The sequence below is a fragment of the Gopherus evgoodei genome, chromosome 6 (genome assembly GCF_007399415.2).
Source record: "Gopherus evgoodei ecotype Sinaloan lineage chromosome 6, rGopEvg1_v1.p, whole genome shotgun sequence".
NCBI lineage: Eukaryota > Metazoa > Chordata > Testudines > Testudinidae > Gopherus > Gopherus evgoodei.
The window spans coordinates 23,409,327-23,531,222 of NC_044327.1; the positions used below are offsets into that span (position 1 = coordinate 23,409,327).

General features: G+C 42.3%; 2 protein-coding genes and 1 long non-coding RNA gene across 3 annotated transcripts; 2 read left to right on the forward strand and 1 right to left on the reverse strand.

The window, feature by feature from the left end:
- Positions 1–76,449: 76,449 nt before the first annotated feature.
- LOC115653524 lies at positions 76,450–101,593 on the reverse strand. The gene is made up of 4 exons (XR_004000944.1): positions 101,503–101,593; positions 100,341–100,368; positions 78,995–79,083; positions 76,450–76,716 (listed from the first exon to the last, which is right to left on the reverse strand). It is a non-coding gene; the product is annotated as an uncharacterized LOC115653524 (long non-coding RNA).
- LOC115653523 (cyclin-dependent kinase 4 inhibitor B-like) lies at positions 91,441–95,993 on the forward strand. Its single transcript, XM_030566891.1, has 2 exons — positions 91,441–92,002; positions 94,721–95,993. Exons 1-2 carry the CDS (start codon positions 91,874–91,876, stop codon positions 95,000–95,002), a joined length of 411 nt encoding a protein of 136 aa, XP_030422751.1. The 5' UTR covers positions 91,441–91,873; the 3' UTR covers positions 95,003–95,993.
- Positions 101,594–112,638: 11,045 nt separating the features above from the next.
- Positions 112,639–117,742, forward strand: LOC115653522 (cyclin-dependent kinase 4 inhibitor B-like). Its single transcript, XM_030566889.1, has 2 exons — positions 112,639–112,795; positions 115,013–117,742. The coding sequence occupies exons 1-2, from the start codon at positions 112,649–112,651 to the stop codon at positions 115,292–115,294; spliced, it is 429 nt and encodes a 142-aa protein (XP_030422749.1). The 5' UTR covers positions 112,639–112,648; the 3' UTR covers positions 115,295–117,742.
- The last annotated feature ends 4,154 nt before the right edge of the window (positions 117,743–121,896 follow it).

A 121,896-nucleotide genomic window follows, 5' to 3' on the forward strand; every position in this document is an offset into this window, starting at 1 on the left:
CCTCCCCAGAGAGGTAACTATCCTATAATGCAGCAGTTCTCAACCAGGGATCGCCTGTGAGCAGGTTTCAGGGGCTACACCAAAATAAACCAGAGAGGAGGGCCAGTGTTAGACTCACTGAGGCCCAGGGCAGAAAGCCGAATCCCAAACCCAGCTGCTCGGGGCTGAAGCTGAAGCCCAAGCCCCTTCTCCTGAAGCTGAAGCTCAAGCTGTTTACCTTTAGCTGGGCAGTTGCTCGGCTTGCTACCCCCTAACACTGGCCCTGGCTTTTAATCTACTGAAAAACAGTCGTTGTAGCGTGGGTGGGCTGTGGAATTTTTAGAGCATGTTGGGGGGGCCTCAGAAGGGCAAAGGTTGAGAACGCCTGCCATAAGGTATCCTTATTGAGTTAAACTACACCAGTGTTGTAGGGACGAGTGTGCCTGGAAAAACCCTGAGTCTGGAAAAACCCTCCTGGTGAAGATTATGATGTATCTTTATTTGGAAACAGCTCTCAGTGCATGATCTCAATATATTCTTAAAATATGGCTGGGGAGGAGAGACAGGACCATTGGATCCAGGCCCAGTAATCTAAGTATGCTGGAAGGAGGCAGTGGAAGAAGGAGAAAAACAAAGGCTGATTCTCAACTGCCTTTCACATCTGTGTGGCCATGTGCACCTGGGCAAAGTGGGTATAAAAGCATTTGGGAGGATTTTACACCCTCTTTGCACAAGGGTGTGTAGGCAGTGAAAAATCAGATTCAAAAGCAGAGGGGGGAGATTGAGGTGTACAGGAAGGGAAGGGAAGGGAAGGGAAGGGAAGGGAAGGGAAGCAGCAGGTGCATGTCTGTCCTCAGGAGGAGTCTAGGAAGACAAGTCTGCTTAGAAAACTTTACTTAGCCATTTTGATGTGTGTCTTTGTCCTTCTATTGGCTATTTTCCTGAGGTTTTCCAAATGGCACAGAGAATAAAAGAGCTCATATATTGCAAAGGAATGCAACATGAGCCAACAACATGCTTCTCTTCTGGCACAGTGGAGTGGAATTTGTTGTTTTTTTCCCCCTTGATTCCGGAACTATACAAATAATGAGAAACTCATAAAACAATACTTTCCATAACATCTTCCATGCAAGAAGCTCAAAGTGCTTTGCAAACATTAAACAAACCTCACTACACCAAAAGAGGTAAATAAGAATTACTATCTCATTTCACAGATGGAAAACTGAGGTACCAGGAGAATTTCAAGGTCACACTGGAAATCTGTGACACAGCTGGGAATAAAAACGCAGGTCTCCTGAGTCCAAGCCATGTGACCTGACCACAAGAGCACCTTTCCTTCTGTTAATAAAAGGTGCATCAGATGCACAGCTGTGCTTCACAAAACAGGAAAATTATACTGTCTACATTCATGGGAACAAGTGTTTTTCACTCTGCTCTGTTCTGTCAGGCAGGGTGTTTGGAAAGTGTTTTTAAAAACAGCCTGGCATACACTTTCTTCATATTCTAATCTGTTTAAAGCAAAAGGGTATCTAATCATTTCGCAGTGATACTGGGCCATCCGGGACATCACACTGTAAGAAGGGCCAGTTAGAACAACACTAGCTTTGAGGGAGGACCAGAACATTAAAAGTGTAATTTAATGGATGGCCAACAGGGGGAGAGGGAGCCCAATTAGTGAACTTCCAAAGAAAGAGCAGAAAGCTAAAATAATTTAAATGCAGCAGTTAGATCCTTGGGAGTTGGTGATGAACTTGCAGTGCAGGACTGGGCTCATTAACCCATTAGCTGATTATGCTTTGAATTGCAGTTCTTACAGGATAACTGCAACACTTTTAAAGCCTAGTACATTTCAAAGCCTCTCTCACTTAAAGGAATGTGCCCAGCACCTTCACCTACTCCCAGTATCCCTGTATGATTTTTCACAGTACCATACTGAAAAAACAAAACGAAACACAAAATGCGCAGATGTTCACATTCCACTGTTCACAGATTAGCTGGGGCATTGGGAGACCATAGCGTATTTTAATGCCCTCCCTATGCATTCCCAGTTCCCTTCTTGCTCTCAGCCTAATTGTGTTGGAATAAAGGGACTCATATGAGAGATGAAGGAAATTGAGTATAATTTTCAAAAGCACCTAAGTGATTTAGGAGCCAAATCCCATTGACTTTCAATTAAATTTAGGCTCCTAAATTCGTAAGTGATTTTTGAAAAATAGGATTTAGAGGCAGATTTTCAAAAGGTATTTAGATAGGCATCTATGGGGCTTTAAGCAGCAACTAGACATCTAACTCCCATTGATTTCAGTGGAAGTTAGATGACTAAATTGCTTTTGAAAGTCTCACTAGACACCTGTCTAAATACTTTTGAAAATCTGGGCCTAGGTTTCTAAGTCTTTTGAAAAATGTATTCATTCATATTATTAACCTTCGGAGAAGACCCTTACAGGCAACCTGCTTATTTAAATTGAGGATTATCATAAAATTAATCTTAAAATGTATTTGAGGTTATTGGACAGAACAGAAAAATCGGGCATAGGTTTAAATTAAGAGGAATAATAATAATCCAGGAGGTATTATTTCCTGGCAAGTGTGGTAAATGGGGAAAATGATCTTTCAGCCAAGGAGGTGGGTTATGTGTTTATGCAAAAACTGAGTTTCTGGATGCAATTTTTCAAATTAAAGAATTATTAGATTTTTTTTGTAGTAGGAAATAGCTGACTCCTATAATGAAGTGCCAGGAGAGGTATAAGATTTTGCATTTCATCAGAGAATCTCAAATAACTTTCTAAACATTAATTAATTCTGCTTCCCAAGACTCCTATAAGTCAGGGAACAAATAGGTTTAGTGACTTGCCCAAAGTCAGAGAGGAAACCTGTGATTAAGCAAAGAACAGAACCCAACTATTACCCCGGGACCCAGACTCTACAGAAGTGGTTCTCAACCAGGGGTACACATACCCCTGGGCATACACAGTAGTGTTCCAGTGGGTACATCAAATCATCTAGATATTTGCCTAGTTTCACAACAGGCTACATAAAAAGCACTAGCAACGTCAGTACAAACTAAAATATCACACAGACAATGACTGTTTACACTGCTCTCTATACTGTACATTGAAATGTAAGTGCCAGATTTATATTCCAATTGATTTATTTTATAATTATATGGTAAAAATGAGAAAGTTGGTAATTTTTCAGTAATAGTGTGGCTGTGACACTTTTGTATTTTTATTTCTGTTTCTGTAAGCAAGTAGTTTTGAAGTGAAGTGAAACTTGGGGTACACAAGACAAATTAAACTCCCAAAAGGGGTACAGTAGTCTGGGGAGGTTGAAAGCCACTGCTCTACAGAATATGTTAGGGACTATTTATATAAAGAGTATATGTCTGGGCACAAATTTGTGGACACAACCTGCTTATTCTACCTAGCCTTGGTCATGGCTTTTCTGAGTCATTGAACACTAACACTACAGGAGATTGGGCATTCCTGAAATGGCATCCTAAACCCAATCCCTGAACTGCTGATGAATAGAGGTTAGTGTTATAAATATAAGAACATTCAGGGACAGTGGACAAGCCTAAGAGATTTTGGCATTCCAGTTCAGTTTGGACTAGTTTGACCCCCAAGTCTGCATGATTCTCCAAAGGCTGTCTTGAACTATATGAAACCCTTAAATTCACAAATTCACAGATTATAAAGCTTGAAGGAACAACTGTGATAATCTAGTCTGATCTCTTGTACACCATAGGCCATAGGACTTCCCCGAGCATATATTTTAGAAAAACATCCAACCTGTCACAGATTGGATCACACAGACCCTCTTGTGAACTGCCACCTGATGTGCTGAGACTACCTCTAAGCCCATTTTCCCTGGCTAGCTTGGGACTTCAGTGCCTTGCCTGGTTTGAGCCAGACACGCTTGCCAGCTAAAAACACAGACCAAGGTCTGAACCATGTCCCCCAAAAGCTGCAGACTTAACTGAAAACAGCTTGAGGAGTTTCAGAGTGGTAGCCGTGTTAGTCTATAGCAGCCAAAAGAATGAGGAGTACTTGTGGCACCTTAGAGACTAACAAATTTATTTGGGCATAAGCTTTCATGAGCTAAAACCCACTTCTTTGGATGCATGCAGTAGAAAATACATGTTCTCTGTGTATATATATCTTCCAACTGTATTTTCCAGTGCATGCGTCTGATGAAGTGGGTTTTAGCCCACAAAAGCTTATGCCCAAATAAATGTGTTAGTCTCTAAGGTGCCACAAGTACTCCTCATTCTTTTAGCTTAAGAAGTGTTCCTGTCTCCAACACTCAGGTACCCAACTCCCAATGGGGTCCAAACCCCAAATAAATCCGTTTTACCGTATAAAGCTTATACAGGATAAACTCAAATTGTTTGCCCTCTATAACACTGATAGAGAGAGATGCACAGCTGTTTGTCCCTCTTCCCCAGGTATTAATACAAACTCTAGGTTAATTAATAAGTAAAAAGTGATTTTATTAAATACAAAGAGTAGAATTTAAGTGCTTCCAAGTAATAACAAACAGAACAAAGTGAATTACCAAGCAAAATAAAATAAAACACACAAGTCTAAGCCTAATAAGTAAGAAAGTGATTACAGATGAAATCTCACCCTCAGAGATGTTCCAGTAAGCTTCTTTTACAGACTAGCCTCCTTCTAGTCTGGGTCCTGCAATCACTCACCCCCCTGTAGTTACTGCCTTTTGTTTGTTTCTTTCAGGTATCCTTTAGGGGTGGAGTGGCTATCTCCTGAACCAGCTGAAGACAAAATGGAGGGGTCTCCCAGGGCTTTATATAGTTTCTCTCTTGTAGGTGGAAACTCCTCACTCCCCCTGTGTAGAATCCACTCTACAAGATGGAGTTTTGGAGTCACCTGGGCAAGTCACATGTCCATGCATAGAATATCAGGGTTGGAAGGGACCTCAGGAGGTCATCTAGTCCAACTCTCGGCTCAAAGCAGGACTACTCCCCCAGACAGATTTTTGCCCCAGATCCCTAAATGGCCCCCTCAAGGATTGAACTCACAGGCTAATGCTCAAACTACTGAGCTATCCCTCACCCCAGTTCTCTACAGGAAAGCTTAAATGTGGATTGGCATCTATCAAAGTCTACTGTCAGATTATGTGTTTCTTGATTGGGCACTTATGGAGAATAGTCTTTTCTCAAGAAGCTGATCAAATGCTTCACTGAGGCTACTTAAAATCAAACAAGTACACAGCCAATATTTATAACTTTGAATAAAGAAAAAATACATGCATACAAATATATTCAGTAGATCATAACCTTTGCAGAGGTATGTTACATGGCATATGTAGCATAAAACATATTCCAGTTATGTCATAATTTACATTCATAAGCATATTTCTATAAAGCACTATGGGGTACAACATCACACAATCTTTGTTTTAAAAATAGCCTGTAATGGAGAATCCATCACAATGGTAAATTGTTTCAATTGTTAATTACCCTCACTGTTTAAAAAAGATAAAATGAGCCTGTTTCCAGTTTGAATTTGTCTAGCTTCTATTTAGAGCCATTGGATTTTGTTATACTTTTGTCTATTAGACAGAAGAGCCCATTATGAATTTCTGTTCCCCATGTATGTACTTATAGATTATAATTAAGGCTATGTTTTAGTCACTTGTATTTTTAGGAAAAGTTATGGACTAGTCACGGTCAGTAAACAAAAATTCAGGGCCCATGACCTGTCTATGACTTTTACTATATACCTCTAACTAAAACTTTGGTGAGGGGCAGCACATGCTCTCGGGACACCACAGGTGCTGAGGGATGTGGCTCAGGACTCCTGCTGGTGCTGGAAGGAGAGGGTTGGCGGGGCTGACAAGGGCTACCTACCTGGCTCAGCATGTTCCTACAGCTCCTAGGTGGTAGAGAAGCCAGGGGGCTCCGCGCACTGCTTCCGCCACAAGCACCAGCTGTGCAGCTCCCATTGGCTGGGAACTGCAGCCAATGGGAGCTGTGGGGGCGGGGCCTGTGGACACAGGTAGCACACGGAGTCCCCAGTCCCTCCACCTAGGAGGAGCTGCAGGGCCATGCCAGTGGGAGCCTGGGAGCTCCCCACCCTGAAGTAAGCAGCCCTCTATGCCCCCCCAACCCCAGCCCTCAACCCCTCCCACACACCCAAACTGCTGCTGCAGGCCAGGCAGCCCCTGAGCCAGCACCACTACTGCAGAAGTCACTGAGGTCATGGACAGTCACGGAATCTGTGACTTCTGTGACCTCCATGACAAATTTATTATAATTATTAATTATAATAAAGTCACTCCATCTTCTCTTTGTTAAATTCAATATATAGACTCCAGGAACTCAATCACTATAAACCATGTTTTCTAATCCTTTAATCATTCTTATGGCTTTTCTCTGAATCCTCTCAAATTTTTAACACCTTTCTTGAAGTGTGGACACTAGAATTGGACACAGTATTCCAATAGCAGCCACACCAATACTAAATACTGAGGTAATAAAACCTTTCTACTCAAGAGCCCCTGTTTATGCATCCAGGGATGGCATTAGTCCTTTAGGCCACAGCATCGCACTGGAACTCATGTTCAGCTGATTATTCACCAAGGCCCCCCAAAGTATATTTTTTTCCAGAATCACCGCTTCCCAACATAGAGTTCCCCATCCTGTACATCTGGCCCACGGTCTTTGTTTCTAGATGTATACATTTACATTTGGCCATATTAAAATGCCTGTTATTTCTTGCACTTAACTTGCCAAGTGGTCCATTTGGCTCTGTATCAGCGACCTGTCCTCTTCATTATTTGCCACTGCCCCAATCTTTGTGTAAGCTACAGACTTTATCAGTAATGTTTGGGGGGAGGGATAGCTCAGTGGTTTGAGCATTAGCTTGCTAAACCCAAGGTTGTGAGTTCAATCCTTCAGGGGGCCATTTAGGGAACCAGGGTAAAAATCTGTCTGGGGATTCAGCCTGCTTTGAGCAGGAGGGTAGACTAGATGACCTCTTGAGGTCTCTTCCAATCCTAACCTTCTATGATACACTTTCTTCCAGGTCACTGATAAAAATGTCAAATAGCATAAGGCAAAGAACCAATCCCTGAAGCACCCCAGTAGAAACATACCTATTCAATGGTGATTTCCCACTTAACATTTTGAGAGTCAGGTAGCCAGTTTTTAATGTGTCATTGTTTTGGTGTCATAGTTTCTTAGTCAAAACGTCATGCTGCACCAAGTCATATGCCTTACATGAATCTACGTACAGAACATGAGTGCCATGACCTTCATCTACCAAAATTGTCATCTCATTAAACAAAAATATCACATTTGTCTGACAAGATCTATTTTCCACAAACCCATGTTGGTTGGTATTAATTACATTTCCTCCTGTAAATCCTTATTAATCAAGTCCCACATCAGCTATTCTCTTGTTTTGCCCAGGATCGATGTCAGGCTGACATGCTTATAACTACCCAGGTCATCCCTTTTATCCTTTTTAAATATTGACACAACATGAGCTTTCCTCCAATCTTCTAGAACTTCCCCAGTGTTCCAAGAGTCATTGAAAATCAATTTCAACCATCCAGCAAGTTACTCAGCCAGGGTCTGCACATCTCCCAACAAGCTCTCCCATGAGATTTACAGAACCTCTGCTCCTGATCAGAGCTAGAAATGCCACAACAACAGCAGGTGTGGCCCTGTCACGAACCTGCAAGTACAAACCACAAGAGACTTTTCAATGTTGAAACATTTAAGACCTCCAAAAAGATTCTGTTCTGAAAATGGGGCATAGATTCTCAGAATGTGGAAGAAGTGTGGAACTGATGTTCGTATTACTCACCAACACATACAGGCATAGACTGCAATACTTCATATAAATGTGCTCACAAAGATCGTAAGTCTGTGTGGAGCCACTTTGGCTTCAAAAGGAACAAACTCTGCATGGGATATGGGTCTGTATTGGTGCATCTATTTACAGAAATAGGGCCTTTTTTGTACATCTGGCAGCTGCCTCTCTTTTATTTTAAATAGCTGGGTTTCCATTTCAGACCTGGTAGTTTTCTTTGCTACGTGTGTTATTTCTGATTCCTTCACCTGGAGACAGTTTTCTGTTGGGCACAAGTAGGTAATTAATAAATATTTTTTTAAAAGGAAAAAAAGTTGTAGCTTTGCTGGGAAATCAGTCTGAACAACTCAACAAGAGATGCAGGAAACTTATTGAAAGTGACCTCAGAGATCAATTCAAGACAGTGTATTGAAATATATTTCTGAGAAACAGTTTCTATCTGTTTATTCCTTATCTCACCTACTGGTTTTTAATAAGAACTCATTCCCAGATGCTAATGGATTATGAAGGTATATTGGTGGAGTAGTATGGTGAACATTAGCACAGGCAGAAGTGGTGTGTGGTAGAAGAATTCATTCCACAGTGATGTCAATCATGCCCTGTTCACAAAAAACTAACATTCAATACAGAAAAATATTTAAATGAAAACCAATTGGAGAGCGTGGTGCCTTCGGTTCACAGCCTGGGCTCATTGCAGAGAAAGATTGCTCTAGTATTCTGGTCTTTAAGTCAGATCAAATGAAAGGAAGTGAAGAGGAACACAGCTCCCCCTCCCCTATGCCACCACCACAAGCTTGGTTCATTGAGCACAGGAGAGCTCCCCATCCTCTTTGAAATTTGAGGTAGGGAGCTCTCAGTGTAAAACCCAAGCTACTTTAAGCAATGGTGCCCCCTGGATTCACATGTGGACCTTCCTTCTCTAACAGAAGGTGGACTCAGCCACCTTCTCAGCACTATTTCACAGCCACCTCCACACAGTCAGCTGAGGCATCTTCATTCAGCCGCCCCAGGCCCTGGGCATGGTGATGAGTATCATCCCTCACCCAGCTCCAAGGACCTAACCCAGAAAAAGTCATAAAGAGACAAGTAATATTTCATTTTCCACATAGACCTCACCCTTCCCCTCATCTCCAGGGTCCCTGAGGTGTTCTGTTAGCTTGGAATAAAGCACTCATTTTAAGTAGCAAAGGTGACCAAACTCAGTCTTACAGATTGTTAAGTATCTGAGGCAGCTGATGGTGGTTACTTCGCTGCATATCAGAGCCATTCACTTGAAATACTTTCAGTATCTGAGAAGCATTGATGGAATTTAGCATGACTGTGGTTTTTTTTTAAGTCTACTCTTTTATTTAATTATAAAAGAGTAAGAGAGGCAGTTGAACCTGTTTTTCATTAATCACATTGTACACGTTACATGAAGTTATCCTACACAGTGAAAAGAGGATAAAATATGTTGCAGAACAGTAATGACAATGAGATGTTTTCAACCTATTAATATTCACATGTCCTTTGGAAATTGAACTCTTAATACTATTAAAACTTTCATGAAATACGTATCCATTCTTCTTTCACCACAGTTTATTACCATTGTCACCCCACAATGAAATCTCCTCCTGGATATTCTCAGGAAGTCAAAAGGTACATCCCTGACATAAAGGCAAACTCCCAGCCAAATTTCAAGCCCTTGCTTCAAATATGGAGGCCCTAGAGCTTCTTAAATAAATGATTCTAAGAACTGTTTTTAACATGGGCAAAAAAAATCCACCTTATTTTTCCCTACTCTTGTTTTCTGAAAAGACTGAACTATTTTAGCTGAAACTTCCCCCAAAAAGTTAACCCTTAGGGTACATCTATACTACCCATTGGATCGGCGGGTAATGTTTGATGAATCAGGGATCGATTTATCGCGTCTCATCTAGATGTAAAAAAAAAAATCAATCCCTGAATTGATGCCTGTCCTCCACCTCGGCAGGAGGAGTAAGCGGAGTCGATGGGGGAGCCGCAGCAGACGACTCACCTCCGTGAGGATGGCCAGGTGAGTCGAACTAAGATACTTTGACTTCAGCTACGCGAATAGTGTAGTTGAAGTTGCATATCTTAGTTCTAATCCCCCCGATAGTGTAGCCCAGGCCTTAGACAAACACTTGGCTTGGAAACTTCAGCCCAAGTAGTTAAAATTTGGCAGTTATAAGCAATTGAAAATAGGATCTTATAATAGGAAATGTCAGAAAATATTAACTATAGTCAGTACTACTAGCTCTATATCATTTCTGGCTATAGAATAGATGTTGTTGTTGAAATTTGGCTAGAGATGAAGAGTTGCTGTACATCACTTTCTCTACTGGCTATAGATCCCCTGCTTAGCCCATTGAATGTGGCCGACGCTAGACATCTTGGAATTGTTCTGCATTAATATAATGTTGGATATCTGACCAACTGAGGTCAATTTTATCATTCTTATTCATTCAACAGATTCCTGTGGGAGAAGTTATAGATCTGTCTTGTGAAGTCATTTTTTGAAGACTTTGGAAAGGTCTCATATTTAGTCTAGAAATGATAAAGATCTTTGCTTATTGTATTTATCTGATGATAGGATGCTCTAAAATACATGACAAGACATCAATTGAAAATGTTAGGCAACAGCCTATGACTTGGCACATGTTCTATTAAATATATGATGAAAACCAAAACATTCCCAGGAGTACAAATGCATATATACCTTTAATAGTAGGATACATTTGTTAAAACCAGCACACACATCACCCTAAAACAATCAGCTGTGCTTTAAACCACCTACAGGTTGTCTGGAAGTTAGCACAGTTGAACATTCCTGTGGTTTTCTTATTTCTTTTGTGTTATCTCACTTAGAAATTTTAGATGCTTTATTTTCTTTTTTGGAATACAATGTTCTTTACACATGATCGATGGTTTGCTGTTCCATTCAACAGAACAGGAAACAAAAGGTTGGTGGGGTGGGTTTTGTTTGGTGGCTGTGTTTTTTGGGGGCGGAGGGGTTAGAAGGCCTTATAACATTCGTAGAATTTTTTGCCTAGTAACCACAATGTTTTACTTGGCAATACTGAAGTATGAAAAAGATGCTTAGGACGTGACTATTTATCAGTCGGGAAGTTAATGAATCTGATTAAAGATATTTAGAAGACGACTTAGATTTTAAATGCAAGTGACTCCCATTAAAATGATTTCCAAGAGGTTCATAAGGTGAGCAAAACCGATTAAGTACTACCATGAATATAGTGCAAAGTTTTAATTAACTGACACTAGCTTAATTTTGGTTGTTCACTTGTATCTTTATTTGGAAAGCAGTTTGTCTTTTGTAATAAAAACTTTTCTGAGATGTGGCTATCCAGCAGAGTTCTCTCTGTCTATGTAGGTACTGCTGCAGCCCATATCACTTTAGCATCAGAATGCCTCACAAACATCATTAATGTATCTTTATAACACCCTTTTAAGATGGAGATAACACCACTTCCCTATTTTACAGATGGTGAAACTGAGGAACAAGAAGATTAAGTGACTTGTCCAAGGTTACAAAGGAAGTGTGTTGCAGAGCCAAGAACTTGAACCAGATCACCTATACCCCAGTCCAGAGCTTTCATCAGAAGATAATTGTTCCTTTCCCATACAAGTTGGAAAGAAAAACCACTCCAGCAAGCTAGTGGACTTTTCAAATAAATTGTATATTGCGTGCCTAAGGAAAAATATTCATGTACCTGGTCCTTTAAGTCCATTGGTAAGTGGGTAAGCCTGTACGTTTATAAACTCTTTTCCTACTTCTCAGAGGCATTATGACATGGTGGACAGAACTCAGACCTGGTAGCTTAGAAGTCCTTAGTTCTAATTCAGCTCTGTCACTGACTCACTGCATAGCCTTCGACAAGTCGCTAAAAGTGCAGTTATAGTTAGAAAAGTAGCTGTGCAAAAATGGTATCTTTTTACACAAATGATCACAGGGTCTGATCCAAAACCCACTGAAGTAACTTTCCATTGACTTCAATGTGCTTTGGAACATGCCTTTATGCCCCAGTCCTGTAAACATTTATTCACGTGCTTAACTTTATTCACAGTTGGCCTGATCCTGTTTCCATTGACATTAATGACAAAACTTTGATTGACATCAGTGGGGTAAAATCAGATTCTTAGTAGTACCATAAAATTCATGGTGCGTAGTTAAGCACACAAATAAGTCCTTGCAGGATTGGAGGATTAGTGCTTACTCAGAGTTACATCACGTTACTTCAGTAACATATATAATCTTTATTCTACAGAGTAAAGGGAGCTAAAAGAGAGCTGGATTCCCTTCCTCCTTGTGCATCAGTTGTTAACTAAGTTCCAATCATTTACACCTGTGCTAACCCAGTGAGTACTGCAGGCACAAACACTACAGAGCATATCATTTGTAGATAATCAGACTACAAAGCTGTGAGTGAGGACAGAATTTGGCTTGTAGTACATTTATGACAGATAAAGATACACAAGGAAGAAAAAATCCAGCTTTCAGACTCCTCAGCAGGGTTTGCAGGGCTGGCAGTTAGAGAAAAATAAAAGTCTTGTAAACTGATCCCATTCAATAAGGAAATGATTCAAACAATAAATATAAGGCCCCATCTAAAAAGTCAGAATAAAAAATGTAAAAGCAGCAGAGAGTCCTTTGGCACCTTATAGACTAACAGACGTTTTGGAGCATGAGCTTTGGTGGGTGAATACCCACTTCGTCGGATGCATGTAGTGGAAATTTCCAGGGGCAGGTATATATATATGCAAGCAAGAAGCAGGCTAGAGATAAAGCAGTTAGTTCAATCAGGGAGTATGAGGCCCTCTTCTAGCTATTGTGGTGTGAAAACCAACGGAGGAGAAATTGGTTCTGTAGTAGGCAAGCCATTCACAGCCTTTGTTTAATCCTGAGCTGATGGTGTCAAATTTGCAGATGAACTGAAGCTCAGCAGTTTCTCTTTGAAGTCTGGTCCTGAAGTTTTTTTGCTGCAGCATGGCCACCTTAAGATCTGCTATTGTGTGGCCAGGGAGGTTGAAGTGTATTTCAACCGCACCATAGTAACTCTAACTCAGGAACCAATCCATGCAACAAACCTCGATGCCAACTCTGCCCACATATCTGCACCAGCGACACCATCACAGGACCTAACCAGATCAGCCACACCATCACTGGTTCATTCACCTGCATGTCCACCAATGTAATATACGTCATCATATGCCAGCAATTCCCCTCTGCTATGTACATCAGCCAAAATGGACAGTCTCTACGGAAAAGGATAAATGGCACAAATCAGATATTAGGAATGGCAATATACAAAAACCTGTAGGAGAACCCTTCAACCTCCCTGGCCACACAATAGCAGATCTTAAGGTGGCCATCCTGCAGCAAAAAAACTTCAGGACCAGACTTCAAAGAGAAACTGCTGCACTAACACAGCTATCCCTCTGATGCTTTAGAATAAAAAATGGTAATTTCACCTTTCAGTAAAATGGTGATGATAATGTGTTCTTACCTGCCTCACAGGGATATTGTGAGAATTAACTGATGTCTGTACAGCACTTTGAAAATGTTAAGTATTATTGGTATTTCTTTCAGTGGCTTACTCATCTTTTCAGAGTGAGACTCATGGCGGTGATTTTTCCATCTTAACAATGAAAAAGGAGGCACACAACTAAAGCTGTGCCAAACTTCAGGAAACCTGAGACTTAACCTAGGTCATTTCTGGTTTTGCAAAACTTGATGACTTCATCTTGAAGCCGGGCACAACTGAACAATTTCAACCAAGTTTCATTTTAAGTTTTTTTTTGGTTTTGAACAAACCAAAACTCATGCATATGAAACACAAATTAGAAAACCCCATCAAACTGAAACTACGAAGTTCAGCACAGTTCTACCGACAGCCATAAACAAACCTGTGAACATGCTACTTCATTTTATGCTTTTAATTCCCTTGGAAAATGAAAAATATTGCTATCCTAAATCCTGATTTGATTCTACAATAGACTGATAAAATGATACAGTCCAAATGTCCATGCTAACTTAGACCTGTCCAAACTTCGATTTGCAAGATTGGATTCACTGTTATTGCAGGAAAACTGATTTGCAGTTTAATCAGAAAACTGCACAAGTTGTTGGTTATCTGATACAGGAAACAAAACAAAAAAAAGAGGAAATTTATGTACAGTATTTACCATTGCCAAAGTTGATAAACTTGTGAGATAGTTCTGCAATTTTCAGCTCAGTGACCATGTTTATTACTTTATTAGGTCCTCATGAAAACTCTAGCCTGAACTGCATGAGGAATGATTGACAATACACCAGAACAGTGCTAATTCACATTAACTAATCTGCACACCAAATTCATAGCCAAAAAAAAAAAGTTGTCTCTTCACAAAAGTTTTACTAGCAGGAGACCTTGCTACAGCTGATATGTCATTATTTTTAACAGTATACTATATATTTGTATATATCATAGACTAGAACATTATGAACATTATCAGAAATAATGTAATTGATTACTTAAGAGCAATTCCTTTTTATAACGTAATATCGTAGAATAGTTAAACTCCAAGACTAAAAGCCAATGAAGTTTAATCCCAGATACAATTATTAGAGTTTAAAAAGAGAACTATGGTTCAATGAGTATTTGTCTTTACTGCTATATTCAGACTATCTATTATAAACTCCTTTACTCTGAATAGCTAATGTCCTCAGAACTTCCATCCATACGTCCACCATAAACATGACCTGTTCAGTTTCTGATCCTCTCTGTACTGTCATTCCACTTAATTCTAGTCCATCCAACAGCAACCTCACAAATGTTTGTTCCCTTGGAGGAAGGTTATTAAGAGAGTTTTCTTATTTATTTCAGCTGTATTTGATATCAGGAATTAAGTGGTGGAGTGACAGGGTGGGAAGCTGATCAGAAATTGAGGTGACTGTTTCTTACAAGCATATGGTCTTCTGGATGCAGTAGTCAGAGGGCAAGATCTGAATAATCAACATGCAGTTATTGAGACAAACCAAACAGTGATTATGCAACTCCCTGTATTCTGATTGTCTAGTGACCCTGGGCCAGTCAGAGTACAGAGATTTGTATTCTGTACAGTTTATTAAGAATTATGTGCAGTCCTGTAAATCCCCTCAGGCAGAGTTTAGGGAAGTGCACTAACTGAGAAACAAATGCACAGCTATCGATCAGCAACTGTTCAGTATCTTCGCACTTCCACTGGCCGCGACAATTCACCATCAATGAAATTAAAACTAAGATGCAATTGCCAAAATAAGGCTAGATTGTGACATTATGATCTAACCTCAAGCACAGGGCAGCGAAGCAGCCTGCCAACAATATTGTGACTCGCTCCTCCAATATTCAATACTCTGATATCCAATGCTCCAATATTGAGGCCACACTCCTCCTCCCCTGGCTGCAGTGTGTGTATGCTGAAATGGGTCCTGCAACCTGCCGCAGCCCATGCTCCCTGGTATGCTGTCATGGCAGCACTGCCAGGCACTTTGCCATGGCTCTGCCCCTTCCTGCCTACTGGTGCATGAGATGGGTGTAGTGGCTCTGTGCAGCCTGCTACCCCCTCTGGGAGCAGTGGTACACAAAGAGAAGAGAGCGGGCAGGGCCAAGCTGATGCTCTAGTTTGTACCAGTGTCTGCCCTGCTCCAGCAGTCTGAAAGCTAAACACTACCAGACCTCTGCACGGGGCTGAATTTCCTCCACGGTGACAGTACTCTGAAAAGTACTGGATTGTGGATTCTGAGGGTTTCAAATTTATTGTGGCTCACTGTTTCCACATAGTTTACATAGTTTACAAGTAAAAAGGCCCTGCTTCTCTGCCAACCCTACAATCTCAGCCCAGGATCTGAAAATCAAAGCATGTTCTTTCCAGCTTGTACATCAGCACCGGTAAATGAAGACTCTGCAAACCAAATGCTGCCTCTAGTTGCGCACTGTCCAAACACTTTGTCCTTAGATTGTGCCCTCAGTTACAACTGTGCAACTCTGTTCACTTCCGTGGGAGAGGGAGAGGCATGGGCAGAACTGAGGACATCCTTTGAAGACAATAGGGTTGTAGGAACATGGAAGGGAGAGGAACACAAAGAGTAAAACAGGGAGGGGCCATTTTGGCATTTGCAGTCTTAATAACATCCCTTTAAAAGATGCCATACAAGGGCTTTTTGCTAAGTTTTGTTATAATTAAATATTTCTATGGTAGTGGATACGTAGCACTTTACAGGACATTCTAAAATGTTTTACCAAACAGATCCAGGTCACTCTCATTTCGCTTACCTTCTCAGATCTTATAGCAATGACCTGGACATTGCCTTGCCCCCAAGATTAAGTAACTTACAGTTGTATCACAGAGCTGTCTGAAGGATAAAACAACTAACAGTTCTGCATTCTGAGTGCAGCATATGGGCTCAAGAGGTGAGGGGGCCACCGACCACAGAAGGCCTATTTCAGGCCAAAGAGTGAATAGCTTACCAACTAAAGCTCACAATCTCTGCAGCTTTCTAGACCATCTTCACACATACTGACTCGTGCACAGCTCTGCCCTGGACTGAGAAGGCCAAATTTACAGAAACAGAAACTCAAGATCCACACACAGAAATTCATATGTGATTTTCCATCTTTTTTTATATATGCAGTTACCACTACTGCACACATATTACCCAATTTGTGCATAGAAGTGTAAGCCTGTAATTGGACAGGCATTTTTGCATGTAGCCCTCAGGCCCCTTTCTTGGAAAATTTGGCCCAGAGTGCTCTAGGAAATGGGTCTGGTTATTCCCAGGAAGACGAGTTAGCAGTAATACCTATGCTACTACAGACGTAGAACTTTAAACATAGGTAGAATTTTAAAACAACTGGTCCCACACTAGTGTCAACCGTGACATTCATGGAACTCTGGACCAGAGTAAGACAAGAAAAAATTGGCTCCGAAATTTTAGCTGTGTTAACTGATGGTGGGATTTTGAAATGCATGCAGCTCTGGTCTAAGTTTTCTCCCAATGAAGTCCATAGGAATTTTTTCCATTGACTTCAATGGGAGCAGAATTAGGCCATTGCAGAATGCTTTAAAACACACACACACACACACACACACACACACACACACACACACACACACCTTAATCCTTTGTCATGTCAACTATAACAGCGTTTAAAAGAGAACTGGATAAATTCATGGAGGTTAAGTCCATTAATGGCTATTAGCCAGGATGGGGTAAGGAATAGTGTCCCAGCCTCTGTTTGTCAGAGGGCGGAGATGGATGGCAGGACAGAGATCACTTGATCATTACCTGTTAGGTTCAATCCCTCTGGGACGCCTGGCATTGACCACTGTCGGTAGACAGGATACTGGGCTGGATGGATCTGACCCAGTACGGCTGTTCTTATGTTCTATGAGCTTATGGCACTTGGTGAAAGCATTTACAACACTTAGTCAGGATATTTCAAGTATCGGATTGTATCTTCCTTCCAGCACAATCACTATCAAAGTTATGGGATATCCAGTCTCTCTTAGCACGAAAGAAGACAAATTATCTAATATCACTTCATGAAGGGATGGAAAATGCCTGTGATTAGACACTACATATTGGAACAAATTTGGTTTGCCGCAGTTTGGTTTAATCTTTTTTTCAGTTTGGTTCACGTGGAGTCCCACCTCTTGATTCTACCCAGTGTCTCCAGTTCACACAAATTTTTTGCACAGGGCTTTTCTCTCACATGGTACAAAGCAGAAAGGAGGACGCTCCCTTTGGAATGGAGCAAAATGTCAAACATTCTCCCTACTTCAACAAACACACAAATTTAAGAAAAATTCAGTCACTTGCACAGTGCACTTCTGGGTATAAAAATAATTGTACGTTCTAAAGGCCTGATCTAACACCGATGAATGTCCATAGGCTTTTGACCAGGCTTTAACTATGGCCAGGATAGATTCTCTTACAACATATTAAGACTCAACAAGTCATGCTATTTACGAGCTACACAACATTCTTTAGCTAAAGTCAAAGGCTATTCAGACTTCTCAACCTATTTGATAAATTGTAACATACAACTTATACTCTTAAAACTCTTGGTAAATTTAAATACATTCAGCTTCACAGAAGTCGTGACTGGTGTCTCATTATACTGATATGGGACCCAGTTCTGCTCTCATTGAGCCAATGGGAGTTTTGACAGTGACCTAAATGAAAGCAGGATCAGTCCCTTAGTCCTTTAAAAGATTACTTTGAATGCTGCAACTTACATAAGGAATTCTGACTTCACAGAGTAAATGCAAGTAGATGCCTGAGGAAGAGTTGCAGGACCAGACCTTAGATGTTGTTGGAATCAATGATACAACTCACAATTATAGGACATGATCCCCATGTAATTATCAAAGCTAAAATTGTAACAAAAGCTGCCACTGTGGGGGGATTGCAGGGCAGGATCCAATCCCCCCAGGGGGCAGGATACAACCAAAACCACCTCAGGGCCTTCATCCCCCCAACTATTTACTAGCCATAAACATTTGCGACAGGCCATAAAGATTTACATATGGTCCTGAGCCCAAAAAGGATGAGAACTATTGTTTAAAACCACTCTCCATCTTCCATATTTAGATTCATGACTCATTTGTGTGGGTAGAGAGGGGCTCTCAGGTTAGTGTCCCTTGTGGAGAAAGTCCTATAGAATTTAACCAAGATGAAACCAAAAGCATTCTCTAGAAATTACTGTTAAAGCCCACAGACCTGAGTAAACAATGATATCCTAGCAACAGATGTTTTTAAGCATTCTATATAATTTTATAGCAGAGATATAGTCACTACATTCTGTGGGCCAAGTAAAAGGCCTCTAGAAAAGCTAGTGAACAACTGCAAAAAAGAAAGGAAGTATTGTAGACAGGAACAGCAGGTCTTTTGGCATATCCTTCTCCTTTTCATGCCCCATTGCAGAATGTGTAAAAAGTAAATATGCACTATGTTCAGACCCATTATTTATTACAGATTAAAGACAAAATAATTTGATCTTCCAGATACCACTCAGTACCAAATAAGCCTAATAGTGATGCTTCCAAGTATCCCTGGGCCAAATGTACAGGCTGCACTTTTACCATATAAGGGTCACTCATTCAGGAAAAGATTTGATATTCTTAGGGAGAAAAGGACACAGAGTGTTGCACAATTTTTAGTATTTGTTTTTTTTAATGGAATGTTTTTCATCCTGGCAATTCAGCCCTAAAGGTAATTGTCTGACTCACACTGTCTAATCACCCAAAATTACAATAGTATCCGGTATGAGTGGGAATCAACAAGTATTAATTTCTGCTTCATGTTTCCTGTAGCTGAAAACAGGTTGTTTTGCCTAATTATAGAGAAAATGTTCTTTTGGTAACATATTTAAGTACTGATCAGCCTGGATCAAACCTGGATCCATCCAAACACCCTCAAACACGGAGTTGGGGGGGGTTGTTTAATGGCCTGAACAAATACCACCCGCCCTCACCCCAGTTATGATCACCCTCCAAGCTAGAAGGGTCCCATGTTCTCCAACTGATGTAAGTGATAGGAGGCTCTCGGCTGCACTGTGTGAGATGCACACCTGAATTTTATGGCTGGAGCCCACCTCTATTTTTAACAGGGACAGAGAGTTCATGTCAGGTTAAAATGGACAACAGCCCCTCCAGCTTGGAAAATGAGGCAGTAATTAATTAGTCCAGATGACTGAAAAATCTGCCATCATTCATGATAATAGGAAACCTGCCAAAATTCATCTTTGTCAACAAATAATTAATGGCCAAATTACACCCTTGAATGCATGCACACTTCTCCCATTGACTTCATCAGGAGTCACATGCATGCACTCGGGGGGGGGAGGGGAGGGTGGAAATTTACTGGCACTATCAAAATATTTTTCCTCTACATTATCTCCTGCAAGCAGAACCACAGATCCTTCTCCCGTTGAATCACATGGAAGAACTCCCTTTGGCTTCAGCTGGAGAAAGCTCAGGCTCTCAGTTAACAGGCTTATTTGATATAGATGAAGATGAACTTCTTTAGTTCTGAAACTTGTGAACAAATAAATGAGAAAAAATTAGAGATTTCAGATATTAAAAGTTAAGATTAAAATAGGGGGGAAAACTTATAGGAAATACAACAAGCATGCAAAAAGAAGATTAAGGGCCAGATCAGTGAAACGTGTGCCTGCAAGAATGCACGCACATCTACTGCACCAGCAAAAATGCACAAACATTCACTGCATCTAGAACCCATGCAAGGAGATACCAAGCTCCATTTCTGGAGACTTATACTATGTGACAGACCCAGACCAGTGGAGTACAGGAGTCTCATAGAAGGCAAATATACTGGCCACTGGATGAACAATTTTCTGTTCCCTGAGTGACCACAGCAGGGGCTGCCCTAGAGCAATCAGGAACCTGCTAGAACCAATTAAGATAGGCAAGCTAATCAAGACACCTGGAGCCAATTAAGAACTTTCTAGAATCAATTATGGCAGGCAGGCTAATCAGGACACCTCGTTTAAAAAGGACCTCCCATCAGTTAGTAGGGGTGTGTGTGCAAGGAGTGAGAAGGTGTGCTGCTGGAGGAGTGAAGCGGTTAAGCATGATCAGGCTTCAAGAGGAAAATCCTGCAGTGAGGATAAAGAAGGTGCTGGAGGGAGGCCATAGGGAAGTAGCCCAGGGAGTTGTAGCTGTCATGCAGCTGATACAGGGAACATTGTAGACACCTGCTATCCTCAGGGCCCTAGGTTGGAACCTGGTGTAAAGGGTGGGCCCAGGTTACCCCCATCCCCACAACTCCTGATAGGATACAGGAGGAGTTGACCTGGTCTATGAGAAACACCAGAAGGGAAGGTCTAATTTGGAAAGGGATCTGGCCTGTCCCTGACACACTAGGTGGGACACAGACTGGGAGGATTGTTCTCGATTTCCCCCATGCTGGCCAGTGATGAGGTTAGCTGAGTGGACAGCAGGTTTGAGCCACTAGCAAAAGTGGCCAAACTGAGGGCTGCCGTGAATCTCTGAGGTGAGCAAATCCGCCTCTAAGCTCAGGACCCACCAAGGCAGAGGAGGAACTTTGTCACAACTATCATACATGAGCTGCAGAGTGAATTCCATTGAAAGAACATTGTTCTTCACTGTACTAATTGGCATGCATGGGTGTGCAGATTTGGGACCCAGTAGTTGCACAGACTTTTTCATTGTCCTTAGAAAAACATTGCCTTACATATGCCCACAGCCCCACCAAAGATAAATGAAGAAGGCAATATATTTTTCTTCATGTGCATTTCCTTATTGCTAGATCCAGTTACATTAACCTTTGATGGCTTTGTCCTTCTATACTAACTATGGGAAACAGTTTTTAAAATTCTGGGAATTACTTGCCATGGCAACACATATACCCACAAAAACAAACATAAAGAACAGCTGCAAACTTGGGGCTCTTTCATTGAAAAGGAAACACCCAGGCTGCTTTTTCTCTCTCATCCTCGAATCGGAACATAAGTGCTGAGCTAGACATGAGTACATTTTAAGAGGTTTTGTGAGAACAGTGTGTACTGACATTTGGAAATGTCTCCTAGTCCATGTATATGTTAAACTTGTTTACCTCCCTCACAAAAAAGAAAATTTTTTGCTAGAAAGTTTTGAGCACCCACCCTTAGGAAGTGAGAGGAAGGAAATCCACCTTCCTTAATTTAGGTGCTTGAGCACCATAATTAGCTTCTAGTTTTAAGAAATCACTACTTTTGAAAATGGGAATACTTTAGGCCAGGGATGGTGTCCCTAGCCTCTGTTTGCCAGAAGCTGGGAATGGCCAACAGGAGATGGATCACTTGATGTTTACCTGTTCTGTTCATTCCCTCTGGGACACTACCATTGGCCACTGTCAGAAGACAGGATACTGGGCTAGATGGACAACCCAGTATGGCCATTCTTATGTTCTTAAACATTTTAAAATATATTAATACTTTGTTATGAAGCCACCAAATCTGAAACAAACCCATATAGGTCTCAAATGGCACAATCCTCTAGCCAAGCGTTGCAGATTTGTGAATAATAATAGTCTGCACCTCGACATGTCTCCGTGCAGAATCTAGTCAATGGCCCCACCAGGAAACACTGAGAGCTACCATAAGGTAACTGTTAAATAATAAAAGCGTAATCTACAGCTGAATCAAAGCAGAGCCCTCATTTTGTGATCCCTGAATATGAAATTTCAATATCTGGCCCACTTTAAAAAACCATAACAAAATGATACTGTATATATTCAGCCACTTACAGTCTGAATCAGTTCTCAGTCTGACATTGCTCCACTACAAACAGTAGAGCTTGTGACCAGACAAGCTGTCACTAGGAAATCAGGGAAGGATCCCAGGTTAGGATACGTTTAACAAAAAGCTAGACTCCCCCCACCCATCTGTTTTTTGTTAGAGCCCTGAGACTGCAGTCAGAGTTCCTCACTATTACAGTGCTGGGTGAATCTGGGGAGGAGGGGGTGACAAGGGAAAGGCATGGCTGCCATTCTTTTCCTAGCAAACCCTGAATCATGACTGGGGTCTGGGACCTTTAAAATACCAACCCCCTTTTTCAGAATGTTATAGGAAGCACCGCAATGAAGAAGGAGGTCTTGCTGAGGATAAACCTGGAAGGCAGAATTTGTGGGGAGTGAGAAGCATTGGGGTCACCTAGTGGGGTAATATCTAATCTTTAATTACTGATGTATTGTGAATATTCTTAGAATTTCTATCACATTGCACTTCGGAGAACTGGTCTGTTTGTTAGTCACTGTGTCTTATGACATAATACCCCCCATGATTTAATAAGATGATAAAAATAAAATAATAATAATAAAGCCTTCATCTTTGTTCTCCCTTATCCAGGGAGTGTCTTGACACTTTGCTGTGATTTGTGTACAGAGTTATGCTAGATTTCTTGGGGCAACTGAGTGTGGAATATGGACCTTACTCGTTTTATTTTCTATGAAGTACCATGTATTACGTTACTATTCCATTATGTGGGGATTTATTCACCTAAATACCTTATTTTGCCTTGGCTATAGATTCATCTCTGAACAGTAATTATTTATAACATTTCACAAAGTTGCTCAGAAATACCTTTGCACTAGCAATGAATTTTCTCACACTTCTTGCTTTACAATGCCTTTTCTATGAGGATATTTGTGCAATATTTCTCTTTCATTTGACCTATCTGTTAACATTCTGGTCACAAAGAAACATTGTTTGCGATTACCTCTTGTAAAATATTATAAAACTGCCTCTAATTTCATATGGAAATTTGTTGTACTCAATAAGTGGGTTAAATGCTAGCTAGTACACTGTAATGAACAATGGTATAGTCAGAGTAGACCAAAACCTGCAGTCATTACTTGAGGACATGCCCTTCCAAGTCCCTTTGAGCACCTGCATAATTTAGGAGCTCTGTAAAAGTGCAATTTTAGATTTTAAAAAAATGCATGTAGAAAACAAATCGAAATATTCTAACGGGTATACTCAAATCTGTACAAGTGGAAACCTCACTAAAAATAACCCGGCTTATTTTCTTCAGACTCCACTTGTTTGGTGTTTGACAAATATAATAGAGCAAAGTTTGATATTTTAGCTGTTTTAGGAGTCATGGGCATAAAATTTGTTACTAGAACACATACACATATCTTTCACCCTCATGCAACGCCATATATGATCCAACAGATTTTGCTTTTTAAAAACCCTGCAGATAGCCTTTGGGAACTTAGAGAAATTTTTGACCTGGAAAAGGGAGTTTAAAAAGTGAACTGGAATTCAACCTTAGGCGCAGCCTTCAGCAAAGTATGATGCGTAAGTAGTTCCACCCCAGGAGTAATAGCAGAAGGCATTTTTGACACCCCTGTGAGGCACAATGCCAACCCTAACAATTCTCTGCTCTACAGGAGAGTAGTGACTTATGGTTGCCATATACCAGTAGTAAATTAATATCCATCACAAACTAGCTCCCCTGCATTGGCTGGCAAGTGGGGGCAGGGTGGAGCAAAGGGCTGTGCCTAACATCAGATAGGACATCCTCACAAGGGAACAAGTAAACAAGTGCATAGCCCCACTTCTTCCTGCAAGCCTGGATCCAAGGACCAGATATTCCACATACAAGTACAAGGGGCATTCTTACTTCTGCGTGCAATCACTTGTCCCAATCTAGCCCTTAATGGGAGTTTCAAAAAATGCACCCGTTTATTCAATGCAATAAAATTAAAGTTCATAGATGTGAACTCCTCCCTGGATTCATTCCATTATAAGCCTGAAACCAGCTGATAAATAAAGAGAAAATAAATCTCATGATCATTTTATTGACCCATGAAAAGTATTGGGAAAGGACTTTTATCAGCTGACATAACGTATAGAGGTATTTTAATTCCAGTGCTTATCTTTATGACAGACAGCTGATTGCCTACTATAAATTTTGAATGGTTTATCTGAGAAAAGGTCTTGCAGTTGTTTATTGCAAGGAAGGTTTTGTTTTACATTGTACTCTTACAGACTATGAACTTTTGAATCATCCACGTTGATGGGGGTGTTTTTTAAATCAGCAGATTACTTACACTTGAAACTAAATGTTGCCTTTGAGCTTTTACTAACTGTGTGACTTAATTTTCTCCTTTTTTTGTGTAGGTGTGTTATCATTATTTGGGATGCAGTATTTTATTTGCATTATGGTAACACACAGAATCCCCAACTTCCGCTTGGTGCTGTACAAGCACACATTAAAAGACAGTGCTTGCCCTGAAGAATTTACAGACAAGACAAACAAAGGAGAGGGAGAAGAGAACATAAGAACGGCCATACTGGGTCAGACCAAAGGTCCATCTAGCCAATATCCTGTCTTCCAACAGTGACCAATGCCAAGTTCTCCAGAGTGAATGAACAGAACAGGTAATCATCAAGTGATCCATCCCCTATCGCCCATTCCCAGCTTCTGGCAAACATTGGCTAGGGACACCATCCCTACCCATCTTAGCTCATAGCCACTGAAGGAGTATCACCCTTATTTAGCAAATGAGAACTGAGGCACAGAGCAATTAAGTGACATGCCCAAGATCAGACAGGAAGTTTGTAGCAAAGCCTGATCTCTTGAAGGTTTATCCACCGCCTTAACCACAACACCATACTTCCTCTCTCAACTTGTTTTTGGAGGACTCAGTTACAATGTGGTTAAAAAAAATCTATAGGATGAATACCTACAGATACCGACTGATTTTATTTAAAGACACTGGCTCAATGAAACTTGATTGATTATGCAGTGTAGTGTCATTAAACATGGGCTTCACACATTGATAGCTTAGTGAAGAACTCTGACAACTAGATTTGGATGACTCGAGGAGTTGGAAGTGGGATGATGCAGAGCCTTTCACTTCCAGAGGTCTTCTGATTCCAATCCAAGAGTCATTATCATTGAGTGGCTGCTTGCAAAAAATTATGTAATGCTTCATCTCCTATTCCCAGTGGACAGACTAGCCACATAATAGGACAATCATCATCATAACTGGTACTTTTGTTCACAGAACCTGAACTGCAAGGGATTTATTTCCACGGCTAGATTCAGGAGAGAAAACACTATGAAAAAATATTGCAGTATTTTCTGCTTGCCCACACCCTGACTCCAGGATCTCTCTCCCTCATCTCCAGCCACCCGGATCCACAGCTTTTTCAATAGCCATTTTCCTCCCACACACTCCCTCCTGAGGGCCCAGTAATTTCTACCCAAGTTACAGTAACTATCTTGAATGTGTAGGGATAATATTTATATACTTATCTGTACTGCGGTCCCTTTTTGCCCAAGCAGTTAACCTATATTCAGGGCCTTTCTGTTAGGAGGATAAATTGATGATGTCAGTCAATTATATTCTTTAGCATAATCCTGTTGATTTATAAAGAAAGTACAGAATCCTGTTTCCCTGAACACAGTAGAAATACAAACAGGAGTCAGTTTCCTTTCTCACTATTTCTAAGTCTGCCCTCCCCACTCAGTTTTGTGCCCAAAGAGCTCGGTCTCTCTACTCCCTCTCAGGACCACACTCATGACTGCTTCTCCCCTTGTCTGCTGATTTTCTCTTACTAATAACACACAGCCCTTGCATTTGCATCCACTCCCAAGGTAACCCCTCAGACCACACAGTTTAACTCTGCTCAGGTTTTGCCATGCAGCCAATTCATCTCTCTCAATATAAATAAAAGGGCTTAATTTCTCCTTTCATTTAGCCTGAAAGAGTGGTTAGCACACACATAAGCTTTACCAAGGTCTGTGGTGTCCATAGAGCAAAACCCACTTGATGGCAGCCATTAACACCTTTCAGCATAATAGCATTTAGGAGAGAGCTGGATGGATGCCAGGGAGTGATTGGGAAAGCTCTCAACTTTAGGTGGTGAAAGAGGATCCTCTGTTTTATGGACATTGGTCTTTTGTCCTTCTATAGTTTAATGGACTGGAGACACACCTAGAACACTGAAGGAGTACATTGGTATAAAGTGGAAATAGGAGTAGGAACATTTGTACCTTCTTCAAGGTAGGGACTGGGCTGTCTTCTGTATTTGGAAGAGTCCTATCAGAGAGTGGGCAGCATGGCTGTGGAAGTCAAAGACTAAGCAAGGATAATTAAATTATTTATTTTGTTGTGGGCTACCTTGCAAAAGGAAAAAAAAAACTAAGTTATCATTTAGATGTTGGAGGAAGGCTTTTTAGAAAGCTTGCAAGTGTTGCAAAAGGTTAGACTTTATTTCCCACTCTCTCTCGCTCTGCTCTTAGTCACTTTTGTTTTCAAACAGACTTGCGGTAGTAGCAGACTAATTCAAGTTTCACGGAGCAATACAATAAAAAATTTTAAAAATCTCCCTTGACCTACCACTGCATTTTTCAACTCTGAATTTATTCTCTTAGTAACAGACAGAATGACTCATCTTGTCAAGTAAAATTTGATGCATGCCACATAAAGCAGACCGCTCGCAGACAACTGACTACTATATTTTGAAAAATAAAAATTAAGGCTTAATTTCCTTTCAGAGCCACAGCCCCAAACACATTTTTAACATATTTTTATTGCTACCTCTATCCATCCCTACAAAAAGCAACATTTAAGTCGTGTCTCTAGGAGTCTGACTACAATGAACAAGAGAGTATGAACAAAACAGGGAAAGAGAAGAGAGAGAGTCTCTTGTAGAGTTACATATCCCTATTAACAGCACTACATTTAAGTCCTCAGATTCAATAGGCTTTGGACAAGGGCCTTAATGAGAGCACTAGCTTCTCAAAAAGCAGTGACAGATGGATTTTTAAATAGATAATAAAAGTTCTCTGCCCATTTCAAGCCAAATAATGTTAAGTCCTTTATGCAAAGACCGTCCAGTAACAGAGCTTCTGAGTTTTCAAGATTAACCCAAACCCCTGTTCCCAATTCGCAACACCTGGGGAAGAAAGGGATCAAAGATTAGACTTTTAAAACAAGTGGTTGGCATGCATATTTTATTTGTGCTCTGTATCCTACCAAAACCTAAATCTTATTTGAGCAGCCAATACAGCAGTTCTAGTACTAAAATAATAAAGTGAAACAGGAGTCCTTAAATCAAGTTGGAGGCAGTGGAAGAATGGTATAATATTTTAATTCCAATTAAAACTGTCCGTTATCTCAAGAGATCATTACATAGATGTAGTCCTGCTCTATCATATAAAATGACTTTTGCTATCTGAATTATGTTGAGGATTTGTTCACTACTGTCCTCTAGCAAATGCTTTTTTTGTTCAGCTCAGATTAATTAAGGTTTTCAAAGATGGGAGGAGCTACTGAAATCTGTTGGCCAAAATCTTGGCCCAGAGTTTACCATTATTCTGGAATGTCAGGAAAAAGCTGGCACATTTACTGGGTCCTGTCCCAGGTTTGTGCCTTATTCAATGTGGGTACAAATTTGGTTAGAAGTTACCCCTGTGTTTCCATTAGCATAGTCACAGACTTCAAGCCATACTTCCTACTTCTCCTGACGATGTACCATTTTGTAATTCTCTAATTCATGACCTACTTCTTCAGCTGTGATTAAAACATCTGTTCCTTCAAGTGTAAGCAGCAAAATATGATAGATCTGTCATCCTCCCTCTGTCAGGTAACTTTGGACTCCAAGGTGGATAGTTTCAAGGGGTCACATTCATCCCTTTGAAAAGAGCCTACATAGTTCCAAACCACAGAGCCAAACCTCTACAGCAACACAGGGAAAAGGTCTTTCCAGCTCCTGCACACCATTGAGATGAGTTCACTGCCAGCTCTGAATAAGTCATCATCAAGGCAAGATGGACTGGATTTACATTCAAAGAGATCCAACAGCTGGAAATCCTCAGCGCCTATGCTAGCCCCTCAACTAGAATGGCAATCCTGGAAGGGGTGTGCTGGATCCCTGAAGCCTGGCTACAGATTTGGGTGATGCACGTGACATTCCCAAACCCTGTTTAGTTCCATTCCCACATAAAGAATACATCTTCGGCCTTTGTATGGGTAAAGGTAATTTTCATCCCTACAGCAGTCTAAATTTCATATTCATTTCCATGGTGACTTAAGTTAGTGTACTCTTCCCCGTTTCATAGAGTGACTGAATCATTTTCAATATGGCTGTTTCACCTACTGTGCCAGTTGCTATGCCACCTTTTCTCCATTTTAGAGAGATGGGCTTCGTCTAATTACATGAATGCAGGCCCAGGAGCTGTGAACTCTTGGATACAGATTCTGGTACCAGTTCCCGCTGTAACTTTAGACATGTCATTAACTTCTCTGTCTTGGCCTTCCCATACTCACAGGCATTGTAGTAATAAACTAAATATGCATGCACAGCATTTCTGACACATTAGTCTTCATCACTTCCCTCTGAGGTATCTCTATCTATCTAGTCTCTATCTAACTTAAGTGGTTATATGGGCCTGATTACAGTACTATCTATTAAATGTATTTATCCTCACAACACCCTTGGGAGGTAGGGAAGTGCTATTATCCCCACTTATGCATGAGGAATGAGACAGATAAATCAAATGACTTGCCCAAAGTCAGACAGTAAGTTTGTGGCAGAGCCAGGGCTGCCCAGAGGATTCAGGGGGCGTGGGGAAGGGCTGGGTCTTCGGCAGCAATTCAGCGGTGGTCCCTCTCGGAGGGAAGGACCAGCCACCAAATTGCAACCACAGAATGAAGCAGCGGCTGTAGAGCAGCCTAACTGCCACCGATCGCAGTTTGTTTTTTTTTCCTTCGCCCACGTTTGCAGCGCTTGTACTCACCGGGTAGCTCTTGGAGGCTACGGCAGCACTTCAGCAGTGGGTCCTTCACTCGCTCTGAGTCTTCCACTGTACTGAAGGACCCACCACTGAAGATCCAGAGCTAGTGAAGGGCCCTCCACCAAAGTGCTGCTGAAAACCCGGAGTGGCTCAGGGGGGCCCGGCAGGGCCCATGGCCTGAGGCAAATTGCCCCACTTTCCCTCCATCCCCCCTTTGGGCAAAGCAGGGAACCCAGCTTGGGGTAAGTCCCAGCCTAGTGCCGTAACCATTAGACAATTTTCCCACATCATATTAGTATCATTCAAATTCAAACATGGTGAGAAGATAAGTGACATGTTCAAGGCCACACATGAACCAGCATTAATACTCAGGAGTTCGTGGCTCCCAGTCCCAGGCTTTAACCACTAGACGATGTTGTTTCTGTTGTAAAGATTAATTAATGTTTGTTAACTGCAATGTAAGTGGTATATAATATTAACATAGCATTTCCCTGAGCTTTCAGACCATGGTCAGCTGGATGCCCATGTTATCTCTTGCTGTAAATAGGATTTAACTAGAGTGATTCTTGCTCATATGCACATTGATGATGAATGGTCATATTTGAACTCAGTAAGGATTTTTCCCTCCCAGGCATTATGAGAAATGGGTTACAAGGTTTCTTCCCTGGAACAATGAACAGGAGTGACCTATCATGGGTGGTTGCCACATGTAATTACAGGGGTTGGCCAAGGGTGGACCTTGCTCATTCCTACTTTCTACTTTTTGTTTCCTTCAGACTTCCATTCTAGTCTCCAGTGACTCCTGCAAAGTACCTGCCGTGTGATTTTAATGTCATAGCCCCAAAATTTCCAGATCTACTAAATTATTAAAATTGTTTCTTAACAAAGTACTCTCATCCCCAACATTCTCAGGACTGTCTTTAATGCATCCCAGCTCCCACAGATCTCTATTGATCCTTCAGTATCTCCATATATTTTAATATCTCATCCCTCATTACCTTTATGGGGCATGATTCCTGTAATTCTAGGGAATCAAACCACTGTATAATTTTCCCAGCATCTTTGCCAAAAGCCCAGAAGAATTTGGCAAGGCAAATGTATGTTGGAGATCTAATTACCACAGCTTGTCTAGTTTCAGACACTGCAAAGAACTCTCCTCTGGAACATTTTTGATGCACTAGAATATGGAACATAAATCCTTGTGATGACATAATAGTCATTCTTCAAATTATTACTGTTACTAGGATTATACTTAAGGAAAAAAATCAGATCTTTTATTGCATATAAAATATATAAACACTCTTGGGTTTCTGCCTGATTCCCATAGTTCCTCTTTCTAGGCTAGGCAAAAATGCTGGGCAATCTTCTCCAGGAGTATACATACACACATCCTAAAGTTCCACAATAGTGCTGTTTAAGTTTACTTGCCAATAAGACCTACCATTTGTCTCCAAAAATCAATTTTTCAGCAGGAGAAGGGGAAATTACTGGGGCAGGGGAAGGGGGAGAGGAAGCACTTTTTGTTAATGCAGTTATCAGCACCTATCCCCTTAACTTCCTGTTGTGGGCATAAGCAACCAATCAACCCACCCACTGGTACTCTAGCCTTGCCACCTCAAGCAAAACCAGAAGAGTTTCTTAGAGGTTTGTGGTGTTGCAGGACTCCCTGGATGGGGCCTGAATGATTTGGCAACCCTCAATATGCTTGCTGCTTCCTCCTGCTAACACTGTACCTCACCACTGAGCATCTGGGGCAGCAAGCAATCCTACCAGAGACTATTTCAATTTATCCTGCCATCATTAGTGACAAAGAAATAGTGACATTCATGTCTTCTGCAATAGCTATACTTCCCCAGTCTACTTAGCTCACCAGCTGTATCCTCCATGTGAAACAATGAATTACTTAGAAAAAATAGTAGCCCACTGTTTGTCAACTGACATCCCATAACCCTTCCACATTCTGTTCCCAAACTTACCAATTAGCAACCGGTGCCTGCTATAGACTCTCTCTGAAGTGTTCCTTCCCCTATTAGATTAAAAGATTAACCAAGAAGAAATTCCCTGAAATTTCCCCACAACAGACTGTCTTTCAATAGACTTACAGAAAGCTCTGGGGTGAGCCCCACCTCCCAGGCTCGGATACGGAACTGCCCAGTAGTGTTGTTTGTGTTTCAGATGGAATCTTATTTTCAGCTGAGCTGTGAATGCTCTGGGCCACTTATTATAACTGAAGCTGGGAGTTAAGGTTCTATAGGTAAAATTTTCAAAGGTGCCTAAGTGGTTTAGGATTCAAAGAGCCAGATTTTTTTAAGTATTTGGGTGCTCAAACATGCACATAAGCACTAGACTACAAACCTAAGTTATGTTGATGTACAACACCAGAGTGATTAAATCACTTTTGCAAGTCAACTCTATGTTCCTTGTGTTGGCGCTGTGCAGCTCACCAGGAGCGCTTGCACAGATTTAACTATCAGTGTGGGGCACCACGGGATGGCTTCTGAAAGGCAGCAACAGTCGATGTAAGCAATAACGTATCGACCTAACTACGCCTCTCACAGAGGTGGAGTTATTAAGTCGGTGTAGTGGGCAAGTTACATTAGTGGGAGCTACACTTTAGCATAGATGCTTAACTACCTCACGTTGACTTAACCCTGCAGTGTAGACCAGCCTTCAGGCACCACTGGGATCCTCAAAAATCCCTATTCAGCTGCCAATGCACAAAGCCACCCAAGTCCTGACTCACCAACCTGCTTGGCAGCCTAATTCTCACCTAAGCCCCAGTGTGATTCACAACCTAGACATTTCTCTGCCTATTTTATCTGACCTTGAAATCTGAGAATCTATCTGCCTTGTCTGTCTTGATTCATATGTGTACTCATCTTCCATAGTTTCTATAGCTTCTTATTGCCAGAAACCCACACTGACTGGGATTATATTATTGTAAACAATAGAAAACCAAGGAAATTTTCACCATGGTGGAAAGAAAAAGCGATGGTGTTTTCTCTCAGCTCCAGAATCCGGAAAAGTGACTGGATACTGGGAAGCAATATGTGGGTTCTGTATGTCCTGTTTCTGCTCCCTAGGATTTGTGATACCATTTGCATTGTGATATAAACATAACACAAATAGCATTGCAGGTTTTGGTTTGGCAGGTGGAGTTCGCCTGGGCAGACTCTCACGTGGCCAGGTCAGGAAGGTTCTTTTACCACCCAACTTGTTACCCAGCCCAAATTCCCCCTTTGCCTGATTGACTGGGATGCACAAAACATATTTAATGCACTGACAGAGGTTAACGAATGAGAAGCAAGTGAGCCAAATCCTCAGGGCCCGCAAATTAGCTAAGTGCCATTGAAATCAATAGAGGTACATGGGTTTACTCTGATATACCCTACATTATCTGACTTCAGGGCCTGGGGGGAAGTCCTATGGCAATTTCGGCCAAGAAAGTAAAAGCTCAAGGGGTGAAAACCTAACCTCACTGAAGTCATAGGGAGTTTTGCCATTGAATTCAGTGAAGCCACAATTTTACCCAAAGGATTTAAGACTTTTTCCCCCCCACTGACCAGAGTCTTGCCATACTGATGAAGGAAAGGAAAAATTTAACTCATGTAAATGGATCATTGATGCAGAGGCAACCGGCAACTTCAATATAGTTTACCACCAACCTGAGAGATACCAGGGGCCAAATTTCAAAACAAAGACATCCAAGGTCTTTTGTTAATATTTCGTTCAAAGAAGACATAGCATTTTATTCCCAGGTTGTAACTAGTAAGGACACAGTTATTATTTCCCAGCCACCTTTCTGAATTTTCCACAGCTGAAGTCATATGTCTCCTTTTTAAAGTAAGATATTTGGCTTTATTAATGGACCCCGTGGGTAATGTTAAAATCAGACAAGAGTTATGTGTATGTCCATTTTTATTTGGCTTTATGCTTTTTCTCTCCTTTTGGAGGGAACACGCGAGCATGTGAGGGGAGATGCTTCTGAAATGAACATCCCTGCCTCCAATCCTGCCCCTGACTACTGGTGGGCAGAATTACAAAGACTTGTTAGCTATTTGGAGCTTACCAATTATTAAACACTTGCCTGCGGCAGAATGTCCCAGGGTACCATTAAGAAGTGAATGGCTGCCAGCAGTTAACATTGTGTGAGATCTGAGATATTTTAGTTATTGTCCACAATCCTAAGGAACACCAGAAGTAGCCATGGAAAAAGCAACAGCACCTCACAAGAGTAACAACAACAATCAGCAGGAAAGTGAGTAAGCATTATTCTGTGACAAGGAGCAGGGGATCTGTGAATTCATTTATTCAGCAAGAAGTGCAGATGATGTAAAAACTGTCTGTTGCAGAGTATAATATTCCTATGCTGTTCTCGTCCTCTGTAAAGTTCTGCATTGTACCTACCTGCAAAACATTCATGAATCTTGTTGAGACTGCAGAGAAAAAGCGAGTGCATATGTATCATTTTTTTATCGTTTGTATTGCAGTGGCGCCTTGGAGTCTCAGTAATTGGCCAGGACCCCGTTGTGCTAGGTGCTGTATGAAGAGTGAACAAAAACAGCCCCTCCCACAAAGCGCTCCAGCCTAAGTATACATATTAAAATCACATCATACGCTATATTCACACACACAGCATAGTGAGTGTGTAAGTGTGTGTGTGAACACTCCTCTCGAGCCTTCATTTGGCTGGCAGACTCAAACTGGGGAAAGCAATCATACTGGGGAAAGCAATCAAGAAAATATTTGGAGTAGGGGGAGAAGTCCTTTGTTTCACATTTGTGGTTTTCTAGCCTTTGTGATCTTCATGTATATGAAGAAAATAAACTACAAAGGGGCTGGATTTGTTTTTGTTAACAGAGGCAACGTGTGTTCCTGTGATCAACTGATTGGATAATAGGACTCGTATGATTGCCTTTTGTCTGCTGACTCACCAGAGGGCAGCAGCCTTCCAGATATTATGTCAGCATACAGGAATGTAAGACATGCTTGTTATTCTTTGCAACAGGTCCTCAAACAATCTCCTTGCATGTTGTATACTCATGTCAGCAGTACTGTTTTCTGTGTTTTGTTGGCAGTCTGACCACTGTAACATTTTAGGAAGTCAGTGAGCCAAGGGAAACTGTGTCTAATATAGAAAAAAAAATCCTCTTACAGCTAAATGTTTCAGTATCAGTATAGTACAGTATCACCAGCTCCCTCACACACAGCCTACTTTCCATGTCCCACTTGAGGGAGGAGTTAAGCTGAAAATATTTTAAGACAGAAATTCTCTTTTGCAGTTAGGCCGTCTGACAGCAGGATTACTGGGTTTAAATGGATGCCATTTTCTACCCATCAACTTTCCCCACTTAGAAACACCGGAGGGGAAATCTAAACTTCTGAGTTTGGGAGGAGAACATTCGCTTCTGCTAATACAAAAATAAGCTGAGCTAACTCTCCATATAGGAGAACAGGAAATATGGTTTGAAAGATGAATCAACTGAATATACACCTCACTGGCTACTGTTGTATTCAGCTTTCTGAAGTCAACCAAATACTCACTTCACACATCCTGACTGTTGCTAGCAGCAGCAGCCCTGAGCCAGCAGTGCTGATCAGCACTCAAAGCTCTGTCCTGCCTAGCCAACAGCACTTCCCATCCTCCCAACCAGGTAAGAAGAAAAGCAGAGAGAAAGCCATCAGAGACCATCTGAAAGCAGATTTAAGGTCTGATCCCATTTTCATTTAAGTCCATGAAAATGTTGCCAGTGTTTACTCTTGAAAGCGGACTGCATCTAGAATTTATCTTCAACTTCCATTCTAAACAGCAAATGAAGACAGGCACAAAGGAACCTCATCTGAGAGATAAAGCCATTCCTTCTGTGTACATTGTCAATACATCTATGCTTCTGACTCTTTCCTTATTCATATATATGGGTATAGATACCGGTATAGGTATAGTTATAGCTAAGATATAGATAAGCTATATACACACGCACCCCTCGGGATTTTGTTAAAAATTTTGCTTAAGTAATAGTTCATGGGAGGGCAAGAGAAATCAAAGACTATGATGGGAATGCAAGGCCTTATCAGAAACGATCATCAAGAGACTAGAAGAATTTTGTAAGCACTGAAGAAGTGTGGCATGCATGCAAGACCACAGGCCTCAGTAGTACAGCTTCATATCAATGTTTTCAGAGTGCGAGAGGGCTTGCACACACCAGCAGCCTTCCTTACACTCAAGATTAAAGGTCACATTCTTCTTTAACAATGTAACTACTTGGCTTTCACTGCCACTCTTCAAAAGAAAAATGTGATTTGGGTTTAGATATGGCTGGGTACACAAAGAGATCTTTTTGCTTTTTGTTTATGTATCAGTGGTAGATTTGGGTTTATTAATTTTTTTTTCATAGTACAGTAACATCTAGAGGCCCCAACTGAAATCATGGCCCTATTGTGCTGGGCATTATGCAAACACAAGACAGCCCATGTCCTAATGTTCTTACAATCCAAACAGACTAGGCAGACAAAGGATGGGAAGGAAAGCAGACACCAAAAGGTGAAATGACTTGCCCAAGGTCATGCAGCAGATCAGTGGCAGAGCTGTGAATAGAACCCAGGTTTTTTAAATCCCAGGCCAGTGCCTAATCCACTCATTCATGCTGCCTTGGGCATAAGGATCTTTGCTACCCTTTTTATCTTCCTTACCCCCTAAAAGTGTAGCTATTTTGTTGTTGTCAACCTCAACATTTGTGGAAAAAGATCATCCCACTAAATGGCATTATTGAGCAAGAAATGCCAGTTGGCGAAAGATGCAGCTTCCATGGCATGCACAGATAAGCATAGCATGTCTGAGAAAAAGTTCAAGGTTACAAAGTACATTGAAGCTTCAAGTATATTTATATCAGAGACCAATGTCAATGACCCAATGCAGCCTTTACAGCTACTTGGGGCCTCACTTTCAGGAGCCATGCACCACATGCATAAACCCAACTGGCCAGCTAGAGCGCCATGCCCAATCCATGATCCCAAGTGACTTCAGCAACAATTCACTACAGAAGAGACTGTGTAACTGCCATCCCAAGCCTCTCAATCCTGCAAGGTGTTTAAGGCCTTCTGGCCATTTTACTGGATGCGAGGAGCTTGAAATTTTCTAACTGGAGAACACTCCTCTTTTTGTAAGAAGGTTGTCTCACTTTGCAACTGCTTGGCTGATTAACCTCACTTCTGTGAGCTGCGGGGAGGAACCTCCTCTCTCCACTGACAAGCCCCATGATTCGGCTCATATGTAAAATTGAGTCCCACAAGAAAAGAACTAGCAATGTCGGGTTTTTTAAATGAATGCTTAGGTCTCTAGTAGTCATCTGGTACCCTGTTTTAAACCCTTGAGGGATGAATGCCATTCTGAAGTGATCATCCAAAATGTTAATTTTTTAATTGAAGGTTCATCCTCTTTTGTCCCATGCACTAGATCTCAACCAAATGGTCCCATTAAATTAGGTTCTCTCTCTCTCCATTTTCAACTATAAAATGGTGGTGGTGGGAGGGGGGAGTTGGACTCTTTGGACAGCAGCGAACATCTTTCGTTTTGGTATGTTAGAAGATAACCCCTTGTCTAATTCACTTCAAATTTTAAAGAAATATTGTTTTAATTCTGGCCTAAAACTGTAAGTTTATTAATGATCTGGAAGAGGCAATGAACAGTGAGGTCACAAAATTAGCATTCAACGCAAAATTATTGCGGTTTATCATGACTAACAAACTGTGGAGAACTTCACAGAGACCTAACCAAAGGCCTCAGTTGTGGTACCCTTGTTCACTTTGAATAGTACCTTACTACACATACTACTCTCTGTGAGGTGGGGGCCAACAGGTAACACAACAGCAGATGAAATTCATGGTTAACAAGTGCAAGGTAACGCACTCTGGAAGGAATAATTTAATCTACCCATACACGTTGCTGGGTTCTAGCTTAACTATAGCCACTAAGGAAAGAGATTGTTCCACAAGTGACATTATTGGACATCATTGTGGACTGCTCGGTGAAAACCTCTGTTCAATAGGTGGCAGCAGCCAAGAAGGCAAACAAAATGCTAGCCTGTATAAAGAAAAGGAGAGACAATAATACTGAAGATATTAGAATGTCTTCCTCATTGGCATACTGTGTTCAGATCGGGAGCTCCTATCTCAAAAAAGAGCTAACGCTAGTGCCTCTTTTTGTAATACTTTTAACATCCATCAAATTAAGTTTGGGTTTAATGGTTTTGTTCTAATAGCTTTGTTTTAGAAACTGGAAACGGTGAGGTGCAATCCCTTTATCCCTATAATGATAGAGGTTATTCTCTGGTGTTGATATCATCTAATTATTTCCAGTGGATGGCACTGTGTACTGAACATCAAGAACCCGCTGAACAAGTTAAGCTTTCTGAAAAGCAAGCAGAATCCTTGTTAACCAGGCCTCATCAGATCCAGACTGTGATAGTTCATGCAACAAAACCACCCTGTGCAACTTCATTGTAGCTCTCTCAAGCTATGCTAGCTTTGAACATTTTGCTAAATTTTAAACATTGCAGGGGGTACCTAGTGATTTAGTTCTGTCCCATACGAATTTGGTACCCGTGCGATCTACAGTACCACAAGCTTAGTTAGTGAGAATGAGAAACTTCAAGATCTGTTTTAGCTCAGTTTTCTGCTTGGTCTTCTCCTTCCTCACCATTCCTGATACACCACCATCCAGCCTTCATTCATTCTAGTTGGTTATGTCATATGTTCTCCATCTGCTGCTTTACCTCCCCAGCCTTCCTTATCTTGGGCCAACCCACAGTGCTGCCTTCAATTTACTGTAAAGGGTAAGATAAAGCACATTCGAAGTACTACGCTGGATACAAGGAGTTCTACCTTGATAGCTCTTTGGCATCATTGCTAACAAAATGCCCTAAAAAGCACATATAGCAGTCTCCGTAGCAGCTTAGCTTGCGTATTTTCAGTCATTCTGACACAAGAGTTTACTCTACGAATCTTATGTAGAAGGAAAGCATTTCAAATGCAAATCATGTTTCATTTTTAAGTATTGATTTTCACAGCCACAATGACTTACAGTAAAAATCCAATTTATGACCAGCATGGCGCGCACTCTGAGGCTAGTTCACAGCCAGTGGTGAGCTATATATGGCATCAAATATTTACCTTTTGATACATAAACAATGGGATTGTGTCTAATTGAAACCTTCTCTTTCTTGTCATGCATTTTATCCTAGACTACTACTGATATATTGAGCAAACAGAATACTGACAATTAAACATTGTATAAACTGTGTCCAGATATACCCACCCTGTTTAAAAAGAACCAGTCATCAACAGGACTTAATTTAATATGGAACCTGCCCTATGATCAGGGTAGCAAAGCTTCTTCATGAATATATGAGAGTCCCCAGAGTTACTACAGCTCACTTTCCTAGTAGTTCTAATCCTGTAAACATTTCTGATTTTTAAGAACACCACTATGCACTTTTTTCATTTCTTCCATGCAAGGATCCATAGACAATTTACATCCATTCACTATTTAAGCATCATAAACACTCTTGTGAGGAAGGCATAATTCTACTTATTTTGCCAAGAGGCTAAACCAAGACAAAGAGGGGCAGATCCTCGGCTGATGTAAATTACCATAGCTCCATTAACGTTAATGACAATTTACACCAGCTGAAGATTTGCCCAATGACAAAGTAAATCAGTGACAGGGAACACAGGAGCCCTAGATCCAATTCCCTGTTTTCACCACTAAATTGTCTCCTTATGTTTTCCTCAGTGAAGACTACAAAGCCTTTGGAAAAAACTTGAGATCCATGGTGTTTACAATGAAGTCTCAAAGAGGTTGTTTTTTTAAAAATTAGTATAATAATACATTGGCCTGAGGAATAGCTGCAGACATTCTTTATACATTCTCTTTAACTAAAAATAATAAAAAGGTCTCGCGCTCCCAAATATTGAATAGAAAAAAACAATGTTTATTTACAAAACTGCTGGCTCACTATACCCCCCACACTGAAATTCCTATGAGACACAATAAAGATGCAAACAGTCATCTGAATTCCTAGCTCAGAGAGCTAAAGGAGAGGGATGATATCATGGCTCCACTGAAGACCATGGCAAAACTCCCACTGACTTCAGCAGAGTCAGGATTTCATGCAAGATATTTACTTGAATTCCCGTAGGTTATAACTAATTACATTCATTGTAAAAAGGACAGAAGCTGCCAGTTTTAAAGTTTGAAGATATCCAGCCACTTATTCAACTGATTTTCAGCTGTCTTTAAGCCTGATAAGATTCTAGGTGCTGCATCTAAGGGCTTGGCTACACTTGCAAGTTAGAGCACATTAAATCAGCCACAGGCACCCTAACTCCTGAGGTGTCCACACTGGCAAGGCACTTAGAGCGCCTGGACTCTGCAGCTGGAACGCCCCTGGTAATCCACCTCCATGAGAAGCATAGAGCTTGCTGCGCCCTGGCTGAAACACCCGGGTGTCAGTGTGGACGACGTGTTGCATTACTGCACTGTGATTGACCTCCAGAAACATCCCATAATCCCTTGAAGTCAAGTGGCCACTCTGGTCATTGTTTTGAACTTGGCTGCAGGTATGGGGATATCCCCTTTCAAAGCTCCGTTTCTGACAGCCGGCATGCTTCTCTGCTCCAGAACACAAAGCAAACCATTATTGTGGAATGTTGCTGCTGCCACTGAGGCAGGGGTATGCATGTGAGAGAGGTGGGGCATGATGTCAGGGTTTCCCCCTGCCACTGTCTGAACTTAGACGACAGCATGCTGACACTCTGCCCCCTAAAACACATTTTCTCTCCCCTGATATACAATACGCTTCCCGTCACACTGCACACACACACCCATTTGAAAAGCACTCTGCAGCCACTTGCACACTGGCATAGCTACCACAATGTACTGCTCTCTGTGGTGTTGCTAATGTGGCCACGCCACTGTGCTTGCAGCTGACGGTGTAAACACACGGCAGCGTTTTCCCTGCTGCGGTCTCTGAAGGCTAGTTTAACTCCCAGCGCTCCACATCTGCAAGTGTAGCCAAGCCCTCAGGAAAGCTGTTTATCAAATACTCCTATTAAAAACATTCCCCATTACATCAATCCAAAAATCCCATGAAAACCTAGTTAACGTGAAATGGACACTCCTTTGGTGATAACTTTGTATTGAAGATTTATAAAACATGCCAACAACTAAAAAAAGAAACTAACAGCCCCTGGTAAATGAACCAAATGATTATAGCAACAAAGGGTTCCTTTCTGTCTATTTCATTAAGCATTGCAGGAAAACTTATCTTTCTTGATAGATTATGGTATCTTAGACAATGTGTTTTCTAACAACATTTCTTTGTCCTCTAACAAGCTGTGAATTCTGGCCTAGTCCTGCAAACCATGAATAGACTTCACTCAAGGATTCCACTTAAGTTACTGAGACTATTTCTGAAGATATGGCTACACTACAGTGTGGTATGAACCTGCAGTGTGGAAATTTACTAGTCACTTCCAAGCTTGCCTCTCATGGATCTCAAGTATCGGAGGGGTAGCCAGGTTAGTCTGTATCCACAAAAACAATGGGAAGTCCGGTGGCACCTTAAAGACTAACAAATTTATTTGGGCATAAGCTTTCATGGGTTAAAAAACTTGTAAGGTAACTCCTTTCTCTTCACGTGTCAGTATAATAATGCCTGCATCTGTAATTTTCACTCCATGCATCTGAAGTGGGGTTTTATCCATGAAAGCTTATGCCCAAATAAATCTGTTAGTCTTTAAGGTGCCATAAAACTCCTCGTTGTTTTTCTGGATCTCAGTTATATGGTTCTAGCTATTGTACTGCTATGTTGTTTAAGACAGAAAACTTGCATTGCTGCTGCTTATACATGCAGATCAATATAGTACCCAGACAGGGTTTTATTGAAGTGGAATGCTGACTGGATTCCAGTGTGCTGAGTTATTTGGATCACAAGCATTCTTGTTGTCAGAAGTTATCTAAATTGCTCTTATAATCTTAAAGTATTCTTCCTCATTGTTTGATGCCCTCAGATTTGTATTTTAAGGTAATGTAAAAGTCATTCTTCATTGGCAGTTCAGTTTCATCATCTGAATTGTGCTCTCATTATTACATGAGTGAAACCAGACAGACAATCACTACACTCTCAAATGAACTCACACCGAAAAATGTTAAAAGACAAAACCACCATGTCACCTGTAGGTGAAGCACTTTTCACAAAGTGTTTACTCTATGTATGTCAGACATCTCAGTCCTTGTCCTCATAGGAAACTTGCAGAAACACCTTCAAAAGATGAGCCTGGGAGCTTAAATTCATAACTTTGCTGGACACTAAAAATCATCGTCTTAATAAAGACACTGGATTTATGGCTTATTACAACCCACTAGCCTCCCTTTTCAGTCTGTGGGCTTAGCTACATTATAACTTAGGTCAATGTAAGTTACGTCACTCAGGAGTGTGAAAAAGTTGCATCGACTTCAACCCATGTCCACACAACACTATGTCAGTGGGAGACACTCTCCCACCAACATAGCTTCTGCCTCTAGTTGAGATGGAGTAAGTATGCTGACAGGAGAGCCCTCCCCTGTCGACTTAGCACGTCTTCACCGGATGCACTACAACCACGCAGCTGCATCAGTGCATTCTAAGCAGGGCCAGCACTAGGTTTTTTGCCGCCTCAAGCAAAAACATTTTTGGCTGCCCCCAATCCCAGCCCTGGGCTTTCGCCCCACCACCAATGCCCTCCTCCACCCACACTCACTGCCGCCCCAGCCCTGGCAGCGTCCCGCCCTCTGTGGCCTTGCTGCTGCTTCTGGCTGCCCTGCCGCAGTCCCTGGGTGGCTCGGGCTGCTTTGCACACCCCCGGCTGCAGCACTGGGGAGTGGCTTCATGTGCCCCATGGGGCAGTACCCAGCCCGAGTGTCCCCAGCTCAGAGCCTGCCGGGTCCAGCCACAAGGTGCGGGCGCTGCTCCCCCGCACCGTAAACTGCAGCAGCCCCAGGGCACCCCCCATGCACAACATGCTGCTGATGCCAGGGCCAGCTTTAGGTTTTGCCGCCCAAAGCAAAAAAATAAAATAAAATAAGATGGCAGGAATCCCGCCCTGAAAATGTGCCATCTCAACTACATGCTTGGTTTGCTGGTGCCTAGAGCCGGCCTTGATTCTAAGGACTTGTCTAAACTAGGGAATTTTGTACCAGTCTAATTATAATCGATGTAGCTTTGTGATTTACCCCCAGTAACTTACCAAAGAAAAACAATCACACTGGTCTTACACTTGGACAGCCCATCTACACTGGAGGCTTTCACCAGTGTAACTCCAGCACTACCAAAAAAAGACACTCTCCTCCCCACAGGATTTAAACAAAAGCTATGATATTGGCAAATCAAGAAATTAGGGGGTTTGAGCAGGCAGGTATTTTCTACTTCAGAACTGGTCCTGATTACACAGCCTTTTAGACTGTGTGGTGAACCAAAGTGTTTCCAGATCTTTTGTTTATCTTATCAGACAAACCAATTTTAGCTCCACCCTGGCCATGCAGCCTGTTGGCCTGTAGGGAGTGGGTGTATTTCGTAGTATTTCAGCATCTGCACAGCCTTTTTTCCTGGAAGATATTTGCTTTCCTTTTGAAAGAGAGGCCTCTGCACAACCTGCAGTTTTCCTTTACACAGAGATAGACTTTTATTCCTGAGGTATCATGGGAACAGATAATGGGGTATCTTATATCTATGTCATCCCTTCAGGTATACTGAGATATGTACCTTTAACTATTTGAACTGTAATTTATAAGCACTCATTTAAAATAATAATTTAAAAAAAAAATCTTTAGAAAACCATTTAATATTTAACAATAACTTGGGTCCATACTATAGCGACATTCCATGGCTACATCAAACATTCCACTGTAATGTACTAGCATTAACTGATCCAGAAGCAGTGAAGCATAGGAGGAATGGACATCACAGACCAAAAAAAAAGTATTCATTTAATAGTGTGTTAAATGAACCTCTAAGCTCTGAGATCTAAAAATCTCTGGGAAAGTCAGCTTTAAGATTTTTTTCTCTCTTTCGTTTAAGCCATTTTAAAGGAGTCCTGCAGAGGAAAATTAGAACTGGTCAGGGATTTTCCATCAAAATGTTTTTTTCAATTAAAAATTTCATTTCTGTAAAATTCTATGTGAAAAATGTTGATTTTGTCTATTTTTTTAACTGAGAAAATAGAAATTAAAAATTTTGTTTCAGTTGGATTCAACCCAAAACAAAAACACATTTTGGATCAGTTCAACCTGAACTGAAATGTCACACCAAATCAAAATGTTTCAGTTCTTGTCAGTTCAACATTAATCTATATCCTTCTGAGCTGCCATGGAGCTTCATGGAAGTCCCAGGACCACACGGCATCATGAGATGTAGCCTGGGCAGGGGGCATAAGATACCCAAACTACAACTCCCATGAGTCACCATGGCAAGTCAGTGGATGCAGTTTAGCAGCAAACTGACTCAAAATTAAATATTTCTATTCAATTTCACAAATAATAAAATATTTCAGTATGAGAATGTTGAAATGTTTGGACATTTCTCAAACTTTTAATTCTCCAGAAGAAAGTGTTGAGATTTGGACTTTTCATCTAGATTGAGGATGAAAATAGCAAAACACTGGAATTTCCCATGAGATGAACCTTTGATTTTTTTTTTTAAATGAGCTCTAATGAAAATCAAATATTCACCTCATCAGTGTGCACTGAATAAGAGAAAGTCTCACAAGCATAAACAAAACGTAAGGCAGATTAGACTGAATCCTGACCTCAGGTCACATGTTGTCAGTCTGAAATAACTCAAGTCAGTCAGTGGCGTTTTACAGATTTTTACCAGTGTAACAGAACAATAACTAGGCTTACCAAGGCTTACTAGGCTTCACCAAAATCATGAAGTAGCAAAAAGGATATGGGTAGTATTCTTTTAATAAATGTAACTGGCTAGTGGCATTAACCCTGTTCTATATTTTAGAAGTTGTCAGAAACCAGCATGGGCAGCAGTATGTCTATAACTAGGCCTTGCGTGTTCACATATAGTTAGTAAAACACTGGTATTTGGAACCTACATGGCTTCTACATGAGAACAATAGGAAAAGAGCAAAAGACACAACTCATGGCAAATCTATCTTGCTGTGATACTACAGAAGGTATCATAAAGTGACATCAGTATTACCCACAAAACTTCATGAAAGCCTGAAAAGGGCCAGGTGGACAGGGATTTTTTTTATATCAGAGAGAGAGAGAATGTATGACTCAGTTTTCAACATTTCTTTCAAAATGCTCAATGATGGTAGTAATAATACTTTCTACATAGTATCTCTCAGGCCTGACTCTGATCTCGTACCAATACATACCTAGAGTAACTCCACTGGAAAAAAAAATCCAGTGGAATTATACTGTGTTTGCACCACTGGAAGTGAAATCAGAATCAGACCTATCATCTGTCACATCTCTTGTACTAGCTCGATCCTTAAGCAGGAGTTCTAGAGTTTAAAGAATTGGCAATATATACCAGATAAATAGTTGGGGCTGAAGCTCCCCCCTGTTTAGAGGCTCAGCACAAGGCCTATGCACCACTTGAATCCTCTGAATAGGGCTCACATGGGATTTGCTGGGCTTCTGTACAGGGATGAATGTCTCCCTTCTATGTTAAATATGAGACCCCTCTTCTCTGAAACAGCCACCAAGTACTTTACTAGCAGTGGAGAAGGACTTACTCAACTATGCAGTTCTCTAGTGCAGGAATGCACATTACAGCAAAATAGTCAGTACCAATAATTTCATCCCTGTTTTATTATTTTAAAAGTGTGTAGATTGAGGACTTCAGTTTTCTCAAAGAGTCATTTGGCCCCTGGCATTAGCAGAAGCTGTTCCTCTCTATCCAAAGGCCCTTCACCTTTTTGGCCTTAGAACAGGATATTTGGAATGTTTGCAGATTAATGCAGACCATACTTGGCAGGAATGAAATCTGAATTTGTGTCCTGAATAATGAACTTTGACTACTAAAGACTACTGAGAACTCCAGTTAAAGCTGAAATGATCTTTCTTCATCAGTCCCCTTCTGCCTATATTTCTCCTTGGCTAGACAAAGGTTTCCATGAGTTTTGAGTTCCCACTGTGTGTTGTTTCTGATGGACTGGGTGTGCTCTCTATTCCTGGTCTGTACCAGATTACCAGAGTAAAATGCTATTGAGCTGGGAGCTCTGAAATGGAGGGAGCTCCAGCACAGTGAGACAGACAGAAGTAAGCCTTGCTCCTTTTAACCTCCTGCGCATAAAGACCATATTTTAATGTCCTGTGTTTGGAGGGCTATGTTTGTTTGGATTAGCTCTTCAAAAGGAGAGGACACTGCATTCATTTATTAGTTAATTATAATAAATAACTATTGTTGGAGGAGTCTTGCCCAGTTTTAGGTTTTATTTCCATCACCACATATCTGAAGGGAAGATTGGATGGAACACCCTTCAGAGCCCATCAGCCCTGCTCCTACATCAGCCATGACTTCTGTGATTATGTGAATAGTGGCAGCTCCAGTGTTTCCAGCCCTTGTCTCTGCAAGTCCAGGGGAACAAGGGACCAGACCCAGGAACTAAACACTGGTCTCTAATACAATAGCACAGAGCAGGTCAAAACTTCTTGACCCCAAAAACTTCTCCCACTGAAACATGGGGTTTCACCAGAATTGAAGTGTGCTGGGGGGTAGGAGGCAGGTAAACACTGGCAATACAGTCTAACTTTTGGACAGGAAATTTCTAAATAAGACAATTTCAAATAGACGTTTCAAATATTTTGAAACATTTTTTCTGATCAAATCTGAAAACTTTTGTTTCGACCAAAAATGTTAAAATTTTTCATTTCATCATTTCCAAACTGAAATTTTAAACCTTCCTTCCCCAAAATTATTCTCTATTTTGACTTCTCATTTCTGGACAAAAATATATACTGAAATATCAGAGTTTTCCATAGGATGAAATATCAGAGTTTTCCAACCAGCTATACAAAGCACTAACAATAGGGCCACTGGACTGTCCCTTGTCTAAAACGTAGTCGGATTTCTGTCAGCCTCATTCTGCAATGCTCCTCCCACCCCATTCCCAGCCACCCAGCAGCCTCTCCAGTGGATTGCCTTCCTCCAGCTCTGTTTCCGAGTGTTCCCATTAGAAAGCAGCAGCTTGTTCTGTTTCTCCACACTCCTAGCTAACCTGCTCCACACCTGTCTACTCAACTCCTCTCCATTTCTGAGCATTCAGTTTGCTGTACCCCTCCCTGCTCTGAGCCTGCATCTGCATCTTTTAAACACTGTACAAATATTTATCCTCACAACACCCTAGTGAGATAGACACCATCTACGTTTTTTTTCCAGTGACTAGCACAATGGGACACAATCTGATTGGGGACTCTAAATGCTAATAGAGTCCTAATATTTTTTCTGAAAAAGAAATAAGTAGTATCCCCATGTTACATCCTGAGAATGTGAAGCACAAGAAGGTTAAATGAGTTGCCTGAATTCCCATGGCAAGGCAGTTCAGAGTTAGGATTAGAATTGCAGTGGTGCTGCCCTATCCTCAGACCATAAGACTCTGCTGTTTTGAAGATGTGCAAGGGACCTCTGTGAGAACTGATGCAAGGAATAAGGGGCTTTCCTCTTGATTTTCCGAAGTTGTTTTATCTCCCAGTTGTGTTTCTTACTCCTTCAGATAGGAATATTTGCCTCCCACACACACACACCTCATTTTACAAAGTGACACCACTCACAGCCACAGATAAATACTATATGGACAAACATTCAAAGCAAAAGAGGTTGCAGCTAGTGCTGTTTGGAGAAATTTGACCCTCCCAAAATATCATATTTCTTCAGAATATGTGGTTCCATCAAAATTTAAACTTTTAGGAATTCAGGTTTATTTCTCCAGAATTTCATTTTGGAACAAACAAGACATTTGACAACATCAAAATGGGATGATTGGACACTTTGGAATGAAATTCTTTAGATTTTCATTTTGAAATGAGTGTTTCAAAATTCTTTTAATTTTTATTATAATATACACTATTTCATTGCATAATATAAACACAAAATAAAAATGTCAAAGTTGACCAAAATTAAACATTTCAAATGTCCTGAAAAAGGAAAGAAAATACTCAGAATTTTCCTTCACGGAAAAATTTCAGAATTTTCAACCTCCAATTAGGAATGAAGCCAAATTTCACAATCTCAAAATCTTTTGCAAAATGTAACTTCTGTCCTGTGCACAAGTCTGGATACAATAGGTATACTGCAAAAATCTTGCATTTGATACTGCATATATAGTTATTTAATTTACAGATAGTTAAGAGACAGTAACCCAGTCTGCATGTGTAAAAATAGTGGAGTGGTGAGGTTAGCTGGGAGAGGTGCACATATGTTTTTACTCATTAGTCCTCTGTTCAGAATAGCTGACCTGTAATGCAAAGGAGCATCATGTAGCAGCAATGTCACAAGACTTCCATAAGATCAAAGTGATTCACTCACATCTAAAATCCTTATTCTGAACAGCTTCACTTCAGAGGATTACAAAGTATCTCGGAAAATGTCTAGCTAGCTTTTTGCACTCCTCTTATGTAATATAAAACAGCTGAAATTGTGTTTATTTAAAAAAGTTGCCCAAGAGCTGAATGCATCAATGCCAAGTTTCAGACTGGAGCCAAGTTTGGAGACAAATTTATAAGCATGGGGGGCGAGGGACAAGAAAGAGAACAAATTTTTAAGTTAAAGTAACACACTAATACTCCAATATTTAGGGTGGGAGAAAACAAAATCAAAACAGCACAAAATGGTTATTGAGGTATAGAGCCCATAAGGACTAAAGTGTTGTTTTTTTCCACAAATATATCTTCTTAGGTAAATACCACTTCACATAGAGAAAATAAAAAGTACCTCTTATTATTAGTAATAAAATCATTATAATGTCATCGTTATACCACCATTGAAATGTAGCCATTTGACACAAGCAACATGACAATAGATTTTTTGGAAGGAATTGAAGAATAAGTTATTCTTTAAAGGTCTGGAGGGATTTAGATTAATTATTCCAATTAGTATCTGTGCCTGAACACCAGGATTAACACTCTCATACTTGAGTTACATGAGGTCTTTAATGAGCATGTGTGGTTATGTCCTCAGTTTGACATCTCCTTCAAAAGAGGACACTTGCAGCAATAGCAGTGTCCCAAGCATTTCATGAGGTCATTGGTTCCAGAGAGAACCAGACAGTTTCCTGGTCTATCATCATGTGGTTAGAGTACTGGACTGATGCTTGGAAAATCCAGGTTCATTTCCCAGCTATACCACAGGCTTCCCTGTGTGGCCTTGGTCAAGTCATTTAGTCTCTCTGTGCCTTAGTGCCTCAGCTATTAAAATGGGGATGACAGCACTGCTTTACCTCCTAGGGGATGCCCAGTGCACTTCATTAATGTTTGTGAGGTATTCAAGCGCTATGGTGATGGAGGCCAAATGCATGCTAGGACTGGAAGGGACCTCAAGAGGTCATCGAGTCCAGGCCCCTGCCCTCATGGCAGGACCAAATACTGTCTAGACCATCCCTAATAGACATTTATCTAACCTACTCTTAAATATCTCCAGAGATGGAGATTCCACAACTTCCCTAGGCAATCTATTCCAGTGTTTAACTACCCTGACAGTTAGGAACTTTCCCCTAATGTCCAACCTAAATCTCCCTTGCTGCAGTTTAAGCCTATTGCTTCTTGTTCTATCATTGGAGGCTAAGGTGAATAAGTTTTCTCCCTCCTCCTGATGACACCCTTTTAGATACCTGAAAACTACTATCATGTCCCCTCTCAGTCTTCTCTTTTCCAAACTAAACAAAACCAATTCCTTCAGCCTTCCTTCATAGGTCATGTTCTCAAGACCTTTAATCATTCTTGTTGCTCTTCTCTGGACCCTCTCCAATTTCTCCACATCTTTCTTGAAATGCGGTGCCCAGAACTGGACACAATACTCCAGTTGAGGCCTAACCAGCGCAGAGTAAAGCGGAAGAATGACTTCTCGTGTCTTGTTTACAACACACCTGTTAATGCATCCCAGAATCATGTTTGCTTTTTTTGCAACCGTATCACACTATTGACTCATATTAAGCTTGTCGTCCACTATGACCCCTAGATCTCTTTCTGCCATACTCCTTCCTAGACAGTCTCTTCCCATTCTGTATGTGTGAAACTGATTGTTCCTTTCTAGGTGGAGCACTTTGCATTTATCTTTATTGAACTTTATCCTGTTTACCTCAGACCATTTCTCCAATTTGTCCAGATCATTTTGAATTTTGACCCTGTCCTCCAAAGCAGTTGCAATCCCTCCCAGTTTGGTATCGTCCACAAACTTAATAAGCGTACTTTCTATGCCAACATCTAAATCGTTGATGAAGATATTGAACAGAACCGATCCCAAAACAGACCCCTGCGGAACCCCACTTGTTATACCTTTCCAGCAGGATTGGGAGCCATTAACAACTACTCTCTGAGTACGGTTATCCAGCCAGTTATGCACCCACCTTATAGTAGCCCCATCTAAATTGTACTTTCCTAGTTTATCTATAAGAATATCATGCGAGACCGTATCAAATGCCTTACTAAAGCCTAGGTATATCACATCCACCGCTTCTCCCTTATCCACAAGGCTCGTTATCCTATCAGAGAACGCTATCAGATTAGTTTGACACGATTTGTTCTTTACAAATCCATGCTGGCTATTCTCTATCACCTTACCACCTTCCAAGTGTTTGCAGATGATTTCTTTGATTACCTGCTCCATTATCTTCCCTGACACAGAAGTTAAACTAACTGGTCTGTAGTTTCCTGGGTTGTTTTTATTTCCCTTTTTATAGATGGGCACTATATTTGCCCCCTTCCAGTCTTCTGGAATCTCCCCCGTCTCCCATGATTTCCCAAAGATAATAGCTAGAGGCTCAGATACCTCTTCTATTAACTCCTTGAGTATTCTAGGATGCATTTCATCAGGCCCTGGTGACTTGCAGGCATCTAACTTTTCTAAGTGATTTTTTACTTGCTCTTTTTTTATTTTATCTTCTAAACCTACCCTCTTCCCGTAAGCATTCACTATACTAGACATTCCTTCAGGCTTCTCAGTGAAGACCAAAACAAAGAAGTCATTAAGCATCTCTGCCATTTCCAAGTCTCCCGTTACTGTTTCCCCCTCCTCATTGAGCAGTGGGCCTACCCTGTCCTTAGTCTTCCTCTTGCTTTTAATGTATTGATAAAAAGTCTTCTTGTTTCCCTTTATTCCCATAGCTAGTTTGAGTTCATTCTGTGCCTTTGCTTTTCTAATCTTGCCTCTGCATTCCTGTGTTATTTGCCTATATTCATCCTTCGTGATCTGACCTAGTTTCCATTTTTTATATGACACCTTTTTATTTTGTAGGTCACGCAAGATCTCAAGGATAAGCCAAGGTGGTCTTTTGCCACATTTTCTATCTTTCCTAACCATCGGAATAACTTGCTTTTGGGCCCTTAATAGTGTCCCTTTGAAAAACTGCCAACTTTCCTCAGTTGTTTTTCCCCTCAGTCTTAATTCCCATGGGACCTTACCTATCAGCTCTCTGAGATTACCAAAATCTGCCTTCCTGAAATCCATTGTCTCTGTTCTGCTGTACTCCCTTCTACCCTTCCTTAGAATTGCAAATTCTATGATTTCATGATCACTTTCACCCAAGCTTCCTTCTACTTTCAAATTCTCAACAAGTTCCTCCCTATTTGTTAAAATCAAGTCTAGAACAGCTTCCCCCCAGTAGCTTTTTCAACTTTTTGAAATAAAAAGTTGTCTGCTATGCAGTCCAGGAACTTATTGGATAGCCTGTGCCCCACGGTGTTATTTTCCCAACATATATCTGGATAGTTGAATTCCCCCATCACCACCAAATCTTGGGCTTTGGATGATTTTGTTAGTTGTTTGAAAAAAGCCTCATCCACCTCTTCCACCTGATTAGGTGGCCTGTAGTAGACTCCCAGCATGACATCACCTGTGTTTTTTACCCCTTTTAGCCTAACCCAGAGATGGAGAAGTGTACCATGGCATTTTCCCAGGGGCGAGCACCAAGCAAATTCCTCTTTCTAAACTAACTCTTCTCTAGCTCTAAACATTTAATATCCTCCCAACTACACATTTTTTTGCTGCTGTTCTCTGTATTTTGCATTATCCTTTGCTATACAAAACAGGCAGGTGTCTCTCATCCATCCTCGGTCTCTCAGATCCAACCACCACCCTGCCTGACCTCACACTGCCCTGCCATCATAGAGGGAGCGACTCAAGCAAAACTCTGCACCACCTAAAGAAATCCCACCAATTAAAGAGGAGGGGTACCTTACAAGAGTCAGTCAATTGAGCCTATATGGTGGAATTTGGGTTTACTAAGAATTACAAGAGGCCATGGCAGACTGGTTCAAATTAAAGGAAAGAAGGAATATGAATGTCCAAAACTAAGTTTTATCTGCAGTACACACTTTAAAAAAATGTGAAGTTCTAGAAAGCATTTGGTGATATTCCTGTTTATAGATCTGAAGAGCACCACAGATTTCACTGAGGCACCACATTACACAGTGATAGCTGTGCTTGTCAGCGAGACTAGAAATGCTGTTATGGAGCCCTCTTCCTTAATGGGTGGGTTCATTGATCAAATTCTGTACTGCCTAACGTCCACACCATCTCTTTGACCTCAGCAGGGTTACACAGGGTACAGGTTACCACAAAATGTGGCCCTGTAACTCTAAGTAGCCACGAAGAAGCAATGTTCTGCTTAAGCCAAAAGACAACTCTGAAAGAAAACTGAGGGCTAATCTCTGGTTATATTAGCCTGTCATAAATGGAAACATTTCAGCTACTTGCTTAGGTAGCAACTACCTGTGCAGAGTTATCAGTATCTAAAATCGACTTTCAGTAATGGTACTTGAACCTGTGTCCTTTGTATTTCTATGGCACCTTTCGCTTTACAAACATCAATGACTTAAAATGTATTCCAATCCAAGTTCATATGCGCCATACTTCTTTCCCTTGAGTCAAATCCTGAGGTTCCGAGCACCTGCATCTCCCACTGAACTCACTGGGGCTAACAGGTTCTAGGCCAAATCCTGAGATTTGCCTATCTCCTACTGCATATATTGCTCACCCAGTATATTTGATTGATTGTAGAATATCATGCACACCTAACAGCTCAATATGATTAATAATGAGGAAGAAGGCAGTTGAGACAAGTATATATTATTACACCCATTTTACAGGTGGGTAAACAGGAACACAAAAGTTAAATGATTGGCATAAGACTATATAGTCTCTGAAGAACACTTAGAAGTTCTGACTTTTAGTCCTGATATAAGCAATGGATCAGTGCCTCTCATAAAGCACAAGGAGATATAGCAGAAGCTCAGCTCAGATGAGTTCATAACAAGGAAGGCGTGGTGAAAGAAGTGCAGAAGCTTTTTTAGATTGATGAGCAAGTTCTGCCACTAGGCTCTCCTCTGTCTCATTCACAACCTCTCAGATTCCCCAACTTTATAGTTCTGGGCTCTGGCTCTTTTATGAGGATTCAGCGCTTCTCTTTCCAGCTTTTGATATGAAATGTATCTTTGCTGTAACTTGAGAGGAAGCACTATCTATGGCTACAGTTTGGGATTGAGTCAAGAGTTCGCTTCCTGGCTGTGCCACAGGCTTTGCTGTGTGACACTCTTTCCCCAGCCTGTAAAGAGAGAATACCCATTATCCAGGAATGAGCTGAGGCTTAGTTCATTCACTCTGTAAAGTGCTTTTAGGTTTTAGTTGACACTGCAGAAAAGCAAAGTATTATTAGTTGCTCAGAGCCAGGCTGACCTCCTATAGGACAACATGGAAGGAGAAAGTGCAGCCCATGAGCATGCCCTCCATTTAATACCTGGGTTAGCAGCTCTGGAAAAGAATGCACTGGTTTGTAAATGTATTTGGAAAGATATGAAAAAGGTGCGAAATCTCCAGTCATCCAAGAGCATTTTCAAAGCTCAACTGAAAACCTCCAGGAAGGAGAAATAAGTTACAGATGCAGCTTTTCAATGCCATATGTCCAGCTCACAACGCTGTGGCTTTTCAATTCTATTTCCTTTGCTTTCGTTCAAATTTACTTGTAATAAACAGTTTTTTTTCAAAAGGCTAACTAAACCAGCTGCAGAATTGAAACAGCTTAATAAGATATTACTGAGAAGAACAATTCCTGGAACTCATTCACAGCGTTACTGTATTACTAAGCAGTAGATAGCAAGTGACTTCAGTATTTATTGAGGTTTCCGGTAAATATATTTGGCTAAGTGTCAAAGCTTAAATAACTAAAACAGGTTTTTAGCATGTTTTATTGATGTGAATTTACACAGGCTCAGTTCACAACAAAAGATGACTATTAAGCATGTTTGAAGGGGGATCTGAAAATGATGCTGCCCAGAAAGTTGCTGAGACCAGGTCACAGTTATCAATGGAGAGCTACCTCTGACAGTATGAACCAAGAAGCGTACGGAGAGTTAGACTCTACTATGCTTCATTCTCCTGCAATTTCAAATGGATCATGAAGTTACATGTAACATCAGAATTGTATATTGCTTCTTTCTTTTGTTCATTTCAACCCCAAATGGCCTCTAGAGCTGTTACCCCACGTAGGCTCCCTGAGCATCCCAGACTCCCTAACCACGGAGGCTCCTTCTTATTCCCCTACCTTGTAAGGGATCCACGCAAAGCCCATATTTAGCTTTCCACAATCATGTAAGCATATCTCCTTCACAGTGAAAGAATCCTACTCCGCCCTTCCTGACTACCACAGAGGCAGGGTAATATTTTCAAGAATGACTTAGGAGCCAGAGTCCCACTGACTTTCAAACGGTTTTTTCCCTCACTGGGAGTGGAGAGGACTTTCAAACTCCTCAGTGACTTTTGAAAATAGGACTTGGGCACTTTTGGAATTTGACCCATAGTCATTAAGTGTTCATCAGTTAACCTACAGTGATACCGGAGATAATTACAATGGGTGTCAGGAAGCATGCTGCAATAATTGTGTGGCTAAGTGTCAACAATGTAATGGTATTGCAGTCAGGCTTACGGAGGAGACAATAATGGAGGCACTGATCAATTAGACAGATATTTCACAGAAGTAAGTGCATGGCCCCTATCAAAGATCAGATAGTGTCCCACTCCACTCCCAGTGAAAAAAGTGTTGGCAAGTAATTTATGTTAAAAATTTAGCCTATATTACTAATCTGTCAGAAACTATTTATGATATTCTGGATAATTTTCAAACCAAAAAAACACATCTCTGTTATTCACATACTCATAGATTCCAAGGACAGAAGAGATCATTGTGATCATCTAGTGTGACCTCCTGTATAACACAGGCCAGAGAACTGCCCCCAAAATAATTCCAAGATTAGAAAAAAACATCCAATCTTGGTTTTAAAAATCGCCAGTGGTGGATAATTCACAACCCACTGGAACAAATTACCAAGGTTAATTACCTTACTGTTAAAAATGTACACCTAAATTTCCTGTCTGAATCTGTCTAGTTCCAACTTCCAGCCAGTGGATCATGTTATACCTTTCTCTGATTAAAAAAAAATACCCATTATAAGTACCTACAGGGGAACAAATATTTGATAGACCGTAATCCAGTCATTCCTTAATCTTCTCTTTGTTAAAATAAATAGATTGAGCTCTTTGAGTCTATCACTATAAGGGAGGTTTTCTAATTCTTTAATCATTCTCATGCGTCTTTTCTGAACCTTCTCCAATTTATTAACATTCTTCTTGACTTGTGGACCTCAGAACTGGAGGCAATATTCCTGCAGTGATTGCACCAGTGCCAAATACAGAGAGAAAAACCACAACTCCTACTTGAGATTCCCCTGTTTATGCATCCAAGAATCTCATTAGCATTTTGGCCACAGCATCCAAAAAAATCTCACTAGCTCTTTTGGCCACAGCATAGCACTGGGAGCTCCTGGCCCGCTTATTATCTACCATGGCCCCCAAATCTTTTTCAGAGCCACAGCTTCCCAGCATAGAATCCTCCACCCTGTATGTATGGCCTCTATTCTTTGTTCCTTCCTAGATGTATACTTTTAGCTGTATACAAACCCATATTGTTTGCTTGCACTCAGTTTACCAAGTGATCCAGATGGCTCTGTATCAATGATTTGTCCTCTTCATTACTTACCGCTCTCCCAGTTTGTCTCATCTGCAAACTTTATCAGTGATGATTTTATGTTTTCTCTAGGTCATTGATAAAAGTGTTATATGGGATATAGCCAAGAACCAATCTCTAAGGGCTCTACTAGAAACACATCTGCATGATAAGGATTCCTGGTTTACAAGTATTGCATAGAGATCAGCCACTATTTTTGTAAAAACCTGCGCAGAAATATTATGGAGAGATCTGTGTTCCATATGCTGCCACTAGAGTAGCATTTAATTAGAGATAGAGCTAGCTGAAAAAATTTCAACACTATGATTTTCCAACAGAAAAAGCAGTTTTGTCAAAATCAAAACATTTTGCAGGAACGTGGATTGAGACAAAATTTGTGAACAGAAAAGAGTTAACAAAGCATTTCAACTTTGTCTCCATTTGTTTTGTTTTTACTTATATTAATATATTAATTTATGTAAAATATTAAGTATAATGTTATATATTCTATTAATGTGGCAACATCAAACAAAACAAAACACTTCAACGGTCCTGAATATACATTTTTCAAAATTTTCATTTTGCAGGAAATTTCAGCTTTTTTGTTTTGATTCTAAGCTAAACCAGATTCTGAAGTGTCAGAACTTCCCGTGGAAAGGAAATTCTGTTTTCTGACCAGCTCCACTTCAAGGGCTACTCGAGTCATTTTAGGCTCCAAAGCTCTTGGGTTTTTTAGAACGGGTCTGCAAATTAGAGATGGACTTGAACTGAAACTTTACATCTGAACATTCTTGTACATTATGGGGGAGAGGGAGCGAAATCCAAACCCAGAACTGAATTTTACAAGTGACCTGTGTCTTCATAATGGGCCAAGTCAAATTGCACCACACAGCATTACTCATCCGGTGGGATTTTCAATCTGCCCTACCTCCAACAAGATTCTTTGATACAGGGCCTCTTAATAGGCTGACCCTAATGCCAGGAACCTGGCTGTTCTTCAAGGTTCTAAACAACTGAAACTCTCAGCGTTTTATGAGTTAACAAATAAATGCTGTTTCTAGTATGAAGTACTGTGTCCATCCCCGCTGGCTGCTGCTGACTCTGCTGACTACTACACAAACCAGGAAGGAAGTGTGAATCAGAGCCATGGGAACTTAAGGCTCCATTAGCAATGCCAAATGAGTAAGCGCCAACCTAATGGGGAGACAAATTCTTATCACAGTGGAGATTAAAGGTTTGTCTACACTTACAATGCCGCATCAGTGCAGCTGCAGCACTTCAATTAAGACAACACCTATGCCCATGGGAGAGCTACTCCCATTGGCGTGGGTACTGAGCCTCCTCAAGAGAAGCCCACCCACTGACATAGCACTTCCCACACCGGGAGGTCAGTCAGTGTAACCACGTCGCTCTGGGATGTGGATTTGCTACACCCGAGCGACATTTTTAGTGTAGACCAGGGCTACATCATTTTAAAAGTATTTGACAGAATCTCCATGTGGCCAAAACTTAGAGGTTACGGTCAGCACAGAGGTCAAGACAAGGTCTCCACTCCTCAAAAGCCACAAGCACTGTCAGTCTCAGAGCCAATGCAGGATTCCCAACCCAAGGGAAAATATATGAATAATATTCACGTTTTTCACTGGAAAACCATCAGCCTTCCCCTGCAAATGTTACCATGACCCAAACTCAGTCTTGCTGCTCCAGAGAGGTGCAATTCATACTGCTGAAGCCAGCTGTGTAGTCCCGTGCTGCCATCTTTTGCAGATGTTCCATGGAGAGCAATAGAACTTTCACAAGCATGTTTGGCAGCATAGAAGATACCTGTGCTATGCCCAGATGTACCTGTACTTTTCAGCAGTTATTGCTTACTAATATTTGCACATCTCCTTATGAGAGGTTTCAGGTCATGCTTGTTTCCTCTGAGCCTGTTCCAGAAAGTAAGTAACAACAGAAAGCATTTAAATTATCATTTGTAATCCAGATTTCTAGAGATTCAGCATGGTATCCTGGAAAAGTAATAATGTTAGTGTGACTGTACAGTAAGGAAGATATTACAATGTGATTTAATATCTTTACTTACATATGTAATATCAACATAAGCATAGAATGATATATGAACTAGCTCGGTGGAATCAAATCACAATTTATGTTACAGCATAATTCTGTTCCCAGAAAACAAATTAGCCCAGCATGGTTCCTCTGAAGATCACAGAAATCTGATAAAAAGGTAAGTGGTAGTGTCATGAAGGATTATTATTAAAATCAGTCTGAGTGCTACCACAAAATGCATTTCCAGGCAGAGAAGAAAGCAGTCCCTGCCACAAAGAGTGTGCAGCCTAAATAGACACAAACAGACAATGGGTGGAAGGTGGAAGTGCCACGACAAGCCGGCACTGTGATCACTTCGCTAATGGGCATGTGGTTTGTCAGTTACATTTTGAGTAATAGATCTGAATTCCGCTACATCCCGCCATACATCCTCTCACTCTCTCCCTCCTGCAATCCCCAGTTTCAATTCCTTACACCCTTCCTTCCCAATGCTAGCTTTTTTCACCTGCACAAGTACATGTCACTCATATAACTACATAAATGAAATAAATAAGGAGTTGATTTAGTCTGCCAGCATCTTGTCGGATCACACAACATGTGGGACTACGGGAAGGATTTAAATGAGGAGAGGGTAGTGTTTCTGTAGACTGGCTCAGGAAGGACATTGTGTTTTTAGAGGGCAGTGCAGAAAGAGATTAAGTGTTATTTGGGCACAATTTGTTCAGTAAATAGAGCTATGGCAGTTTATATCAGCTGAGTATCAGAGGGGTAGCCGTGTTAGTCTGGATCTGTAAAAGCAGCAAAGAGTCCTGTGGCACCTTATAGACTAACAGACGTTTTGGAGCATGAGCTTTCATGGGTGAATACCCACTTCGTCAGATGCATGTAGTGGAAATTTCCAGGGGCAGGTATATAAATGCAGGCAAGCTAGATACCTTGTTCATGCTCCAAAACGTCTGTTAGTCTATAAGGTGCCACAGGACTCTTTGCTGCTATATCAGCTGAGGATCTTGCCCAATAAGACTTCCAAAATAAACTACTAGTATTCATTCCCTGTTTGTACCTCTGCATTGGAGTTCCACAGCCGTGAAAACCTGCATGGAAATCTGTGCAAACCATGCAAATAGACAGGCTCCTTTTATGTGCACCGCTATGTAAGAAAGATGGAAACATTATTTAGGTGCAGATACATATGAAATCATTAAGTAGCTAAATACCTGTGTTTGCCAGCCTAGCTGACCATCTGTGCAAAAACCCAGAGATGATAAATCATTCTCAGGTTCTGGAAAAGAACACAGTGTAGAGGGACACATGCCCAGAAAGCAAACAAACTGAATAACTCCTCTGGTGGTGCACTCGCAAAGAAAGGAAGGCAAACAGGAGTTCTATGCTACATACTGTTTTCAGAGCTTGCCTGTCTTTAAGGGCAGCACAATCCAGTGCTCCTGGCATAACTTGGAAGTTCCTGTGAGCATCAGAAACCAGATGATATCTCCTCCTCTAGTCCTGGGCTAGTGTTTTCAGGCAAAAATTTCAAGCATGGCCACTGATTTTGGGGTGCTTCAGTTTTTATGCACCCTATTTGAGACATCGTGGCTTGATTTTCAGGTTCTGAGCACTTACACATCCTAATGACTTCAGCTGGAGTGGCAGGTGCTCAGCAGGTCTGAAAAATCAGGCTTTAGGTGTCTCAAATAGGACATACCAAAACTGGGTTAATTATAACCACCTACCTGGCAGGATGCTTTAAGAGTTAACTAGTTAATGTTTAAAAGTTCTTTGAAGATGTAAAATATTGGATAGGCAGTAAGAATTAGTATGGAGAGAGTTGTCTTGTTCTGTGGCGAAAGATCTCCCATATTACCTCTAGAGAAAATGGCACAAACGTTTTATCTTTACACCAAAAGCAATGCTACAGGAAGCAGTCAAACTGCAGCTGTTTGTGCCAGATAATAAGACCACAGCTTAAATTAAATAGCAGCTTTTATTATCCAACATTCTGTGTTTAAGGAAGAGCAAAGAATAGAAACTAACCAGAATTTCACAGCCTTATTCTTTCCTTGGGGGGGGGGGGGAGTCACAAATATCATGAATGACAACTCTTTTGGAGAGCAGGTTTTGTCATTAGTGTCCATTTGGGGGTATTTTCTTTTATGAGACAAATGCTACAGAGACCAGACCCTATTTTCCAAGTCTGAATATTATAAGGCTTATTTAAGAACAGTTTACACAACACACAAACAATAATTTTTTGTCATGCTCCAGACTCTACAAGGCAGCTAGGAACAGAAATATTCTGAACAACATGTGCTTGCTTTTTCTTTTATAAACACAGATGAGTAAGATACCCAGCAGCAAAAATAATACAAGAGTCCTTGGTGGAGTGCAGGAATGGCACAAAAGAGAAGAATAATTCCTTTGCTATGAGGAAGCCAGACTAGATGATCATATCAGCTATCCCTTCTGTCCATCACACTTATTAATATGAAACCATGACTAGTTAACAGAGAACCTGAAATGAAATTAAAATCACCCAAATTTTCATTATAAACCAGACACTCAGAGCAAAACATTGAAAGTTTTGCCACGTTTCAGCAAACAGGTCAGCTTGTGATGTTTATGGTCATTTCATACCCTTTCAAACCCAACCTAAGAACAGCCAGACTGGTCAGACCAAAGGGCCATCTAGCCCAGCATCCTGTCTTCCAATAGTGGCCAATGCCAGGTGCCCCAGAGAGAAGGAACAAGTAATCACCAAGTGATCCATCTCCCATCGCCCATTCCCAGCTTCTGGCAAACAGAGGCTAGGGACACCATCCCTGCCCATCCTGGGTAATAGCCATTGAAAACAGCAAATTGTAACTGATCCAGCTGCATTTCAACATTTGTTGGAAACACAAAGTGAAAACTCATATAATACAATAAATGACTGGTGAAAGAATCAGTGTATGAATTCCAAAAAGATGGTCTCGAGCTGCAAACATTTCAGTTAATGACTAGACTTCAACCCCCACCTTCCATATCTTGGGGAAGAGTGTTCAGATCTGCCATTTTGGTTCAGACTATTACAGATAAAGAGGTCCAGCCACTAAATTCTGGTCCCCTTTCAGGTTTATATTCCCAGAAGTTTGGTTGCTAGGTTTTGGTTCACACCCATCTCTAGAGCTAACATTAGTAGAAGGAACTACTGAGGCGCTGGTTGTTTCAGGTACAGAAATGTGCACATAAAGGGCAAACTTAAAGGGCCCGATCCTCAGCTAGTGTCAATGGAGCGGCACTCATTTATTCCAGCTGAAGATCTTGCCCAAAGTGTGCAGACCCTCAGGGATATAATAGAGAATTCTGAACTGCATGTACCCAGGTCTCATACCTGTTAGAAGTGCAGCTAGGAGAGGAGTCCAAGGTTAGGGAGTAGAACTGGATGAAATTTTGGACAAATAATTTAGTCACCCAAAAAAATGCAGTTTTGAGTAAATCAAAACTAGTCATCAATTTAACACAAATTCACCAAATAGTTATGGAGGAGGGACAAAAATTGAGCTATATTTACAAGGTGACAAACTCCATTCAGGAAACAGCCAAGAGGAGGAGGAGTTGTTGGTAGCGGTGGCACTCACCTAGGATGTGGGAGACCCAGCTTCAAATCCCCCTTCTGGAGCAGGATTTGAACCAAGGTGTCCAGTACCCTCATTGAGTGTCCTGGGCTATTGGGTATGAAGGGGCTGCCAGCACCTCTGCTTCCAGTTTTGCAGATCTAGTCCTTCATTTTCTTTGCTTGTCATATTTTGGAGGGGGTGGGGGAAACATTTTTTAAAAGAGAAAAAATGCACAGAAACAAAGTTTTGTTCCACTCAAAACTAAATGTGTTGACTTTTTGGATTCATCAAAAAATTTGGTGTTGGTTTGAGCTGAACAGATTTTATTAGTAGCATTTTCAGAACTGACAGTGAACCAAAAAAAAAAAAAATCAATTATTTGCCCAGCTCTGTTAGGGAGTGCTCTGAGTCACTGAGCCCTGAACCGCTCATATTCACTTCTTCATGAACAACAGTGGAGGGGTGGGGACAGCAAACCGAAAAAGTTTCTCTGTTTTCTAAAACAAACCGAACAATAGACCAGAGAGGAGGAGGGATACCGAGTGAGGGGACCAGAGGGGAAAGTATATTTATATTGATTAAAATCAATACAAATAGTGATACCAGGTATTAAGACAGTGAGAGCAGCTCAATTTGTTCTTTAAACTGACCTGTATTCCTCAATGGATCAAGTTTGCTGAGCAAAAACCTCTCACTTCAAAAAATACTGATGCTCTACACCAACACGAATGCAGTTTATCCTGTCTCTCCAGCTGAACTAACAGAGGGGCAGGAAGAGCTCTCTGAGTATAGCACGGAGTGCTGTTATTCATGGAGGAGGTGCACGCACACAGGGATCCTTAGGACACTAGTATTTGGCCCTCAGAGAAGGGGGAGGGGTAACTCAGTGGTTTGAGCATTGGCCTACTAAACCCAGGGTTGTGAGTTCAATCCTTGAGGGGGCCATTTAGGGAACTGGGGCAAAAATCTGTCTGGGGATTGGTCCCGCTTTGAGCAGGGGGTTAGATTAGATGACCTCCTGAGGTCCCTTCCAACCCTGATAGTCTATGATTCTAACCTACATGTGCAAAACACCTGGTTGTCCTGAGCAGTCACTCCCTTAGCTTAGTCTCCCACTTCCTTCCTCCACTTTGTAATATGGCATTGATAGGACATCCCCTAGATAACCTTGTAATCTAATTATGGTACAAAACAGAGGGCGCTACCTATTAAATCAATACTATGCAGGAAACTGCTCAGACACTGGGAATTTGTTTATACAATATCTTTCAGCACAATTTGGGGACTTTCCAGGAGCCAACATAACTGTGGCAGGTTGTGGTTTTCTTGTTGACCAATTCTTTGTCAGACAGGGTTCATCTTACCCCTAGCAGAATAGAGTTATTTCTATGTGACATTTCATAGCATGGATCAACATTCTTTACAGTCATTAATTAATCCTCACAATATCTCCTGTAAAGTAGACAATGATCCTTATTCCCAATTCACGACTTGCCCAAATCCACAGAATAAGTAACTTCCTGAACTAGAATTAGAACACAAGAGTTCCTAGCTTTTGAACTTATACGCACACAATACCAGTTTCCTATGTCTTCTGAACAGATATTCATATTTCAAGTTCAGAGAAAGTGGGTGGGATGTTTATTTCATAGGAACAGCCAGTGACAGTGTTATCACCTTTCTTACCAGAAAAGAGTAAACCTGGAGTATGTACCTCCTCAACCTCCTCCAGGGTGCAGGCTGATGCAAATAATCTAATTTCTCTGCAGGCTCTTTATCATCCTTAATTGTTCCCCATACTCCTTGCTAATTCATCAGACCCACCAACTAACTCTCTCTCTCTTTCATACTTTAAGTATATCAGAAGCAGGAAATGTGTATTTCCTGTTATCTGTTCTTATGACATTACCCATCTACTCTTCAAAATTCCCCGTAGCCCAGCTAATTTCCATTTAAAAATTTTACACACACACACCCTTAGTTTCTGTTCCTTTCTATTGGCTTCGTTGGGGCTGGATTTACATTTTATGAACATCTCTCTTTGGCTGAAATAACCGTCTTGAGACTTGCCACTTAGCAATAGTGCTTTACTTCTTCCTTTTCCACGTAGGGGTATACACACCTTCTGTGACTCTGCTGTTACTTAAGTAGCCTCCGTGCTGAGTCTAAGGAATTTTATGTCCTCACATTTGACATCAGAATGTTTTTGTGCTGGCCATCTCTCATGGTTTCATTTTATAAAAGGCAACTAATCACAGCCCTTATAATAAATATAAATATAAAATATAATATAATATAATATAATAGGACTTGCTCTAATGTCCACAGTAACATATTCAACTTTCAAAAAAGTGAATCTACCTTCTCTCATGCCCCAGCTTATCTGACACAGCCTAGGTAAGCAGCTGTTCAGAGAATTGCAACCTCTTTCACTTTGGATATTTTCAAGTGGCATCTAATTGATATGAAACTTAGAAACAAAAACCAGTGAAACTCTTGCCTTTGTCTCCCTTCCCTTATTTATCCTTACCAAACCAGTACAGGCTATAAACCTATGTACCACAGTAAGCACCCTTGACCCGGACCAACAAGAGAATAATGATAAACAATAACAAAATACATAATAAATATCCATTTTCAGCTAGCAGTGTGAAGCATTTGAGACTGATGGAGGTTTTCATGAATACCTGGCCACTGGCCTTTTTACTGTTGCTGATGCTGCAAAATAAACAATGTGATCCATGAGTAACGGTGAACCAAGCTCAGTGTTTGTATTCACAAGTCACTTTTTCTCTGCTGTAGCTATAGAAATGAGCAGACTGCCCTCTGAAAATGAGCATTTTGATTAAGAAGTGGTGCCACCGGGGTTTTTCCAACTCATCCTTCGATATCTGATACAGCCTTTATTTGGGGGAGCAAAGGCCAAGTCCTCAGGTGGTGCAAATCAGCACAGCTTCATTGACTTCATTGGAGTTATGCTGATTTATGCCAGCTGCAGATCTACCCCACTGTCTCCTGCACTTGTATGGATATGGACTAAAATCTAGCAGGTCTCTTCCATCTCCAATTACAATTTATTTTTAAAATAAGGGTACTAATGTCCAGACAGGCAGAAAAAGAGATATTCTCTGCCTGAAATAGGAGTACTAGTGAGCTGCTAAACTTCTTAAACTCTCAGCCTTAACCAGTGTGTAAGGCCAAATGTACTGGTTTTAGCCAAAATACAGTTACTGAGTCAAAAATGATTGTCTTTAAAACTATTTAAATGGAAAACCCCTTTTCTCAAAAGGCTCATTATAAAGAGCTAAAATAATGAGTTGCCAAAAAACAATACCTTTCAATCACTTCCAATGCCACAGCTGCTTCAAATTTATTTTGAGATGCAAATTACAGAGGATTTAGTGGAGCTTTGCAAAATTTTATTCACCCACTCAGGGTAAGTAATTTCTCTCAACAGTATAGTCAGTCATTTGGGACTAAATATCATTATCATTTACTCAGCCATAGCAGGGAGTAAATCACTCTCTGCTGAGATTCCATTCCGGCTTGAGTAGATAGCAGAAGCTATAGATGGGATCCATAAGGGGACTTAGGTTGAGTGTCACAGAGCCTAACTTTTAGGTGCCTAGAAAGTTGTAGGAAAAACACCATGATCCACAAAGCCGAGTTAGAGGCCTAAGCTCGCAGTGCATTGCGAGCTTAGGCCTCTAACTCGGCTTTGAATGGGGCGAGATAGGCCCCTTCGAATGTGTTGCATAAAGCTAGCACACTAGGCGGGGAGCTGCCTAAGCTAATCAATGGGAGATGTTAATGAGCGGCGTATGCGCTGTGCTATGCTTAATCCCTCTCTCCGAGATAGGCACCTCCCTGTAGCCTGGACATAGGTGCCTATAACTTCTTAGCAATCCATGAATGGGAACCCATCATTTGGAGTCAGAGGGCTTACATACCAAAGGCATTTCCTGCAGGAATGAGTTAGGCACCTGCTGCATTCCACACAAAACAGCCAGAGGTGGTGGTGCCCCTCTGATTGCTCTAACCACTGGGCTAAAAGCTTTCACCAGGGATGTGAGAGACCCAGGTTCAGTTCCCTCTTCTCTGCCAGAGGGGGAGAAAGGAGAATCCTGTTCAAATCCCTTCTCCCCAAGAAGATTCACTTGGTCTCCCACCTCCCAGGCTGCACTCTAACAACTGAGCATTGGGACATTATGATGTGTGTTTCCCTCAGTATCTCCTGTTGAAGCCATTCCACTCTGAATAAATAATGAAAACAAGATGGGAGGGACAGAGCCAGAGTCTCCCACCTCCCAGGTACATGCCTTAACCACTGGGCTAGAGAAAGTCACTGGGCCAGAAGGAGTGTGTCAATTTAAGTATTTATCCCCCATGGAACAGTCACTGGGCCAGAGGGAGACAGAATGACCACAACCACTACCATCTCCTCCAGCTGGATTTTGAATGCGACCCCCATCTGGTAGGCAGCCTCTGAGTATGTCTCCCACATCAGGCTCCAGGCATCAGTTAGGGGGCCGAATACCTATCGTCCCCCAGTTCGTAGATCGCTGTGTGGCTTAGGCAGGAGGTGTGTGTCTGGATGCCTAGGGAGAGAAGCAGGGTGCGTGCCCAGTATCAGCAACATAGGTGCCCAAAGTCCCTGAAAACTCTAGGTGCTGAATGAGTTTAGGCACCTACTGGATTCAGTGGGAGTTTTATGGATTGCAGGGAAGCCAAAACTGGGACTTAGACCCCTGGGTCTGTGGTTTAGGTATCTGAATACCTTTGTGGATCTGGGCCTACTTGCCTTAGCTCTCTTCTGTGAGCAAGCGAATAGGAATAGGGCAGAGAAGAATGGGTGGAACCCCAACTCCACCCCTTTTTCTTGTCAGCCAAAGTAGCTGCCTGGCACACTGGGAGAGTAAGGAGCTGCAAAATAAGGGGATAAATTAATTTAATCCCCTTCTCCTAAAGGACAGAGGAATAGAGGAAGCAGGGGAGAAATTGTGATGTGTCACGATTCATTCTCTACCATGCTCCTGGGATGGGGCAGCCATACGCTGCCCCTTATTTGAAGCATCTTGTAAAGTTATAATCTAGCCCTTCATTATCATGAATGATCATGGAAAAGGTGAGCGAACACATTTTGTGCCTGGGCTAGAAAATTCTCATGACAAGGAGGCAAGACTTCTTTCAGGGCATTCAGCCAAGACCTCTTGCCCACAGTCTATGATTTGATTATGTCCCCAGAGGGCATAGGGCTCATTTGACCTATAATCCAATTTGTGTTTTGTAAAGTGTCTTCCATACAAATTATATCCCAAAATGCTTTGCAGAATTAAGTGACAATAGCAGAGGGAGAGAGAAATTAAGGGGTATAAGGCAAGAGAGAAATACAAGTTTTCAAAGAGATTGACTGGGCAAGACAGGGAGCTAGAAAGGAAAGTGAACTTGCTACAGCACTAGGGAGGGGACGTTCTTAGAACATGCAATGAGAGGTTGGGATGCCAGGATTCTTTTCAGACTTCTTCCCTCGCTCCCTACAGGCCAGATCCTGTGGGGCTTCCTACAGAGTAAGGTACCACTCAGGGTGAGGAAAAGTGTCAGATTCTCACCCTGCGTGACTGTAAGTCTTTTTAGACCCAAGTTTTAAGAAGTATCCACTGATCTTGGGTACTTCCATTTTTTGGGTGCCCAACTTGAGGCTCCTAAAGGCTGATCTTCAGAAATGCTAAGCAATCCCAACACAGACTGTAAGCAGGAAATGAAGGGATGGTGTATGATAGAAAAGGGAAAACTGGCTCTTCCCCCATTATTTAACAGATGGTAGTTCTTTAGTCCAGAGGTAGAACACACCACTCATTTTTGAATTGTGTTTAGCCAGTTTCAACGTCTTGAGTACATTTTTATGCATATTTCAACACATGCAGTGACAGATTCAGGCACCAAGAAAATAATCAAGTTCAGCTTGAACTCACCAAATCACATCACTATGAGTGCCCTAAATTAAAAAGGTGTTTGTTACGGATTCCAGCCTCCCCACAGTCAAATCCTTTGCTCCTCCTGCATCTAAACCCCACCAAGTGCTAAATCCTAGAACCACTATTGAATGAAGCTATTTTGTGAGCGTACAAAGGGTATTTTGTTAAACCATTTAAGACATATTTTACAATAAATCTTTTCATTATCAGAAGCATTTTAAAAATGTTTCCCCATTAGTCACAGTTTGCAGAGTCACTATGTACAGTATTACATTTGGTAGCTGATGCACAAAACATTCATTTTTGATACTTAACCATTTTAAACCTGTTCTCCTTAGCCCCTTCAGGCAATGAAGGCTATGTAAACATCATTAGTCATAGCAGATATTTTCATATTTGGGGTTGTTTTAGTATGTAAAAAATTCCTCCTCAGAAAGGAAATTCATGTGAAAAAACATTACACCATAGGCATAGCTTCATTATATGAGTGCTTCTCTACACAGACTCTTAAGATATTAAAAATAAGGGGACAGATCTTCAGTTGTGTAAATTGTGATGTCAGTGGAGCTAGGACAACGTACACCAGCTGAGGATCTGCCCTGAGGAGTTCATTTATCAGACACACAGGCAATGGCAGAAGACACTGCAAACCTACAGTAAAACCTACTTAAGGCCCTGATCCTGAAAACAGATAGGCCAACACAGAGTCTTACATCCCCCCACTCCGATTGACCCTGCACAGGCATAAAAGAGTTCAGTCAAGTACATCTGTTTGAAGACTTGGAGTTTATAAACTCTCTGCAGAAGCATGCGGCACTCAACCCCTGCCCCAAAGAGAATTAATGCAGTCCCAATTTACCCCTTTGCTGGGCTTTACCTCTAGCATTATCTTACATAACAAAAACGTCATCCTGAACTTCCTCCCCAAGTTTGCCTGTCCCTAAGAGTTTCCCTGCATAACTTCCTCTATTCCACCCCAGAATTTGCTCTGCTCCAAGGGGTTATTCCAACTTCCTCATAGCCTGATCAGAGTTGACAAGATCCACTTGCTAGTACAACTCATCCAAAATGCCTTTATCTCTCTAAACAGAGCTCAAGCACCTGACATCAAGATAACAGAAGGGTCCTGCATCCCCAGGCACAGTTTTGCAATGCATTAGCTGGTGGATATACTGAATGCGCTATGTGAAAAACCTGAACAGTTATGGAAATCCATAAAAAGGTTATTGGAATTTGCCAGGGTTTATATTTTACATTGGGTATTCAGCCTTGCTAAATTTCCCCTGCAGGTTGAATTAGACACAGTATTCCCCCACCCCTCTCTGCCTTCAGTACAGTCCAGTGCAGAAGGCACAGGCATAGGCACGGCAGCAAGGATTCCTGTATTTTATTTTAAACTCTGTCATTTAATTGCTATAAAATGCTGAGGAAGACTCTGAATTTCCCAAAGCCTCATCCTCCCCATGTTACAGCTGGAGAAGCTATCTACCACCTTTGGAAAGCACTTTGAGTCTATGGAAGGAAAAGCTCCATGAAAGGCTTATTCATTATTCATCTTCACTTCCTGCCTAAATGACTCTGTGGTGCTGCTTTGCATTGCTCAGTAGCTGCCAGCTTTCAGCCCAGCTATTATTCCATTTTAGGGCTGAGTGAAGGGATCCCTACAGAGCTTGAAAAAATTAAACATACACCTACTCACTAAAGGACAAACTATTAGCCAAAGGCTGATCCAAGAGAAGACAGCATTAAACTAGGCACCTTTTTACAGGGCTGTCCTTAGGCATAGGCAGAATAGGCAGCCGCGTAGGGCCTCACTCTGCCTGGGGGCACCACTCTGCAGGCAGCCCAGACAGTGTAGAAGCAGGGCTGCTGAGTCCTAGAGAGAGCCGAATGCAGCAAAGTCTGAGGAATGGGATTGGCTGTTGGGGTCTCTGGGAAGGGGAGGGGTGGGGGGTGGGAAAGGAGGTCACCTGTGAGTGTGACTCTTTCCCCCCAGCTGAGGTGAGGTGAGGCAGGCTCTGTGGCTCTGGAACCAGTATCCTTTGTTGTCTCCCATAACATCCATTCTTCTCCCCCCCTGCCCCACGGAGCACCCCCTCCTTTCTCCCTCCTCCCCAGGAGCACCCCTCTCTCTCTCCTCCCTCCCCTCCGTCAGGGCTGGGTTGGGTGAGGTGCTGGGGGGGAAGGGAGGCTGGCTGGCTGCTTGCTGAGGAATGAAAGTGAAAGTAACTCACTTCCTCGGCAGGCAGCCAGAATTGGAATGTCACACAGGGCTTGGCTGGGGTTAGCCAGATGTGTGAAAAATCAGGATAGGGGATTGGAGTAGGGTGAGCAGATATTCCTATTTTATAGGGACAGTCCCAATTTTGGGGTCTTTTTCTTATATAGGCTCCTTTTACCCCCCCACCCCCACCCATCCCTGTCCTGATTTTACACACTTTCTGTCTGGTCACTCTAGGTGGGGGTAATTGGTGCCTATATAAGACAAAGCCCCAAATATCGGGACTGGCCCTATAAAATCAGGACATCTGGATCTATCACCCTAGCTGGGGAGCGCCTCTCCCCCGGGCTGGCAGCTGCCAGCGATCCATCTCATCCGGGGGGAGCTGCACAGGGCAGGATGAGCTGCTCTGGCTCCATGGGTGCCCTGTCCCTGAGATCAGATGCTGTGCTAACTTCACCATGGTCTGTTGGGCTGGCGGCAGTGCCCATTGGCGTGTGATTGGACCTGAAGGTTTGCTGCTGCTGTTGCCACTCTGCACCCCAAGAGGTGGATTTTGGGGTCCTGCAGTTTTCCACCTATCTCCTCCTCTACTGCAGCTGTTGGACCAGCAGGCTGGGGAGTGAGCCAAGCATGAAAGCAGTACTGTGTTGCCATTTAGATTGTCATTTAAAACTTTGTTTGCCAAAAATTCTTGCTAACAATCCTGAATCCAATTTCAATGTTTTTTTTTAAATCAATATCTTAGCCAAAAACAGAAAATTAAGTTGTTGACAATTATTAGTGACAGGTTTGGTTTGAGGCAGGGAGTGGGTCAGTTTTCATCAGAGAAACAAAAAATGTTGACTGACTTTCCTATAGCCTGTTACTCCTGATAAGAGCCCTCCAACAACTGTAATATGCTCATCTCCTTACTAGTGTATAAAGCAGGGGTTGGCAACCTACGGCACACGTGTCAAAGGTGGCAGGTGAGCTGATTTTTGATGGTATGCAGCAGCAGGCTGAGCGGCTCAGCCCATCACTGCTCGGGGGTTCCGGCTGCTGCCCTATTGCCAGCTGGGATACCAGCCATCGGCCCCACTCAGCACCTGCTGCTGGCCTGGGGACCCCCAAGGAACCCCAGGCTGTCAGAGGGCTGAGCAGGCCAGTTGAACCACTCAATCTGCTGTCAGCCTGGGGTTCCATTCACTCAGCCGGCAGTGGGCTGAGTGGGCTGGTGGCGGGCTGAGTGGGCTGGTGGTGGGCTGAGCAGGGCCGATGGGGGGTTGAGTGGCTCAGTCTGCTGCTAGTCTGGGGTGCCAGCAGCACTCAGCCTACTGCTACTCCGGGGTTCCGGCTGCCGGCCCCTTGCCAGTCAGGAGCTCAGCCGCCAGCCCCACTCTGCCTCCTGCCAGCCTGGGTGAGCAGAATCCCAGGCTGGTAGCGGGCTAAGGGGGGGTTGGCGGCCGGGATCCTGGCTGGCAGGAGTTGGTGGTCAGAACCCCAGACCAGCAGCGGGCTGAGCAGGGCCTGGGATCCTTGTCTAGGGTTCCAGCCACCAGCCCGCTGGCGGTTTGGGGTTTCATTTACTTAGCTGGCAGTGGCCTGAGCAGGACCGGTGGCCAAGACCTCAGATAATAACAATAGTTTATTTATATAATATAGACATAGAGAGAAACCTTCTACAAACATTAAAATGTATCACTGGCACGAGAAACCTTAAATTACAGTGAACTTGGCACACCACTTCTGAAAGGTTGCCGACCCCTGGTATAGAGTGACCATATGTTGTACTAAGATTCTCCTGCTTTTTTTTTTCCCTGTGAGTCAGTATAACTTTTGCCAGCCCAGAAGTTGGGCAGCCAATGTTTTACGTTTTCACAATGTTTTCTCCAACTTTCATAAAGTAAATACATAGTTAATATGAGTTAAAAAGGCCAGGGACACTTCTTTGTGAAGAATCTGTACAGCAGATCATGACCATAGACAATCCAGAAAAGAAATTTGAGGTTGAATTTTTTAATGTTGTGATGGATAAAGCAGTACCTGCTGTTGATGAAAGGTTTAATACCTTGCAAGTACACCATGAACAGTTTGGGTTTTTTTATGACATAACTAAATTCAACAAAATAGAAAAACAAGAGCAACTAATGACAAAGTGCAAGAATCTAGAGAGCCTCCTGAAGCACGGTGATAGTTTTGATTTAAATGAACTTGAACTGTATGAAGAATTGAGTACGCTGTCATCAATGTTGCCACATGCAAAATCGGTGATGGACATTGTACAGTTTATTCATACCCGCAAACTTGTTGACATATATCCTAACGTGTACATTGCCACTCGTATTCCACTGACAATTCCTGTAACAGAAGCATCAGGACAACGGAGTTTCTCAAAACTAAAGCTCATTAAAAGCTGTCTCTGCTCTACAATGAGTCAGGAACGCTTGACTGGTCTTGCTATTCTTGCGATCGAACAAGACACGACTTTGTCTTTGTCATACGATGACATTATTACTGATTTTGCAGCCAAAAAAGCCAGAAAGATTGCTTTTAATTAAAAACAAATCTTTGTTTCAATACCTCTTCATATAAATTTCCAATAAATTTTTGATAAATTAAAAAATATATATTATTTGCATCATTCTGTCATATCAAATTTTTTTCTATAGTGCTGCTTCTTTAGTGCTAGTCCATCAGCATTACAGTGTGCTTAATTAAGTTAAACTGGTTTTAATAATGTGAATGTGGCAAGTTTTCCAATACTATAAGCTTATGTTTGTGTTGCTAAGAGCTGATCAGGCACAGGGGCACCAGTTTAATAATCTCGCCTAGGGCACCATAAATCCTAAGGCCGGCCCTGCCTTTTTACCCCTCCCATTCAGAGGGATCCGGGGGCAAAATCTGGGTAGAAACCCGTTCTCTCCCCTCCTAGCTGCTGTCTTACTAGGACAGTGTCCCTGAACACTACTTAGCCCTTTCCCCTCACCTTTTGTATCAGAGCTGACTCATGAGTGCCTGATAAAATTTGCCCCCCACCCCTCCATCCCCAGCTGCTGTGAAGGAGGGGGAGCTTTGCAGTCTCCTTCCTCCCTTTCCCTAACTCATCTATTCATGGTTTCATCACTCTCCTGTTACAGGACAAAGCTGTCTCTTTCCTTCCCCTTTAACTTGGGATGCTCCATTTCTCTTGTCCTTGACAATGGAGAGCCTTATTCTCTTTTATTCCTCACTTGCACTACCTGAGGCTTAGGAGTTTCTCTGCTCCAGAACACTAGCAGACTCACATCTCCAGCACTAGAGAAAGGGCAAGAATGTCTGGGCTGCTGCTAGGCAATTAGGAGCAGCAGTAGCTTGCTCAGAGGAATAGATCCGATTTTGATCATTTTCACAGCTACTTAGAAGGTGACTGGCAAAAGCAGCAGCGGAACTGATCAGTCTCACAAACTGTACTCAGTTAGCACTCACATATCGGCCACAGTGTTTCCTACTTGCCACTAATTTGCTTTAATCCTTGCTTGTCCATCAGCTCATTAGGTTTGTAAAGCACTTTGAGATCCTTTGGGATAAAACAGTTAACAGTCAGAGCTTAATAAAATCTATTCTAAAGTGTGGCTGATGTCACTGACCATTTTAAAAAGTGAAGTCAGTGAATAAAGCCAGGCCATCTATACTTTGATCATGGTTTAATCATCCTCTAAATTTAGTTAATAAGTAGAAGAATCATCAAAGGTTCTGAGATTAGTAGCTCATGTTTAAGGAGAGCACTTCTCATCATTTGTTATTCCAAACTGCTCCATAGGCAACAGGAGGGTGAGCTTTGGGGAAAACGTGTGATGTTTCATATAATTAACAATCATGGCTTTTATTTAGTAAACTTTAGATCGGACTCAGGAAACATTCTTTTAGTGCAACGAAATCAGGGGAAAGTTAGCAAATGTGACATCTTGGCTGCATTGCAAGGTTTGTAATATTTATTTTGAAGCAACAGTCATGGAGTATATTTCAACTGTGCTTTAGCTGTTTGGATGTAACATTTCTCCAGGGGCCAGATGGCTCAAGAGCCACCTTCACCTCTAAACTACTAGTTTGAATCCATACCAGGCTGGCAGTGACCAAATGTTGCTCCCTACTTAGGGCTATTGGGAACCTCTGAAGTGAATTCATGGTTAACAAATAGGTGTCCATATCACACAAACAGCCCTATGGTGAAACCTATTTGGCGGTGAGGCAAAGGACTGAACATCCAATTCTGAAAATGTTTCATTGCTTCTTTCCTGCAAGGTGATGAGTGCACCCAGTTTCAGTGGGAATGGAGGGTAGTCGGCTCATCACAGAATCAGGCCCTGAATGCACATATAGTATTTGATCTATTTGTGCCTAGTGACTATATATTTGGACCCACCAGATTTAAGCCACCCAGGTCTACTTTACTTCTCTACCCATTCACTTTAAAGTGAATCTGTCTCCTAGGTTATTCTCATCAGCTCCCATCTCTCTCAGCGTCATAGCCAGAGAGCATGTGATAAAAGGTGGACAGTGTCCAAAATTTTGGACACTTTTTCAAATTGCAGAACGTACAGCTGATGAAATGACGCATTATTGATGCAAATGAGAACTACTTTGTGTTTAAATAAATAGATGTACACTACCAGCCTCCAGTTTCTAATCTATTCTTCTATTTGATCTTTCCTTCTATATATTTTCCTCAATATTTTTTTCTTAAAACCATTTTACTTTGTTTCCTTTTCTACCTCCATCTTCCCATCTTTATATTACAACAGGCATCATCAGGTGGCGCTGTCACACAGTCTTCCATTTTCTTTTTCTTAACCTGAGGCCTGGTCCACACTACAGTGTTAAATCGATTTAAACAGCATTAAATCGATTTAATGCTGTACCCGTCCACACTACAAGACACTTTAAATTGATTTTAAGGGCTCTTAAAATCGATTTCTGTACTCCTCCCCAACGAGAGGAGTAACCCTAAAATCGATATTACTATATCGATTTAGGGTTAGTGTGGACGGAAATCGAAGTTATTGGTCTCATTCTTTTACTGAGCTACCCAGAGTGCACCGCTCCGGAAATCGATGGTAGCCTAGGACCATGAACACACACCACCGAATTAATGTGCCCTAGTGTGGATGCGTAAAATCGATTTTATAAAACCAGTTTTATAAAACCGGTTTTAATAATTTCGATTTTATGCTGTAGTGTAGACGTGGCCTGAGAGAGCAAATGTTCAGTCTCAGAGAGGGAGCTGTGCAAGCAGTAGGAGAATTGGCTTGCTTTGTTGGTCTCTGATTAGAGTCAATTCTTGAGGTCGAGTTGCTCTGTGAGAACCTGGCATTAACATGTGGGCTGAGATTTCTGAAGGTGAGGAATGTCTGGATGTTTGTGACCATTCCTGGTCATGTGTGTAAACAAAATAAAGATATACTAAGAATATTCCTAGATGCCATGTCACTGATTTCTCCTCTGTTCGGAAGCTGACCTGCAAGGCCTCAGACATCTGCCACTCAGCAGAGGGTTGACACTGGTTTCAGAATGAGACAATGGCGTCAGAAAGAGCAATGGTATTTTCTCAAGTTAATTTATTTTCTTTCACTCCCTTTTTCAATATCTTCCCTTTAGCTCTTTTAATTAGCATTTCTTTGCCTATGCTCTTATCCATATACTTCGCCACCTGTCTCTGTCCCTCTTCTATTATCAGATTATCTTAAATTCCCCCAGCATCTTTAGAACTGCAGCGAGCAATTTTGGCTGGCAACCAGAAAAAACTGGCATTGGTCTCCATGAGAGTCTATTCTCTCTCCAATGGGACAGGCAGCTCATTGTGACTCTGAGCAACCAAAAGTACCATGAAAATTCTCCACACCAAGCAAAGCTTGATTCTAACAGCCCTCATTAACCAGACCATGCACCATATGCAATATTACTACTGTGCAAGACTCTGCAATACCATAGTGGAAGTGAAAAAACCTCTCTCTGTCTTCTACACTACATGGTATAAACTCCAAAACCTCTTTATGTTGCATTTAGTCAAATTCAGCCCAAGGCTCCCTCCACTGACTTTAGCCACCTATCCTGTTTCATTTGTGGGACCTCATCTGTAAGCTATAACTACCAGTGAAATGGAAGAAACATATAAGTCTCTCAGGGGCTATCATAACGATTGTTTAAGTCAAGAATTTATTACAAAGTCTTACCAAACAAAAGAGAGAGAGGGAACAGTTGGCTGAGCAGCATCGCTCAAAGCTACCTGAAAGTGCTTTAATTCCACAACCCCACGACTGCATGAGAACATAATTCTTCCCACTCGCTATTTACAGTTTCAGAAAGATGTGTTTTATGGATCTATTGTGACAGTAGTTCTGCCTGCATGTCCATTCTCACAGGTGCTTCATCGTGTATTCAAGGACCTCTGTAATGGCAGCACAGAGAACTTCTCTCATGATAGATCCAAGGAGAAACGTCATTCAAAGAAACCAGCTTTATCATTAAAAAAAAATCCTTTACCCTTTGCTCTCTGTTCTGTGTTGCCTCATTCATCATGACAAGTCCTGGAAGAACATGGTGGCCCCAGTTTCATCTTGAATGTGTGATCTTGTGGACCTGCTATAAATAGGTCTACATTTGGGTGTCGGCAAGCCCTGTCACAGTGCTTATCTCATACAAAAATTGAAAGAGTAATTGTAAAAAAATAAAATAAAACCCTAGGCAGTAATAGTTAAAGGAAAGGAGGAAATCCATGTTTGCAAACATGATCTTACTTTTCAAGCAACATAAACTAGACAATCCTCTTAAATGTCAGAACCATTAGCACAGAGAAGGAACTATGCTGTATGCAAACAGAGAAGCTATCTATGTTATCAGATGAATAATAAAACAAAAAACACTTTGCACTCAGAGCCCCTTTCCAAGGATATCAAAGCATTGTAAAAACCTTTGTGAACTCAGCCTCTCAGCATTGACAGTTTTACCAAGTCTTCCAAGGTCCCACAGCTGGTGAACAGACTGAAGGTCAGGATGTCTGGATTCTTTTTTGCTGTAATCACCAGTCTTCAAATTTATTCAAAGTTTTGAGTGCCCTGGAAAGGATTCTTACATATTTTGTATTCACCAGAAAGGTCAGCAGGCACAAAGTAAATCAACAGCTTCTCAATGGTCCGTTGTGCCATGTGTTAACTTTCACTTAACCTACAGCACCAAATGGAAAGTTTTGTAATAGTCAGCAAAAAAGTATCATTATCTCCTCTAGGTGGTGCACTCACCCCTCTTAAAATGTAGACACCATCTGAAAGCCACTGCAAGACTTCTGTTGTTAAGCTTACAATTTGCAGATCCTGTACAAAGAATTTGCAATAGAAATAAAACATGCCAAGAACTTATTTCAGCCAATGTGTAGTTGTATTTGTTGGTTCTGTTTTCTCAGAATAATGTGAGGAATACAGCAGGACATTGCAGTTTTAGTCCCAGATAAGGCCCTGTTAAAAGAGTAAAGGTCATCAGTCCCCAGAGCAAACTTTTAAAAACACATGAAGTCTTCAGAAAGTTACTTTACAAAGTCAGTAAAGATAATACCTTAATCTGACATTTTTAAAAGAAACCTTAAAACATAAGAACAACAGTTGTGGTACCCCAGAAACCCTTAACTCTGCCCACTCTCTAGCAGGATTAGAGATCTTATTTATCCACACCAAACATCAGCACTGACACTAGGATTCACATATTCTGCTATGCAGAGCATACTGAACGTGGTAATTCATGCAAAATGTACCTACTACGTCTCTGCAACCTGCACAGTTACAGGTTAATTCAACCCCTTCAATTCAGCCTCTGTGCACCAGACGCCGGCATCTCATCACTTGCATTTATGATCCACAGAAAAGACTGATTCATCATGAGAGCTGGGCAAAAACTTTTCAGATTATAGTTTGTATGAGGAAAAACAAACACAGTGTTGGTCAACCCAAAACTATTTGACACACATAGTTTTGGCCATTCACAAAATGGCCGGAGGCAGTGGAGGCGGAGGGAATGATGGCGGTTCTGCTGTACCACTCCCTTCTTCTCTCATAACTGTAACCCAGTGTTTACAGTACTCACCTAGGATGTGGGAGATCCAGCTTTGAATTCTGCCTCTGTAATGGATCCAAAATGGATTATTTTTTCTAATTCACCACAAATGTTAAAAGATTCAGGTTGACCAGAACCTAAATGTTTTTCAATTTTTCAAAACTGCCACCAGACCAAAAAGTCAGTTATTTGCCCAGTTCCATCCATTACACATCCCACCTTTCCAATACACCTGCCTCACAGCAGCCATGTTTAATATTTTCTTAGTCACACTGTTCATCGCTGTGTATTTCTGGACTTAGTTCATAACTTGTCATTAGCATGCAAGATGTTAAAGATATCGGATAGGATGGAGGGGAGTACAGGCAAACTGCCAAAGTACATTTAGTGTAAGAGGTCCCTATCTCCCTATGTTATGGGTTTGCATAGTGCCTAGCACAAGGGGGCCCAACCTGTTAATATTAAATAATAATACCCAACTTCATGAGGTCCAGTAGCTGTGATACAGTAACACCTGTCCAAGATGTATTCCTTACATGGGAGCTGCAGTGAGCAGTAGGGATACAGGGGCAAAGTTAAGGTTATGAGAGATAATTCTCTGTGGTTATCCATGTATTCCAAAATTTCTTGTTTTAAAATTTCTGACTGTAACTTGCCATTTCCTGGCCTAAGTTTGTTTTTGAAAACTAAGTAGGATGGTGCTAGTTAGAAACATTGTCCATTTTCCAAGGGCACAGAAAATGTTATGATTGACATAACAAATAGAGCAAACCATACACCTCTCTATTGTGCCTTAGAAATCTGAAACCTCCCTTGGCCAACTATATCCAGTGGCTTGAAGGTCACAACACCAGCCAGCAGCAACATCCTGGAGGCAGCAACTCCCACAATTCCCTGCCTGTGGAGTACATAGCTAGGTGTATGTAGGAAAGGTGTTATGATTCTGCCATCTTCCTGCCTGTCTGGGAGTCAATGGTTGTTACAAAATGAAAACACACTGAACAGGCTGAGGCAGAAGAAAATAAGATCTTAGTCTTCAGTATTGCTGGCACATCACTGTAGATAAAAACCTTTCCTGAGCAGGTGAACCAAATTGTGGCTACAGAAACACACAAAGTTATTAATGGGAACAAACCTACGACCTTCACTACTTACACCACCAATCGATAGGAGAGTTCCTTGGCTGTGAAATAGTTTTATAGTTGTTGGGACCAGTCACTAGAGGGAGTCATGATCAGACAGATGCACTAAGTCAGTGTATGACTACACACAGCTTAATAGCTGTACTGAGCAATGCAGCAATTATCAATTTTTATTAAAATCAAAGCTTGATTTAAGGGACTTAACTTTTTAATGCATTTGGAATAATCATGATAATACTTCACATTCTATAGCTCCAGAGATTTCAAAGCACTTTATAATCATTAAAATAGTAAGTCTTGTGGTAAGGGATAAAAAGGGATCTCGTCACTCTCTAATTTAATGTAGAATGCCGCCTGCTGTGTGGAACACAGTGAGTTTAACAGTACATAGCAACACTCCAAAACAATTTATGACAGGAAATGATTAAAAATATTGTATTCAGTTGAAACGGCAGGGAAATGTAATGAAACCGTTAGCTGAGTTAGAATGTGGCCAGCACAACAACACTGCTCACATAAAAAGTGACATGACATTTCCAATCACCTCAAGCAGCTTGTTTCACATATCATCCAGTAGGTAGCTCCTCCTGCATCACCGTACTTTTAATAGTGTCTTGGGAAACTGGTTCAATTCTGAAACAGAGAGGAAGAGTGTCATCTCTTGACTCACCAACACCTTTTCCTGCAGTACTTCAGTGATCTTTGAAGGCCTCTCATTCAAGTACTGACCCATCCTAATCTTGGTTATCTACGATGGCATTACAACACATGCTGCTATAGCAAAGACCATTACCCCATAAGGCTGTACCCCATAAGACTTCATGGGAATATGCTTATGAATGTATATATGATATAACTGGAATATGTTTTATGCTACAGATGCCATGTAATGTATCTATGTAAAGGTTATGACCTACTGAATACATTCCTCCTATTTGTATGCATGTCCTTGAAGTTAGGAATATTGGCTATATATTTGCATGATTTCTAAGTAGCTTTAATAGAGCATTTGGTCAGATTCTTGAGAAAGGGATATGCAAATTAAGTGCCCAATCAAGAACCACTTAAGCCAACAATGAACTCGAAGATGCCAATCCACATCGGAGCTTTCCCAGGAACGTGGCTTGGCTGGTAAGAAATTCAGTCATGCATGGACATGTGACTTGCCAATGTGACTCCAAAACTCCATCTTGGAGATAGACTTTGCATAGGAGAGAAGAGGGGGTCTTCACCCACAAGAGAAAGTCTACTTAAACCCGTGGGAGACCCCTCCATTCTGTCTTCAGCTGGCTAAAGAGATAGCCTCTCCACCCCCAACGATACCTGAACGAGACTGGAACAAAGGACAGTAACGATAGGGAGTGTGAGTGATTGCTGGACCCAGACTAGAAGGAGACTAGTCTGTAAAAGGAAGCTTACTGGTGAGGTTTTATCTGTATTCAGTTTTCTTAGACATAGACTTGCATGTTCTATTTTATTTTACTTGGTAATTCACTTTGTTCTGTCTGTTACTACTTGGAACCATTTAAATCCTACTTTCTGTATTTAATAAAATCACATTTTGCTTATTAATTAACTCAGAGTATGTATTAATGCCGGGGGAGCAAACAGCTGTGCATATCTCTCGATCAGTGTTATAGAGGACCAACAATTTATGAGTTTTCCCTGTATAAGCAGGGTAAAATGAATTTATTTGGGGTTTAGACCCCACTGGGAGTTGGGTATCTGAGTGTTAAAGACAGGAACACGTCTCTCAAGTTGCTTTCAGCTAAGTCTGCAGCTTTAGGGCACGGGCATGTGTTCAGACCCTGGGTCCGTGTTGGAGCAGACTGGAGTGTCTGGCTCAACAAAACAGGGTGCTAGAGTCCGAATCTGGCAGGGAAAGCAGGGGTAGAAGTAGTCTTTGGCACATCAGTTGGCAGTTCCCAAGGGGGTTTTTGTGATTCAACCTGTCACAATCATAACTGGCAACATGAAACAATTACCAGAGTAAGTCTGGTGTCTCACCTTGTTCTATTGTGTGGTTGACTAATTATATGGTTATTGTAATTTCGTTATATTATTTATATTGTGCACCTCATTTATTTGTATTTATTCTGACATTTAAGTTTCACATTGGTACAAACTCAGAGTTAAAATGTCTGTATACTAAACTGTATTTTATTGCAAGGTTAGGTTTGATTTATTTCAGGCTGCTCTGGCCTCTAGAAACAACCATGTTTGGGGGACCTGCCTACAACACAATGGTCCCTTGACACCATTAAAACACTCAACTGTCTTGCATTGGAGACTGTGCACTGTGTGTTAACTGTGTCCCAGAACTGCGCTAAGGCTTTGGTCTTGGTCACCAAGCAGGAGTCAGGGACACAGTTAAAGTTCATCCCCATCCACTGTAGGATTAAATTATGTTTTGAACATGTGAGTTCCTCTGTAGTGGGGCTGGGTCACCCAACATAGCTATTCCTATAATGAAGATACCACAATAATGCAATACTTGGCTGAGTACAGAACTGAGTCAATCCTGCACATGTAAGATGAATTCAATATTTTAAAATTAATTTACTTCACCTGTGCTGGAAATATAACTATTCTAGGGAACATGTTTACTGGCAAGTAGGTTTTGTCAAAACAGTGCATTTTAAGTGAATACTGCAAAATATTCGTAGAAAACTAATTACAGGCTCAAACTCTTGACTGATCTCACCAGAAACCTGATTCAAAGGCCTTGTCCACACACAATTCTGAACCAATCTAACTGACTAGATTTAAAAGCAGATGCTTATTTAACTAGTGCAAGTTTGTTTGCAGACAAGGCCTTAGAGTTGCACTTATCCAATCAGGGAACAGAAACACGTTTGCAGTTCAAAATGCCATTTTGAATTGCAAATATTGAATACTCATAGCATAGACTATTGACTATACTAAGCAACTCTCCCTGTGAGCAGTAGGAGCAATCCATAGGCTTTATGTTTGCATAAAACACGTGAAGGATTTTGAACAAACAAAGTCTTGTGGAAAATGTGATCTGTTCACAATTCACAAACCGTAAAAATGGGCAACATTCTTCACCTATGTTGCCAGAGTTACACTTGTAATGGAATTTAGTGCTCTTGGAAGGCTTGTGGGTATTGTGCATTTTTGGAGCACTGCAAAGAAGAAACAAACTGGAGACAATCGTCCTGCCTCCAGTTAAAGGTGCACAGCAGCACATACATTTTAAACAAGCAGTCCTTGAATAAGCAGGATCAAAACTAGTGAATGGTTCAAAGGTCAAACTCAGATACTCACTGACTGGGCTGCATGCAGAACTGAAACTAAAACTCCACACGCAGCAACACCTTCTCTTCTATAGCACAGAACCCTACACCCAGGCCTTCCTATTCTCTGGCTTTTGGCTGACAACTCAGGCCTCTGTCAAGTTCCTTCAGCCATACTCCTCCCTATTTCTGCCTTTCAGCTACACCAAAGACGTTTTACAAGTGAAGAACAAATAGAAAAAGATTGAGTTTGTGCCATTTTTGCTTCTTTACAATATCTAAAAAGCAGCCTGAAGGGTGTTGCCTCTCTCTCCTACCCCACAAAAAAAGTGCTTAACAAAAGTTACAAATTCATGTCTCGTCAACCTAGGAAGGCTCTATGGCATTTGGAAAACTAGTAAAATTATGTCTTGTCAAGGGGCAAAGAACTAAGTTCAGCAATTGGAAGGGGTAGGGAGTTCTAGTCAGATGGTTTAAAACTTTGGTCTTTTACTAACATTTATTGAACTCCAATGGCCAGTGAATACATCGGAGAAAGGATGTCTTTGGTAAAGTTTAAACATTGCCCCCCACACACACCACCATCTCAATTAACAGTGTGCTTTCCTTAAATCTCCAGCTCCTGGATCCATCTGATTACATAAGAATCTCACCTTTTATGTTTAAAATATGTTTCTAGCCCTCCTGGTTACAGAGAAAAGCTTGAAAACATGACCCCTAATGGCTACAAATATCAGAAGACAAATGAAGGCCCCCCAAAGTTATTGGAGCTTTTAAATGTGATGAGTTAAGCCAATCCCATGATTTTGAGGCCTAATTCGTGATTTTTCAACATGTGGGTTTGACAATATCTGCACTCACAAGCTACTACATCTAAAATCATCAGGGACTCCTCCAGCAAGCCATGGAACACAAGATTTGACATTCCTGATTATTGATTTCCAAAGCCATTAATAAGCAGGGTGGTGGGATGGGGGGAATTCTGGTGCTTTGCTCCTTCCCACAAATCATCAAGAAGCAATAAAGGCACAAACCTAATCTAATCTAATCATACCCTTTTCAGCACAACTTTTCAAAAAGTCTTGGATTCCTGACTGACACCAGGGGTACTCAAAAGTGTAGCGGGCTCCTGATGCCTCTCCTCAGCCACTAGCCCCAGGGCCATCTTTAGGCTTATGCATCACACACGGCTGCGTAAGGCACCTGAAAATTTGGGGCACCATTCCCATTGCTGGCCACAGCTGGAATCCTCTCTTCTCCAGCCCCTCCCCCTTGCTCGGCCAGTAGGCTTCTCCCCGCCCCCACCCTCCCACTGGCCAGCTGAGGGCCCCAGCCCCAGGGAGTCCAGAGTGGTGCATCCAGTCACTGGTGGCATGGCAGCCTGGGCCACCGCCTGGAGTGGAGTCCCTCCCTGGACTCTGCCTGCCTGCACTGCTTGGGGCCAGGCCGGGGCCAGAACAGGAAGTGTGACACTTCCACGTGAGTCAGCGCGGGGGGGGAGCAAAGCCAAGGGGGGGTGGCTTAAAGTGACAGTCTCTCACACTTTCCTCTCTCTCTCTCTCTCTCTCTCTCTCACACACACACACACACACCGGTTCTTACACCCATATACACTCTGCCTCTCACGAATCACAGTCCCCAATACAGATTGTCACACACAGTCTCACACTTCCCAACACACACTCTATCACACAGTCCCCCAACACACAATCACACACACATACACTTGCTCTCTCTCTGGCTCTCTCACACACACTGGCTAACTTTCTCTCTCTCACACACACACACGCACACTCTGTCACACACACACGTATTGTTGTTGTTGTTATTACTACTCGGTACTTCCTGTCAAAATGCTCATGGTGAGCCAGGAGTAGCCAGGGGCTGCAGGAGGGCCATTGGCTCTGGGAAGATGCAGCCCCCATGTGACAGCAGGAAACCTGCTTTGAGCCACTGCCGCAGCGTTTGCTGCTGCTGCATATGAAGCTCGGGGTGTGTCAGCAATTGGGGGGGGGTTCTGGGGGTCCGGGGGCGGGCGTGATGGCCATGCCCTCTCAACACACTGGGGTCAGCAGCGCCAGCTGGGGACCGCCTTCAGTGGAGCATAGGGGCACCAGTTTAATAATACTGCGTAAGGCCCTATAAATCCTAAGGACGGCTCTGAGTAGCCCAATGTGCTAGGGCAAAATTTTGGATCACTCACTTCTTTATGTAATGCTCTTTTTGTAGTCAATTAAAAATTTGCCTGAACAAGGACTGAAGAACTAGGCACAATGTGAATAGCCCATGATACTGGTGGATTGGCAGGCTAAACTCCCCTTAAGTTCAATGGTGCCAAGATTCCATTCTCAATGTTTTTGAAGTGTAGGGATAAAGTTTAAAACTTTGTTCATTTTAGCCATAGGAGTAATCCTTACTCATGTAAACACGAATGGATCCAGTACCATTAGAAAATGTCTTTTTCCTCCTACATAATTTTATGAATTATGACAGTAAAATTGGAATATAAAATGGGTCTAAAGGTTCACAGTAGTTCTGTACACATATGTAACCTATAGTTAGAAAGTCAATAGCCTTTTGGAGTTTGGTTGAATAAAACACAGCTGTGCAATTACACTATAACAACTTGTTTATCAGAAGTAATCAGTCACCATATGGTTGAACACCCAATACACTTTGACCCATTCATTATAATCTAAATGGAAAAGTATTACAATGCCATTACCAGTATATATGTGGGTACAATGGATTCTACACTAAGAGACCTGTTCTTAGGAGTAAGTCTTTTCAGATGAGAAAATTTGAAGACAGTGACATGTCTTGTGGCTACAGAAATGACTCCACAGTTGACAAATAAGGAGTATCATTTGGCTACCCAGACTGAGTGCGAACTGGTTCATCCAACTGCTTTAGAACATTCCAGTGGTCTAGAAATGCAAAATTGGAAATCACAAGCACAAAAATCCACGTTTAGGTAGGACCATACATGCAAAAAACTCTTCATAGATTAGCTAATAAGTCATCCCCAATAGCTCTGGGAAGTAGATGGGTAAGTATTATTAGCACTTTTCACATGGGGAAAGTGAGGCAGAAAGACAAAGTGACTTTCCCAAGGCCACGCAGCAAATCATTAGCAGGGCCAGGATTCAAAAAGCTCCTGACTCCCAATCTGGCACTTATTCTTCCAACCCACTCTACCCACAGATGTCAGGAAAACAAACAGAGTATTAATTCAGAAAAGACAGCAACGAGACTTTTCAAACTGGAGAACTTGTTCTTGTTCCAAGTTCTGAATCCATCTCCTCTTCTGGAGTTAACTAAACTTTGGGATTTGAAGGCTTTCCTGTCACTGGAAAGTGATTATACAACAAATTAGAAAGGTCATTCCTAATACAGTGGTTCACCAAACTGTCCATTCCCAAAACTGCATGAAAGAGAAAGATCATCTCACTGGACCTCCTATGGTGCTCACCATAATTAAATATTTTGAGACCCTAGGAGTAGCAGGTTAGGGTGGGTTAGAGGGAGGCAATCTGTTGTCCACAGTTTGAGAATCACTATCCTAATATGATAGCCTGTTTTATAGCTATCTGACACATGAAAGGCACTGGTTACTTGTATGAATGCCCCTTTCTGAATGTTCCCTATATTTCCTGCGGTAGCCCGTTAAACTCTACTGGGAGAAAGTTTAGCTTAACAATTTAAAGAATATTAATTCAGCCTCTGACACAGGAACCCTATTTGGGGCCAAATTTTCAGCAAGCCTCCTTAATTACACAGGCCTGTGCAAAATAGGAAATTGTGCCCACAGATAGCCCATTTACACATGCAGCTAAGGCAAATGCCCATAAAGTTAGTAGAGCTGCCCGTGCAAATGCAAGGTTTTGCATGTGCACACACAGTTAACAATGTCAGCTGAAAATTTAGCCTTTAATTTCCATAGTTACATAAATACGATTTCACAATGGCCATGGCTACTTTCAGCCAAAACAGACACTTTATGGCCTTATCATTAAGCTCTTGCACTGTCTGTTCATGTATCTATTTTGGACCATGAAAAAGAAAGTTTACTCACCAGTAATCCAGTGTATCATGTTCTTCCCTTCTCCCCTACATTCCAACAGCCTTAAATATCAGTGTCATGGTACCAATCAGGAAACAGGAATCAAAATTTTACAATCAACAGCAGCATTTAGACCCCCATCTGCCCTCTTTCCTTTTTCCAGAGAAAGAGAGTAGAATAAGTAAAAAGAAAGAACAGACAACATACTCCAAGCAAAACCCACTATGGGATTTAGGTTGGAAGGAGAGCAAGCTGTGACAAACAGGATTACTGTGACTAATCATCCCCTGATGTACAGCTCTTTTCTACCTGGCAACATCCTTGACTATCAATGCAAACAGCAGAAACTCCAGGAGCCGGACTGACTTGTAATGGAGCTTAGAGAACTGCTCTTCCAAATTCAGAACCTCCTATAGATATCAAATCCAGCTGACACTGGCAGATGAAGATGAGAAGTGCACCAGGTGACTCCCTTACAAACAAACAGAGCAGAGAGTGCAAGCCCCTCAAACTGACATAATGTAGGAAGAATGACATTTAATACATTTTGGAAACAGCCAGTAGCAACATTGTGTTATTGTGATATTTGGCATTTTTCTTAAAATCCCAGTTCCTGCTTATCACACACAAGGATCTCAGCTTCCATTTTCTTAGCTCACATTAATTAGCATCTGTTTTATGCCTATGCAAATCCAACCTTTTTAAGGGAGGTATCTTCTCCCTTCCAGTAGGAGCTGATGTCTACTCTCTCAAAATAAAAAAGAAATAAAGATACACTTGACAATTTTAATTTTCATGCTCAAACATAGTAGGAGCTGATGTTTTAAGCCTGCACTGTATCAACATCATTATCATTTATTGAAAGGGTTTATAAATAATAATGGAGATATATCTATCTCCTAGAACTGGAAGAGACCCTGAAGGGTCATCAAGTCCAGCCCCCTGCCTTCACTAGCAGAACAAAGTACTGATTTTGCCCCAGATCCCTGGGTGGCCCCCTCAAGGATTAAACTCACAACACTGGGTTTAGCAGGCCAATGCTCAAACCACTAAGCTCTCTCATCTCTTTAATACATATTAATTGAATGTTACTACAGCATTGTGTTGTGTTCTACTTACTGTGAAATAGAAATCATGATAATGAGCATGGATTTCTCTGTCACACTCATGATAAATGATATATTGCTATTAGTATGATGCTGCTACAAATAAAAACCTGCTTTTGAGTAATATTCTGTTGAATACACATTGCCAGTGCTAAATTATCTTCTTGAAACTTGTCTTTTTTACATTTGACTGTAGAAGTTAAATTATTTCAGACCTTACAGTATTTGTCTGGTTGCTGTGGGATTGATTTGTATTACTGTTTCCCTCTATGATGTGTATACTGATTCATGTGTCTGCACTATACACTTGTGGCAATATGTGTGAAAGGAATAGCAAAATCAGAAATTACTGTTTTTAGGTGGTGGTGGTGGTGGTGCTGCTGCTAATTCACTCTCACACGATTAACTTTGAAACCGGAAGTAATTGCTGTGAACTGGGTGAGAACATTAAACACCAATGATTGGATATACCCTCTGTCATTCAAACCAACAGCATATTCAACCAGAAGAAAAACACTGAGACATAAACTCTGTGGCACAGTAGGTTTCAGCTGAAACTTCAAATTTTAGGCCATGGATTTTGTGGTTTTCGTTCCTTTCTAAGAATAAACATGTGTGTTTTTATTTAGGCTGCATCTTTAAGTATTTTATGCTGTTATTCTTTTCCTAGTTTGTTTGGTTTTTTAACTTTTTGAAAAATTAGAGAACACCTTTTACTTTTGCATTTTGCTGTATGTCTGTAAATTGTTGCTTCTTAAGGTGTATGTCACATAATAACCCTCTTTGGAAGCGGCAGAAAGCAGAATGCTATTTTTGAGTGTCTGTATGAACCACAGAGCTTAGGAGCAACAGTCCTTGAACTAAACAAGTAAAAGAGCTCATCTTTTTACCATACAGTCTGCAATATGTCTTCTTATTGATTATAACTTCCTGTTGAAGCATCTAGTTTAAAAGGAGAAGATGGGCCCAACAGATATGGAGCCTGAAGCTCATCTGCATTAAGACCTTCCTTTACAGTGCTCCAACAGCCACAACTATGTGAAGGCCCGTTTACACTGCCAGAGCAGTGAAAAGGGGCCTGAATGTAAATGAGAATCAGGCCCATGATTTACAATAATAGTTTAGTTAGTTGTTTTCTATATTTAGCACATTTATTCGATTATTTTAATATTCACTTCTGCTACTATTAAAATTACTTTGTACCATCTATAAGTATTAAAAGACAATGTCTTTCCTTAATATTTTTTTCCACTGAACAAAGGTCTATGTGACAAGTTACTGTGTGACTTAATTCCCTAAAAAGAAGAAGGTGCTCTTTCTTCAATAGACAGTTCTGACATATATGTATCAGTTATTTTTAAGGTGCTTATCACTTAAATAGCTGACACTATAAAAAGCAAACATTGAATGGGATACCAAGAGCATGAAAAAGAACAACATGCAATGAAGCAATGGAATTTAGAGGTTCTGTTATATAAAGAACCAATTGAAAAATAATTCCCTAAAGGACCCAGTTTGCCCCTTTATTCACACTGAGGAGTATTTTATCCTACAAGTTCTCCCATTCAAGTCAATGAGACTACTTGCAAAGTAAAATACTACTCTGTATTTTACTGAGAATTAGCCGAATTAGCCCTATCACATGGTAACTGGCAGAAATTTCTGGGACCATCTATTAGCAATAATGTAGAACTTAAAATGTTTCCTGATAATATGGATGTTTCTTTATAAAGGGACAGGGAGGAAAAATAATTAAGTTATTATTCCACTGTTTTAGTTATTCAAGTTAAGAGGTGTGTCAATAGGTGATTTCATGCTGTTTTAGACAACCATAACCAGACAACATAACAGTCAAAGCACTGAACAAGATAATGGTAGCATTCAAATTCCATGAAAGAATGATCTTAGAAAGGTGTGCATGTCCAAGTGGCCCATGCACAGGTATCGGGGAGTTTTTACACTCAATATGTTCCTATATGGGTACACAGCTGAGAGCACAATCTGGCTTTTAAAGTTTATTTCCACTATATGTTTGTATAGCACCTAGGACAATGGGGCCCTAAGGATATAGCAGTAAATCTGTAATACAAATAAATATTTTTTTCTTTTTACTTACTTAAGGTAAAGGCTTAAAGTGTTAGCGAAAACTGGAAGAATGATGAAACTCTGGGGTAGAGCAATATGTTGTTTTTGTAGGTTCAACAAGGACTTTTGTATTTTTTTTTCTCCTCAAAATCTTTAATTCTAAAAGTGAAAAGGAACTGGGGTGAATGCCCAGGGCCATGGAAATTATAGGCCCTAGGCCCAAATTGATATTTTTTTCTTTTTTAACATTTTACCACCCATCTGATCTCTTAACCTTCCCATCTGTCAGCATCCCTGCAACTCCACAACATGGTTAGTATGATGACATGATTAAATGTAGCTTTTCCACTGTCACCTAAAAGTCTCATTTACTCCTTAGAGTGGAAAGTGAGGTTCACAGAGAGTAATGGACTCAGTGAATTTTCTCCAATGACCATGAAAGGGAGAGGACAGACAAGACCAGCTTTAAAGTGTGAGGGATCCAGCCACATGGTTAGGGGGCTAAGGCCCGCAATTACCTTTTGGTGTCCCACCCGGTAGAGGGATTGGGTTGCAAACCACATTGAACAGCTGCCAGCAAGAGAGCTGTCCTTGGTGCTAGTGGCTCCCCCAAAGATCCCTGCCGCAGTTCCCACCGAGGACTGTGTGCCTGGTTGCTAATCCATGTGACGAATGTTCTGGTAGCCAGAGCTAAATTCTAATCTCTTTCTCCCCCAACACTATCACTGTTGCTTCCACCGCCTCCTCTCTCTCCTCTTTCAGTATTTTTCTGCAGAAATCAACATGCAAAAATATTTGCTTTCATGGTCAAGCTTTCCAAATACCACACTATATATTTTTCTTTAATCTACTAACATTTATATTTTAAATATATACAACAACATTCCCAGCTGCCACATGCCAACCCATAATTTGTTTGCATCTCACTGAACTTTTAAAAATAAAACTCTTGAAGAAAAGAAAATTTCTTCCTGTGACAAGTACTGTGGGATTCCAAAAAAGGGATCACAAGCCTTGTTCAACTTTTTCATGATAACACCCATCTACCTCATCATATTTCATTCTATTTATCTGAATTCACTTTATCTTTATCACCCTTAATTGATAAGCATGCTGGTTTTGCCAAGGTACTATGTGTTTTATTGGCAGAGGGAAGGAAAACAAGATTTGTACAAACATCTTGACACATGAAAGTGAAACCTGCATATTCTCCAACACCCACCTGAAAGGTACAAAGTCTTTAAGTAAGTCTGTTTTTTAAAAATGATTTGGAAGGGAAGGTGGAGCCTTATTATTTCTATTAGTTGTACCTAGTGGTCCCAACCAATACTGGAGCTCCTTTGACTTAGGCACATTATACAAAACATATACTAAAAGACAAACTGCCTCAAAAAGCTTGCAAACTAGACAAGTGAGAGGTGAGTAAAGAAAAGGAAGAAACACATATGACTATTAAACAATCATAATACCTTGCTCTTATATAGTAATTTTTAATCAGTAAATCTCTGAGATCAGCCTCATTAACCACATTTTACAGATGGGGAAACTGAGGCACGAGCAGTAAAGTGACAATTTCTGAAAGGTGCTCAGGTGACAAGAGCTAGTACAAAAACTTAAGAGGAATAAGCTTAGGTTGGGAAGGGAAACTGAGGCACAGTTCGATGAAATGGCTTTCCCAATGTAACACAATAGGTCGGTGGTAGATTGGGACTGTGGAGATCTAGGTTCTCTTCCCAATCTAATGCCCTAGCCACGGGTCCACCCAGATTAGCACCAAACAGGATTACAATTTTTTTTTTGCATATCTGCAGTGCCTTTCAGCTGAGGCTTTCAAAGCACCTTACAGCCATCAATGGACTGAGTTTCACGTCCCCTGTGAGTCTGTGGAATTACTGGCCCTACTTTATAGATGAGGCAACTGAGGCACAAACAAACAGAGGAGGTGACTTGCTCAAGGTCACTCTGCCCGTCAGCAACAGCCTCGCTCTCCACTGGCCATTCCCAAGGCTGAATGAAGACTCTGGAGGAGCTGGGTTTTGTTGGATTGTTTTTCCACCCCTCCCTGCTGCGCGTGGGGCTGCCGGGCGAGATTAGGCCGCAGCCCAGGAAAGGAGCTGCCTGTGCTGAAGGCAGACAAGATTACTGCCGAGCAGGGCCGCCCTACCCCCCATCCCTCGCTCCCTGGCTAGAAGCACCGTCCAGCGACGGCCCAAGCCGCAAGTCACCGCTGACTCTGCACAAGCGGGAAGCGTGTGAGCCGAGGGTGGGGAGACAGGAAGGTTCCTTCCCCAAAACCTTTGGCTGCCAACGTTCTATAGAACGCCAGTCGGAAGCCAGGAGCGCATGCGCCCCGGGGACGCGCTCCCACACACCGCGCTCCCCAGCTGTTCCCTGCCTGGCCGCTGTTTGCCTGGGTGCGTGACGTGACATCAGCGGCTGGGCAAGTCAGAACAAGTACCGGGCGGCTGGGCAGGGGAGGGGAGGGGACAGGCGCGGGGCGGGGAGGTGCACCAGCTGTGCGGAGAAAACAAGCCCTGGGCTTCTCCAGCCGAGCCACAGAGACTGTGTCCCTGCAGCCGGCGCTCACCTCTTGCTCGGCGCCGCGGCAGTGCTGAGCCTGGGCCGGGGAAGAAAGCGGAGAGCGACGCGCGGGAGAGCCCGGGAGCTGTTCAGACCCGCCTGCCCTGCGGTGGGCTCCCCAGGAAGCGCCGCTGCCCCTCGGGGTTCTCGGAGGAGAGGCGACGGGCGGAGCTGCCGGCGGCCGCGCCGCGCTCTGATGGCTTAGGAGACCTGTGCGAGCTGGAGCTGCCCCCAGAGACCTGCCCCGGGACCTTGCAGCAAGGGGGAAGCGCAAGACGGGTGCCCCGGACGCTAGTGCTAATTGATGTGAGAGCCAGCAGCGAGGAAGAGGCATGGGCCAGCGCGGGGCCAACGACATGTCCAGCGCCGCTGCCTTAGGGAATTTGGAGAAGGTGAAAGAGCTGCTGGACCAGAGGGCGGACCCCAATGCCGTCAATTCCTACGACAGGACGCCGATCCAGGTACAGGGACCAGCGAGAGGGGCTCACGGGAAGCCAGAGGCAGGAGCCTCAAGCCCCCGTGGGAGGTAGTGGTACAAAGGGGGGGGGGGCAAAATGACTCCGGGATTGCAGGTGCTGAGCACTAAGCACACTCTGATTTTGGTGAACCCAGCGCCTCGGAGACTCCTCCAGCTGTCATCACACACAGCAGCTCCAAAGTTCGGCGAGCGTCAGTTGTTACTTTCACCCCAGGCTGACTGCTGAGAGCGTGGGGGTGGCAAAGCGACACATCCGTGTAGTCCTTCAGAAAGTCAGCCGATCCCCTTCCATGACTGTTCTATTCGCTATTTATTCGCCGTGCACGCAATCAGTCTTGCAGGCGATTAAAAAAAAACTGTTTTTGTTAGCAGGTGTCGCATTTTGGGACTGGTTTTACGCAGGGAGTGTTGTTTCTCATACATGTGGCAAAATCACCCCTTCAGCCGAGAGCGTAAAGCTGACACTAGAAACATCAGTGATAGCCGATAAAAATCCAAAGGCAAAGCGGAATGAGAAATTCTATCAGTGCATACAAACGCTGGACATTTTTTCACAAGATTAACAAAATGCTGAAATGGCGGTACACCATCTCGGTGTCCGCAGAAATACGTATAAGGAACAAAGTATTTAAAAAGTCATAAAACACTAAATTTGACTCCTCAGATAAACATCAGACATTATTAACATTCTAAAAGGACATGCTTCAGTTGGCTAGTTATAAATAAAGATATAAATATATGCCCGATTTTATTGCTCTAGTATTTCTTAGTCGTTTTCAGGGCCCGATCCTGCACCCCTACTCAGACAAAGCCCCCATTGAGTTGTACAGGAGTGATCTACAAGAGGGAGGACAGTCCGAAGGCGTAGGCAACAAAGCCACAGTTATGAAATGATCGAAAAAAACTAGTTCATCTCACTGAACGAGAAAACCGAAAAAGTCTATTAAAAACACGACGATCTCCTTTGAAAGCAGTTTTAGTTTTAATACCCTATTGTCTTATCTGTAACTGTAGTTGTGACATGATGACTCAAATCCACCAAATGCCTTAAATCATCGAATTTCAGTAATTGCTATATCTGTGCCTAAATATTTTCGGAAAGCGTGCCCTTTCATTTTAAATCTACTACAGGAAATAGTGATTTAATGTTTTCGTGCGAGACTGAATATATTAACTAAACTATATACGAGTAGAAACACTAGCTCATGGGGGGGGGAAGGTATGCATTAGAATGAGTTATTTACCTTACATATAGTGAAGTACAGACATTAAAAACTTTAAGCTCCTGCAGGAGTACTAGAAACTAAAATACATTCTAGAGCTTAATTTCTACTTAGGTTCAGTTATTTATGTATTTAGCAACCGTTTATGTATATTCTCGCATAAAACAAAATTGGAATTACCTGAAAAGTTATTTTGTACGAGATGCAATGGCAATTTTTATTACAACATCAACATTTTACTGAAAAGGAATAATGTATGCTTTTGATAATATTCCTTCAGTAGAAATTGTGCTGCATCATTTAATTTTTGCTGCACTTTTGTGAAGTATCTTTCTATATTTAGATTTCAACATAAAAAACTAACTTTAAAAGCAGCGCGCTTTCTAGTATGGTTATATGGTAGATAGAAATTTTAGCGGCTTTGTGGCCATTGGACTAAGTTAAAACTGTATTTGAAACCGCTTAAAAAGAAAAACACAACACAGGCGAATCACTGTTCTCGTAAAATCGTACCGGCAGAAAGCATAACAGCTGTATAAATGCTAGTGAATGATCTGCTATTTTAGCGCGGGGGTTGGGGGGGGGGGAATTGGAAGTGCCATAAACTAAAGAAAAGTTAATTATAATTAAACTGAAATTCAATATTTTTATACAGAGGGAAAGATTTAAATCTATATTCTACCTACCATCAAAAAAAGCAGCTTGGAGGTAGTTATTGTTTTTATTATTGTGGTTCTTGTGCCTGATTATAAATAAATTTCCAGTTTGAATCTTGTGTTTTCATAATGAGCAGCTTCTTACCCAGGTAACATTTCTGTTTGCCTCACCGGGAATTCTACCAGAGTAAGGACTGCGGGATCCCGCCCTTTGGGTCCACCTGAGAACCCTCCGTTTTAGTAAAATGTCAGACCTTCCTAATACCAGGGTTCACGTTTGTGCAGATGGTCGGTAGCATTTCTCTGCACCTGTGCTCACAAGCTGAAAGCGTTTTCCCCAAATACATTGTGCGTGCAGCGCATTAAGAGGGGATTATCTACAGTATATCACGTATGTGCGCGCCTGGATGCACACTGATGTTTAATACATGCATGAAATAATATATGCATTTACAAAAGGGGGGGCTGAGGCTTGATATTCTGACCATTTCAAAGTTTACCGTTTCTCTTGCTCTTGCAGCCTTTGTGGTATTCGACGCCTTTGGAGCGAGGAGGCGATTGACTCAGATCAACATTTTCTTAACCTATCATCCAGATGCCCTGTTCTAGGAGCTGGCCTGGTCCGATTTCCATTGACTGTAATGGTAGTTGGATCAGGCTCAGATTGAACTCACAATAGTTAACCCCCTGCATTAGTTACAGAGAATCCAACCCTGCAGTTCAGTCCTTACTCAGGCTTGGCCACCAGTGGGAGTCTTCCCCGTCTAAAGGGTTGACCAAACACGGAGTCAGTGACTGACGGCTTCTGCCCCTCTCCTCTAGGTCATGATGATGGGAAACACCCAGGTGGCGGAGCTGCTGCTGCAGAGAGGAGCGGATCCCAACCGCGCGGATCCCCGCACCGGCTCCCTCCCGGTGCATGATGCAGCGCGAGAAGGTTTCCTGGACACCCTTGTGGCGCTGCACCGAGGCGGGGCTCGCTTGGATCTACGAGACAAATCTGGCCGCCTCCCCATTGACCTCGCTGTAGAGAGCGGGCATCAGCAAGTGGTCAGCTACCTCCGAGCCCAGCCTGCAGGGAATGCCGCTCCGCCCCAGGCATAGGGCCCGGGCGGGTGGCCAGCATCTTGCGGGGCTCTGCGCTGCTCAGCCACACAAAGCACAGAACTGCAGGCACCAGGTTTGTCTATAGCAGCCGGGTACCATCCCCCAGGACAGCTAGGAGCCGCCTTGTAACCTTGATACAGCAGGCTGGAAATCACAGGTTGGCAGCAGGGGATGCAGTGGCCACCACTCATCAGCTTTCACCTAATTTTGTTCATCTATAATTCAGTGCTGTACCCTCCCCACATTTACAGAAGAGTCCACATTATATTGATGTTACAATATTTCTTCCTAGAACATAACTTATTATCCGTTTTTTTCTTAAGTGTGAAGTATAATAAAGAGGAATAATATATTATAAATATGCCACTTGGAAATGTTCTCTTAAATGCTCTAACAGCAAACACAGTCTTTGCTTTAGATTTTTACTTTGCACAAAATATGTATATTAACTTTTTACTTGAAAAAAAAACTAAACGTTCAAACACTACCACTGTAAAGGAAACCATGAAGGTAAATATACCACTTAAACAATAAACTATTACGAGTCTGACAGAAACCAAATCTGTGTGTCTTTCTTGGGTTGCAGTTTTCCTTCCCAGAACTGGAATATAAACAGATGCTTCCTAGTGCCTGGATTTTCCAAAAGATGCGGATAGGAAAGAAGCTAGACATCTTTTCAAACATAAAAACCTGAGAGGGTCTAAGAATTTTAGATTCCTAGGGCCAGATCCAACTCCCATTGATGTTAAGGTTGACTTTGATTTTAATAAAGGGTATCTGAGGCTCATAGTGCTAAAATGATTGTTTTATTTTATTTAACAGGGTTTTAGATATTTAGGGGTACTTCGATTTGCTTTTAGACTCATATTTTCACTTAACTGAAGGTGTAGACTATACTGTCAGGTGAAATCATGTAAGATGTTAAAAGTCTCTATAGTAATAAAATATTTGCAATGTGTGCCACAAAGATTAAGAACATAAGAATGGCCGCAGTGGGTCAGACCAATGGTCCATCTAGCCCAGTATCCTGTCTTCTGACAGAGGCAGGTGCCAGATGCTTCAGAGGAAATGAATAGAACAGGGCAACGATCAAGTGATCCATCCCTTCCAGTCCAAGCTTCAAGACATCGAGATTTAGGGACACCCAAAAACTGGGAGTGCATCCTTGAACATGTTGGCTAATAGCCATTGATGCACCTCTCTCCATGAACTTATCTAAGTCTTTTTTTTACCCAGTTATACTTTTGACCTTAACATCCCCAGGCAATGAGTTCCACACTTGACTGTGTCTTGCCTGCAGAAGTACTTTCTTATATTTGTTTTAACAATGCTGCCAATTAATTTCATTGCAAGAATTAATAGTTACCCATTATATGAAAGGACAAATAATATTTTCCTATTCATTTTCTCCAATAATTCATGATTTTATAGACTTCTATAATATCCTCCCTTACTTCTCTCTCTAAACTGAACAGTCCCAGTCTTTTAAATCACTGCTCATATGAAAGCTATTCCATATCCTTAATAATTTTTGTTGCCTTGCTCTGAACTTTTTCCAATTCTAATAGATCTTTTTTTAAACAGGAGACAGCCACAACTGCATGCAGTAATTAAGGTGTGGGGGTACCATGGATTATATGATATTTACTGTCTTATTGTCTATCCCTTTCCTAATGGTTCCTAACATTCTGTTATCTTTTTTGACAGCTGCTGCAGGTTGAGCAGCTGTTTTCAGAGAACTATGCACAGCGACTCCAAGATCTCTCTGAGTGGCAACATCTAATTTAGACCCCATCATTTTGTATGTATAAGTGGGATTACATTTTCCAATAAACATTACTTTGCACTAATCAATACTGAATTTCATCTGCCATTTTGTTGCCCAGTGGCACAGTTTTGTGAGATCTCTTTGTAACTCTTCACGATCAGCTTTGGACTTAACTATGCTTTTTGTAAGCTTTGCAAACTTTGCCATCTCGCCCCATCCTTTTTCCAGATTGAGTTACAAAGTGCAATGCCACAAGAAAGAAACTGTGAATGATACAAGTTTTTAGAAATCCTATGCTGCCTGACACTGAAAATACAAAATAGTTCTATACATTTCAATATCCTGTGTCTTCATTTGTCTTTTAATTCCCTAAAAAACAACTATCATACAATATCCCAAAACAAAATATTCAGGACGAACTGTGTATCTGTGTGTGTGTGTGTTTAAAATATATATATAATATATATAATATACACACTTCACAATCAATTTAGGAAAGTCTCACCCCAAAGTGGAAAGAATACTCCAATACATATTAGGGAGAAATTACACTGAAAAAGTTGAGCTTCCAACAAAAAAAAAAGTGTGTGTGAGAGAGAGAGAACGAATACATTAAAGAAGGACTATTCATCTAAGCAATTTCAAGCCGTTGATAATGTATCCAAAGGCATAATTTCTCAGCAGGAAAACAAAAAGCTGTAACCCAGAATTCAAAAAATAGAAAACAGAAGCCAGTAAGTCAATACACACTTCATTTTTATATATATATTTTTTATTTTGGATCTGCGTGGTCAAAACGTTCTTACTATTATGAGAGAGAGAGATACTCTTATCTTTATAGAGTTGAATTTTTGGTGGAAATAGCACAGAGCTGGTAATACACTAAGAGGCAAAAACTCACGATAAAAGTAATTTCTCTCTGTTCTCTGACTTTGAATGACCTTGATCATATCAGACATCCTGTGTCAACTGCTCATTACAGAATGAAATTCACCCTGTGAAGAGGGCTAGCAAGAATCCTGTGTCTAACCGTAACCCATGACGAATCAGTGTAATGGAAGGCCTTATGCAGCTCCCCTGCAAGGGGTGAGTGTTAAACTATTTTCCATACAGATTTGCTCTCCTCCTTTTATTTATGTTTCTAACAAATCTGGAGCAAATCTTGTTCAGTTTACTCACATGCGTAACCCGACTGATCTCTGTGGAATTAGCTGGGCAAATCAGAAGGCAGGATTTGGTGCCTTATTTGGATTGTTGCTGTTCACATCCCTGCCATTTAAAAAATAAATCTCTTGTAAACACTAACCGGCTCTTCACCAACCAAAGGCCTAAAACAGATTATTCTCCTCCTTCTGGGGAAAGATGAATGGAGATTTTTTAAAAGGCATTACTTTCATTTGAACTCGGGGGGAAGAGAGGATCCCTCTCCCGACCTACCTACGCAACCTATGTAAAACCGGTATTTGCTCTCTGGACTCCATTCTGGAAAATGTGCTATTGACTTCCATGGGAGCAGCAGCAAGAAATGTGTGCGGTGATAATCGTGTCCACCAATTTAACTTCCCTTAATTGACATGAAAATTAAACATCAATAGACCAAATTCAAGCTTTCCTCACTTTTCAGAGCAGGCAGGTGGCGGGAGAATGTACTCGTACTTGAGTTCTGGCTACTCCGATAGTGCACCGCAGCCCCTCCGAGCACTCCCCAAATCACCCAGGAGCATTGAGAAGCGTGCTAGGGACTGTGGGAAAAGCAGGATGTTCACGCTAAAAAGCAGATACCACGTCTCCGGGTCTGAACTGCGGCTCGGCGAGTGGAGGGGTTCATTGAGAGCCTGCGGTGTCAACTCTATAGATTTGGGGGGGGGTTAATAGGAACTACACTTTGGCTACACATTTCTGTAAAGTAAAATCGTCTGAGATGCCCAGTATCTAAAAATCTTCATGGCTATCGTAACTGCATTGCGAATTTCATGTTTAGCACCGCGGCGGGTTTATAGAAGTAGGAGAGACATTCGATTAACAGGAGTGGTTTTTATTAGTGGTAACGGAGGTTATGCATAAGCATCGGTAGGAAAATCGCTCCCACAGACTGAGAGAAAGAGAAGAGCAAAGGTGAGCGGTTCTGGCCCCACAGGGCCCCTGGAGAAAAAAATTGACCGGCAAAAATGTAAGCAGAGGGGTATCATATAGGGCCCCATTCTCCGCTGGTGTATGGCAGCATAATTCCACTGGAGTCAGTCGAGGGTTTGACCCACAGAATCCCAACATTTGACAATGGATTAAACTCTATTTGATACACACGCAGGCGTTGCCCATAAATATTATTTTCACACTAGTTAACCTTTGGGGGCCTAATTATGCTCTCTGGTGCAAGGGAAAGCTTTGCAATTAATCTTTTGGGGAAACTATGGGGCTGTTATGGGGTCACTAACATATTGTAAGCTGACCTTTCTCAATTTCTCCTGCCCCCCCATCCCAGCATTCGTGCAATTTCCCTAACTTTGATCCAGACTCTGCTCACTTTATTTATGTGAGCAAAATGACCAGAGAGTTGATTTTCCTCTCCAGCTAAATTAGAGCAGCTGCCCAAGCCTGCAACTGGTTCTCCCACAATCATAAACATACCGGAAGAACCTCAGAAACTTGGGAGCTGATCCTGCTACTCTAACTCGTGTGAGTCATTCTTACTTATGCAAGCGGTTCTAAGCGGCCTGTTCAGCGGTGACGTTCACCACTGTGCAGAGGGGAAACACAAAGCCTATTGCAGCAACTGAGTTCCCCTATTTTGAGGGCTGGAATGGCACTTTAGTAATTGCCTAGGGCTTGTGCTGGCTCTCAGCGCAGGAGTGAATTTTATCTCATGTGAGGAAGGTTGCCAATACATGACCCTATAACAAACCTTTGAACCCTCTGAATTTAGAGCCCATATTCTCCCGAGGGCAGCATCACTGGCTGACTGTCTGCAGCCCTGGGCTTTCCAGGCATCCTCTTTGCCTTGAATAGAATTACAGGGTTGGACACTGCTGCTTCTGTATTAACAAAATGTGTGTAGTTTGTATTAAATAACACCACTGTTACTGGTTTGTAATAACTTATTTAACACAATGGCATTATATACTTCCCTGGGATAAGGGACACTTCTACCAGCATTTTTGAATTGGTATTCGAATATCGATAACGATTGAAAAAGGCTTTTTCTATTCCCCCTCCCCTTCCAGTTTCTCGTTGCTTTACTCACATCAATAGTCCTAAAATCAGTGGGACCACCAGCTTTGCTAAGGCAAGGCAGCAGGATTTGGCCCATATTGTTTAATTACTTAATCTACGTTTTATTGCTGTAAGAATGTTAGCAAAAAAAGCCACCTTTGTTGTTATTAAATTCCTGTTTTCACTCATTCTTTTCCCAGAGGTTTTGGGTGAATTTTTACATGCTTGTTTCCAGGCTATTGATATTTTTTTTGACAGCTCAGAAGAGGCGGTCTCTGAAAATATGTAATATTCACTCTCCGTACACATGAGCCATCCCAGCTCCTCCATCCCCAAAACAAACACAGACAAACTCACCCAAAGTGCCCTGGAGTCCTCCTCCTCCCTAATAAAAAAAAAAAAGTCAGAAATGTTCAAAAATCATCTTTCCAGACTTCCTGCCCTTGAAGTGTTCCCTGCATTCTTTGCCCAACCCAAACGCTCACCACATTTATCTTGGTGTCTGGAATGTGCAGCGGCTGACCACCACCCAGGGGCCTTCTGAAAACTGAACTGTCTACACTAGGGAGCTATCCTGGCATAGCTCCATCGCCTTACAGCGGCCGGCCTAAGCCAGACCCTCAAGGCTGCGGCTGCTCCGTAGTGCCCAATTCGCGCACCTGAGCCAGGCTCTTGAACCCATTTTGTGTCTCTGCTGAAATGGCGCTGAGAGGAGAAGGGAGTTCTCGTTTCTATCTGCTCAGCGGCCTGGGAAGGACGGGAAGAAAGTATCTTCCCCAAAATCACCGATCTTGCCAGGATTTACTTCGTGGGTGTTGCCCCCAGGTCAGAACGCAGTAAACTAGGGAAATAAGGAGCCGTTTGTGAGCTAACAAAACAAAAAGTCCAGGAACTCCCTTCGACATGCTCCTAATACTCCCTGGGAAGGAGATGTAAACAAGCCCAGATCGCACGTTGTTTTCTAAGGCATCTTCTTAATTTGCTTACCCAGCACGGGGATTAATACATTGACTCAAACCTAACTTCCTTGAGAAACGGAGCATGCAATTTCTTTTGAATAATACCCCCGCCCCCGCCCCTCTCCGCTAGCTTCCCCTCACCGGCTAGGCTTTTGTTTGTTTGTTCGTTCGTTTGACACTTCACAAATATCTTGCTTTTCTCCAACGTGACACATTGGGATCAAACCGAAAATAAAACGAGTCCGGGCATCCGGGGCTGAGAGCTCATCCTTCAACTCCCCGAGCCACCGAAAAAGCGTTTGCTTTTTTAACCACCGCTTCTAAACGAGTCACCTATCGGGAGGAGGGGGGAGAGGGGACATGCCGCGCGGTTAGTTACCGCTGGCTGCAAGGAGGGAGTAAATAAACTAGGGCCTGATCTGCAGAGCGGCCCAGACAGCAGCGGCTCCGCGTCTCATTCAAGGAGCCATGTGACAGCCGCGGACAGTATCTGTCGTTTGCTAGCGACGCGGGCCGCTATTCGGGCTTTTCTCCGCGATGGGCTCTGCGCCGCTTCCTACCTTCTCCAGGGAGCCGGTTCTGCGGGGCGTGCGGAATCTCCCCGCCGGCCCCCGGGGACGCTCCCCGCTGGGCCAGAGGCTGGGGGGGTGGGGAGGGAGCGCCTCCCCCAAGGGGTCCGATTGAAAAAAAAAAGGCAAACTAGAGAGGAGAACGAATAATGTCGTAAGAGGCTTTATTTAAAAAAGTGGCTGTGATTGGCTGGCTTTCCTGCGGCGCTAGTGCACTTGGTGGAGGAGCCGGCGATGCTCGCTGGAGCGATGCACAAGGCTCCCTGCCGCCTGCCAAGCAGGGGGCGGACACCCTCGCTGCCCCCGGCGGAACTGCCCCCCTGCTGGGATCCAGCACGGGGGAGGGGGAGAGGAAGAAGAGCAGAACTGTCTGCAAATGAATGGAGAGCGCGGTTGCTCGTGCAATGGCCTGGACCTGCCTATAGGGGTATCTGTAGCTAAAGCATTGGGGGTGGGGGGGTGAGGGGGGAAATGGATTTCCCGCTCCTTGTGCCCTGCATGGGCTTTTACTAACCTGAGCCCCGCAGGGTGCTCTCCCCAAACCGCTGCGCGCTGGCAGGAGCGCCCCAGCCAGCATGGGCATGAGAATAAAATGCACCGTCCGATTTAAGCGCCCGAGAAACCTCCCACGCGTCAGGGCTGTTTTGCTCAAGATCATCCAAGGCTTGTTCAAGGCTTATCCAAGATCCAGGCCCCTTCGCCTTTCCCTCGTGGTGATTGTCAGGAAGCGCTGCAGCAGGCGGGCTGAGCCTGGTCACCCCGCTGAGAACAGGTAGGAACCAACCTCAGAGAGGAGTGGGGATGGAAGGTGCCACTCTTGAGACTGGAGGTGAAATTCTGTCCCCAGGGAGGTCAATGGCAAAATTGTCATCCACTTCAGCGGAGCCAGGCAAAACCAGACACTGGCTTCACCCTAGTAACCTGCTGGGTACTGGGTACTGTGTGTAGAGACAGCTAGTCATGCGGGTACTCTTACTTGGGTCATTTCTTTTTCCGATTGATTTCAGGAACTACTGCTTACAGACTGATGGCCCAAGATGGTCCCATATTTAAGGGTGCACTAATTTGGCCCCCTATAAATTGTCTTTAGCGTACAGCAGCAGACTTTGTAATAAACGTCCACAAGCTATTGCTTCATCATTATGGCACTGTGATTGTTCCAATTAGATACAGCAGGAGATTTTTCTAGAGTAATGAAGGTGCATCTATAATCACCATCAAGTATTACAACTGGAGACCGACGTTCTCATGAGTAGGCACCAAAAATATTTTGGAGGGAGAAAATGGCCGATGACACACACCCCACTATTCTGCGAATAGCCAGATAGGAAAGTCAGCATGTTTGCCTTTTCAATGTGTTGTTTTTAACAGTGAAATCTATTGGCCTGGTTTTATATATTTTTATTGTTATTGTATAAACATCCAAAACTAAGGTAACTTTGATTATTAGTTCATAGAGTTAAGTCATATCTAAAGGATCCTGAGGGGCTCGCTCAGACAAAATTCAAGCACTTCAGGCAAAACTCCCACTGAATTGGGACTTCAGAAGTGGCCCTTGCAGGGTCTGTTTGGCTCTGTACAGTGCAGTTTAGGCCTTGTTGTTTATGATTTATTGAATACACAATAAGCATAAAGTATTTCTGTGGATTGTCTGTGGATTATAAAATGTGCAGCAATATTAAACTGAGAAAGAATACGATTTCTGTAGTCTCATAGGAAGTGCCAAGACCGGTATCACCGGGCATAAAACCCACACTTTTTAAAAAAAAATTGAAACAAGAGGGGCCCCGGTTAGGAGATTTAAAATATATATAATCACGGTGTTTGGAGCAGTAAATAATTCTATACTGCTGCTGGAATACTGAGCGCTGGTTAGACCAATGTACAGTGAAGGTTTTGATCAAGAGCAATTATGCAGTGTACATCATTATCTTTAAATATTCATATTTAAAACTAGATGATGGGCCTCCTTACTTCAACCGCAGGGATAATAAGTAGTAAAAAAAATATCCTCATCAACATCACGTCTGTGATTAACCTGAAAAGCATAAATACCAAAATATGGGACTGATTCTGAAAAGATTGACTGTCTTTAAGCAACTGAATTCAGGGTCAGAAACCCTGCTCTGGCCAGCAGCGTTTTGCTCGATATTTCTGAGCCCCAAAATAATTATTTTTATATAATTTAATTAAAAACAAAAATTAAACAGCAAATTAGTACTAAAAAAGTTCACTAAGGTATTCAAAACATGATTGTTTTGCTCTTGGAAGGCCAAGTTGTGTTGTGACTGAGGCTGTAAAACGTGGAATTCCCCCTCCGGCCCTATCATAGCTGTTCTATACAATATAATGATATTAAAATAAAGAATAATAAGCCTGGGAAAAGAGTAAAGTGAAACTCGGAAAAAAGAGAAACAATTAAGGGCCCAGATCGTAGGCAGCTGCATGCATAGCCCTTGCTGAGGGTATGGGTGTGTGTGTCTGAGGGCAGAACAGGACACATTCACTGGAAAATACAGCAGCTGCACTGATCTTTGCCCTTTCCCCATCTGGATTTGAATGAATCTAAAAAGTGAAAATATTTATGCGTGTCTAATTTGGTTGTTTTATCAGAAAGTGAAGGATCCAGGAGGAAATAAAAAGCGATGAACCTTCTGAAAAGAAATAACACAGGGCCCAACCCTTCAGCTCTAACTCCCTGGAGCAGTGCCATGGAACTGCTCCGAAGAGCAGCTACCGAACCAGCTAGACCCCGAAGTTTACAAAATGGCTGATTATATTGTACAGCAAATCCTGCGTACATTAATGTAAATGGAAAGTAGGCAGAAAGTTACTTATTTTGTATGCACTCATGTAGGATTTGTGCTAAAACTTGGGACGTTTTAATTTGGCACATAAGTAGTTTGTTGATTTAAAAGCAGTAAATAATATTATAAAATGCTATTAAGACATCCTGAATTCTGATTAATCCGCAGCCAGCGTGAGATTCTTGAATATCGTAATGGGCCAGAACCCATCTTTCAAATAAAACTACTGTATTGTTACAGTAAACCTAGAAAATACACTACAGTAAATGAAACTATTAGTAAAATACAGAGAGCATTTTCTGGCATTGGTTAAACCATGGGATCAGGAGACCAAGAGTTTTTTTCCTGGTTATGTCACCTACCTTTTATGCGACCCTGGACAAGGCACAATCTCCCTTTGCCTCAGTTTCTCTGCTTCTACATTTACATTCGAGCTTTGCCGAATGTGCTGAGGCTTAATTCAGTATATGTTTGTAAAATGCTCTGAGATAGTTACATAGCATCCCTGGTCCAACAATTGCCATTCACCTGCTTGTACTGTATTCTTATTAGAGCTCTACCAAAGTTCTCCTCTACCGTGGTTCTTTTTAGATTTATTAAAATTAGTCAAGCTATTTCCATACAGGCTAAATCCACCCTTTCAGTCACTCATTCAGAGACTGAGGAAGCCCTTACGTACTACGTTATCACAAAACCATGACCCATCCATCCAGTTAAACACTGACCTAATATATTGCTCTATTAGAAAACAGCAGAGAGAAAATATTTCAATTCTCCATTGTTAGTGGGGGGCACATTTTTTCCTTATTTGCATGTTCACCTATCACAGCCAAAAATATATATATCACTTTGCTGGTAAGTGAAGACACTTTAAATATTAAAATAGGTTGTTTTCTGTTTGGAGTATAACCAAAATAGTTTAACTTTGTGTAATTGCAGCTTCCAATTAGGTCTGTTTTCATCGTTATTCAAAATGATTTTTTTCAGTGCACTTTAGAGAGAGGCAGAAAAATAAAACCCTTAGACCAGTTAATTGGGGTTGCTAAATTGTTTAATGGGAAATTTTCTACAGAAAGTAAGCCTTCATATAAAAAGTATAATTCTCTTTTTATCCCTTCCCCTTCAACAAAATATTTTTTCTAGCAGTAATCAGCTGCAGTAACTAGGTTAATCAAATATAATTCTGTGGTCAGCACTTGTTCGGCAATATTGTGGTCATCTCAGATATTATTTTCTGGTTCTTGCTGGTATATGCGAGCTGCTTGACTAAAACAACACAAGGTATGCTAGGTTCTGGATTTCTGAGGGAAGCGTGAATGGATTTAAAGGAGTGCAGAAGGAAAAAGGGGATAGTTTTGAGGTCATGGGTGGAAAAGGTTGAAAACTGACGATGTAGAAAAAAATATTAGCAGGGTTCTCGGAACCTTTTTTCTGCTATCTTGTTTGGTGCTGATCTGCAGTTTTGTGGCTTGTGTTAGTTCCCATACAATAAGGCTTTTCTCTTCTGATTGGGCCAAATATATGCAGGGCACCCGAGTGCCGTATCAGTTTCTTGGTTTATAAAGCCTTTTACGAGTATTTACTTTATATTAGCATGATAGGTCGATGCATTTTGCAGAACTTTAAAATAAGCCGCCATTTGTGCAGCCCATTCCCACCTCAGTAGGAATGAAAAATGTGGACCTGTCACCAAGATACCAGAAGGATCCAGTGGAACTTGCCTGGTATTGTAAACGTGCCAGACTTGGAGCTCTTCCCTCTCTGAGTGAGAAGCTGGGCTCAGATAAGGAAACATGACACGTTTGTGGACATCCATTTTCAAGATACACTTTTTGCCTGACAGTAACTGGGATCCTCTCTTTGCCATGTGCGTACATATCAGGGCTGCGACCACAGCTCCTACGCCAATTCCCTTTGTCTGATATGAAATAGCACCGTGCTCTATATACACAAGAGCATCTTCTAAAGCCATCCCCTTGTAAATTTGTGTACTGCTAATTCGGATAACGGGTAGCTCTCAAGTTTCTGGGGCCTCCTGGATTTGCTACCGCAGCAAGCAAAAGTTTGTTTTATTTTTATCTGCTCAGCTGCTTTTTCTTAGTATTTCTGTAGCCATCGCACCATTTTCTATTACAAACAGAAAAGATTAAGGAACTAAACTTCAGAATTGTACTTCCTTAATCTAATTACTGTATCTAAACAGAGTTTAATCACCGTAGGATCTGGGCACTGATTCTGACCAGCTATAGTTTCATTTTTATTAGTCTCATTTTTCCCCTTTATACAAATCAATTGTATAGTTGCCCACTATACCCGGGAAGCTGTAAAATCAGAGATGAGCATCAGACTGTGCACATCCACTAGCATTAGGGCTTGACTGATTTCATTCCCACTAAAGAAAATGCAGGGTAACTTTGTTGCCTTTAGCGGAGTTTTTCATACCCGTAAAAAAATCACAGTAGCGCCATGGGAGTTACTAGCGAAAATTCAGGGTAGAAATGGGATCAGCTTTCTGCCCATTGTCCCTGCAGAGTTAGCAGGAGTGCAAACTAAGGCCACAACCCTGAAAATTACTTTGTCACCTGAATAATTTTATGCTCGTGTATTGTACCTTTCGTTCAATGGGGCTACTAGCATTTTTGCAGGCTCCAAACCTTCTTTTCTCCCCCTCCCCCAAACCAAGCAGTTATTTGATTAAGTATCTGACTCAGGCAGCAGATGCTTTGATTAAGATAGTTTTGTTTTTATAGTCAGGTTTATGAGCATAACAACATGGTAGGTGGGTAGTTTAAAATGTTAAAATCTAAATCTCTGCTACTATTCACCCTCTTGTAATTTGTTCCTAAATACTCTTGTTATGGCAAAATAATTTTAAAGTAGGTCAGAGCTGTGTGGTTTGGGTATTTAGTATTATTAATTTAGGCCTTGGTAAGATGGGGGGGGGAGGAAGTGCAATCTTGTAACTTTGAAGCACTATTTCTGTGAGAGAACAACATCAGGATTACATCATTCTGTGCAGTAGTTCTAGCAGAAGGTGAAAAGTAGAGGAACTGCACATAGCTTATGAACCACAAGAAACAAGGCCTAAGCAAGTCTTCTGTTGTGCCTAGGCCTCCTGATGGCCTTCTTCATAGGAGTGGATTTCACCCAGGGGGAAAAGAAAACAAAAAGATACTTGACAGTCTCCAGGTACAGTGACAGCACATAGGCCTCTCAGAAACAGATAGCAGCATTACTACATCCTCTGGTCCCCTTCCTTGTCAATAACCTGAACTACCTCTTGATTTCCAAACATTTGGCCTCTACATCCTGCTGTTTTCTCTCGGTAATACAACCGATATAAGAGCTATGTTTTATCATTATCAATACTGTCCTCAGCATGTCCCTGATGGCTTGACTCAATCACTATTTCTTCTCTCCTTGATGCACAGCCACTAGATCAGTGGTTCCTAACAACCTGTGAACCCCTTTCACTAAAACATCTAGTCTCGTGAACCCCCTCCTAAAAGTGAATATTTTCAGGGATTTTCTCCTTTACCTGAGTATAAATTATAAAAGCACTGATCTTGGAAATATAAAATTTGCTTTTATGACATGCTTATTACACAGTATTATTAATCATTACAGTATTGTTATTACATTATGAAAAGGGTAGCACTTTTCCAAGAGCTCACTTTCGTGGGTCGTATCACTTTGAATAAACCTGTTATAAGACAAGGCTCCTATGTTTCATCAAGGAGTATCAGATGTGAAACAGCATGAAGACATTTAAGAACCCAACTCAAAGAGTTCCTCCTACGCAAACATTCAGGTCTTGAGCAGTCCAGGCAAACAAAACAGCTTCAGCTTGTTCTTCATAATAAATTTAAAACAATACTAGCTGCCTATTTAATTTTAAAAACAGCAAAAAAAATCCACCTCCCTTTCCATTTTTTATAAGGTGTCTGGAAGTTTAAATCTCCTCAGTGTGATAGAGATGCTTGCTTTGATCTGCTTAGCTCTTGAAGTCCCAGTCTAAGGGCTCCCTGCTGCTGTGCGGCCCTGGGGTCCCTAGGGACAGTTCTGTCCACCATTAGGGATTCTCCCCCCACCCCAAGAGCCCCCATAACATTTCAGGAACCCCAGTTTGGGGACCACTGCACTAGATGGAACACAAACGTCTTGCAGAACAAAATTATCTTACTACATTCCATTTGCAGTGATACATTTCTTGTGAACTCAGAAAATACACCCTCCTTCAGAACAGTTCACAGCAAGCAACACAAGGCAGCAAGTTGTGTATAGGATAGACTGAACAGGATATGATGAGGTAGCCGGGGAGGCTAAAGAGGAACTAGTTCTAGTGATGTGGGGTGGGCTTGATCCAAAGTCCACTGAAGGCAATAGAAAAACTTCTATTGCCTTCAGTGAACTTTGGCTCCGGTCCTAAATTATTAAGATGTGGACAACTATTTCAGGTGTGGGGACAAACAAGACGTTTTCTTTTTATACACACCCACACACACTCCTATGGAGAAAGAAATCACAAGACTTGGTTACAGCCTGGAGGTGAAGGGAGGCGGAATGAGAATAACTAATAGTTAATAACGATGCATTTATTTTATTTGACTGAGCCACCAACTCCCATCTCTCTCCTCAAGTGATCTTAAACATGACACTGGAATTTGTCATGGGTGGAATTAAAGCCCTCAGAAAAAGGAGGTTTGCTGGGGTTGCGCTGCGGGGGAGGAGCAAACAATAGAATTTGTTCTGTAATGTTTAAAAAGCTACAGTGTGGCCCACAAGATTGTCAGGTCAAAACGGAATGGTTCAGTTCCGTATCTTACAAGGCGGCTTCAGATGTAGTCTTACACGTGCTGGTACAAAGAACGTGTGACTTACCAGCAGGGAGGCCTTTCAGAATGTGAAAAGGGACACAGGAAACATCATGAGCTTTCAGAGGTTTCAAGTTAGTCAGTATCAGCAAAGACATTATAGTGATTAAGTGCTTCTTCCCTAACGATTTCCCACTCACCTACAAAGCCCAGGCCGATCCCTGCGCTCATGGGGAGCCCCACTGGAGTCAATGAATGAAATCCTGGCTTCAGCCGAAGTCCGTAGCAAAACTCCCATTGTCTGGGGGTGTGGAGGTCCAGGATTTCACGGACTGGAGTCTGAAGCTCTTTGTAGGCGCAGTGTTCAGTCCCGATACGCTAACATTGCAAGATCGGCCCTCAGCAAATTGAAAACCGCCCTTTCTTAAGAATTCCTTCTTTTCCGAGTGGGGGTATGGGTTGCCTCTCGTGGACGGTGCAGACCCCGCCATCTCAGGGGATTTCATTGAGCCCAGGCCTGTTCCCACGGGAGCCCTCTGCCCCCACTTCTGCTGTAAAGCAGCCTGCCTCGTGCCCTGCCATTACCCCTACAAGCCTCCTAAAGGGGCACTCTACCCCACGGGGAGGCTAACATAAGTTAACACGCACTCTGCCGTCGAAACTTCTACTGGTTTCATCCATGCGTATGTGAAGGAAGAACACACAGATGAACCCAACATGCTGCCTCTCCCTGCAGCCCACCAGGGAGAGGCTTCTGCGGGGCTGAGGGAGAGGATATTTCTTCTATGCTAGGCCCAGATCTAGGATGGCTACTTGCTCGTGCAGAAGTGGAAGAGAGCACAAGACCCTAACCTCTCCACGGGCAGAGCCAGTTGGGTTCCCCTCGAGGACAACCTTACGTTATAAAATGCTGGGAAAGAGATTCTGATCTTCTTGCCCATCCAGTGGTTCTTCCGCCCGCGTTCTCGTGCTCAGTGTTGCCATTGAGCAATATGGGATCGCTGGTGTAAGAAGCAACGGAGTAAGTATTCGAGGGTGATGCCCATACAGCTCTGTAGCCAGGGCTTTGGTCTGCGCATGCAACATAAAGGCATTTTGATATGACGTCTCTGGATGGCTCTCGGTATTAGCGGTGAGCTGTAATCCCTTCCACCTCCATGACGTTTGTTCATTGAGTCCCAGGATAGAGTATCAACATTCCAAGGCGCCTTGTGCTCTGCAGTGAAATCTGCCTTCATTTCCTGGGGCATTTCCACTGGCACCACACCACCTTTGTGTGATCATCTAATTCAAGTGATCTCAGATTGACTACGTAGTGGTTTTATAACATGACCTTTCTGCCAAAGAGAACCATATGAATATACAACTAAAGATCGGGAAGTGATGATATTAACTTCACTGTTACGTTGTATGCTTGTTTGGACTGTTCTATAGTTGTAACTGAATGTAGTGAGTATCAGAGGAGTAGCCAAGGCCTGGATCTGTAAAAGCAGCGAAGAGTCCTGTGGCACCTTATAGACTAACAGACGTACTGGAGCCTGAGCTTTCGTGGGTGAAGAATACCCACTTCGTCGGATACATGGGACGACATGCATCGGACGAAGTGGGTATTTACCCACGAAAGCTCAGGCTCCAATACGTCTGTTAGTCTATAAGGTGCCACAGGACTCTTTGCTGCTTGAATGTAGTGAGTTTTCAGAGCTCTGCAGGGCAGAATTCGTCACGTACAGTGGAGGTGGATTTCACCTCTAGTGAAAACAGGAAAAATCTTACTAGCTTCAGAAGCTACTATTCATCTTTGCTTTCCTGGCGATTACTTGCTGGGATGTTATTCATGGCGATTGTTCTTTGTCCGCTAAGTGACATGCACAGATACGCTGCTGTGTTAATTTCACTGGGGTGAATATATATTCAGGTAAGTCTAGCAGTTTATTACCTGCTTCTATATTTGATCGTTACCTGGCTTGGATTGCGCAATCATGCTGGGTTATCTAAATAAAACCGCGTAGACTTCTACGGATGCCTCTGTTCGTGGAAACGTCTGCTGTAAAGTGAATAAAATCAGCGTTGTTCACATTTCCTGCCTCCACTTTGTGAGTATTTTCTCCAGACATTGGACATGATCCGAAAATATGGCACTGAAACGACAAGTGCTTTGACAGCACTTTCCGGAGCAGGTGCTGCGTCTATTTTGCGCTATCTATGGTACCGGTCGCGGCTGGTGAAGAACCCAGGATTTTCCTGGGAACCTGAGCACCTCTACTAGAAATACCTAGTCCCAGAGTGCCATGCATACAACATCACTGGTTAGCAGACAACACAACAGTCACATGACAGTATCATGGAACCACCGCTGCCAGCCAAATTTGGGAACCTCCTCTCCTCGTTGATGGACTTTAGCCGGTGAGACCGAGTGTGCACATGGGAGCCTCCCGAGGGGTGAAATGGTTGAAGACCCAGGGGGTGGCCCAGCTGGCAGTTTTAGCTGCAGACAGCGGATGAAGGAGATCAAGAACAGGGGTTGCAGGTAAAGTGGATGCGGGGGACTGAAGGAGATGGACATGTGACTGGGAGGTGGGAGAGGCGGATGAGGGGTAATGTAACCGCATGAGCGAGGGAGATTGGGTCCCTGGCTGATGGAGGGAGGACAGCAGCCAAGTTATTTTATCTTGCGCCCTCCTGGCCCTCCATAAAACCTGGTTTACCCATCAGAGCGGTGGGGGAGGAGGGAGTCTCCAGAGAGCCGGGCGCTGTCCCTCACCTACCATCATAGCCCCTTCTTTTTGGTCCACCTCCCTGATCGCAAGACATTTTCCCCGGGGAGCTCGCGTGGGTCGCTCTGGCGAGATCAGGAGAGAGATTTTGACCGGTTGGGACCGCCTTGGTGTGCGGATTCGCTGTCAAGCGGAAAAGTTATGTGCAAGGTAGAGGAGACGGCGCGTAGCCGGCTGTCAGCCGAGCCCCAGGGCGCCCCTCGTAGCTCACCCTGAGCAGGAAGAGGGTGAGCACTGGAGGCTCAAGGTGGAGGAAGTCGCGGGAGGAGGAGTGAGCGAGTCCGGGGGACACACCGCGGCTGGGAGGAGAGGAGGGCGGGCGTGCAAGGAGACGAAGTATAAGGGGGGAGGAAAGCTCCAGCGGGGGAGGAGACGTCTCTCGGCATGGCGCCTGTGATGGGCAGGGATGACTTTCCAATCCCGGCCGCTGCAGCCGCCGCCTCCCCGCGCAAGGGCAGGGCTTTCCTGCCATCTCTCTGCGCCGGCAGCGCGCCTGCAGCAGGCGGATGACAGCCATGTTATTCCTGGGATCGTTCCCGGGGCTGGGGGCTGCAGTGTCACCCATAGCTGGCGTGGGGGGGAAGGTGCCCTGCACGCACGTGCCCGTGAAGGATGGGGCGGGGTGGGACTGTAGAGAAAAGGGAGGCGGTGCAAACATATCAGGTTGGGTTGCGCCCGCCGTGCCGCTATTTAAGGCAGCGGTGGGGGGGTGCTCGGGGCGAGCTCTCTGGCTCCATGAGGCATGCAGGCGGGGGCTGTAGCTGCAGGCGGCGAGAGGGACCTGCTGGCTAACGCCGCGGCTCGGGGGGACGTGCAGAGGCTGCGGCTGCTGCTGGAAGCCGGGATGAACCCCAATACTGTTAATTCCTTCGGCAGGACCCCCATTCAGGTACAGGGCCACGAAGCCCAGCGGGAAGGGAACACAGGCACCGGGGAGCGCGAGCCATAGAGACTTTGCATTTTAAAATCCGTTTTCCAGCGCTGCTGGCTCGAAGGGAGATCGCATTATGGGGGTAGAGCCTGCTTCAAATAAGTAAAAACAGGGCTTGTAACAATATCTAGTTTTTGTGCACCTCGTGAGTCGGCTATTAAGGGAAGCGCTTGGAAGCCACTTAAAAAAAACGAATTCTGCTTCTGGATTGCTAAATAGAGATGTGATGTTTAAAAATTCATTGCCACTCGTTTAAAATTACTATTCATCGGTTTTATGGCGCTTTTAGGGGTTAAAACGTATATGTATTCCACAAAATGAATCGAAATGAGGAACATGTAATTACAGGGGACATGAACAATCAAGCAAAGGGATAGCTCAGTATGTATGAATACTGATAAATTACTATTTCTAAGACGATTTCTATAACACGGTCCACTTTGCTTTATGGTTCATATCCCACAATTATACGCACCCCATTTCGATTCTTCACCCCTTAAATTCTAGAGGGAGAAAAAACTGCAGGAGTGTTTTGATAAAAAGGTTTACATTAAAAATAGCATTATTTTGGATGTTTTTTTCATCGACTTCATTCATTTCTGAACATTAAACCACCTAAAAGTTATATTTAGGAAATGGTACTTTGTTTCAATTACTATTTCAAACAATACTTTGATCATATAAAATGCCAGATCACATTACATTTAATCAAGCATGACTGGACTCTGAATGACTGCCATTTTGTTTGACTGTTTACAGGGGAAAAGAATTATACTTCCAATGAGTAAACATGGCAAGGGGAAAAAGGAAAACTGAACTTCATTTAAAAAAAACCCACAAAGTTATCCACATCGGTGGATGAGTTGTTATTGCTCTGTGTGTGTGTGTGTGTGTGTGTATGTGTGTGTGTAATTTATATCCACATATGTGGAAAGGAAACTCATCCATATATGTGGATAACTAGAAAAAAAATAACTAAAACACCTTCCCCTTTTTTGCTACCCTTAAAATGGCTGACTCTCAGACCAATTTGCATAGGTTCTGTCTGTGATCAATTACATTTGATAGAAATGTTGCTCAGATATTTCTGTGATGAATTTTTATTCCTTTTTTTTCTTTTAAAAGGACATCCTTTAACCCACTTTCTATTTATCTTGCCCACAGAGATTATTGGCTAAAATAAATTGAAATTTGGACACATTTAATATAGTGAAACTTCAAATGCATTTTACTACGCATTTAAAGGCTATTAAAGTAACTATATTTGTTTGATTGTGCATGTGAAGCGGAATACACATGAACATATTTAAAACACTTAATATTTAAGTTTGCTGCAGTATTAATCAAGCTGTATTAAACCCAGGCCAAGAGTTTTAAATCATAAAAGGAAACCCAAAACAAGACAAAAACAGCCCTCCAGTTCTGTCGCCCATTCCTTGCGCATTAATTTGCAATGGAAATCTCTCAAATGAAAGACTTTTCTTCTACGCAGTTAATTTTATTATGAATTAGTTTTCTTGTACAGTCTCCTAGTCCACTCCGCAGAGAAAGTTTTTCAAAGAACAGTTCATTTCTCTCAATCACATGTAAATGAAGGTCATGTCTGCATAAATTACCTTGATAAAAAATAAAACTCGCCATCACATTTATCAAATATAAAAATGGGTGCAATAAAAAAAACAAAACATCGCTACCGAGCGGGAGGTCTTAGGGACGTGTATTTTGCTCTTGAGTTGCACTAGGTAAACGCTTTTTAAGGTTTACCTTTTCAAATGTTTAATATGAAGTGTTTACAGAAAATACTATCATACATACGGATTTGAAATATGTATTTGTGCAGTTCAAGAGCTATGCACCGTTTACAAGTAGCGAAATATACAAAACACTAGGAAGCCTGCCCTACTGAAGCTAATGGCAGTTCTGCCACGGACAGCGACAGGGCTCGGGTATCAGCCTGGAGATTTACCTCCTTGGAACACAAGTGTAATTCCAAAGTCAAGCGACCGGATTCTGGGCTCCATTACGCCGATGTAAAACCAGAGCAACGCATAGACAGCGTAATGCGGCTCAGACTCTGCCCTTAACTCAGATAAAATCCCCATTAGACCAAACGAGATTCTTGCAATGACTGAACCCTGAATCGATCTAGGCTCACTGACGGCTTCTTCCCCACAGGTCATGATGATGGGAAACACCCAGGTGGCGGAGCTGCTGCTGCAGAGAGGAGCTGATCCCAACCGCCCGGATCCCCGCACTGGCTCCCTCCCAGTGCACGATGCAGCGCGAGAAGGTTTCCTGGACACCCTTGTGGCGCTGCACCGAGGCGGGGCTCGCTTGGATCTAGGGGACAAATCGGGCCGCCTCCCCATTGACCTCGCTATAGAGAGCGGGCATCAGCAAGTGGTCAGCTACCTCCGAGCCCAGCCTGCAGGGAATGCCGCTCCGCCCCAGGCATAGGGCCCGGGCGGGTGGCCAGCTCCCTGCGGGGCTAACAGCGCTGCCCGGCTCAGCCACGGGCACCGCATGAAATGCTGGCCCCACTGCAGTCAATGGACATTTTGCTGTTAACTTCAGTGAAGCCAGGATTCCACAATCTTTCTACGGCAACCGGTGACCCATCCGCCAGGCAGCTGCAACCTTGTTGGTCTCTTGCGGGGCGAGCAGGGACTGCGCTGGCTGGGAGGGAAGGTTCAGGGGCTGTGGTAGAAAACAGCTGGGCTGCTTGGTTCCAGTCTAAGCACAGAGTGTGCAGAGAAAGATAACCCACTTCTACACGAACAGATTTATACTCAGCTTGGATACGGTCAGATTCCGTTTATAGAGAGCTGCTAAATAGCTGTAGTGGCCGGCAAGGGCCAGATTTTCGCTTATTGTGTTACAACCCCTTTTTTTAAAAAACATTTTATTGAAAAGCACTTCAGACAAACATCGCTTCAAAAGTTTTAAGAAGGAAGAATTCTTGTTCAAACAAATTCAAACAAAGTTCATAAAGAAAACAAACTAGGGGTTGGTAAGGTAGCACTGTGTGTAGGAGGCGTCCTGCCTGCCTGCAACCCCCAGCTGGTAGCACTCCAGTGAGTGTGTGTTGTCTAGGATTTATCCACCTTATAACCGAACAGTATGGGGTACCTTTTCAGAAAGCAGGCAGGACCATGAGCCTGATCTAATTCCCTGTTAACATCAATGAAAAGAATCCCATAGTCTTGTAGGCAGCCTGATTGCCGTCAATAAGGCAACAATTTCCCAGCACAAATACATTTTTAAGAAATACACATTGTCACACAAAAAAGCATCAGTTGCAAGTGTAGCCATTAGGGCGTGACTCAAAGTGGTGGAAATAAATGAGCGTCTCCTCCCGCCACGTCAATTGGTTTTTAATTAAGCCCTTCATTTATTGTGACATCTATGCGATTCCTCGAAAGATGTTAAATAAGCTGTATTACAGCTAGAAGCCCTTGACTCTAGAATCTAGAGTAGGACATGTCGATGAGCCACCATCAATATTTTCCCCTGATTATATATTGCATTATTAAGAAATAAATACATGCATAGCACAATCATAATAAATAGCTTTCTCGGAAGTTTGTATGCAGTATGTACTGTTTAAGGAGCCTGTCCTGCAAGCTGCTGAATGCTTTCAATGTTTATTTAAAAGGCCATTCAGCACCCTAAAAGAGTGGAACTTGCATTTTACTCTGATGTTGTTTATTGGATGGCAACCTTTCTTTAGCTCTACTCTGTTACAGTCAGAAAACCCTGGCTGGTCCATTTGCTCAGCACTGGTAACGGGATTATGGGCCCTTAATCCCACACCTACTGACATTAATGGGAACCTTTCCCTGGATACCAATATACATTGAATCAGTCCCTTCAGGTGAACTGAAGAATATTAGCTTCTTATGGAGCTAACAGCTTACCTCTGGAGAGCGACTATTTCCCATTAGCTCGAAGGGAGACATATGTACGTGAACATTAAAGAGGTGTTTGTGTAATTTTAAGTAAGGGACTGAACCGGGAGAATTCTGGTGTTTAGATTAAAAAAACTCAAATTATAAAAATACCCACTATGACCTAAAGAACCTCTACATTCCTTATTATCCACCAAGAGAATCTCCCTGGACAGATGAAGCAGCAGGCGCGTATGTTGTATAATCATCATCATCACTGGGGGGGGGGTGGAAATGTATTCAGCATATTAAAATTCTTAGATAAACTAGTGTTGTTTCTGTGAATGGTACTAAACCCCTCTCGTAACATGATTCAAAATACGCAAGTTGATTAATTGGTTTCTGTACTGAAGTGATCGAGCAATGCTGAATCACAGAGGAATGCTTTTATTCATAACAGTACTAGAATAGGCAGCTTTGCATTCTGATATTTTATTTAGATTTTAATTAGATCCCTCACACTATGAGGAATGTGAGTAACTTTTCCCGTCTAATTTTACTTTCGAAGTATACACCCAAATTAATTATCCCATTCTAATTCCCACCAGTAGAGAAAGTGCGAAAACACAGATTCAGAAACCTTTACAAATTACGAATTTTATACTAGCAATGTGAACGTGTATCTCTGGAAAATATTCCTGTTATGAAATCAGTAGTGCTTTGCCATTAATTTCAATGGAACCAAGATTGGGACCATTATTACGGAGTTTTGTTTTTAAAATTCACAAATAAGCAATGGACACAAGCAACAGGGCCATCCAATGCAACAGCAGAAGAGCGTGTGAATGTTTGTTGTTACTGATATCTGCACACCAGCTTCCCCGCAGAAGGAAACTAATGAAAGAACAGTTTATAAATGCGATGGTGTATTGCTTCTGCTTCCTATCCAGTACTGCTTAAGCTGATTAAGTAGCTGTTATTGTTTACGTGCAAAATATTAAAGTGGGTTATCAGATCATCTAAAGTGACGATTATTTTATGTTTGTATTAGTGTCCTAGGTTGGGCGCAGGATGTTAGAGAGACGAGGGAATATCCTGTACTGGATCTTCTGATGGCCAAGAGACAAGCTTTGGAGTTTACATAGAAGTTGGTGCAATACAAGATATTCCCTCACCCACCTTGTCTCTCAGTGTTGTTAAACATTCTAATACACAATTCAATATATATTAGTTGAGATTCTATTACAGATAGGTTGTCGGAAAGCTAATAAAATGTCAAATTGAACAAAAGGTGTATTTCAGTAGTAGGATTTTTAAAAAATCACTAATATGAATAATTGAGTTCGTCTGCCAATTTGCGTGGATAAACACTGAAGAACAGCAAGAAAATTCTATCAGACTTGTTTTAAATCCACAGAGTAGCAGTGATACCATTATGTATAATTCTTAAATATTAAAGATAAGGACGATCTATAACATATACACCTTTAATATTTTATACCTATATCTATTAAATTCTCAGAGTAGTTAAGTGATGCTAAACTAAGAGTTTTCTTGCTTCTGTTTTAAAAAAAATGCAGTTCATTACACTATCCATGCAAATAACCAAAATGAAAAATAGTTCCCCATAACGGTAATTTGAGACTATTTGAATTCTAGGTTAGGAATAGGTGGCATTACACTGTTTTGGATCAATTTCTAGGAAACTTTATTTCAGTTTTCCGACAACTCAAAAGAAAAAAAAACACACACAACAAAATTAGAAAAATCCCCATCAGCAACTACATACAGATCTTATTCTGCAGTCGACATGCTACGGAACTCCACCAGACAGGGCATCACGCGTGCAGCTTCCTCAATTATAACTCTGGCATGACTTTCATGGTCATCCTTTGCTCCAAGTTTTCGGGACAGCGGGAAAGGAAGGACCTGAATGAGTTAAGTAGCGCTCGAGTATCCAAAATGCTCCCAGGATTTTCTTGGTGTGAAAACTTGGAGCAAAGGATGACCATGAAAGTCATGCCGGAGTTATAATTGAGGAAGCTGCACGCGTGATGCCCTGTCTGGGCGGAACCTTACGGAGAAAACCTCCAGTCCTGGGTTTGTTACTTAGGGGAGAGGGAGGGGGAAAAAAAAGAAAGAAAAGAAAAAGAGGCTCAGCTGGAAGGGGCTGATCTCGCACAGCGCTCGCCCGCTACCATTCCAGTTCCTCGGTATGGGAGATGAGAGCACTGTTCAGAATCAATCCTCCCCCCAATCTTGCAAGGTGATGAGCGCCCGCAACTCTTCTTAAAGTTAACGGTGTTGGAGGTGCTCAGCACCTTGTAGGACCGGACTCTGCTCTCGTTTCCTCGCATGCTGCAAAAAGAGCTATTAAGTGTGCAGGTGTAAGGGAGCATCAGGTGCAATCCTGAAACGCCGTTGCCCTGAAGTAACGTTGTCCCAACCCTCCCTCGGAGGATACCAAAGTCAGCACAAGCGTTTGTCTTGCTATGAACGTGCTGCAGTGTGAACTCCCCGTCGATGCAAGAGTCACCAAAGGATGTAAAAGCCCTGTAGGGATGGGGTATTCATATGGATCTCACAGAGCTGTGGGTTGCGGTGCCTAGGGATGATTACACAGTTTTAGCAAAAGGAGAGGTCGCATGCGTGTATTATGCGTGCGTATTATGGGTGCCTTTATTACCTGGGGGAGAGGGGGGGGGGAGACCTCAATACTTTTCCAGATGGAACGCACTAGATTCTATGAATGGCGCAGAATGTAGATCAAATGCGCCTCTACAAGCGGTTGCAGGTGTAATCCTGGCCTCACTGGAATCAAGGGGGAGGGATAGCTCAGTGGTTTGAGCAGTGGTTCCCTAAACCTAGGGTTGTAAATCCAGTCCTTGAGGAGGCCACTTAGGGATCTGAGGCAAAATCAGTACTTGGTCCTGCTTGTGAAGGCAGGGGGCTGGACTCGATGACCTTTCCAGTTCCTTTCCCGTTCTATGAGCTAGGTATCTCCCCTATTGACTTCAATGGGGCCAGGACTTCCTCCGCCAGCTCCGTGGAAATTATACATGGGTTCTTCTGGGAGCACATCTGTCACACCACAGGTTTCATAACAATCTATATGGAAGTTAACTCTATGTAGATATACTTACACAGGACATGGAGAGGGGACATGATTTCCGAATTAAACAACTAGGGTAATCTTGCGCCTGGATCTTGCCCCCACTGAAATGAATGGAATTTTTCCAATTGACTTCAGTGGGGCAGGAAGGATTATCCCTTTGAAAGTAACCTGAAAGTAGCCAAATCTACTCTGGGGGAGGGGGGAGAGTACACAGGAGTGTGTCTAAGGGGAAATTTGCCTAGACCGTGTATTTGTAGACACTGACAGTGAAGATGGTCAAGGATACTGCTGAATCAGCTAGATTTAGTGTGTATATCCATATAGGTCAACTGGTTCCAGGTTATCGTGGAGGAGTTGGGAGCGGAGATATGCATATATGTGATTTTGCCCTGTGTCTAGATCACACTCTAGGCAAAATCACACCTGGCAAATCTGACTCCAGTCCCTATTTTCATAAGTCTGTGATGAGCAATAAGGACACGTTTGCTTGTCATAGCAGTTCTCTCCCTGGAGAATAGACTCAAACATTGCTCATGACCCTGCTCATGTTCCCAGTGAAAGCATGAATGATAAGCAGCATGTCTGCATGATGTTTTAGGATATCTTGCAAATATCTTTGTATACATCTGGCATGTCTGGGTGAAATCTTGGCTTTATTGAAGTCACTGGGAGTTTTGACACTGGTTTCAAAAGGGCCAGGATTTCACCCGCACGCTCTTGTTGCCTCCACACAGAAACTGGAAAAGCAGGATCTGCATGGCCATTTGTCATCACCTTCAAGAAAGGTGTGTGTTACTTTAGTCTGAAAAGTTCCAGAAGAGAATCAACATGTATTTAAACATATTCCTCATTTAAAAACCAAAACCACTGATCACAGCTATTCTAAAGCAAATTCGTCTCCATTTTCCAGGCCCAGCTAGGCCCTGCTAACCCCTTTACATTCACAGCAGTGTGCACGCTAATACCGATTCAAGCCCCCCAAAGGCTCTTCTTTGGGTCTTTATTGCTCTCATGGTCTTAGGCTCCCATCTAGTTGACAGAGTGAATCAATGGCATTTAAGCTGATTCTTTCAAAGCCCTCCCACGTGGTTAGCTTGACGTTCAGTTTTAGCTTTGGATGTAGAAATCAGCTACGGTCCCTTAAGGAGGAGGCGGAGAAAGACAGCCAGGGCCGCCCCGAAAGGGGGCGGAGAAGGCAGCCCGGTTGGCTGCCCCCTTATCACGGGACTGTCAGGACATCCAGGACCATCGGAGGGGCGGGGGGCAGCGGAGGAAGGAGTCGCTGTGCAGCCGAAGGGGTGGGGTGGGGGAAGACGCAGTAAAGCGAGCGTGCAATGGGCTATAGGGGAATAAAAGCGGAGTCGAGGCACTGTCGGGTCCCGGAGAAGAGGGGGAATCCCAGCCAAGAAGAGCGGAATGGGCCGAGCCTTCAGCCCTCCGTCGGGCAGAGCAGAGCTCTCGCTGGGGTCCAGGAGCGGTCAGTGCGACTTGGGACCGCGGAATCCAGCCCCGGATCCTCAGCTCTGCGCCCGCCCAGGGGCTGCCGGTTGCAGCCTGGCCAGCTGCTGCGCGCTGCCCGGTGCTTTACCGCCCCCTGCCCTAAGGAGTGAGCCATCTCGCAGCGCTGCGTGGGTTAAACATCCGCCCGGCTCGGGGAAGACCGAACAGCCGGTGTTGGGGGGGGGGTGTAATAAATATTAAATTAAAGAATCGTAGTTGAACAGCAGCCCTGCCCTCCTGGCTACAGGAAAAGCCCCGAACACGTGATAACGATGCCGTTATTTTAATTCCATTAAAAGAACATCCCCCCCCCCTACACCGCAAGGGTCTTTCTACATCCATTTAGCGACCTCCGGCATCGCGTCTCTGGCTGAAATAGCGGCTGAGGTTTCTATATCATAAAAACGATCCGCGTAACTTGTCCCCCTCCACCCCCTTGCCGCAGTTTTCCCTTGGTGCTTTTAGGCATTGCCTAGGTACAGCAAGTTCCACTGTCCGTCCCCTCTCCCCCGCGCCCCCCACGGGGCGCAACCGGACTTTTCTTAGGGTCGGGGCCG

Coding starts and splice junctions, on each gene's coding strand:
- LOC115653523 (XM_030566891.1), top strand. CDS start 91,874: ATGGGCCAGCGCGGGGCCAACGACATGTCCAGCGCCGCTGCCTTAGGG. Junction 92,003..94,720: donor ACGACAGGACGCCGATCCAG/GTACAGGGACCA, acceptor CCTCTCCTCTAG/GTCATGATGATGGGAAACAC.
- LOC115653522 (XM_030566889.1), top strand. CDS start 112,649: ATGCAGGCGGGGGCTGTAGCTGCAGGCGGCGAGAGGGACCTGCTGGCT. Junction 112,796..115,012: donor TCGGCAGGACCCCCATTCAG/GTACAGGGCCAC, acceptor TCTTCCCCACAG/GTCATGATGATGGGAAACAC.